The 144179-nt window shown below is 36.5% G+C and overlaps 4 protein-coding genes and 4 pseudogenes across 5 annotated transcripts; 4 read left to right on the top strand and 4 right to left on the bottom strand.

Annotated features, from left to right (window-relative positions):
• The first annotated feature begins 19704 nt into the window (after positions 1-19704).
• Positions 19705-21587, top strand: LOC143554490 (uncharacterized protein At1g65710-like). The gene has a single exon (XM_077044232.1). It carries the CDS (start codon positions 19705-19707, stop codon positions 21463-21465), a length of 1761 nt encoding a protein of 586 aa, XP_076900347.1. The 3' UTR covers positions 21466-21587.
• Positions 21588-39148: 17561 nt separating this feature from the next.
• Positions 39149-42392, top strand: LOC143554491 (uncharacterized; annotated as a pseudogene). Its single transcript, XR_013139029.1, has 6 exons — positions 39149-40486; positions 40700-41013; positions 41085-41343; positions 41426-41642; positions 41727-42070; positions 42153-42392. The product of XR_013139029.1 is annotated as an uncharacterized LOC143554491 (transcript).
• A 21170-nt stretch (positions 42393-63562) lies between these two features.
• Positions 63563-65624, top strand: LOC143554504 (protein SET DOMAIN GROUP 40-like; the record flags this gene model as incomplete). The annotated part of the gene is made up of 4 exons (XM_077044241.1): positions 63563-63709; positions 63799-63939; positions 64018-64242; positions 64844-65624. Coding segments are annotated over 4 exons (1131 nt in total), but the record flags the coding sequence as incomplete, so codon positions are not given.
• A 2756-nt stretch (positions 65625-68380) lies between these two features.
• Positions 68381-68488, bottom strand: LOC143554515 (small nucleolar RNA Z103; annotated as a pseudogene).
• Positions 68489-70294: 1806 nt separating this feature from the next.
• Positions 70295-74732, top strand: LOC143554511 (sucrose synthase 6-like). Its single transcript, XM_077044246.1, has 13 exons — positions 70295-70566; positions 70652-70806; positions 70870-71062; positions 71158-71276; positions 71361-71673; positions 72162-72335; positions 72433-72549; positions 72873-73039; positions 73123-73347; positions 73435-74001; positions 74077-74215; positions 74296-74518; positions 74617-74732. Exons 1-12 carry the CDS (start codon positions 70324-70326, stop codon positions 74389-74391), a joined length of 2508 nt encoding a protein of 835 aa, XP_076900361.1. The 5' UTR covers positions 70295-70323; the 3' UTR covers positions 74392-74518; positions 74617-74732.
• A 240-nt stretch (positions 74733-74972) lies between these two features.
• Positions 74973-75901, bottom strand: LOC143554492 (beta-1,3-galactosyltransferase pvg3-like; annotated as a pseudogene).
• A 15420-nt stretch (positions 75902-91321) lies between these two features.
• On the bottom strand, positions 91322-98195 carry LOC143554493 (uncharacterized). Its single transcript, XM_077044233.1, has 11 exons — positions 97926-98195; positions 93618-93720; positions 93444-93457; positions 92795-93019; positions 92587-92658; positions 92385-92468; positions 92241-92279; positions 92057-92161; positions 91813-91978; positions 91616-91725; positions 91322-91516 (listed from the first exon to the last, which is right to left on the bottom strand). Exons 1-11 carry the CDS (start codon positions 98133-98135, stop codon positions 91430-91432), a joined length of 1215 nt encoding a protein of 404 aa, XP_076900348.1. The 5' UTR covers positions 98136-98195; the 3' UTR covers positions 91322-91429.
• Positions 98196-121669: 23474 nt separating this feature from the next.
• LOC143554505 (putative ribose-5-phosphate isomerase 2 pseudogene) lies at positions 121670-122532 on the bottom strand (annotated as a pseudogene).
• Positions 122533-144179: the final 21647 nt, after the last annotated feature.

Here is a 144179-nt window from a genome sequence, read left to right on the forward strand (position 1 = left end):
GAGGGCTTTTCGACTTTGTCATAATGACAACATAAAAAATAATATGTTAACCCATTCAATTTTGTGAATATTTTGTATTTCTCAACATATTTTGTTCAACTAACACATTAACATAAATTCTAAATTTATATTATACTAGTTTTAGAGTCGTGTCATACACAGGATAATTCAAATTATAAAATCATAAGTAAAACAAATACTTACATAGCGTATATGAAAAAAAGTGTATTACATCTTTGCTTGTATCTATACAATATGTACATAAATTGATTTTATTTATATCACAAAATGATTTTTTTAAATGAACTTAATAAAAAAAATATTCGTGCAAAATCGTACCCGAGAATGCTTATTTCTATTGAAAAACTCATTCTCGGTGTCATATATGTATAATTGAAAGAATTTTGGTTATGAACCAATTTCGAAAATAAAATTTTCATACGGTAGCAGTTCTAACCACTCAGTCTAAATATAAAAGAGGCGTTACCTTTATTGATATATTTATCAATTTACCACCTATAAAAGGAAAGTATGATATTAAATTGTAGCAATAGATGTTCTTTAAGAACTATGTTTTTCTGAGCTACACCATAAAAAAGATTTTGATAAGTTTCAGAGGGCTTTTCGACTTTGTCATAATGACAACATAAAAAATAATATGTTAACCCATTCAATTTTGTGAATATTTTGTTTCATTTGAGCATAGTTTTGCATGACATGCTTCCCAAACAACGTTCTGATCACCATTGAAGAAAAAATTAATGTTAACATAAATATTTCAAATTTGATAAAAGTTGGAAGCATTGATAGGCATGGGGATGGCAAGTCGAAAGTGTTCGCAATCTTTTCTTTAATTTTAATAGTTAAGGGAAAAATAGTCAACTTGTCAAATCCCGAACCTTTTGATTATTTCAAAAAATGCCCTTAAAAATAAACTTGAAACTCGAATCATGTTTAAAATTCTAACTTTCATACTTTTGACATTTTAAAGTCAACACTTGAACCTATAACAAATTTAACGATAAATCTATTTTGCATTCTCAAACTTTTAAAAATACTCAAAATTTTCATTTTTGACCCGTAACAAATTTTGACCTAAACGTAGTTAACTTGTACCAAACAATCTATTTACCAACTTTTGACCTATAAAATCAAATTTAACTTCCACAAAAACCCGAAACAATTTTCATTTAAGAAACATGATTTGTTGTTGATTTTTGGAATTCACTAAGTATTTTGAAATATATAGTAAAATAATATGTTAATATTTATATTTATAAAAATATATAGATATTATATAAATATAGTGTAAAAGGAAAGTGAATAATTAGTGATTTATTACATATATTATGGTATATTAGTTTTTGATGGAAAAAAATTGTAAGAATTAACTAAAACATGACAAATGTCCATATTTATTTTACTTTATTAGAATAGGTAGATTTACTTTTCAACCAGTCCAAAATGCTATATATATAATTATATAATTATTTATGATGTCATCCGGGTTAAACACCGGTCCGCCCTTCTGGGTCGGTCCGACCTTTGACCCGGTAAGGCACCCGGGTCGATGTCCGAGCCGGGTCTAAAAACATTGGTATCATCTAAAGAAGAGAAATCATGTGTATCGTCTAAAGAAGAAATGTAGTTGGAATACGGCAATTTCACATTCATACTCGCAAACAAACCCTCGTCATCGCCAGCGAAATCAAACCCTAGGCAGGCGGCATGTCATCACCATTGTAGCCATGTCCCACCTCTGTTTTCTGTTTGGTTTGGTTTCGTTTTATTTTCTAATTTTTGTTGCATTAAGTTTTGTTATTGGTTTAATAAATCCTATTGTATAATAACTAGATTAACGCGCCGGGGCAATTGGTTAGGTGTTGGTAAAACTCGAACATTGGTAAAGCCCGAGCGTTCCTTCGGTGAATTGAGGCGAATACAGTTAGGATCGTTTATGTTCGGTACGGTATAAACACCTTTGGTAAAACCTTAGCGTCCAATATATATATATATATATATATATATATATATATATATATATATATATACACGTCAAATTAACATATTAAAAAATAAATTATTTAAAACGACATTTGTTTGGTCGGTAAACCCGGCGGTGGTAAAACCCAAGTGTTGTCGGTCCAGACCACTGAGGCAGTAACTGGACACGAATTCGGTCAGTTTCGGCTACGTTTGTTATGGTACCGGAGCTAAAAATGGAAAAATATAAAAACTGAGTGGACCAATGAGGTGGTGTTGGTCGGTAAACCAGGGCGTTGGTAAAACCGAGTGTTTTCGGTCTCGGAAGTTGAGATGTTGAGTCTATGCTAATTCAGTCGGTTTCTGTCACGTTCATTATGATATCAGAATAAAAAAAACAAAAGAAAAAAAATTGTCATCTGGTCAGCTTCCGTTATGTTCTTTAATTACGATACCAGAACGAAAAAAAATGCTATGGACAAGTAAGGTGCCGCCAAGTTGCCCAATGACGGCTTAGCGGCACCAAACTTGTCATTTATATTATATAAATAATAAACCAAAATCATAAACTAAGATTAATCCTTTTTCATGAAACTGTTGGGAGATATTCACAGTGGTGGCGCGTGAGACATGGCCAATGCGTAGCGGCTTGTTTTACAACGAATGAGGAGCTGTTTATCTTGAAATCTCCCGATAAATGTAACCGTGAGTAGTTGTAATTATATTTGCGATTTCTCAATGCGAATCTCAACAAAATTGTGTTGGAATTGAGCTCTGCAATCGTGTTGTTTGATGGCACGTTAAGACGACGGCGTTGTTACTGGTTGAGTTCTGCTCGGAAAATTGTACCAAACATAACGGTCACGACAGTGTTGTTTATCTCGGTTCGTATGTGTGTAGATCTGAGAAGTCGAGGATTTTATGAAAAAGAAGTTTGTAGGCAATTACCGCAAGCGCCGATGAACGGTTTTGCTCATTGCTGATAATCTTGAGGCCGGCAACATTTTGCTTAGAAAAGACTTTCAAAGGTAAGAAAAGGTAACAAAAAAATATTTTATATTAATGGAGGAATAAAATAGAATAAAGAAGAAGATGAGATATCCTAGATGATGACCGGAAAAATAATAGTGTGCAGGAGTCCCAAGGACAAGATGAAAAGCAAAAGAAAAGAAAAGAAATAGGCAAGAATCATGAGGCTATGATACCATGTAGATAACGGTAAAATAGTTGATTAATTAGTACTGTGTAATCAATTAGAATATATAGCGAACAGAATGCAAGCTCTAAATACTTAATGGGCCCTTGTGCTCATAGTATAAAACCTAATTTCCTATAACAATGTGGATAAGTTGGTGTAGACATGCATATCGTGTGTTTAAACAAACAATGACATGAATAAGATGTAGCTAGACATGCATCTTGTATTCCTGTTGCTTTAGGGACCTAGGAGAAAGCAACAACACCGTTAGTCTCACCTTAATTGTTTATTTCCAAACACGGCTTTAGGGTAAGATTAAGTTTTTTTTTTCTTATAATGCTTCAGAGTAAGATTAAGTATTTTTTTATATAATGCAGAACACTAATTTGGTAAATGCTTGTAGGAGTACATGCGTGAATGTCACGCTCATAAATGTAGTATAGTTTCGAGGGAGTTGAGCTTTGCTGAAAGATAAGTAGATGACTTGTCTCAACCAAGAATAACTTGAAGACTTGTCGGCATTTTATACGAGGAACATCCATGTCACAATTAATCACTTGCTTGCCACACCTCATTTTTGGTGGCATGCTGGTGGCTGCCTGGTCTATGCTTTTAACTAGTCTACGTGTGGCTTTGACTAATGACGTTTGGAGCAACATGGTTTGGTGTAACAAGGCTCAGACTAACAAGATCTCCTGAGTAAAAAGGTTTTAACCAACACAAGCCGGTGTAAATGTGTGTGTTCTTATTTTTGGCATGCCCACATACACTACAAAAAAGAATGGTATTTGGGACTAAAAATGTAGTCTCTGTTGCTCCTCGATCAGTACCTATTGGTTATCGAAGACTGATTTGACAGTCCCTAGCCAGTAACGAATGGCTAGTCCTAGATAGTGGTTTTAGTAACTGAAAATCAGTCTCTGTTGTATGGCACCAACAAAGACTAATGGTCAGTCTCCAATACCTATAAATTCAATCCCCAATTTGGCCTTTGTTACCACATCATATCAGTTCCCAAAACATTTCTTTAGTGACTGCAAATCAGTATCTGATAGTATGATATTTTAGTCCTAATGTATAACTTTAGAGACTGAAAATCAATCTTCTAAACAAAGGCTATATTGTCCCTAATACATTACATTGGGTTTGTAATTTCATATAAAATAAGTCTCCAATAAAATGCTTCAAAGACAGAGAATTAGTCCCCGACCTACTTGTTTTAGTCGTTTGTAAGCCTCTTTTAAGGAGTGAATTTTAGTTCTAAATATGTATATTTAGATTCTAATAATTAGTCTCTTAAACTACTCTAATATATTATCAATGAGTACTTTCGGTATCTAATATTATATCTCAATTCCAATATATTTATTTTACAATTTAAAAAGACGTTCTCAATACAAGTTAATTCGGTCCCCAAAATATATTCGCTGTCCCTAACAAATCCCATCGATGACTTAAATCTGTTTCTTGCTTTCCCGAAACCACAATATATTCAAGCAATAGTATCATAAAAGTTACGAATAAAATAATACAAGTCAATAAATTCTAAAGGGGTTCTGTTAAATATACCAAAAAATATACCAAAGTCAAAGACCAAAAGTTGTCAGCATTAAACCAAAAGTTGTCAGCATTTAGTTGTCAGCATTTAATGATACACATTTATTATTAGGTGTATCATTTATTCTTTTTTATTAACTTATATATACATATTTTTTATTAACTTTTTATTATTAAGTGTATTATCTATTCTTTTTATTAACTTTTTATTAATTTTTAGGTGTTCGGGTCCCATGAAGAATTGATGAATTGGGTACAAAACTTGGCACGCTCTCTTGGTGTTGTCGTCGTCACTAAAAGATCGAACAAATATCCTAATGGGTTCGTGTATAAAGTTGTAATCATGTGTGATCGTGGCGGAAAATATAAAGTTAAGGATTCAAGTAAAGTTTCTGGCACAAAAAAAACTGACTGCCCATTCGAATTAGAAGGGAAATATTCAATAGAATATAATTCCTGGACGTTAACGATGATATGTGATGAACATAACCATCCGCCTGTACAGCATATGGAAGGCACGTTAGTGAATGCATGCAAAGAAGTTTTCCCGAATGCTACTCAATTACTTTGTAGATGGCACATTAGTCGCAACATATTCAAGAACTGTAGGCAATCTATCAGGTCAGCACGTGATTGGGACAACTTTCTAAAATATTTATAAAGATATGTTTGTCAGGGATGTAAATTCATTGTATCATGACTTGTGTTTTTTTGGGTCACCTTGTCCAGAAGAACACTGGATGAAAATGCCTAAGGCAGGTGTTCTGATTGCCAATAGGTTTGGTGTTATCATCCATTCTTTAAGCATGTCAGGCAGTACCACTATTTTCCCATTTTGGAGTGGTCCAGAAGAAAGTCAACATCACAGAGCTCTTACAATTGCTTTAGTATTTGGTGAGACCCATTATGTCATGGTAGAGTTACAAGGAGAATCCCCAATGCCTGTTATCACGCCTTATTGGAATCTTAACAATATTAGCCGGTCTGCAGTTAGGTGGGAAACAATGTATAAGTCGCGTCTAGAACTGTACAGCCAACTTTATTGTCCTGAAAGTGGGTTTGTGGATTTAAGTGATTAATTATTTTAGTGTTTTTACATTCATAATGAACTTGTATTTTCGTATTTATATATTTGAGTACTTTTTAGAAGACTAGTAATATTCATAATTGTATAATAAAATATTTAATATACTATTATTCATACTAGTATTGCAAAAAACTAATTACAATAGCCTTTAAAAAAACCTAATTAAAAAATAGATATTAGTAGTTTAAATAATTATTATGTAATGATTAGTAGTTATATTTAAATAAAATAGAATAAAAATGATTAGTAGTAGATTAATAGGGTTGACTTGGTATACCAAATAAAAACTTTTGGTATATTTAAAGCCCCCCATTCTAAAGTTATGAGCGTCTTAACAAACGTCCTAAATCGTGTTGTCCCTATTGCCGTATAATCCATCTAAGCCTACAGCTTCATTACTTGTAGGTGTGTATATATTGTGGCATTGTGCTCTTGAATTCTGAAGGCTTTCATGAATATGACATTCTTTCATATTTCTCCTTCTCTGTAACATTAAAACACCATAACTTCAATTAGATTTAGAAATACAAAATCATCAAAACATGATTAAATCAACCAAACTACTAAAACTAGTTTAAAAGGGGTTGTATTTTGAAAAAAAAAAAAAGAATTAACACACAAACATTATTAAAAATCATAAAACATAAGAAGACACACCAAAGAGCAATGATATTATTTCTATAAAGATGCCCTTGAAAACTTGATCTGCCATAAAATCTTATCTTGATGCTGAATCATTCCAGAAATCTTCACCCAAAAGCAAACACACGCGAACCTTCAAAACAAAAGGTAAGAACAAAACCAGATCAACACATACTTATAGTAATATTTTTTTTTCTAAAACACACTGGAAGAAAGATTGTTGGATTCTGAAATCAACGAAGAGATCTATCAAAATCAACTGAGAAATGGTAAAAAAGTTCATACAACCTAATAAATAGCGGGCGAATTTACATAGTGGTTTGGACGGGATTTGGAAAGAGGTTTTCGTTTTCATTTTTGATTTTTGTGAAAAGTGTTTTGGATTCCCGCTCCTTTGCTACTCGTTTGGAAATTATTTGCATTTCTCAACATTTATTTTGTTTTTTCATATTTTGTTTTTCCAATATGATGATATATATAATGTTTGGTTAACACTTCTATATTTTATAATATTTTTATTTTGATGAAAGTTTTAATAAATAATTGTAAGTAGCTTACATGCAGGACAAATATGGTGTTGGAGCATATAATAGGTAGGCACTCTAAAATTTGTGAGTGTGTATTTTGTTTTTTAGAGTGTAGTTGTAAGTGATTATAAGATAGAAGAAAAGAAATTTTACTGTTTATAAGTAAATTTTGAGAAACATTGTTCATCCTCTATAATATTTTACTATTTGTTGAAAGTGGTTATGAGTGTAGTAGAGATAAAATGCAATAATAAAGATATAAAAAAATATTATTTAATTAAAGAAAGAGAAAATATATAACAATTTTAATATAATTATAGAGATTGAGATTAAATACCCGCCGAGAATTTTGTTGCATAAAAGAATGTTGGCATATATTTAATCCTGAACTCAACTATTTAATAATGAATACCAGATGGAGCCTATGTGATATGATGGGAAACTCATACAGTGCAACAGTTATATGGTTTGTTTTGTTCAACCGAGTTATAATTTGAGTAAATTACCTTTTAATTGATAAATTAGTTCAAAATAAGTTTTTAAGTTAGTATTTTAAGTTTATAAATTTCAAATAATAACTGTAACTTGGTAGATAATAAAAGAAATTAACGAACCAAACACGCGTCAAAGTTATTTTAGACATATTACAACTTGGTTTTGTTGTTTTTTACTAGAGGTATCATAGCAAACCTAACCGATACCTACTAGCTTTGTGTGGAAACGTTACCACAACGCCCGTGTTTTAATTTCGTTATTTAATTTGTTTTAAACACGTTAACTTAACAAAATTATTTTTGGCTTTAGTTTTGATACCATAACAAATGTAGCCAATATTGACCAAATATGCGTCAACTCGCAAACAGCACCCGTGTTTTACCAAACCCAGAAGAGCCATGACACAATACACCGGATATATACCTAGTTAGTTTTAAGAATGTTTTTCAATTTTCCGTATTATTCATTTAACCTTTACTTTTGTTTTATAGATAGAAAAAAGAGCATTAAATTAAGTTTTCTATATTATTTATGAATACGATATATTTTCAAGAGTTTACCATTTGAATAATTATTTATTGATGTAGTTGCTTATTAAAATATTAAAATATAGAAAAATAAATATATGTGAAAATATGTATAATATTTTAATAAAATACATAACTCTGAATTCATCCTCTAATATTGCACCATATCATATTGGCTGAACGCTGATAAAGCTTATGTTCGCTGTTATAGTTAAAGCTCCTGCTCATGAGCAGTTTCCCAAACATTCCCCCTAAACAGTCAATAACTCGGAGCAAGCCGGCTCGCATTAGCCGGCCCGTCAGCGCCCCCAAAACTGGATGGTGCTACAGCTATCGTGAATGATGTGGCAGAAGGAAGAAGATAGCGCACCTTGTTCACGGCTCGACAACAGACAGTCTAATAAAGATGCATCATAGTTTGGAACTTTGGATATTGATAGTAGTTTTTTTTTTTTTCAAAAAGCTAAAATCTTACACTAACTGAAAATTGATCCGTTGCCAAATTTAAAATATCAAGATCACAAACAAATTAAAACATTATTTACTGGGGGTTTATGACAATTTTTATTGTGATGCTCCTGGAGGGGTATCATATAACAAATAACAATGTGGATTGTGGAGTATGGATTCATAAACTATCAAATATAAAAAAAATGATTGTTCTATATACAAAGGAGTTTAAAATTGAATATCAATCCATATCTGGATTCGTTTTGTGTTTATTTTCTCAAAATGGTTCATGTATCCATTATTGGAGATTTAATATCAATTCTTAATTATTTGGAGACTAAATATCACTCTCAATTCTTAAAGCATTCTCATCCCATCCCTGTCTATAAACCAAAAATTACATTAAAACTCATTTTATTTTCTCTCTCCATTTCAATTAAATAATACTTTATAACTTTTATCATTACTTTTTATTTTTCCTTCACTCACAAACACATTCAAAATACATTAAAAAATTATAGGAGATGAACAGTAATTTTTCAAATATACAGAAAATCATTACTTTTTCTAAAATATAAAAATTCTTCACTCACAACATCATGAATCACTCTCTAAATTATAAAAACACCCCTCATATAATATAAGGGGTTGGATGAGAATGTTCTTAGTTCTTCCATTTGCAAAACACGCTGGAGACTAAATATCACTCTAAAATAAGGTTGCGAAAAAATATGTATGAGACAGATTTTCAACCCTTAATACTTCTCATCAAATAGTAATTTTATGTAACATAATGGGAGACTGAAAATTAGTCACCGGTAATTTTCTATCCAAAAGGCGCTCAAGACTGAATATTAGTCACTAATTCGGCTCGTTTACTAAGTATGATGGACTAATAATCAATCCCTAATACATTCCCTTTATATTAGAGACTGAAGATTAGTCTTCAAGAAATTTGCATTATTTTTCATTATTGAAAGAATATATTTGAAACTGATATTCAGTAACCAATAAGTTTTCCTTCAAAAAGCTTTGTCATGCACATACATTGGCGACTAAATTTTAGTCTCTAATAAGGTGTTTTAATATCAACGACTAATTATTAGTCACTAATATGTGATGCGTAAAAATCAGTCCCTAATACTACCAGCAACTAAAAAATCAGTCCTAAATATTATGTATTTGATACTGAAACATTAGTCCCTAATACTATAGTCCCCACTGGTTATTTTTTTTAGTGATAATTGGTTTAGAAACAACCATTCATAGTCACATCACTAGAAAATAACAATACAATAAGAAGTCACGATCTCCAAATCAAACTCAATATCTTAAAAGGAAAAGCCACACTTCTAATTTTTTTATAGGTTATTCATGTGAACGATTTCACACAAACTGAACTCACGTGCCACTTTATATACTTATTACAAAAACTGTAAAAGTATGCTTACTTTAGCTTTAACTTTTTAAGATTTTGAAAATGAAATGCCTTTTTAAATCCATAACTTTTAAATCATATTTGAAACTAAACACTCTCTCTCAACACATAATAATTTATTTGGAACAAAAGTTTATGATGATATATTGTAGTTTTTAACGTATAAAAAATGTTCAAAATACAATTGATTGATTAAAAGAAAGAATAAGATTGTCGGATAAAACAGACCGAGAATACTAAACTAAAAACCAGATCCACGACCCACATGCGATTCTGATTCCTTTTGCCTTTTGTATCCCAAGATGACCGTTGTATCTCCCACTTGTTTTTAAAACTATCAACGTTACACTTACACCCCTCAAAACGTACACTTCTTACCCAAAAGCACAGAAATTTTCTAATTCTCCATGTATGTACATATCGAATTTCATAAAGCGAAAAGAAATGCCAACTAAAAAAGTTGTTCATTTAAAAATAAAATAGCTACTACTAGAATCATTAAATGATTTAACAATGAGATATTAAGACATTCATCAAACTTTTTATTTAAATTGTTGTCACTGAAATGCGTAGTTTGATAGGCTGTATATGAATCTACTATCACTTTCTACAGTGACGTACAAGTTTGAATCCATCCATAATATATCCATATCAGTGAGTCGGTCATTAACATAACATTAACAACATGTCTAAATGAGTTTGTGAATATGACAGCAAAATATGCCATAATAATGTTTAACTTATATTTATTTTAGTAATAAAATATCTCACATATCATTCACTAATACTAAATTCTAGCAATTAAGTAGATAAAGGACTTGCAGCATAAGCAATAACATGTGTAAAAATGTGTGTTCCTTTCTGAAGATGTAGGTCCCAGCAGGGCCCAGTTGGACCCGCAAGACTTACCTTGAAGAGGGACGTCTACGCAAAGACCAACTGGTTCCGCAGGACCCACCATGCTCAGAGAGATGAAGACCTTACGCGCAGTACGCCAGCTGTTCCCGCAGGAAAAGCCTCCCAATGGTGAAGTACCCCGCCTGTTCCCGCAGCTGCGGATACAAGCCATCAGGGAAGGCTACCCGCACTAATAGCATGGCTACACGCACAAGGCACTAACTCTCAATAATTCAGTAATGTCACCTGAAGAAGGAATGAGCAAGGCGGGAATACTCCCGCCCAAATGAGCCAGTCCGTACGCTTCTGGAGGATCTTTTGTACTATACCTGCCAAGGTATGGACAAAATAGACAAGATCTGACCAAAGCAGCCCGTGAACCAATCACAGGGTGACAGCTCACTGACAACAGTACGACGAGGAGCACCCTCTAGTACAAAATGTCACTATCAGCCGCTGCCTACTCACCAACCCTTATCGTGGCACGTACATAGCCTGCAGTTAGTGGAAAAGGAATAGTACACAGCCGGCCATGTCACTATCAGCCGCTGCCTACCCACCAACCACCAGCATGGCACGTGCGTAGCCCACAGTTGGTAGAAAAGGAATATTATACAGCTGGCTGTACCTGCTTGGAAACCTACCTTCGGCTATAAATACTCCAACACCTTGGAACGGTATCATATACTATCTTATACCATCACATATCTTATCTGCTCTAGCTATTTCTCTTAATATACATTTATATTCAGAGCAATCTAGTCTGATTCTCACGCCGGAGGGTGGTCACAAGGAGGTACCCCCCCTTCTCAGTGACGAGCTCACGGTGTCTGTTTTTCAGGTCATCAGAAGAATAACCATCTTTGCCGGACCTAACCCTCGTGGGAAACATCTACTTGACCCTAAGATTATCCGTAATCTGCCGGGGTCACTTAGTGTTTCTTTATTGGCGTCATCCGTGCATAAAAACTAGAACTAATTTTCTCAGTTTTTTCAAACCTCTGGAAAGATGGTTAAGGTTACTCCGGTGCCAAGGCCAACGAGTGACCAAGAAACTCCGGTAACCACAACCCCAGCTACTGGGGGGAACACCGGCGAGTACACAATATTTACGAACACTACCCCGGTTACCCAAGCCGGGGCAAGTGCAGTAAACAATCCTCCCCTGGGATTCATTGATACCCAGTTGGAGAAACAACAAACGAGGCTCCCCCGCCAAACACTTGATCAAGTTAAAGCGTGGGCAGAAGCACGTCAGAAAGAATTCCAAGCTGAGTTGGATGAACGTTTACGTTCACTCCAACAGGCTAATGACGAGTTCGGGAACACTCGACAGCTCAACATGAGCAACGAGTGCGAGTACTTGGACGATGATTGGGAGGAGTCCGACAGTGACGCAAATCCTCGTCATAGGGCGAAAGGGAAGCGCAAGGAAACGGACTTCCAACCGAAAAGGAATTTTGGAGAAACTTTCAAACCAAGGAACGCGGGGAGAAACCCACGTGACTTCTCTAAAACCTTTAGACCAACTGTTGCAAATGCGGGAACGTCCAAGTTTGCAAGGGACATTGCGGAAGCAATCGCCCCGAAGAGTGCCAAACAGATGTCCAACATCGGCACTTATGATGGTATATCCGACCCAGATGATCACTTGAACAGATTCATAGCGGAGGCAACCGTCAGCAACTGGATGGAACCCACGTGGTGTTATATGTTCCAGATGACGCTGGTTGGAGCGGCCAGGGCGTGGTTTGATCGTTTACCGGTCCACCACATCTATGATTGGGTGGACTTCCAACACAAGTTCAGCCAGCACTTCAGCCAACAGAGGAAATATACTGAAGAGCAGTGGACGATCCTCAACTGCGTTAGAGAAGAAGATGAATCTTTACTAGACTTCATCACTCGCTTCAACTCGAAAAAGAGTCTGGGCACCATAAGCGAAGATCTTGTTCGCGCCGCTTTCATCCAGGGCGCCGAATACCTAGAGCTTATCCGCACGTTGACGGGTAAAGACGGCATGCCATCCACATGGGATGCCATCATGACGGCGGCCAAGCGCTTTGCCGAAACGGATAAGCAACTGGGTAGGGATATTCCCGGAGTACAAACCTCTACACGCAGAGGACTAGAGAAAACAACGTCCGGACCCCCGACAAAACAAAAAGAGGAAGCTAGGTATTTGGCAGTCAAGGGTAAACTTTGACATCTCATCCAGCTTTCGCCCTCTAGTAGGCGGAAGGGATAACACGCACCCATCAAGCCGAAACCCCCGGTGGACGCCACTCACCAAAAGCGTCACGGAGATATTTTCCACCGAAAAACTCCCATGGCCAAAAGCTCCAATGGTCCGGCAGCGACATAACGCGGATCAGAGCAAATCCTGTGACTTCCACGGGACAAAGGGTCACACCACTGAGGAGTGTATATCCTTGAGGGATATTGTTGAAACATTCGTCAATGATGGAAAACTTACACACCTTGTGGCATCAATCAAGAATGGAGGGAAGAATGATAACCGATACAAAAGCAACGGACGAAAGCCCGTTGACATCAGCATCCACATGGTTCATAGTAACGTCAGAGGAAGAAAAGGACGAACGACAGAACCATGCGCGTGGAAGGAAGCTGAGGTGCGCTTCCCGCGAGTGCCAGGAGGACCCAGCAAAGAAGGCCCTATCGTCATCAAAAGCCAGCTGGGGCACTACATCACTTCCCGCACTCTTGCTGACAACGGCGCCTCGTCAACAGTTATGTACAGGCAGTTCTTCGACAAGCTAGACGACGAAGACAAGGAACGCATGGAAACGGTCTACGCCTCGATGGAAGGGTTCGACGGCAGCACAAACACCCCCCTGGGCATCCTATCTTTCCCCGTCATTCTCACAGACGGGAAACACTCCCGCACAGAAGACGTGGACTTTGTCGTAATGAGGAAGCCACACCACACATACGACATTCTCTTCGGGAGAGACGGGATGGCAAGATTCAATGCCGTGGTATCTTCAGTCCACGGCATGATAGGATGGCCAACAGCTGAGGGTGTAGCGATGATCACCGGTATTCCCCAGGTATGCATCGCATCTGTCTCATCAAAACCCAAACCAAAGATGGCTAAACCAACAATCACCGAACCAGAAGAGTGGGCCTTCAATGGCAAATACCCTGACCAGGCTGTTACCATTGGCCCAACAGTCACTGATCCTACGCGCACCTTACTCAAACGCTTACTACAGAAAAACGCTGACATCTTCGCGTGGACACCAGCTGACATGACTGGTGTACCTCGAAGTAAGGCAGAGCATAAGCTCAAGTGTGACCCGGCTTTTACGCCAGTCATACAAAAGCGCAGAGTAATGGGGGCGGAACAAGCTAACGCGTGTAGAACCCAAGTCAAGGAACTCCTTGACGCGGGCATCGTACGCGTTAGCAGATATCAAACATGGGTTGCAAATCCCGTCATGGTACCGAAGTCTAACAAACAATGGCGCATGTGCATAGATTTCAAAGACTTAAACAAAGCATGCCCCAAAGATTGTTACCCGTTACCCGAAATTGATCTTAAGGTAGATTCGTTAGCACTGTTTCGCCTTAAATGCTTCCTTGATGCGTATAAGGGGTACCATCAAATCCACATGGCCGTTGACGATCAGGACAAAACCGCATTTCGGACGTCCGATGGCACATTTTGTTATCAAATGATGCCATTCGGACTTAAGAATGCCGGGTCCACATACCAACGCCTGATGGACAAAGAGTTTCATGCCCAAATTGGGAGGAACTTGGAAGTCTACATGGATGACTTGGTCATCAAAAGCCCTGACCCAGAAACGATGTTGAAAGACATCGAATAAACTTTCAACACGCTCAGAAAGATAAACATGAAGCTCAACTCGAGCAAGTGTTCCTTTGGGATGGAAGAAGGGAAGTTCTTAGGAGTCATTGTTACTAAAGATGGCTTCAGAGCGAACCCTGAAAAGGTCGAAGCCATTATCAAAATGGAATCACCTACTACCATCAAGCAAGCTCAGACACTGAATGGACGCCTAGTCGCACTTAACCGCTTTTTGGCAAACCATGCGGATAGGTCGTTCCCATTCGTGTCAACATTGAGAAACTGTTTAAAGAAAACGCACTTCCGCTGGACACCAGAAGCGGAAGCAGCTTTTCAGGAAATTCGGTCACGCTTGATCGAACTCCCAACGCTCACAGCACCAGAAGCGGGGGAGGAATTAATCCTATACCTTTCCGCCACAGATAGAGCAACCGGGGCCGTCCTGCTAGTAGAACGAAAAGGCATCCAGATGCCAATCTACTATGTTAGCCATGTCCTAACAGACGTAGAAACCCAGTACTCTACCCTGGAAAAATTAGTCTTAGCACTTGTACAGGCTTCACGCAGGCTAAGACGATATTTCCAAGGTCACCCAATCACCATTCTCACAAACTTCAAACTCGCAAACGTTCTAGGCAAACCCGAATTGTCAGGACGCCTAGCCAAATGGGCAATAGAATTGGGAGAATACGCGATAAAGTACAAGCCGAGGCCAGCCATAAAAGGCCAGGTCTTGGCCGACTTTATTGCCGAAGTCCCCGCTTCGCGGGAGAAAGAGTGCCAGGAGGAGGCTCAACCCTCTCCAGCACAGGACATCGATGATGTCTGGCGACTCTACACTGATGGAGCAGCCAGCAACGAGGGCTCAGGCGCAGGGTTGAACTTAACCAACCCAGCAGGCCAAGAATACACTTACGCTATTCGACTGGATTTTCCAAGTACAAATAACGAAACAGAGTATGAAGCATTCGTGGCCGGGCTGAGAATTGCGCGTAAGATGGGAGTGAAAAACTTGGAAGCCCACGTGGATTCCATGTTAATAGCCAACCAAATAAACGGGACGTACACGGCCGTGAACGACACAATGGCCCTGTACCTCGCACAAGCAAAAACCCTTATGCACGACTTTAACGATTGTAAGGTCATACACGTCAAGCGTAGCGAAAACAAATCTGCGGATGCGTTAAGCAAGCTTGCATCATTAGCCTTCACCCACTTGGGAAAGGACATCCGCATTGAACTCCTTGGAGCACCATCAGTCCCGCACAAGGAAATCTGTGTCATCCAAACCGGCACAGAAACGTGGATGACACCAATAATAAATTACCTTGCGGCGGGTATACTACCAGAGTCAAAAACACAGGCAAGAAAAATACGCTGTAAAGCACTGAACTATCAACTCATCGATGACATCCTTTACAGGCGTAATTTTCTTGGCCCACTCCTAAGATGTGTGGACAACCAAGATGCTGGCTACCTCCTAAGGGAAGTGCACGAGGGCATCTGTGGAGTACACGCAGGTCCACGCGCTGTTGTAGCTAAGCTAAATAACGCGGGATACTTTTGGCCGGGGATGCATACAAATGCGCTGGCATACATCAGAAAGTGTAGGTCTTGCCAACTCTACGCACCCAACACGCATCGCCCGAAGAATGAACTTGTTCCAGTCACCTCTTCATGGCCATTTCAGAAGTGGGCCATCGATGTGACAGGCCCATTTCCCACAGCAGCAGGGAACGTTCAGTTTCTGGTGGTAGCCATCGACTACTTCACCAAGTGGATAGAAGCAAAACCCTTAGCCCAAACAACCGCAAAACATATCAAAAAATTTATTTGGGAATATATTATTTGTCGTTTTGGACTTCCCCAGAATTTGGTGAGCGATAACGGCACCAACTTTGCTGACAAGAAGCTACAAAAGTGGCTGGAAGAACTTCAAATCACCCACATCTTTACCTCAGTGGCGCACCCGCAGGGTAATGGTGAGGTGGAAAGAGCAAATAAGAGCATCGTCGACGGCATAAAGAAAAGACTCTTGGAACACAGATCCGGCTGGGTGGACGAAGTTCCACACGTCCTTTGGGCAAACAGAACGCTAAAAAAGGCCAGTACAGGAGAAACCCCGTTCAGCCTCACTTATGGCACTGAAGCCATGGTCCCGGTCGAAATTGGTTTACCCTCACCAAGGGTTTTGATTAAGCCAGAAGACAATGATGCGGAAAGACGATTAGACCTTATGCTAACCGAAGAACGCAGACTTAGCCGCAGCGCGTGAAGAGAACTACAAGCGACAAATGCAAAAGTACTACAACACGCGGGTAAAACTCTGCAACTTCAATGTCGGAGACTACATACTGCGTAACAACGAGGCTTCGAACCAAGAACGCCCAGGAAAGCTGGCCCCAGTCTGGGAAGGGCCATACATTATCAAAGAAGTTTTGGGAAAGGGCGCATACCGGCTCGAAAGGCTCGATGGCACCCCCATCCCAAGAACATGGAATGGAGCTCAATTACGCAAATGTTACATGTAGATCAATTCCAAACTTATAAAGAAAAGGCCTAGAGCCACTTCTAATGGAAATAATTCTCTTTTATCACATTGTGTTGATAGCCTTACCTTTATACTTATTCAAAACACTGATATGCCGGTATTCACCGCATAAATAAGTGGGTAAGTAAGTCGTTGCGTGTGGAAGGCGGAAAAACCTGCATAAACACAAAAAACGGCAAAAATTTCTAAGGAAAAGATGAGGAAAACCTTCACGCAGGTCAGTTATAGGTAAAGTTTGGTCATCCCACTAAATGAAAGTGACGGTCCTACTCGCACAACCATGATAGAGGAAACTGAACATCAACCTATTGACAACCGCGCGTCGAAAGGTTAACTTATTTAAAACACTTAGAAAATTTCTAAGGAAAAGATGAGGAAAACCTTCACGCAAGTCAGATATAGGTAAAGTTTAGCCAAGTGAAAGTGACGGTCTTACCCGCACAATCACGAAAGAGAGAAAAACTTTAACCTATCATCTGCCACGTTGAAAGGTTAACTTATCCAAACTACTCAAGAAATTGCTAAGTTAAACTAAAATATGCGTGAAACAAAGATTCAAAAATAAGAGTTAATATACCCCCTTACCTTGGTAACCAAGAAACCGTAAGACAAGTGCGGGTACAGTGTCAAGGCGAAACCCTTCACATACTTAGCACCTGCAGGGAATTGAAGCCAAGAATACCTTGGAAGTCAAGTAACTATAAGACGAGTGCGGGTACAGTGTCAAGGCGAAACCCTTCACATACTTAGCACTTGCAGGGAATTAAAACCAAGAAGGATCTTCTGGGCCATGCTTGTGGAAAGGGAAATAACATCCCCGCATAGCGGGAACGTTGAGAACTAGATTGTTTGAAGCTCCAAGATGGAATTGGTTGTTTAACATAATTGATCACTATGTCTAAAACTACCAAAACGTCGTGGAGAATCTACAAGTGAAACTCAACGCTCCTGACTTGCGAGGAGGTTACACACCTACCCGCATCATACCCAAAGATCAAGCAGAAAAGTCGGGAATTTCTGCACGTGACATTAGGAAAACCGCGGGAAGAATCCCCACGGAAAACCTTAAAACTAAAAACCCTTTGCTTAAGTCCAAAAGTTCACCTCACTTATTAACAATTCATGAGAAGAACATTGGACTGGGGGGACTTGAAGAGGTAGGTCCCAGCAGGGCCCAGTTGGACCCGCAAGACTCACCTTGAAGAGGTACGTCTGCGCAAAGACCAACTGGTTCCGCAGGACCCACCATGCTCAGAGAGATGAAGACCTTACGCGTAGTACGCCAGCTGTTCCCGCAGGAAAAGCCTCCCAATGGTGAAGTACCCCGCCTGTTCCCGCAGCTGCGGATACAAGCCATCAGGGAAGGCTACCCGCACTAATAGCAAGTCTACACGCACAAGGCACTAACTCTCAATATTTCAGTAATGTCACCTAAAGAAGGAATGAGCAAGGCGGGAATACTCCCGCCCAAATGAGCCAGTCCGTACGCTTCTGGAGGATCTTTTGTACTATACCTGCCAAGGTATGGACAAAATAGACAAGATATGACCAAAGCAGCCCGTGAACCAATCACAGGGTGACAACTCACTGACAACAGTACGACGAGGAGCACGCTCTAGTACAAAATGTCACTATCAGCCGCTGCCTACTCACCAACCCTTGTCGTGGCACGTACATAGCCTGCAGTTGGTGGAAAAGGAATAGTACACAGCCGGCCATGTCACTATCAGCCGCTGCCTACCCACCAACCACCAGCATGGCACGTGCGTAGCCCACAGTTGGTAGAAAAGGAATATTATACAGCTGGCTGTACCTGCTTGGAAACCTACCTTCGGCTATAAATACTCCAACACCTTGGAACGGTATCATATACTATCTTATACCATCACATATCTTATCTGTTCTAGCTATTTCTCTTAATATACATTTATATTCAGAGCAATCTAGTCTGATTCTCACGCCGGAGGGTGGTCACAAGGAGGTACCCCCCCTTCTCAGTGACGAGCTCACGGTGTCTGTTTTGCAGGTCATCAGAAGAATAACCATCTTTGCCGGACCTAACCCTCGTGGGAAACATCTACTTGACCCTAAGATTATCCGTAATCTGCCGGGGTCACTTAGTGTTTCTTCACTTTCAGTTGTTTAAGGGTTTTCTGTCCTATAATAAAATCGAACACATTCTTCTCACTAAAGTGCAGTATTTGCATCGAAATAAAATGTAAACAGGTAGCAAGCTATGCAGCGAGTTAAAATTTAGAAGATAAGTGAGTTATCCCGGAAATATTAGATTATCTTAAATCTCTAAATAAAATGATCAAAATGATAGAATTATGTGGTCATTTTGAAATTTATATAAGTTGGGTGGCATGTATAGAAACGTTAGAGCGGACACCCTTTGACAACGGCTACTTTTCAACAGTCAAAATTCAATTCAAATCTATTCCTAATTTAAAACCTAACAACTATCAATCGCATTATTATTTCTTCTTCTCCTTCACTCTGCTTCTTTCACTAAAAATGGGTGCTTGCTGTAGCAAGACTACAAACCTTTCCCCACCCGAACCCAAATTCAAACCTGAGAAGAAAAGCACCCCTGTCCCCGTTCCCGTTGCGGTTTCAGTTACCGAACAAGAAGCTCCCAAGAAAGAGGTTTTCATTGTCAAGCATCGAAAGAGCCAGGAAACCGAGCGAAACCCGGATCAAGTAACCCGCAAATCGACTGATCGGAAGGAGAAAGTTTCTATTTCCACCCCGAATACCGACATTTCCCAATCGGGCGTGTCGATTGCTGAATCAGGGAAAGTGGCGGGTGCGACGGTGAGGACGTCTGGTTGTTCAAAGGAAGAGGTGGAGGCGATTTTGATTCAGTGTGGCAGGCTTAGCCGGAGCTCGTCGGGTGCGAAGCCAGCGGGTGGGGAGACGCCTGCGCGTGGACGGAGGTATTCGGGCTCCAAGAGGAGTTTTGATTTTGATATGGAAGCGGGTTTGAAGAATGACGAGGATGAAGAGACGGTGATGAGGCGAAGACAGCAACCCGAGAATCGGGTTTCGTCACCGTCTTCTACACGAAGAAGAAGCCGGGAAAGAGACCCGCAGCAACAAAGATCCGGAAGTAAAGAGAGAGGAAGCGGGTCCGGGTCCGGGGGAAGGCGAGTAAGCAGATCCCCAAATCGAAGATCCGAATCACCAAACCCTAATTCCAATTGCGCTTCGGGTACCAATCGGCCTGGGAAGATGGTTTCGGTCCCTGCCACCGATAAGAGTAACAATGCTGGTGGCGGAGAGGCGGGTGGAGTGAAAAGGATTCAAGTCAAGAGAAATGCTGGTGATGCTGTGTCAGGTGCCGTGGGCACCCGAACTGCAGCGTCCCCGCGTGCTAGATCTCCTAGGACGAACCTTCGGGTTCTGAACGAGAATCAGAACCCACAGCCGGTGACACTAAGTCGAAGCAATTCGAGGAAAGCTGAACAATCTCCTTACCGAAGGAATCCGCTCGGTGATATCGACACCAACGCGGGATCTGAGCAACCGGGCAGCAAAGTAAACAAAAACAACAGTGTTAAGAACAGCATAGCCAAAGAAGCCCAAATTATTGATGAGATCAAACCCGCAGTCGAAAATCCCAAACATGCCCAAATTGTATCGAAAACCCGGTCTTCAAGGCTGTCTCGAGACCTCGACATCAACCCGGAAGCTTTACTTGGCCCTAACCCGAACCCGAGCCCGAACCCAACATCCTATGCTAGTTTATTACTCGAAGACATCCAAAACTTCCACCAGAAAAACCCGACCACATTGGCTGCTACAGCTGCAGCACCGCCAGCTTTCTCACTCCCGGCTTGTGTGAGCAAGGCCTGCTCAATAATGGAGGCCGTAGCTGACTTAAACTCCGCCACGAGCACGAACCAATTTAAGAAAGAAAATGTTATGGAGTCCGAAAAGGTGGTTAATGATGATTTAATGGAACCAAGTTTGCATAAGTATGTGACTGTTAAAAGGGGTGGTGATGCAGATTGTGAAGAACATGAGATTGAGTCATCGGGGAGTAATAGCTTTGCGGGTAGTCAACAACTGAGTGGTTGGAAGTCGTCTTCTTGGGAGCTGAATTCGGGTGATTCTACTAATTGTTGGACTTCGAATTCGAGGTCGAATGGTCGAGATGACGTGCAAGGTCAAAAGCTGGAGTATCCGAGGAATGGGATTGGGCGTGGGCGATTGGGTGCTCATGGTAGAAGTGCTTACTCGCTGCCGAATAATGTTACGGTCACTTCGACATAGTTTGTTTGTTGTTGGTTTTGATTAGGGGCATATTTGTTTTGTTTGTTGTTGGTTGCAGACTTGCAACTGTGTAATGTGTTTGATTATTGTTTTAGAACTTGAAGAACCAGGGTTCTGTTTAGTACATTCTTGTGGGTTTGTCTATTGAATATTATTGATCAAATTTCTATTAAAAGTAGGAATTATTTGCACATTCGTTTTGCCTCAACATCCACCAGTCAAATAGTGACTTGACTCAGTACACTGTCCTTGTTGACCTCTACATTTGACCCCTTTAATTGGTTAATTATAATGTATATTTCTTACTTGTATCTAAAATGGTGAAATTTTGTAGTTCTTCATGTTTAACAAAAGGAAACTCATGGAGTGGTGATAACATTAACGGGTAGGCGTCACATTCCATCTTCATGTACATAGTATAACAAAAGTAAGACTGATCCAAGTTTAAAGACGATTGACGGTGTTATCGAGTCCCAAGATCTTGAGTTGCAAATAGCACTTTAACATATATGACTTTATGCAGGCAACCAAATATGAGTGTGACAATCTTTATGCATTGGCAATTGTATGATCAATTTAAAAAGATTAGAAGACCATGTTTTTGGACTCATGCATTAACAAAAATTAAAACGCCATTGCCGGGGATCAAACCCGGGTCACTCGCGTGACAGGCGGGAATACTTACCACTATACTACAACGACTTGTTATAAGAAAAGTAGGTTTAAATATTTGATGTTCTTATCATGTGACAGTGACCACATCAATTTATTTCAGATTTAAAAAGCTAACTAGTTTAGCCTCTTGATATAAAAAAGGTTGTGAGATGATAAAGCATTTAATCTTTTGAGGTTCAAGAAGGGGAAATGGATCACTCTTAGTGTTGAAAATTAGAAAAGGTTTCTCTGAAATGAGCAATATAGGATTTTACACTAGTATAAATCTATTCTAAAAGTAAACAATTTTAATATGAAAAGAAGAAATTAAACTTATATTTAGAAGAAAGAAATAAGACATATTTATAGAGCTAAAAAAATGGTTTTTATATTTACAGTTATCCGTGGTGGTTCAACACCCACCATCCACGTAACCAATTTGCGCGTTGTACACCATCATGCACCCATTGCACTGGCGTGATGAAGGACTTGGAGACGTGACCACAACCATAAGATTGTGAGGGCTTTGCCCATCAAAAGACCACAGCATGTAATTGCATAGCCCGTCACAATAACAATTAGCCGCATCACTTTCTTTCCATATATACCCACATCATTTCTTTCCTTATATTATAATTGTGCACACCTTTTTGCCGGATGTTTTTCACCTACATATCAATGACGTGTCATGACGTCTTTCACTTTGCCGTGATTCCACTAATACAAACAAATTTTAAAAGTCGGATCTTGATACTTACATTAGCGGGATCGTGCATACTAGCACTAAACCAACTCTCCTGTGTAAAACTTAACAAAGGTTGAGTAAAACTAAACATCAAATGTTCATGTAAAACCCATTTCATGTTATGCTTACTTTATGTAACCGCTTTTTGTAAAATATAGCTTAAACTTCTGAAAACCCAAGCCTTGTTTTTATGAACTTTTATACCATTTATATCTCATCTTTAAGACTCATTATTAACTCAAGGTCTTTCAATCTAGGACATGCACGGTAAACCGTCTGCTCGCTTTCTTGAAGATTATTATTATTATTATTCTTAGTTTTCTTCATCGACATCACTATTTTCCATGTAAGTAATTTCATCCTCGTTTTCGCTTTTATACTTTGGGGTACCTTGCATACTTACTTAAACAAAAAAGATTTAAAACTCGAATTCTCAAACCGCAAACTCTAGTTTATGTGTGATAATTGCTCGATTGTGTGTTATATGCCTCATATGATTAATTGTTAAATTTTATTGCTTTTGTTGGTTGGCCTCATCCTCATCCTCAATAAGTATGATCATATGCCCCTCATTGTAATTTGGTATTTTTACCCATTAGAAAGGAGTCTCATTTATTTATATTTATGATTTATATATCGCAATTGTTATTATTTACGGTTTCACATACGAGTTGTGGATTTTGCCTCATGCTATATATACACAAAAATCATGGAATTGCTCACCAACATTCGTGTTGACAAAATATATTTTATGCAACGTTACAGGTTTGATTATTGGTTAATCGAAGATTGAAGACTTTATTTTTATTTTGGACCGTTAGGACTATTAGTAAAATGAACCTTTTTTTTGGTATTTTGTTGTATTTCTATAAACAAGTTATGTTGTGTTTTATGTTATATGAAATGAATTTGTTGTTTAAATATTGACACTTTAATAGTGTCGTGTGCATTGAAACAATCACGTTGCGCCCCCGCATGTTCCGCCGCTTTTGGTCGTGATGTGACAAAACGCGTCTTGACCCGCAATCTGTTCCGCCTAAAACTATTGTAACCCGAAATATGTTCTGACTTGACCCCTTTCGACCCGAACCCGACTCGATCTGACCCAAACCAAATTAGATTTTTCTTGTATCAACCCATTCCAACCTTAACCTTCTAGACCAATGGCCCAATGGCCAAACCCGTTCGACCCGTTTGTTGGTTCTTAATAATAAATACATAACACGCTAAGTTCTAAGTTTTTAAAATGAAAAAAGTATACCAATTATATATTCAAATTAAGGAAAATAAAAAAATCGTTTTTATGGTGTAATGTTGTTAAAAAATATTAACGTGTGAAAAAGTTATAAATGTTTAAACGTCGTGGGGGGTAGTTGGTTTAAAATGAGGGGTGGCTATGCTACTTTTATATAAATTAAAAAACGTGTTAAAAGTTAAAGAACCAAACTTGTAATTATTCATTAATACATGATTTTGCTAAAAGACGAAATTGTTAAAAAACAAAATCGCCCTTAAATGTCTTAATCATAATGCTTTGTACTTAAATCAACAAGTTTTGTACATTTTAAAAATTAGGAGGTCTCTAAGTCATAATTTATATATAGTATAGATTGGGCCGGCCTTCACATGACTTACCAATATTTTGTGTATTTAAGATGGGTGACATGTTGACTTTTTCTACCCTTTTTTTCTTACCATTGGCGAGTTTCAATACACGGAAATCTTTTCACCGGGGAACTCAAAAAAAAGGGGTGGGGGTTGCTTGCTCCACCCATGCGAGCTCAGTGGTTCCGACTAGACGCCCCGCCCGCCTTAAGGGTAGCTCGTCGCCCTCCATCTTTGTCTTAGCACAACAACCCTCCAAGTTCTTTTAATATCAACTTACACCGTGAAACACCAATTACATCAATATTTATTTATATCAAAATAGAAGGAAAACGGGCAACAAATTGCGCCGCTAGTCCCTTTTGGATTGCAATACCAAGTCTTATATAAACTACATCGATTGATCTTGGGATTGTAACATTACTATGCATAACCCGTTGAACTCAGCTAAGTAGCTTCACAACTTGGCCACAAGGAACCCAAAAGTATCTGAAGAGGTATGTACCCGCCTCAACAACGAGCGAGGCGGGTCAACCCACAAGATATAGACAAGAGGCTTGAAATGTCACAAAGCCAAAACCTATGCGCATGGCGCATATCACATATGCTCAGGCATCATATGCCCAGGCACCACACATGCTCAGGCATCATATGCCCAGGCACCACACATGCTCAGGCATCATACGCCCAGGCACACATATGCTCACGCATATCACATATGCGCGTGGCGCATCAGCGCGCGGCGCATATCACATCTGCGCATGAAACATCTGCGCGTGAGAATAAAAGAGAAAACCTCGCGCATCCTCAGGATTGGCGCATATCGCGCATGCACATAATCAACCTCGTCCTTATCCAAATCAGGATTAGGGCAACCTTGATTGTGCACGTCAGCCAACCTTCCAGAAGGTATCTTTTTAAGGAATAAGAATATGCTGATGTTGACAGCTGCCAAATGAAAGATGGACAGCTCAGCATGACACATGTGCTACCACGTGATTACAACCAATGAGAAAGCACCAGGTGTCCCAGAGGACACGTGGCGCAGAGCAATTGGAGGAGGCCAACAAGGCTGAGCCCAATCAGTGGAAACCCTAGCACTATAAATACAGCATCAACTCCACAAGGAAAAGATCATCCAACAACTGACAGTTACAGCCAGTAACATACTCATTCATTCACATTCAATCATATTCACTCACAGACAGATATAGTCAGTTACATTCTCAATCACAGAAATCTACAGAGTATTCAGCTATTAAGCAATACTCTCCAGATTTCCTTACTCTCATAACATTATCTTCTCCTACAGATACTTATTCTCACACCGGAGGGTTACCCCAAAGAGGACCCCTCTGTCCCTTTCTGAGGGGTAAGTTAACGGTGCTGTTCATTTTGTAGGTGGAAGAACACAGATCCAAGAAAACCATCGGTGAAAGAGTATAATCACACCCGAGGAAAGTAGATCGTCTACCAGTGAGTCGATCCACGCTTCTTCATTGGCGCCATCCACTGTTACAACGGCAATCAGATCTCATCAGATCTATATATAAAACCAAAATCACCATAGTTTCTGGCGTTCATACCGTAGATCAAGTTCTGGAGGATATTGAACGTGAGGACGTTAATGAGGGACAACAGTTTCTGAGGGGGCCGCGTGATTCTACGCGCACCACCGGTAACCGTCCCTTCATCACAACTCCTCACGGCCAGACTGAAACTCCTCCAGACGATCTCACGTTACAAAATCTTGCCGGCGCAAAACAAAAGGGACCAATGGGTCCAGAAGATGAAACAAATGATCCTAAAGAATGGCTCATAAACGAGCAACGGCGCCTAATGGACAAGTACAATGAGATGGTCAAGCAGAAAAAGCTAGCCGACTTAACACAAAGGCAAGCGCTTGATAATCAAACTGTTCATGCAACAAAAAGGCCGCGCGCGCCGGAAGAAGGACATTCTGTTCACACTGCACACACTGAGTTCAGTGATGAAGAAGTGCATAGCATGAGGAAGACGCGGGATACTCATGCAGGAGGCTCACAGCTCTGCGCGCCTGTGAACATGGCGCCTGGAGCCAGAGCCGATTTGGATCTGCACATGCCGTACAGCCCACCAGTCAGAGGGCAAGTGGACGTAACCACACCGTACAGACCAGCCATCTTGGTGAAACACTCAAAGTTCACTGCGCGCATCGCGCAGGCTCCCATCCAACACAAAACCAAGATGCCAAGTGGTTTGGGCAAGTATGACGGCACAACAGATCCAGACGATTTCTTGCAAGGTTTCTACAACACGGGAAACCTAGAGAGCTGGACGATGCCAACATGGTGTCATATGTTTGCTCGCTGCCTCACGGGCGCAGCGCGGGTCTGGTTCGAGAGCTTGCCGACTGGGCAAATTGATGGGTTCGAGGAACTATTAGAAAAGTTCCAAGCCCACTTCGTGCAGCAGCGCAGACACACGCGCGATCCTGATGACATCATGCACTGCGTGCGCAGGAATGATGAAACGATTGAAGACTACATCACTCGTTTCAATCAGGAGTCTCTGGCAATCGGAGGTATAACCGAACAACTCCTGCGCGTGGCCTTTATACAAGGCGCGCGCAGTGATCAACTCCGCAGAGCTCTCGTAAGTCGAGATGGCATGCCCACCACGTGGGCCAAGTTAATGGAAGCATCGCGAGTTTTCGCGAGGAATGAAAAACAAATTGCCCAAGATAGGGCAAGAGAAAGAGCGCATCAAGCTGAGACACCGAGCAGCAAAGAAAAGTGGGGCAAGCAGAACTCTGTATGGTCAAGGTTGCAACCAACCAGTTTTTCTCCCGCAGAAAAACAGGCGCAACCAAGCTCACCTCAGCCCCAAAAAGACAATCGTAATCGCGGGGAAGGTGACAAGAGGGAGGGCGGCAGAGATCCTAGCAGACCTCTGCCAAGAATATGGACTCCCCTCACTAAAACGCCTTCACAGGTGTTAAGCACTGAGAATGTCCAATTCAAAAGCCCCAAGCCACTACACTACAAGGGACCATCAGACAGTGGCAAGTACTGTGAATTTCACAAGTCCACAGGACACAACACAGATGCATGCCACCACTTGAAGGATGCAATTGAGAAGGATGTGAAATCAGGCAAGCTGGCTCACCTGGTAAAAAACTCAAGAACAGAAAATGAACAACCAGAAGGAGCCTCTGCCAGTAAAAAGTACAAAAGAATCTGTGTAGCTGAGGGAGGAAGGCAAGGGCAAACATCAAGAAAGAGAAGCGCGCAAATCCCAGGAGATTGGCGCGAGCAACAAGTCATCTTCCCAAGAATCAGGGGAGGCCCTTCCATCAGCAGTCCTCTTGTTATCACTACACACATTGCTCATTACGAAGTGTCAAAAGTCCTGGTGGACACTGGCAGTGAATCAGACATAATGTATGAGCAATGTTTCAGGAAACTGGATCCGGCAGACCAAGCAAGGCTTGAAATTGTGAATGCACCGATCTCTGGTGTTTCCAATGAAATCATTCATCCCCTAGGTCAAATACAATTTGAACTAACCATGGGGGATGAGAAACACAAGCGAGCCGAAGTTGTCAACTTCTTGGTCTTGCCCACCACTTCTTGCCACAATATGATCTTGGGTAGGGGAACGATTGCACAATTCAACGCCATACCGTCGCCAGCGCACGGCGCGTTGGGGTTCCCAACACCAACAGGTGTAACTTTTGTATACCGAGATCATTTGTGCGCAGTGACAAGTACTCCGCGGGAGGGGAGAATGAAAATTCCAATGGCAGAAAACGCGCCAGAGGAATGGATTCTCAACCCGAAATTCCCGGAGCAAAAAATCACAATTGGCGCTACGTTATCAGACGACACGAGGCTGAGAATGAAAAGGTTGCTCACAGCATATATGTCGGTCTTCGCGTGGCAGCACTCTGATATGACTGGGGTTCCGCGCGACCTGGCGCAGCATTCTCTAAACACCTTCAAGTCTGTAGAGCCAATTGCTCAAAAGAAGAGAATCATGGGGGATGAAAAGGCGAGGGCCATGAATGAGCAGGTTGAGGATCTACTGCGCGCAAACATCATCCGCCCGATACGATACCAGACGTGGGTAGCCAATCCTGTGATGGTAAAGAAAAGTAACGGGTCGTGGAGGATGTGCATTGACTTCAAGGACCTCAACAAAGCGTGCCCAAAGGATTGTTACCCCCTACCAAACATCGATGCAAAGGTGGACTCCGTGGCGCCATTCAAGCTAAAATGTTTTCTGGATGCATACAAAGGTTATCACCAGATTCAAATGGCACAACAAGATGAGGACAAGACCGCATTTAGAACTGACAAGGGTGTTTTTTGCTACACAAAAATGCCCTTTGGTTTAAAAAATGCGGGCGCAACCTACCAAAGACTTATGGATTCCGTTTTCAGCGAGCAAATCGGAAGAAACCTAGAAGTCTATGTGGATGATTTGGTGATCAAGAGCAGGGAGGAAAAGCAAATGCTCAAAGACATCGAAGAAACCCTTGGGCGCCTAAAGGAAGTTAACATGAAGCTCAATCCGAGCAAATGTACTTTCGACGTACTTGAGGGAAAATTTCTAGGTGTAATGGTCACCAAGGATGGTTTCAAGGTGAACCCTGAGAAGGTGGAGGTCATCCTTGACATGCCCTCGCCATCCACCATGAAAGAAGTTCAGAAGCTGAATGGTAGATTGGTATCAATCAACAGGTTCCTAGCGAACCATGCAACCAAATCTACCCCGTTTGTCAATACATTGAGAAACTGCTTAAAGAAAAGTCAGTTCAAATGGACTCCTGAGGCCGAGCAGGCATTCAGTGAGATTAAAGAATGTTTGATAAATCTCCCCGCGCTCACAGCTCCTCTTCCTGGTGAAACTTTGACATTATACCTATCAGCAGGAGAGCGCGCCATCGGCGCAGTATTATTGGTGGATCGCAAGGGAATCCAAACGCCAATATACTATATGAGTCGGGTGCTGACAGATCCTGAGACGCGCTACTCCATCATGGAAAAGTTAGTTTTATCACTGACACACGCATCACGCAAGCTTCATAGATATTTCAATGGTCATCCCATTGAAGTTCTGACTGGTTACAACATCCAGCAAGTCTTGCGGCGCCCCGCGCTCTCAGGAAGGCTGACAAAGTGGGCGCTGGAATTAGGAGAGCACACGATCTCCTATAAGCCCCGTCCAGCAATAAAGGGACAAGTCTTGGCGGATTTCATTGCAGAAGTCCCAGAAGGAAGAATTGAAGAGGCTCAGCGCGAGGTAGACCCTCCGCGAGCCAATGATGAAGAAAATGTTTGGAGATTGTTCACTGACGGAGCTTCAAACAATGAAGGGTCCGGCGCAGGCCTCAAACTGGTGGATCCAGAGAATCATGAATATACTTACGCCATCAGGTTGGACTTCAAGAGCACCAACAATGAGGCTGAGTATGAAGCCCTGCTGGCTGGCCTGCGCATCGCGCACAAATTCGGGGTTAAGAAGCTAGAGGCCCATGTTGATTCATACTTGGTAGCAGCACAGGTCAATGGCCTTTATGATGCCAAGGAGAACACCATGCCTCTATACCTAGAGCAGGCAAAAAAGCTCATCGAGCAATTTGACTGCTTCAAAATCATTCATATTCCGCGCAGTGAAAACAAATCTGCAGACGCGCTGAGTAAGATGGCATCAACCAGTTTTGATCACTTTGGCAAAGAGGTCAGGGTAGAAGTAATGAGCAACCCGTCGGTGGTAGCGAAGTCTGTCCTGGTAACTCATACAACCCCTTCATCATGGATAACTCCAATAATGGAATTCTTGAAGGAGGGAAAGGTACCAGATGATCGCGCGCAAGCGAGGAAGATAAGACACAAGGCGCAGAACTATGAACTGCTTGACGGTACATTATATCGACGTTCTTTTCTTGGGCCGCTCATGAAATGCCTAGATGCTGAGGAAGCAAGCTATGTGATCAGAGAGATACACGAAGGAATCTGTGGAATTCATGCTGGCCCGCGCATGGTGGTTGCCAAGGCAATAAGCGCAGGCTACTATTGGCCAGGCATGTACTTGGACGCTCTAAAGGAGATCCAAAAATGCAAAGCATGTCAGAGCTATGCGCCAAACACCATGCGGCCAAGAACAACTTGATTCCAGTAACCTCAGCATGGCCTTTTCACAAATGGGCAATCGACATTGTGGGTCCCCTACCGCAAGCGCCTGGGCGAGTAAAATTTTTGGTAGTGGCAATAGACTATTTCACAAAATAGGTTGAAGCCAAGCCACTAACAAAAATCACAGCCGAAGTGATAAAACAGTTTATCTGGAGCCACATCATATGCCGTTTTGGCTTGCCCATGGAAATTGTGAGCGATAATGGCAAGCAATTCACTGACAAGAAGATATCCAGCTGGCTCAAGGAATTGCGCATCAACCAAATTTTCACTTCAGTCTATCACCCTCAGGGGAATGGACAAGTGGAACGCGCGAACCAAAGCTTGTTAAATGGGTTGAAGAAAAGGTTAGAGGGAGAATCCCATTCTTGGGTCGAAGAGCTACCTAATGTCCTGTGGGCACACAGGACATTAACCAAAACCAACAATGGCGAATCCCCGTTCAGCCTAACCTATGGAACAGAGGCAATGATTCCAGCAGAAATTGGATGCCCATCCCATAGAGTACTCATGATGAACAAGATCGATAACGAGCGCGAAAGAAGGTTGGATCTCAACTTACTTGAAGGGCGCAGAGAGGCGGCTATCATCAGTGAAGCCAAGTACAAGAAAAAGCTGGAAAAATATTACAACCAGCGCGTGAAAGAATGCCACTTCAAGAAAAATGATTTTGTCCTTCGAAACAATGAAGCAAGCCGCGCGATACCACCGGGAAAAATGTCCCCCAATTGGGAGGGACCATATCAAGTCTTGGAAGAATTGGGAAAAGGCGCATACGCCTTAAAAGATTTGAATGGAAAGAAGATACCGCGCGCATGGAACGCGGCACAGCTTAGAAAATGTTTCATGTAAAAATTGTCAAGTTTGTAATCAAGGCTTGCTAAGCCATTATGAATGATGATACGCGCTATTTTCTCTTAATGTGGATTCTATCACCTTTTGCATACATGTTTCACACTTCCCTTTGTTAGTTTTGAGCAATATGACAACATTGTATTGACATCAAAACGAAATAAAACGAAGTAAAACATACATGCGCGAGCTTCAAGCTCAAACGCGTTAACGAGTCTTAACTCTAAAACGTCAGGGCCTTAGCCCAATTCTATTACCTATTGCATACATGTTTCACACTTCCCTTTGTTAGTTTTGAGCAATATGACAACATTGTATTGACATCAAAACGAAATAAAACGAAGTAAAACATACATGCACGAGCTTCAAGCTCAAACGCGTTAACGAGTCTTAACTCTAAAACGTCAGGACCTTAGCCCAATTCTATTACCTCTTGCATACATGTTTCACACTTCCCTTTATTAATTTTGAGCAATATGACAACACAATATTGACATCAAAACAAAATAAAACGAAGTAAAACATACATGCGCAAGCGCGTTAAAGAGTCTTAACTCTAAAACGTCAGGGCCTTAGCCCAATAATGTGAGCCTTAGCTCAAACAACTCACAACATCCATCCTACATGCTGCGCAGCCTGACCATAAAATACCTAAACACAACTAAGGCAAAGCAAGTGCCAAAACATAGTTGTCAAGGTCTCAGGTTGGGGTCGCGCATGAAATTGTATTGGATATCTGAGTAACACATGGACGCGTAAAGGCTAAAAAACTCATTATTCCATAAACGCGCGATAACGTCGCGCAAAAGAGGAATAATGAAAGCGCCAAGACACGTGTCAACATAATCAAGATATGGAAAAATCACTTACAATATGGCAAGGGTTAAGTATAATAAATTCCTTACAACCTTGCTCTTATTCCAACGTGCAAGCATATCTTATATTCAACAAGCAAACATGCGATATAAAGAGATCAATGGGGAATGCGCAAGATGCGAAGAAGGGAAAAACATAATTTCATTCCAAGGCGTTGAAATTTACAAGTTTACAAGATGAGATACAAACTACAAAAAAAAAAAAAAAAAAAAAAAAAAACATGAAGGGCTTCTCAAGTCTCCACGTTGACATCAGCCTCTTCATCATCCTCATCCTCGCCCTCAGCATCTGGCGCAGCCTGCTCCTCATCATCTCCAAACTGACCATAGTCAAGTTGTTCATCTTGAATGGAGTCTTCGAGCGTGACAGTGTCAGGAGCGGATCCTTTGGCCACGCCAGAGCCGCTAGTAACGCCAGCATTCTCCGCGCCATCGTCGCCGCCAGCCCCTTCGCACTCGTCAAGTAATTTCTTTAGCGCGCCGAGGTCGGGCTGGTCAGCAAGCGCGGATATCTGCAAATCAAAAGCAAAAATATGAGTACAAAAAGACTTAGAAAATAAGTCAAGGCAATCTCATTAAGGTTAAAATACCTGCGCAAGGATGGGAATGGGAGTGTTCATGTACTTCTCCCCCATCGCGGTCATTTCCGCGCAGGCAGCGTTGCTCTGATAAGGGTACTCGGATGGGTTCTTCTTCAACATGCCATATTCATAACCGTCCGTGAACCCTTCAGCTCGGCCCACCAAGCGCGCGGCAGCGTTGCAATCCATCACCAGGGCCTGAAACTCGTTTGAGTATTTCATCGCATAAGCGCAACGAGTCATGCCCTGTGAGATCAGCCATAGGCGATCCTGCGCGAGGCCAGCAACAGACGTCTCGAGGGCAGGAACCTGAGAGTTTAATAACTCAACAGTTTCCTTAGTCTTTTTTAGCTCCTCTTTTGTCGGACGCTGCTGCCGCCAAGATTTCTTCTTTTTCCGCCCGCGCAGCATCAAGTGCTTCCTGGCTAGAAGCTGCCGTCGCCAGGGCTTCATCTTTATCGGCCTGCGCGGCCGCCAGCTCCTTCTTCACGCGCAACCTCACTCTCCAGTGAAGATTTTTCAGTGACAGACTGGACAAGAGCCTGGTTACGCGCCTCCGCCTCAAGCTCCAAGTCGCGCGCTCTGCGCGCGTACTTGGCAGCATCCGCCTCCGCCGCCTGCAGCTTCTCCCGCGCCGCCTGAAGCTCATGCCCGCGCTTCACGAAGGCGCTGTTGGCACTGGCTCTGTTCTCACTGAGCTCGGCTTGGAGCTATTCAGCTCTCTCGCGAGCATCAGAAAGATGCCAAGCAGACACCTTAGCCTCTTGCTTGGCTTCCGCAAGAGCATCACGTACTTTTACGTAATCAGAGCGAAGCTCTTGGGAGGCAGCAAAGAAGGCCGACCCAGCAAACATGTGATCGTTGAGCAGGTCGTCGCGAGCGCGGTCCTCCTGGAACCTCCTTTCAGATGGAGGCACAGCATGAGCCCAGAACTCCGCACACACCCCCATGGACTGAAATGTGCTATCTTCATTAATATTCCATCTCGGGCGGTAAGTGTGATCGGTTTCCTGCAAAGACAAAGAAATTATCTAAGTCATCAAAACATTAAGATGGAAGTCCGCGCAGCGGAACAAAAAATAACCTATACCTGCGGGGAAGAAGCAGAAAAGTCATCGCCGGCCCTAAGAGAAGGCTCTGCCGCGAAACCTCGTGGCGCAGCAGGGCTGGCGCGGGCGCCCGCGGAGTCTTCAACTTCAAACTCCTCACCCTCCTCTGAAATAGGCCTCTTCTCCTGCGACCTAGAATCAAAATCGGTCTCGCGGGGAGGGCTGTGCGCAGGAGGAGGTGAGGGAGGTCTCGACGCAGCCAAGTCAGCGCGCAAGACGGCCTCCTGCTCCTTAGTAATGCCGATGAGGGGAGATTCATCGCTTGCAGGAGCAGGAGCAGAGCCAACGGCGCTGGGAACGGCGCCAGGAGTGCCGCCAGAAGCTTGTGCACCAGCTACGGCTTCTATGAAAAAATCAACAACAAGAAATGGTTCAGGACTTGATCTAAAAGAGTCAGAAAATAAGAGCGCAATACGTACCTTGGCGCAACTCCGTTCGCGCAGCAAACATCGCCATGAAGTCCATTCTACCCTTCTTTGAGGGTAAAACGGGGGACTTCGAAGCGACCTCCGGCGCAGCCTCGGCATCTTGTTGCGCTGTCGCCGGCTCTACAAACATTTGAGTAAGACAAGATTCATTAGTAATCCTATAAGGATCGCGCTCATAGAAACATAAAGGATAAGCAAAGTTTACCTGTCGCGGGCGTTTCCGCCGCGCGAAGGGAAGAGGTAGCGGCACCATGCCTCAGGTGGACAGGAGGTCTGCCCACTTTTATAGGCAGGGAAGACAAGGAAACCTTGGTGGTAAACTCTTGGGTTTTCCCAAATCCCCCCGCCTGAGTAGGAGGGTCCTGAACAACAGGGGCAACATCAGTTTTCTGTTTCTTACTGGCCCCTGCGCCAGTTTTCCCCTTAGCTTTACGCTTTAGTTGGGGCGCCTCCTCCTCCTCCTCCTCTTCCGCGAGCTCCAGCTCGTAATTTTCGAGCGCATCTACAATACATGCAACAGAAGTGTTAGCAAAATTTGGCATTATAAAGGAAAACGCATAAGTACAAAGGCTTACCAGGCGCATCGCTGTCAAAGACAAATCCCAGATCAACAGGGATGAACATGTCATCAAAGCGATCAGGGAAACCAACCTCCCCAGCGCCAAGCGCGACGGAGCCACCCTCCATGTGCTCATCATAGGCAGCATGGATATACTCCTTGGTGACTGCACAAAACAAGTCAAATGATATCAGCAAAAAGTATTATATTCGCGCAAAAGTAAAGCAGTGAGATAAACTTACGCAGCCCGTCGACTTGGATAACGGGCTCAAGCGCGCTGTCCTCCCACCTCTTGCTCATACCAACCCCCACCAGCGCCTCCTCACAAATGTTCTTGGCGGGGGATGGTTCAGCGGTCAGCTTATTAACCCAGGCGCCAGTTGGGTTCTTGAGGACACCCACATCCGCAGGCGCAGAAGAAATCGAGCGCATGGTCATACGGATGGGGATCACACCAGCCCTTATATAAAAAAACCTCTCAGACCAGTCATGAAGGCTCTTGAATGAAACAGTGGAGCACTTCACCTTCTGACTGCGAGGAACGAAGGAGAACCAACTGTCTTGGATCTTGGGCTTGTAAAAAAATTGAAAGCGCCGAGGGGTGGGCTCCTCGCGCTGGGATTTGCACATGAACTCAAAGTGAGTCATGCGCACAAGTCCAAATGGATGGACTTGGGATATATGAATCCCATAAAACTGAAGCACCGCACCCACAAACCTTGTCATCGGAAGACGAAGGTTGCAGTGGGTGAAAAAATGGCTATATAGGGATATATAGCCGGCAGGCGGGTCCGCCGCCGTTTGCCCGGCTGCAGGCAACATGCAGCCAAACAGGGTGGGAAAACCCTGAGAGGCTATAAGGCTGTCAAGATCAGCCTGCCTCAATTTGCAGGGGATTTCATTCCACCTCTTCACCGCCTTGGTCCTCCCTACCTCCTCCGATGAGCCCTCAGCAGCCTTCTTCCCCTTGCCGGTCTTCTTCAATGTAGACATGACTAACGATTTTATACGGCAATGGATGGGGGAGATTATATTGTCTGAACTATCAGACATACAACTGTAAAATCAAACAAGGGAAACTTCTGAAGAACAGATAGCTGGAAGCAGAACAAGGGTAATCGGAATACAAGGAAAGAAAGAAAACAGCTATGAATATTAAACAAGAAGATGAAGGATAAAAAAAATCAAAGGGCTGGCTTTTATAGGCCCAGGAGAGAGAAATTTTCGTGCTGATCGGACTTCACGCGCCCCCACTCGCAGGTATAAGCCACTACGAGCGCGACACGTGTCCCCGACACTGTGTGAGGGGACATGAAAGGAAAATATACGGCTGCTGCCAGAGTTCATGCGCCACCACTCGCAGGAACGGACCAACACGAGTGCGACACGTGTCCCTGACAGCATGTGAGGGGACACGAAAGGCAACTGTAGCACCTCGAGCACACGAAAGGCCTGACACGTCTCCATCACTGACCCACGTCAGCAACAACCAACCACGTACAGAGACGATTCGTTTGCAGCCAAAGGATAGAACTTCGCGCAACGGTGAATAATAAGAAGAAAAGGACAAAACACCTATTAAAAGAGCAAACTATTTAGTCTAACATCTATCTTACCTCGCTCGCGGGAGACAAGACACACATTAGACTGGGGGGGCTTGAAGAGGTATGTACCCGCCTCAACAACGAGCGAGGCGGGTCAACCCACAAGATATAGACAAGAGGCTTGAAATGTCACAAAGCCAAAACCTATGCGCATAGCGCATATCACATATGCTCAGGCATCATATGCCCAGGCACCACACATGCTCAGGCATCATATGCCCAGGCACCACACATGCTCAGGCATCATACGCCCAGGCACACATATGCTCACGCATATCACATATGCGCGTGGCGCTTCAGCGCGCGGCGCATATCACATCTGCGCATGAAACATCTGCGCGTGAGAATAAAAGAGAAAACCTCGCGCATCCTCAGGATTGGCGCATATCGCGCATGCACATAATCAACCTCGTCCTTATCCAAATCAGGATTAGGGCAACCTTGATTGTGCACGTCAGACAACCTTCCTGAAGGTATCTTTTTAAGGAATAAGAATATGCTGATGTTGACAGTTGCCAAATGAAAGATGGACAGCTCAGCATGACACATGTGCTACCACGTGATTACAACCAATGAGAAAGCACCAGGTGTCCCAGAGGACACGTGGCGCAGAGCAATTGGAGGAGGCCAACAAGGCTGAGCCCAATCAGTGGAAACCCTAGCACTATAAATACAGCATCAACTCCACAAGGAAAAGATCATCCAACAACTGACAGTTACAGCCAGTAACATACTCATTCATTCACATTCAATCATATTCAATCATATTCACTCACAGACAGATATAGTCAGTTACATTCTCAATCACAGAAATCTACAGAGTATTCAGCTATTAAGCAATACTCTCCAGATTTCCTTACTCTCATAACATTATCTTCTCCTACAGATACTTATTCTCACACCGGAGGGTTACCCCAAAGAGGACCCCTCTGTCCCTTTCTGAGGGGTAAGTTAACGGTGCTGTTCATTTTGTAGGTGGAAGAACACAGATCCAAGAAAACCATCGGTGAAAGAGTATAATCACACCCGAGGAAAGTAGATCGTCTACCAGTGAGTCGATCCACGCTTCTTCAGTATCGAATGCTAAAAGAATAAACACGTGTTGGTTGTCACTGCACACTTTCTCATGTTTGATCACTATGCCTCATGCTTCCATCCTATCCATCCAAAAGCCAAATTTAAACGGAGGTTGTTTGCACCGAAAATGAAATATATATTTTTAACACAAGAAAATGTCACGTTTTTTCTGATCATTAATGACCGACAGCATCTACTAGAGTATTAGTTTTATCATTTTAAGTTTTAAACATGTAACAAAATAGCAGTACGTGTAGTCCAGAAGATAAAAATTAATGGTACCAGGAAGGGAAATTTTACTTGAACTTGTAGGAAACTGTAACGATTTTATGTAAGATACAATATGGACTTCCTGGAACCCGCAACTCTATTCATTCCATGCCCCTTCATCTTCTTCTTGAATAAGAATTCAAGAACTGCATGCATGTTTTGATCAAAACATCTATCAAGAACGTACCTGTGACTAGCTAGAGGCCTAAGGTACAAATCTTTACTAGAAATTGGCACATTCTGATGATCAACATTGCTTATATATGTTTAATATATGCATGTGCTGTTTCATGGTTTCTTAAGGATTTAAGGAAAGCATCATGATGACAGATCTAATGGATGATGATGTTCTTGAGGATAAGAAGAGACCTGAAAACCCTTTGGTTACTGAGGTTTTTTCTTGGTCTCTTGTGATGTTCTTAACAGAAATCTCTACAATGACAAGGTTTGCTTAATTATTCTTCTGGTGTGTGTTTGTTATTTTTTCTTTCTGTTCACATTTTTTTTTCACCTTTGAACCTTGTACTAGGTATCAGAGATTCCGAAGACGTTTTCGTCGGTATCTGAGTATACCAACTCATTCATCTATCCACTTTTTGAGGAGACACATGCTGACCTTTGTAGCAAGATCCTAGGACTCAAGAGTTGTCCTATCTCACAGATCTTCCCGGATACAGCCTGCTAAAGATTTTAAACTTCCCAAATCATTGTTATACACTATCATTCTTCAAAACCGTTTAGGATCGTATGTGCCTGTAGGCGGAGATCTTATCGCGTTGACTGATGTAAGACCAAGATGTGTAGATGATCTCAAGAGGCCACACATGCCTTACCTTGTAGCTTTAGTTAAGCGCACGAAGGTGAAAAGTTCAATTTGTGAACTTGAGGTTTTATCATCAAAACCAATCAGTCTAGATGGGAGTGATCCAAGACATTTCGTTGTGTGTCTTACAAACTTGACAACAAATATTCGTATTTCGCAAGCCCTTCACGCGGAAGTAGGAAAGAAAAAGAAGATGTTTGAAACATTGCTGAGAGCTGATTATTCTGTAAGAATATTATCATGCATATTTTTATAAGTTTCAAACAAAATGCTGTTTCTTTTTTGGGAAATAAGTTAACAGTTTACAATGATTTTAACAGGTTGAAGAAAGTTGTGTTGAATGCTGTATTGATAAAAATAGAGACATGCTTTTATTAAAGATTAAGGAGTTTCTCAAATCTTTTCAGCTTGATAGCTCACAAGAAGCTGCTGTGTTGAACTGTGTTGCTTCAAGGTACTGCGGTCACAAGAATACCATAAAATTAATTTGGGGCCCTCCAGGAACTGGAAAGACAAAAACAATCAGTTCATTGTTATTCGTGTTGCTGAGGTTGAAATGCAGAACTCTAACATGTGCTCCTACAAATATTGCGGTTTTAGGAGTTACTAAACGTGTTATGAGATTGGTGAGGGACTCTTTGGTGCATTATACTTACGGCTTGGGAGACATAGTTTTATTTGGAAATAAAGAGAGAATGAAGATAGACGAATGCGAAGATCTTTCTGATATATTTTTAAATTCACGCGTCAAGATTCTTACTGATTGTTTAGCTCCTTTTCTGGTTGGAAAGGTAGCAGTGAGTGGATGATCCGTTTCCTTGAGGACCCCGAGGAACAATATCGGTTGTACTTAAAGGAAAGGATAATACCTGATGAAAAAGAGAGTGATTGTAGTGATGAGAAAGATGATAGCAGCAGTGAAGGTGATAATGATGAAAAATTGCAAACCGAGAAAGAGGAGCGAAGTGACTTGCGTTTGAAGAAAGCATTAAAAGCTAAGAATTGGAAGACCATCATTGTAAGTACTTTGAAAAGTGAAAAGAAAGATGAAAATGAGCAATCTTCAAAGCAAGGTACAAACGAAAAGGATTGTAAACAAGAACTTTTGACTTTTGAGGAGTTTGTGATGAACGGGTTCGACTTTCTTGGAAAACATCTAATATCTTGTATTGAAGGCTTGTACACACACATGCCAACGTCTTTCATTTCAGCTGAGATAGCAAAAGAAATGGTGGTGGTAGTTGAATCTCTTAAAAGCATCAGTAAATCAATAAAACAAATAGTTGAAATGGACATAGGTTTAAAAGAAGCCTTGAAAGGATCATATGATGCTAGGACAGGGGGCAATGACATTAAACTTGATTTTGGCGTCCAGTGTTCAAAACTCAAGTACCTTCAAGAGAAATTGCAGTTTCCAGACTTTAAGCAAGATTATGAAATTAGAAGGTTTTGTTTGGTAAATGCTTGTTTGATATTCTGCACAGCATCGAGCTCCATCAACTTGCTTACAGAAGAATCAAATCCATTGAAGTTTCTTGTGATCGACGAGGCTGCTCAGCTCAAAGAATGTGAATCTGTTATACCTCTGCAGCTTAACGGTCTCCGTCATGTTATTCTTGTTGGGGATGAAAGACAACTTCCTGCCATGGTTCAAAGCAAGGTTTTCAACTTTTCCATACATTTTTGCTATATTTAAAAGAATCTGAAATTAATATTTAACTAAACACTGTGATTAATTAGAATGAGGGAAACCTAAAAACTCTCAGAATATACAAGTCAGAAACCTAGAGAAACCTATCTCTGACCTAATAACTATTATTAACATTGCATATAAAGTTGTAACTAACTAACTAATATTGTAATGTGTTTTAAGATTTGTGAGGAGGCTGAGTTTGGAAGGAGCTTATTTGAGAGGCTTGTATTACTTGGGCACAAAAAGCATCTTCTAAATGTTCAATACAGAATGCATCCATCCATAAGCCGGTTCCCCAATAGGGAGTTTTATAACAAAAGTATCTTGGATGGTATGTATGTAAAAAACAAGTCTTACGGGAAGCGTTTTCTTGTTGGAAACATGTATGGATCGTACTCATTTATAAATGTAACTTCTGCTAAAGAGGAGTTTGATCAGAGTCATAGCATGAAAAATGTCATGGAAGTATGAAATTGTTGCAAATCTTTTCAAACGTACACGCCTCTTAAATCTCTTAAAAATCTTCTTTATGTTTAGCATTTAAGTTTTGTTGATGTTATTACAGAAGCCGTTGCAAGAAAACAAAAGGTAAGTGTTGGGTGCATATCACCGTATAAAGCTCAAGTAAACGCATTACAGGAAAAGATTTGTGTAAAGTACACAGGTGACGAAGATTACTTCACCGTGAATGTTCGGTCAGTGGATGGCTTTCAAGGGAGCGAGGAGGATGTGATTATAATATCCACCGTTAGATATAACAGCAGAGGGTCAGTTGGTTTTCTTTTGAATCATCAGAGAACAAATGTTGCACTGACTCGAGCTAGGTAAATAAACATATGACCTTTTAGTTCACTTTTCTTTCCTATCACATGATCTTTTCATAAATCAAACTTGATGTTTATGTAGACACAGCTTGTGGATATTGGGGAGTGAATCAACTTTGGTGAATAGAGGCACTATTTGGAAGCATTTAGTTGCTGATGCTAAGAACCGTAACTGTTTCTATAACGCTAGTGAAGACAAAAACTTGGTTCAAGCTACCAATAATGCTTTGGTTGAACTTGGCCAATTTGATAGCTTATTCAGCTCGGATTCATTACTTTTTAAAGAAGCCAAATGGCAGGTATAAAAGCACACTACTATTGAGTACTGTCATTTGTAATCCACTATCAAACACATTTTAAAGTGTTTTTATAACTTATAATAGGTAAAATTCAGTGACACGTTTTTGAAAACGATTGCAAGACTCGCGAACCATGACATTTGTAACAAAGCAGTCTCTTTACTGCTCAAACTTTCGGGTGGTTGGCGTGAACCAGAAAGGGCTGGAACTTGTACTCTTCTTGAAGAGTATAAGGTTACGCAAGATTTGTGGTTGATTTGGGCAGTTGATATTGAAGCACAAGATTCTGTTTGCACTCAAGTGTTGAAGGTCTGGGATGTTTTACCTGCTGCCAAGCTTGAAGAACTGTCAAAAATGTTAGTTGAACAGTTTTATGGAAATTATACTGTAAATATGATGAATCGCTGCAAGGAAAGATGCACTGAAGGGTATGCTTGTATATACGAACTTTGATCATGAATTACCACTGTTGTTTTTGAAACATATTTTTACATTTGCAACTGTCAACAGGAATTTTGTGCTTCCGATTACATGGCCCTTGAACTCGGACACCGATCCAAGTTGGTCATTGGCGAATCAGTTAGCTGCATTGAGCTTGAGGAATCAACCAGCATCATCATCATCATCAAGAACTTCAAGTGACTGGTGAGTGTTTGGACCATAGTTGATGTCTTGATGGCTAATAAGTTTTTTGTGTCTTACAAAAATCTGATTGTTTCATCTTGTATTGTTTAGGAGGTTTGGTAACAGGAAATCCAACAGGAAAAATGATGCAAGATCTCATGGAAGGGGAAACAAATGGTAATTGAGGCCTTTTAATTTTCTTTTTCAATCAAATATGAATAGTTTGAGGGTGGACTGGTGGTGTGTTTTGTTACTTAAAACCAGTACCTTTTTGTTGGTAAAAGATTCTAATGGTTGGCTAATAGATAGCAAGGCAATGGAAAGCAATCCTACGAATCACTCTCAATCCCACAAATTACTCTTTATTGTTATTTTGTATTTAATGCATTTATTATATTTATTGTATTACCTTGCTTATATGTATTTTATCATTATATATAGAAGTTGGGTCTCTCCATAATAGGCAGAGACAATTACATCATTACATGGTATCACGCCTTTAATCGATCCTCTTCATCCTTCTCTTCTTTGTGAACCCTGCCCCTCCTCATCCATGGCCTCTAATTCATCATCTGATGCTACCCTTCCCATAACAACCATTCTTCATATGATCACTTTTTAAACTTTCTTCCTCCAATTAACTCCTATGGAAGAACCAAATCCTTCCCCTATTTGCTTACCAAAAACTCAGCGGCCATACTGACGGTTCCGCCGTCGCTCTGGCTGCCATCGTCTCTACCAATGGCAACGAATCTCCCAACCCTGAATATGCTTCTTAGTTAGATGCTGACCAACGTGCCATTCTGCTCCTTAACTCATCGCTCACCGAAGAGGCTGTTGCCGAAGTTTTAGGGTTAACCACCGCCCGCCAAATATGGTAGCAGTAGCATTGAACTCATGCATATACTTCGTGACAGTCACCAAGGGTTAATCTTGTATATACTTCATGACAATCTTCGTCAACTCACCAAGGGTTCGGGTTCGGTTCCAGAATACAGCCGGAAATTTAAAGCTATTTGTGACCAACTGGCTGCTATTGGTTATCCCGTCACCGACGGCGATAAGAATCACTGGCTTCTATGCGGTCTTGGATCATCCTTTGAGAACTTCTCCACTGCCATTCGCACCAACAGTGAGTCTTTTCCCTTTCGTGATTTGGTCATCAAGGCCGAAAGTCAAGAGAATTTTATGCAAACTCTTCATTCATCACCCGCTCCTGTTGCCTTTGCGGCTCACTCTCAACATTCCCGTGGCTCGGGTTCGTCCGCAAGCAAGGGCAAGTCACCGTCCTTCTCTCGTGGCTCCGGTTCTCAGTCATTTTCCCGTGGTGCCCGTCGGCCCCCTCACTGTCAGTTATGTAGAACTGATGGTCACTATGCAAACAAATGCCCACGTTTGTCTTCGTTTGCTTCGGCTCCAAACGCCGATGAACACGTTGCTCAAGCCTTTCAAGCTCAGGTCTCCAGATTGGGTAGTTGATTCCGGAGCCACCACTCATATGGCAAACTCCACAGCTCCTCTTCATGACACTGCTCCTTATTCGAGTAACTCTCAAGTTGCCTTTGGTAACGGCAATTCCTTACCCATTTCTCACACGGGTCAATTTTCTTTAAATAAAAACTTATCCTTAAAAGATGTCTTGGTTATTCCCAACTTAACCAAAAATCTTTTATCTATAAGTCAATTAACCACCGATTATCCCGTTGATGTTTTATTTTCCCAACCTTTCTTTAACATTCAGGATTGGAAAACAAGCCAATCTCTAGCTCAAGGTCTGTGTGAAAATGGTCTCTATGTGCTACGTGATGGGAATATTGCTCTCGTTGCTTCACTTTCTCAAAATAAAGCTTCTTTTGAATTATGGCATAATCATTTGGGCCATGTTGCATTTGATACTATTTATGTTTTAAAAAAACTTGGTTGCTTATCTTTTACTTCTATTTTACCTAAACACATTGTTTGTTCCCCATGTCAACTTGCCAAGGCTCGTAAAATGCCTTTCAATTTAAATGAAAAACGTGCATTAAATCCCTTGGATCTTGTTCGTTGTGATATGTGGGGCCCCTCCCCCATTGTGAGTGTTGATGGGTATAAATATTATGTCGTGTTTGTTGATGATCATTCGCGGTTTTCATGGCTTTATCCGCTCAAAACAAAGAATGGATTTTACTCTGTCTTATCAACTTTCTTGACTTTTGTGCAAACCCAATTTTCTAGAAAAGTCAAGGTTTTCCAAAGTGACGGTGGCACGAAATTTGTAAACCAACACGTTCGTCAAACTTTTGACAACAATGGTACTTTTCATCGATTATCATGCCCTTACACTTCTCCCCAAAACGGTAGAGCCGAGAGGAAACACCGACACATAGTAGAGACGGGACTCGCTATGCTATTTCACGCTCGAGTTCCGGCTCATTATTGGGTTGACGCTTTTAGCTCCGCTACATACATTATCAACCGATTACCATCTGGCATTTTAAATAATAAATCACCCTTTGAGATATTGTTTTCTACACCACCGACATACACAAATTTTAGAGTCTTTGGATGTCGTATTTACCTGTATCTTCGTGATTATGCACCACATAAACTAGCACCTCGTAGCATCCCATGCATTTTCATGGGTTATGCGACACAATGCAAAGGCTATAAGTGTCTAGACCCGCAAACCTCTCGAACTTATGTGGCCCGCCATGCACGTTTTGATGAGACTTCTTTTCCGTTTAATGGTCAATTTTCTTCACATGACTTAAATACTTTAACCATTTCCACCTATCAAGAAGATTCCACTATCTCACAAAATAATCCCTCACCTATCAGCCATCTATCTCACTAGAATCCTCCTCCCTCAACACCTACCATATCTTCTTGCTCAATGTGTAAAAATAATTTTTCTAACCATACTACTCCTGTCCATGAGCATCACCCTAACACACCCCAAACACCCATCTCACCAATGTCATCAGCCGCCACTTCACCTTCAACCACACCACCTCCCTCGCCATCCTCTTCGGCCACCACTCAAACACCCACCTCTTATACCGAGCCGCAACCTACCATAGCTCCACCCACATCACAAACGGCCTCGGCTCACCCGATGATCACGCGTTCCAAGGCTGGTATTTTTAAACCCAATCCTAAACATCAAGCCACCATTGCCCATATTCTTCACCAAACTCCCTATCAAGCCTTGTTTGCTGCCTCTGATCCCAAGGGCTTTCGAGCCGCATCCAAGAGTCCCCATTGGATGCATGCAATGCATGAAGAAATTCTAGCCCTTTAAAGGAATCATACTTGGAGTCTAGTACCTAGGCCCCCAACCGCTAATGTAGTCGGTTCCAAATGGGTCTTTCGCACTAAATACCTCTCGGATGGCTCCATTGATCGACATAAGGCTCGACTTGTGGCATAAGGCTTCACTCAAATTCCGGGTCTTGATTTTTCTCACACTTTTAGTCCAGTTGTTAAAGCCTCGACAGTTCGTGTTGTCCTATCTTTGGCTGTTATCAATCAGTGGCCACTCCATCAATTGGATGTGAACAACGCCTTCTTAAACGGCTCCTTAGTCGAAACCGTTTACATGGAACAACCACCGGGTTTTGTTGATTTGGCATTTCCCGATCATGTATGTAAACTCAAAAAGGCTCTTTATGGACTAAAACAAGCACCGCGTGCTTGGTTTCAACGGTTAAGCTCGTTTCTTGTTGCTTACGGTTTTACATGTAGTCGAGCCGACACGTCCTTATTCGTGTTCAATAAAGGAGATTGTCTTATGTATCTTTTAGTTTACGTAGATGATCTTGTCCTCACTGGTAACAAGCCCATTATGCTCACCAACTTTATTAATCGCTTACATAATGAATTTGCCATCAAGGACTTGGGGTCGTTAAATTATTGTTTGGGCTTGGAAGTTGTTCACACAGATAATGGGTTGGTTCTTAGCCAAGCAAAATATGCTCACGATATCCTTAAACGTGCCGGGTTCATTGATACAAAACCTGATCCCACTCCTTTAGCCACCACCGATTCATTCACATCTCATGGTACCCCAAACTCCGACCCTACTTTCTATCGATCGTTGGAGCTTTACAATATTTAACTATTACCCGACCCGATCTCTCTTATGCCGTTAATCAAGCATGCCAATTTTTGCATGCTCCAACTGAGCATCATTTTCAACTAGTTAAAAGAATACTCCGGTATGTCAAGGGTACTATGTCGCATGGTCTTGTCTTTCAACGACCTAAGCGCACTGTTATTTTGGGATACTCTGATGCGGATTGGGCTAGATGTATTGAAACACGCCGGTCTACTTACGGTTATTCCATTTTTTTAGGAGGAAACCTCGTTTCTTGGAGCGCCAAGAAACAACCAACCGTTTCTCGATCGAGTTGTGAATCGGAGTATAGGGCAATGGCAAATACGGCTGCTGAAATCATTTGGATAACCCACTTGTTACGTGAGCTCAATGCCCTTCCGCTGGATAGACCTACGTTGCTTTGCGATAACCGTAGTGCTTTATTCATGTCTGGCAAGCTTCATACTCGTTTTGTTCCTACCAAGCTTCAATTAGCTGATATTTTCACAAAAAGTTTACCGAGACCTCAATTTGAAAAATTTCGAGAATTACTTCGTGTATGCTCGCCGCCATTTCGCTTGAGGGGGAAAATAGACAGCAAGGCAATTGAAAACAATCCCACGAATCACTCTCAATCCCACAAATTACTCTTTATTGTTATTTTGTATTTAATGCATTTATTATATTTATTGTATTACCTTGTTTATATGTATTTTATCATTATATATAGAAGTTGGGTCTCTCCATAATAGACAGAGACAAGAGACAACTACATCATTACATTGACACTTTTTAATAAAAAAATGTTTTGTCTGAAATATAAATTATACATCATGATGGTGGATACCATTTACTAAAAGTGGCTCACTCAGTACGTGAAGAGTGTTTAGGAACAAACATATCACTTGAAATGCATATAAAGTTAAAAAAGTGTGTACATGGTTGTTTTGAGTGTTTGTAGAAAGATCGCTTATATAAAAGGGCGATTAAAATTATAAACAAGCATACATACTACACAGTACACACTTCTAGCCCCGAGGCAACGCAAGCCTTTGTCAGCCGGGGCGCGAATATTTTAAAATCTATCTGTTCTAATAAAGTAAAATAATTATAACACGTGTCACTTTGTGGTTAAATCTCATAACTTTTTTCTCTCCAAACTAATAACTATGTCAAAGATAAATAATTATTCACTTTTTTTTACACTTCATTTATATTATATCTATAACATGATTAAATTATTTATTTTTTTTAAACTCTATTTTATTATATATACTATACAATATATGCTTTAAGTTTATCCATTTATTTTTTCAGTTAATTTACTAAACTATATATATGTTAAAATGTAATAATATATACCATTCACTTTTATATATAATATAGTCAGTTTCTCGGTTTTTTTTTATCAATGATTGTTTCAAGTTTTTTGTGAAACTTAAATTTGATTGCTACGGGTCAAATTTGGTAAATCTATTGTGCGGTATAAGTTAACTACATTTGGCTCAAAATTTGTTATGGGTCAAAAAGAGTAATATGAGTATTTTTAAAAGTTTGAGAATGCAAGTAGATTTATCATCAAATTTGTTACGGGTTCAAAGTTTTGACTTGAAAATGTCAAACAAATTAAAGTTAGAATTTTAAACGTGATTTAGGTTTCAAATTTATTTTCGATGAAATTTTTGGAAATAATGAAAAGATTCAAAGCGCCTTTATCTCTACTTTATCTCTATAAGAACGGCGCGTTCCGAGGTGTGAAGTGGGAGAGAAGGGATGTCATAATTGGCTAATTACAAATATTAAACTTTAAGAAAAGACGGCGAACAATTTCGACATTCTACCTTCAGGTCTATCAGTGCTTCTAACTTTTATCAAATTTGAAACATTTGTTTCAGCATTGACTTTTTCTTTAATGGTGATTAAAATGTAGTGTGTGAAACATGTCATATAAAATTATGCTCAAGAGAAGCAAACCATTCACAAAATTGAACAGGTTAACGTGCAACTTATATGTGTTGTCATTATAGAAAGTCGAGAAGCCCCCTCAAAATTATAAAAATCATTTTTATGGTGTAACTCAGAACTATTATTGTATGATAAGTTTTTTTTTTTAAATTAGTTCATAACCAGAATTCCTTCAATTATATATATATATATATATGATACTGAGAATTAAATTTCCAATAGATGGACCATTTGATGTATGTTTTTGCACTTGCGTTATTATTATTATTTTTTTTATTAAGTTCATTTTTTTTAGAAAAAAATCATTTTTTGATATAAATAAAATCAATTTATATACACATAGTATAGATATAAACATAGTCGGATGTAATCATTTATTCATTTACAATATGTACTTATTTTCTTTATTTATAACTTTATTATTTGGATCATATCTCGTGTGTTACACGAGCTCTAAAGATAGTTTATATATATTTGAAAGGCTGGCGAGTCAAGAAGGAAAGCGTTTCGGAAGTTTACTAAAATAATATATGATTTTGTCACCACTCACATCACATGGTTTGATTTTCTTTACAGTTGAATCAACCACAGATCTTGGTTAAACAAATTGTTTCATTCAGGTTTAGCATAGCTTGCAAAAGATCTGATGATAAGCTCCAACAAAAATGCACTTTTTTAATGAAGTTTGTTATTGTTTTAAAATCCAAGTTCAACTTGTTGATTGGCTCAAACTTGCCACTGTCAACCCTGGATCACTCATTGTGCCTTTGTCCATGAATTCGCCTCTTAATCAATTGTTTGATCTTTCAGATGAATGTCTGAATAATCGTACAAATATTTCATGAATGTAAAACTTGTATCATGTATATACACCCAAAACCGATTATTCCTGTGATTTTGATGAACCATGTGATAGCAAGGCATATAATGTTGGCACGGGCAACAACACACAAATACACCTCGCCATCTATTAGAACATAACCACAACACCATCTTCATAACAAAAATTACAAGAAACTGGTCATTTTCACATCATTTACATAATCAAACAAGAAATCCCACCAAACCCATCACAAATTCACATTCTTTATCAGACAAAGAGAATGCCAAGATTCCATGAAACCGTAGGCAGCTTCCACGTTTGTATCATAGTTACAGTTAAATCATACCTGTCATCAGGGTTACATCCGGCATCATAACAAAATTACTTGTTTAGTGTTATAAATCATTAAAAGGCTCCTTCAATTGAGGGCCAAGCTAGCAAATCAAAAAGCACATAACTACCCACGTAAACCTTTTATTAATACCAAATTTTCAAGCTAATCCAGCAAGAGTTTCAAACAAATGCGCATAAAGAAACAAAAACCACTACAGAATATATTAATATCAATCGAGAATTAAGATATTACTTATGAACAGCACGAAGCAGCTCGGGCCCCTTCAGCTGGTCTGTCAACAAGAACCATGCCAGCTGGATTTTGTGTAGGTTGAGCTCTAGGTAGTCTCTTGGCTGTTTCAAAAAAAAAACGTGGCTATTGTTAAGATTTATAAATTAAAAGGTGCAGGTTTTCAAAGATTCTAAACAAAAAAGTAAATATACCTATTTCATGAAATATGTCATTAACATTTGCAGCAGTTTTAGCAGACGTCTCCATGAAGAAAAGACCATTCTCATCTGCATACGCACGAGCTTCCTGTATGGCAAATTACTAATTATTGTAAGAGACGAGTATAAGGGTATTTTAGGGACGTGGCAGGTATATTACTAGTTAATTGTTATTAAATTAATGGCATGCAATGTCCAGTGTTCAAGCGTTGCGATTGTTATTGGATACGCAGTTGATACAGCATATGACGCAAGTTAAATTAGCTACAGTTAGAAATCCAGTCAAATATGCAATTTAAAAGAACTCTTGCATTAGCTGAAAACAATTCTTTTCAGAGTAACTAGCTAATTTACTCTTCAAAGAACGTGTATTCTCATCACTAAACACCCTTTTAGAGATAATTCTATTCAAGGATTTCTTTTCAGAATAACCAACTATTGTACTCTTCAAAGAATGTGAATTCTCACCACTAAACACCCTTTTAGAGATTATTCTATTTAAAAAAAACAGCACTAAGAGATACTTAGGGGCCTAGCCTTGCAATTAAATTGTTTTGTGGAATGTTACAAATGTAACATAAGCTTTCAAATGGATGATGTCATGTAACTCATAAAGGCTAGATTGTTCGGATTGTATATAGAACCATAATGACATGGGCAATGAAGAGGAATGCACAAATATACTAGATGTAAACACTATTGGAGGAAAAGTAAAGACATGCAAAAAACATACAAATAATAATAGCAAGAGAGGTCCAACAGCATGTCAATTAAGTTCAGGGTCAAGAATGAATCATATATCATGTCATGCATTAAAAAGTGTACGAACATAACAGGGCCGGCAAAAAGATAGATTTAAACATATTAAAGTAAAAAAAAAATGCCCCAGAAGTCCAGATTAGTGTTTTGTTGTGTTTTCCAGTTAATAAAGGTTGAGTAAATGTATCAGTGTTCAAGATGCAAAGTCTGAAAAATTGAGCATTTTATAACAGAAAAACGAATTTAGTTTCTTCTAAAGAGTCAATTTCAAATAAGTAAAAAAGAAGAAAAAAATTGCATACTTGTGCTGTGACTTTTCTCTTGTCTTCCAGATCGGCTTTGTTGCCAGCAAGTGCCATCACCATGTTAGCATTCCCTGCACCAGCCACACATTTCATTTAAGAAGTTGCAAGATTATTGTATGATTTGAACTTTCTTGTTAATAATTAGCGTTGTGCGTATCAATCAAACCTAAAGTAGATGATATCAGCATTCTGCTCACCTTGTTTTGAAGTTCTTGAACCCACTTGTTAGCGCGTGTAAACGAATCCTAAAAATAGTCAAACAGCAAGTGAATTCAATTTCCAAACACATAAATATTAGAAATCAATCAGCTCTCAAAAACCAGATACAAACAAAATTCTATAATCAACCAATTAAAAAAAATAATAATTTACCAGCTCCCATGTCTCCCGGCAAAACCTACAACAAAATAATTAAATGAAGGTTTATACGGAATCTGGATAAAGTAAGGATGATGAATGAGATTTAGTTGAATTACTTACGAGTTTTGCATTGAGAGCAGCGGTGGTGGCCATAGTGGTTGATGATGATACGATCGAGGTGAAACAAACAAAGAAAGAGGGGTTTTTGTTTTTGGGTTGAAGGTAATAATAATAATAATAATAATAATAATAATAATAATAATAATAATAATATGGAGGTGGAGTCTGGAACACGGTTGATTGAATGAGGACAGGGGGTGGTGACGATATATATATATGTGTAAAAATAAAATGTGGCGCAAATACAAAGTGTCCACCATTTTCAATTATCATGCGCGTTGCGGCGGGGACGTAATAGGGATGTGTTTGGTGTGAGCTTAGTTTGCAGTGCAGGGGTGATGCAATGAGACTTTGATGAGGCTTAATTAGACTTGTGGGTCGTCTACACGAAGACATGACTATAAAGTTGAGAAACGAAACTATTCTAATTAGAGTTCTATCTAATAAATCAACTTTGAGCCAAACAAAACTCTACGACATTTTAAATAATATTAAATGAAAGTTGCATGTTGCTCCTCCTACATAATATGTTAATAATTTGTTAGCTATAATTCCTCGCTACAAATTGTTGGATCAATTTCTTAGATTGATTTGCTTTAAATATCATCCTTCATTGATATTATGGCTAATCCATCAATCATTTTATAAATCTAGGAGAAAAAATAACGATGAATGAAGAACTCTTAACTATTATAAGTATTTCCACATTGGGTTAATAAAATTTCAACTCACCCGTATTTTTAATCCAACCAGAGTATGTATGATTAACAAATCAGTCTTAACACAATCTAAAATCAGATTGCAACCAAGAATTAGAGCATGAGAAATTTCCATCAACAGCTTGAGATCCCTTTATCATGTATAAATTGCAATGCGTTGCCTATATGTAACCAACACCATAATTATTATAGTTATTGTGATTGAACTTGAGGACTTTAAGTAATAAAACTAAATAGATTAGTGGCATAAAACGTACAAACCTGATGCATTGCCGCCAAATTGTAAAGTACACTCGACCTCTAAAGCCGCCTACGAATCTTAAGACCAGCTTTGCCACATCCATCGGACCTCCATATTTTACTATTGTGGTGGCTACACCGGCTTTCGCCACAGCAGCTGCACCTGAACTTGGGCCTGCAATCTATACCCAAAAGTTAGATTTCGGTGATGGGTTTGCTGCCATAGCTTTAGCAAGTTTGCACTACACATGTGATGAGAAATTACCATTTTATCCCTGCAGCTTTCTTTCATTTTGCATCTGTTTGGTCAAAATAAAGAAATGGTAGTTGCTGATCAAGCAATGTCACCAATTGTGTTGTAACACCAATGTGCTTATTTAATAACCCACACAGAAATACTAATTTTTTCAAGATTAAACAAGAAATTGGGCTAACACGTACAATTCAGAGTGAACAATAAACCAAGATGTGACCCGCTAATAGAGATCATGTTAACATGTACAATTTCAAATGGTTATCGGGTTATTTTTTACTTGTTAATATAGACTTTATTAACACTTGTTACCGGGTTATTTTTTAACCAAAAAAAAAAAAAACGAAGCAGTAGTTATCGGGTTAATTGGGCTCCTCTATAAAAAAAACTTCCAAATTTTTAACAACTGGTAGGTATATCCCTTTAAGCTATAACATTCTGAAGTGCTTTCCATTTGTCTAAAAAGAATTAGTCTCAATAAATGATTCACACAGTTATCTGCAAGGCTAAGGCAATTAGCTTGGCTAGAGCTTTGCTTTAGCTGAATTTAATATGACTGTGTTTGGCAAAATTAGTTGCAGATAATTATTATGCCCGCTATAATTGTGAAAGTTCTAAATTTAAATATGATAGTCAGATATCTGCTTTTAAACCAAAATCAAATTGGTTATTCGGTTTTAAAAATCCAAGTTCGATTCAAACCAAATAACAATAATTCTTACTTAACTTGTGTCACACAATCTAATATAACCAACTTCATTTATAATCTAATCTCTTGAAGAAAATGATGAGGCGTGTTACCAAAAGTATTCGTTAAGATCATCTTAGTTTCTCCAAGCAGAGCCATGAGTTGGTTTGCCACCTTGATATCTCATGGCTGCCTGCCACCATGTAAGAACAAAATGTTTAATACTAACTCACCAAATTTTATAAACATGTTAGAAAAAAGTGAAATTGAATTTTACTACCTTATACATAACCTCATAAATAAGCACCATAACATTCTACATAAATGATTCCTCTCCAACTGCTTCTGGTTGATATATTAACATTAAAAGATATATCAAAATCAAGACCATTGTCCATTGATACGTTTTGGTACTGTTGCAAAGATATGCCAACATTAAAAGTTAAATATAGATGAAAGTATGCTACAATTATTTACCAATTATTAAACTAAACTTAACAAAACATGTAAAAGGATGATGATGAAGAAATATACTAAGGGGGTAGTTCCAGTGCCCTTCGTAGAGACTTGTGCTTAGACAAGTGTACATGTGAATTGTTTAGGTATTGATGCTGACATGGGCTTCAGAAAACTCAGAGAAATTGATGTCGCCTGTTTATCATAAAACATGTTTTAATAAAATAAATTGTTCAAAATAATGGCAAATAAGCCTTTTATAAAAAAGAATGTTTTAGTTGAATAACCTTTTAAATATGCAGCAAGTGAGCTGGTGCTTCGGTACATCCAATTGCACAAATGTATTACGGCTAATATAAACAAGAATATGTAGATGTAGTAAATAGGTGCCATGTTTGATATAAACTTAACAATGTATTTGAAGCAGCTAAATGAGGAAATGAAACAAGAAAAACTTACTGTATCGGTTTCTCCCCCCGAGCAGATGAGTGTAAGGCTTGAACAAATATTTCTGCATTAAAGGCCAAAAATCACTGTAAAATATATTCCATGTTTAAATTAAACAAAAATAAAGTGACAATGCATACTTTCAACTGTCTCATATGTGCGAAACCTTGAAGCTATACTTTCAGAGGGCTTAGCGATTGGGAACGCCGATGATTTCGATTGGATACAAAACGATCCAATACGAAATACGCGGCCTTGCTAGCGAATTATGTGACTATGATCACGCTCTTGATAAGCAATCTCACGCCATACTAATAACTAAATATAATCCAATTAGCAAACTTTCAAATGTGAAATCAAGAAACTAAAAATAAAAATAGATTATGATCACTAACATGACCTGAAGGATTCCAAGATTGATCTGAATAAACTGTATGGACATTAGAAACTTTAAAAAACACAGTAGCATGCAGCTCTATATCTTCAGATTCCTATTTAACTCATTTTGAATGAAATTTATTCAATCAAACAAATAAACAAAAAAACCTAATCAGCTCAAACATAATTTCACAAATGAATTTAAATAATCAGTGAAAACAATTACTGTAAATTACCATGAGAACGATGATGACATCGCGGGCGAGAGTGATGGCGGCGGTGGCCTTATCGGAGTCGTACTTTGCATTGAACATGCCTTTGCCAAAAACTGAAAGCTCTAAAATCACCCCCAAATTTGATAAGAACATCCACAGATCAAAATGTGTATATAGTATAGGTACAATCGCTGGAAACGTTTGATTGGGCATGTGAAATTATTGGAGGGGTAATTATCGGTGGATTGGAGAGGTTTTAAACCATCGTTGATTAACTGTTATGGTATCTAAGAAAATTAAACCTAAGCCTGCCAACCTGACCCGATTGCCATCGCTAAATTAGAAACTAAAACCTTATAACAAGTAACATTAGAAAACAAGGGTAAAGCAAGAACCATGTTTACACGGACATTAGTAACTTTCATTACTTAAATAATCACTTCCAAACACACATCCAATCTTAAAAAAAATGAATATAAAATCATTAATTCTTGAATTTTCACCCAATTTTATTTTTGCAAAATTTCTTAATATTTTCAGGATCCCATGTTGATATACTACAGAATTCTTAAATTCATTAATTTACAAAAACAATAAAGAACTAATTAATTTTCTTTTTGCAAACACTTCTTGAATCTTTAAATTCAACCATACTGATTTCAAACTTCAAGACTCTCAAATTAGCAGTATAAAACTATAAAGATAGTAACTTTACCTCCAACAATACTGAGAAAGCCACTAAAGTTTGCATCATGAATCGAAAGACTCAATCTTTTTCCCGGCAAATATTGGGATAATAGTTGACATCATCCACAGCTGTCTTCATTGCAATAGTTGACACCTTCCCGTTAATAGTTTTCACCACCACAATTGTCCCAGTGTTCACAGTATCCATCTTTGAAAACACAAGTGAACAGCTGCATAAAAAAAATACATATCACCAATCATAACATAAATTAGCACAAAATAATTAACTCCAACTTGGCAGATGCTACTGTTATCAAATATTCTTTTTATTATGAGAATCATACAAAAGTAAAAGAAGCAAAGCATTACACATATTACAAACTTTACCTCTTGGAAGACCATGAATACATTGAAGCCATGCCTCTTCCTCTCATAGTATTACGCTTCTCAATCACATCTGCAACAATTGTTTTCATAATTGAATGTTACACCTAACTAATTCATCAAAACACAAATGTATACCCCTAAAAAAAAGACCTTCTGAGGAACTGAGAGATTCTGATGTTCAAGCTGCCGATTTGTACATATATAATAAATTACAGGCCCCTTCCGTCTCTCTTCTGCTGTACCTTGATAAACAAAATCGGAAACCCCCTAAATCGATTAACAGGCAATGATTAAACACTAAAGCGATATCATTCAGAACTCGCCTCATCCATGAAACGTACACTTATTCATTGGTGTTGACAGAGGATAGGTTGTGGCCGGTGATGGAAATGATAGAGGGCAGATGCCGGAAGATGGTAGGGTAAAGCAACCGTAGTTACCCTGAGTAATTAATAAACTACTCTGATGGTTTGCAGGTGGAAACCGGGAGGTTAAAAAGGCCCTGTTAAACCGTCCATTGATTATGTATTGACTATTGAGTGATGTAACGGATGGTTATTAATGATTGTATTGAAGGCGCGAGATTATTGTATTGAAATCGCCGGAATATGAACCTTCATCGAGATAGTGGCCGGAGGCGTGAGACAGTGGCCGGAGACGTGAATGAGCATTTAATTTAAAGGCGTCTTATAGTGAGAGAATGTGGCAGGTGATGAGTTGCCTATACTACATGTATATGTATGTTTATGAATCTCCTACGTTTCAATTCTAGCAATAGTGCCCGCGCGTTGCGGCGGAGGCGCAACAGGCATTTGGTCGGTAGGTCAGTTGGTTATGGTACCGCTTCGCAAAGGTCATTTGGCCTTTAGACATCACTTGGTAATACGAACAATTCGGGTACAACTTGGGAATACGAAGTTACGAACCAATAAACCATGTCACCGTGATACCTTTAAATTCTAAAACGCCTACCACCTGAGTTCATATTCTGAAGAGGTAGGTCCCAGTAGAGCCCAGTTGGACCCGCAAGACTCACCCTGAAGAGGACGTCTGCGCAAGGACCAACTGGTTCCGCAGGACCCACCATGCTCAGAGATGAAGACCTTACGCGCAGTACGCCAGCTGTTCCCGTAGGGAAAGCCTCCCAATGGTGAAGTATCCCGCCTGTCCCCGCAGCTGCGGATACAAGCCATCAGGGAAGGCTGCCCGCACTAATAGCAAAGCTACACGCACAAGGCACTCAATAATTCAGTGTCACCTGAAGGAATGAGCAAGGCGGGAATACTCCCGCCCAAATGAGCCAGTCTGTATGCTTCTGGAAGATCTTTTGTACTATACCTGCCAAGGTATGGACAAAATAGACAAGATCTGACCAAAGCAGCCCATGAACCAATCACAGGGTGACAGCTCACCGACAAACAGTACGAGGAGCATGCTCTAGTACTGTTTGTCACTATTAGCCGCTGCCTACTCACCAACCCTTGTCGTGGCACGCACATAGCCTGCAGTTGGTGGAAAAGGAATAGTACACAGCCGGCCTGGTCACTATCAGCCGCTGCCTACCCACCAACCAGCATGGCACGTGCGTAGCCCATAGTTGGTAGAACAGGAATATTCTACAGCTGGCTGTACCTGCTTGGAAACCTACCTTCGGCTATAAATACTCCAACACCATGGAACGGTAGGATCATCTGGTATTTTACCTTCACTAGCTATTTCTCTCAATATACACTTATATTCAGAGCAATCTAGTCTGATTCTCACGCCGGAGGGTGGTCACAAGGAGGAACCCCCCCTTCTCAGTGACGAGCTTACGGTGTCTGTTTTGCAGGTCATCTGAAGAACATCCTTCTTTGCCGGACCTAACCCTCGTGGGAAACATTACTTAACCCCCAGATTATCCGTAATCTGCCCGGGGTCGATTAGTGTTTCTTCATATTCCGTTTTGACATGAATATAATTGTTCCTATCGAAGAATAACCCGATTTTTATAAAACTTGTGTGAGCCGACCCTAAATGACAATTTAAAAAATCGACATGTACTCATTATGCTCCTAACCCGATTTGACTCAACTTGACACGAACCCAACAATATCCTTTCCATAGTACTACAATTGTTAATGTAGGACTTTCCATAAACTTACAAAGTATGAATCTACAAAATATGTACCACTGATACAATGGTTCAAGTTTTGTATGGTGTGATAAACGGTCAACATTTGAAAATACATGTGTGAAGTTTTATTTAACATTAAGGACTTCTTCACATGTGTATCTAGTTGAACATAAAAAAAGATAAGAGTTTATGATTTCTTGATACAATAGTGCTCCCTAAAAATACCTTATGTGGTCAAAAATTATGTCTTCCATCTTACGAAACAAAATTCAAAATCGTGCCAAAAGTTTTAAGTCAACAAAATTTATGAGTTCTGACTCCAAAGTCAACTTTACTTTTTTAATTTGAAATTGGTTTAAACAGGTTTGATTGGATAAGTCAAAGAATTGTTAATCTCTGTTCTCTTTATATAAAAGAAATATTTATTTTCTTAAAAAATACAAATATATAAATTTAAAAACAAGTGGTCATATATTAAACACAACTGTTGAACAAATACAAAAATAACATATAAATTTAGAATTTTAAAGTATTAATATAAAAAAATAAATAAAATCCATTTTTCGGGTTCATGATGTATGAGACATAATTTTCAGGTTTGTTTCAAAAAGGTCATCAACCAAATTGATAGTTTTTAGAATGGCCTGTTTAGAACGACTAAACACAAGCCTGTTTACAAAGCCCATTTCTTAACACGCACAATCATAGCTAATTGGTTCAATGATAGACAAAACCAACCTTTATTAAATTTAACCTCTGTTTCGTTTGTATTTAGTCTAACGACAAATACAACGACATTACAGTCAATAAAATCAGTCTCTTGAGCAATAAGACCGACTTTGACCAAAATATCAAAAATCCATAACAATCATATGCAACATTAGTTTTGCCTAATGTAGTCAAGACTAAACAATTATTAATTATTCCCGGACCCATCTAAAAGTTTCCCAAACCACTATACCAAATTATCCGTTTCTTCCACATTTCTTCATTATTCCCAAAACACCCTTTAACTATAACCATTGTATTGGCATAAAACATCCTATTTTGGTTTATAATCACTTTGAGCATGTGTGTCCACAGTAGATGTTTTGATTCATTGCAAATCTAGAGTAGTGGATTCACGAACTTGGATAGCCCATTTAAGACCCACTATGAACTTAATCAAAACTTTACAAGATCGTACATGTACTTCCCGTGAGTTTGGATCTCCTTAGCTTATGATTTGACACAATTAAATTACCAAAGTAGCAATTGACTACATTAGGAATGAATAAGCTTATTTGCATAAAAATGTAACTTCCATAAAAAAGTTCATGTTTTCATTTTGGTCCCTTTTATAAGGGACATCTATTCATTCACAAATCCGGCCCGATTCTAACTTACCAAGAAAAAATTCCGCTTCTGTACATTTCCAAACAATCATTAAAACAAACCTTCATTCCAAAAAAGCATCGAGTGGTGTCTAACCCCACCATGTTCACTCATGCTCCCTTTCAATCTATAAAACTCATACTTAGCCCGACCCGTTTAGCGGGCCGAATCTATTCTCGCCAATGGCCACAGAAGCCTCGCCATGCCATGGAAGCTCAAGTTATAATCCATTGTAAACAATGGAAAATTGTTACCATAACCGAATAATAAATTTGGGGACTCGCTTGCGGCGTTCCAACTGCCGGTGGAATGCGGGTGGTCGCCTTTATAGTCGGATTCCAAAGCAGAGGAAGCGCGCTGAGTAGTAATGTCGTCTTCGTCATTGTTGCATACGAGTTTTAGAGCTTGACATCTATATCTGTGTCACAACACAAAAATGATCAATTTTATAATTAAAAAATAGCCAAAAATAAAAAAAACAAATAATTGCACACATAAGTTACGTAACTAATAATTGGCAAATTAATAAAGTTTCATCGTATACGATATTTTAAGCGCACTATTATCAGTCTTTAGCGTCTAGATCAACTAATTTTTATCATTTCCTTATCTAGGATCAAAATAATCATTCCTGGTATATAAGAAAACTAATAAAATCATTAAAACATATTCATACAAACAAGAGCTAATATAAATCTACAAACACCTCTATTTTATATAAGAAAACTGATCAAATCAATTAAACATATTTATCCAATTACAACATTTATCATTTTACCTCAATTTTCCATTTTTTTCATATAACATGAAATGAAAATCTTGAACATTAAAGGCATTGAACCAAAGCTTACACTAATTATTGTAATATATTGAAGTGCACTATTATCAGTCTTTAGTGTCTGCATAATCTGACTATTATGCTTTTCTAATCATCTAATGTCAAAATAATCATTCCTGGATTGGAATACAAAAACTGATTATTATTATTATTATTATTAATATTATTATTATTATTATTATTATTATTAAACATGTATCAGAAACTTACAGCAACAATTTTTACACAAGCAAGAACTGATATCAATATGCAAACACCTCAATTTTTACATAATCAGAAACCCCAACTGCATATTAACTTATTCAAACTTAATTTCATCAAAAAAAAAAAAAACTTGCTTTATAAAATATTTTTTAAACACACCCAAATGGTCTAACTTTACAATCAAAATCAACATCCATCTAATCAGTAACAATCACCCATAAAAAAATATCAATAATGCAGAATTGTGAGTGATTTTATTATTCAAGAACAAGAATGAAGAAAAGTGATAAAGATTGTACATTTGATTAAATGGTGATGTGGGTATGCCAAGGTTATGAATAAAGATTGATAAAAATGGGATTTTGATTTGATGAGATGGGCTGTGTTTGGTTTGCCTGGTTGCTAGAGTTCCAAACATCCCACAAACTCGGCCCGCACTTGTCCATAACCTAAAACAAATATACAGAGAACAATTTTTAGAGGTTTTCAAAAAATCCGAAAAGAATAATATATTAAAGAAGTGAAAACTCACGAGGATGTAATAGTCGCCTTGACAGCCTTTGTGTGAACCATTGGAAGTCTATAGCATCCATTAAGAGCACTTCACAATAAAAAAAACATCAAAATAAAATTAGTGTTTGTTGTACTAAATGGTGTTTAAGAAACATATAACAAAATGACATTTTATTAAAATAAAATATAAATTTTTTACTATAAAATATAGGTAAAAAGGAAAAGGATTACAGCTCGTAAGTCGTCTAAAGTGTACATTTTATTAAAAAGATTATACTATTGCTAAACATAATAGTTTTTGTAAACATGTATGGCAAATTAATTATTTATTAGCGTTTAACCCTTACCGAACTCGCTCGCCCAATGCGACACTTCTAAAATAACGTTAGTTACCTATAAACTTGCCACTTATAAGAAGGACTGTAATTACATCCCTTACCATTCCGAAGCTAACCTACACCCATGTACCATACACCATATATATAAACCATGATAACATTAAAATCAACTTTTTTACCAATATATATATGTGTGTGTGTGTGTGTTTGTGAGAAGAAAAAAAGAAGATATCGTGTACCTCAAGAGTGTCGGCCCCGGTGATCCCGAACCCACATACACTTGACCTAACCCTCCTTTACCTAACTTTCTTTCTAACTTGTATGCAAGAGAATTACCAACCTGCACCTGAAAAAAATAAATAAACAACTAATTTTATTTTTTCTTCACAAAAACCGCACAAAAGATAGTAGCAAGAATGGCAAAACACGTTCGTGGATTAACAAATCAAAAAGAGTAAACTTTATATAAGGAAACATAATATTTCTCAATTACTCGAGGATGTCATTAAAACAAGAAACAACAAGAATTTCATAGAATCAAGAATTAGCAATATATATAAAATGAAATCAGCCTGGAACCCATAGTCTTTTAGATGATAAAGGTGGAAAATTTAACCCATTTACTTATGAACGGGTCGATTTGGCATGTTATGTTTCATCTCAAACTGGTCAAATAAAAAAATGTTGAGAAGGTAACCAAAAGATAGAAGTTTTATGCATACAAATTCAAACAGATTTGATTTTTATTGTAATAATACAGTTTCTATTGTCGTATTTTAACACATTAGTTATTTATAAAAAGCTAGCAAAAGAACAAAAAACATTTGCCTGTCATTTTGACCCGTTGCTGCATAATTTAGCACCTCTATCTCATGAAATCATACAAAACAAAAACAGAAAAAGACAATAATACCCTTTCAGTAACCAGGCTTGTGCTTCCCTCGTCTTCACCATTAGCAACATTTTTTTCTGCACTTATATAGACAATCAGTTGATCACGAATTGTCATTTTTGTCTGCACTTTCACGAATTGATACCCAAAAATTTCAAGCAGTAACAAACTTTCCTTCTCTTTTGGTATCCAAAATTAGAACAACCTGTCTTTAACCATCATGAATCAGCAAATACAAAATGACTGATACACTAATGACAATATCAATAAATGAATAAAATCTAAAATGGTGGCTGTATGCCACAGACTATTATTTATGCTAGAGAATAAGTTGTATTTACCAAAAACGAAGAAAATAAAAATAAGCTATGACTTGGGGTAATGAAGGAAGGCCCGGGCCAATTCAATGAACTGAACTGAATCCTTTGCTTCTTCTTTTTCCAGGGTTCCTTGAGGTCGGAGATGGATGAATCCCAAAACCTCGAAACCTTGATGTTATGGGCAACCAGTCTCAGATTCTCCGGTAACCAACCAAACCCTGTCTTGCTTAGGCCAATCTCTCTCTCTCAATATCCTACTTCCCTAACGCCGGCGGGTAACTAAAACCTCTTCATTCGTTCTTGATTTAGTTAATTTGTGTTTGTTTAATATAACAACCTTCCTTCAGGAGAGGATTATGCGCAGTGGCTGATCTTCAAAAAGGTGAATTCATACTCAGAGTTCCAAAATCAGCTTTAATGACCTCTCAAGCACTAATCTTCAATGATCACAACCTTTCCATATGCGTCTCCAAGTTTCCTCTATCTTCTACTCAGGTATTATCAGTGTTGGTGTAGAAATCGCTAGTCATAGCTTGCTTGAATAAAACTAACAAAAAAAACTTCATTTGAAACGGCTTGACTCATTTTTGTAACCGACCCAAGCTTGGCTCGGCTTGTTGACTCGATCTTAGACTCGTTTAACTTCAAGCTCGAGCTCGAGCCGAGCAGAGCTCCCTCTTTTAATTTCGAGATCAAGCTCGGACCCACCCTGGCTCGACTCGTAGGGACTAGCGAGATCAAGCTCAAACCCTTATATACCAAGCTTTTTAATTGATTTTTCAATTTTGACCGATTTTAATCAAATCGTGATTAATAGGAGACTAGTCGGTGTGGTGCCGACTGGCAATTGATCCGGGATTAGTTGGCACTTAGGCAGAATTTTTACAACCATGGGCATTATTATTATTATTATTATATGTTGTTTTCTGTGAAATTGATCAGATTAGGGCAAGTTTATTCAGTTGATGTGAATTATTACTTTACTTTACAGTGCTGTTTAGGGCACAGTTGAGCACATTTAATTCAAAGAAATAATGACATTTCATAGTGCAGATATTGACTGTCGCATTGCTGAATGAAGTTTCTAAAGGAAAACGGTCTTGGTGGTACCCGTATTTGACGCAGTTTCCTTCTAGTTATGATATATTAGCGAGTTTTGATCAGTTTGAAACACAAGCTTTACAAGTGAGAATATACTTGTTCAATATTAATCCATATATATATATATATATAAACAATATGTTGGTCTGAAGAGTTTTAAGTACAACTTGCAGTTGGATGATGCTATTTGGGCTGCAGAGAGAGCACTAGAGAAGGCAAAAAACGAGTGGGAAAGTGCAACCGCTGTTATGGAAGAACTAATGTTCAAACCGCATTACATGAGTTTTAAAGCATGGATTTGGGCTTCTGCATCTGTAAGCATATAATGAAATTTATACACTTTTATTGATGTTGTCATGCTTATAACTTGTTTGATATTTTATTATGTGAAGATATCTTCGCGCGCAATGCATATTCCTTGGGATTCCGCTGGTTGTTTTTGTCCGGTTGGTGATTTGTTCAATTATGCTGCACCTGATGATGAACAAGTTTTCTCTAAAGATTTACCAGATGCTGACGTGGCTGCCTCGTCACCTAGGTTGACAGATGGCGTGTTTGAAGAAGAATTTGATGCATACTGCTTCTATGCTAGAAGAAGCTACAAAAAGGGGGAGCAGGTATTAGTTAACATGCTTGTTAATATTGAACCATAAAGTATTGGATTAATTTTATATATACTCTTACAAAGTTGAAAGATTTCATATATACACAAACCAAAATTAGTAATATCATATATAACCAACTTCAATGAATTTCTACTTAATGGCCATTCTACCCCTTTCCATTATATTTGTTTAGATCCTAATTTTTATTTGGATTTTGCTTGACATCGATGATATATTTTGAAAGAAAAAAAACTATTGTTTATGAGTCAAATTAATAAAAAAAATAATAAGTTAAAAATGGTTAGTAAATAATTTAAGCTAAAAATGGGTAAATAAAAAAATTTGAAGTTAAAAGAAGGTCGGTATATGAAACTTTGAAGTTCCAAAAAATAAGGGTAAATTGGTCATTTATTAAATTTCTTTTAATGAATTGGATATATTTGATATTTTAACTACGTTGTAAAGGCATATATGATACTTTTATTTTTGCATGGGTATATATATGATATTTTCAAAGTTTGCAATTTCATATATACTTGGGACTTGGGTAGATATGAAAATTTTCAAGTTTGTAATGGTATATATGAAATTAATCTATATTATTTTGTTGCAGGTTTTATTGAGCTATGGAACATATACCAATTTAGAGCTTCTAGAACACTATGGTTTTATATTAAATAATAACCTGAACGACAAAGCGTATATTCCTTTACCTTCGGACATTTATTCTCTATGTTCATGGCCAATAGATTCACTTTACATTCACCAAAATGGAAAACCATCTTTTGCTCTGCTTGCGGTTATGCGATTATGGGCGGCGCCAACACATTTACAGAAATCAGTACGTCACGCTGCGTATTCTGGATTGATAATATCAAATGAAAATGAAACTATTGTTATGAAATGGTTATTAAATGAATGCAATCTGGTTTTGAAGAGTTTATCAACATCTGTTGAAGAAGATGAGTTATTGTTATCTGTTATGGATAAAGATTTTGGGTCGGTAGTGGAGGTTAAGAATGAGTTGTTGGGGTTGACGGGTGAGAGTCGTATGTTTCTGAAAGTAAACGGTTTACTGAAAGTTGAAGTTGGTGATGACGTGGCTTTGCATAGAAAGATAATAAGGTCGATGGGTAAATGGAAATTGGCGGTTTGGTGGAGGTTAAAGTATAAAATGATGTTACATGATTGTGTTTCATATTGTACAAGGGTAATAAATGATCTTTCGTGAGAAACCGATGCAAAACAATGCGGAAATTGTGTGTGTTTGTGACTTTCAAGGTTGATGATAAGTGTATCAGCTATTGGACATGGCGCTGATGTGGAAGTGAGTCGGGCGAAGATCAAACAACCCTGTCTCCATCCAGGTACCATTTACATGATTATCACATATCTCTATTTCATCAAACATGAATATTTTGTAGTTTTATGGCAACCCACTAATGTTCACTTAAAATCTTGTAGTTTACCTCCATTTGTTTAACCCATTTATTTAAACAAGTCAAATAAGTTTCGTAAACAGGTTAAATAGATCATAAATGAGTTGATGCATTGTCATTAAGTTTAAACAGATTAAATAGTTAATAACAAGTTGACCTGACAAAAGATTTATCTTTTCATAATATTTATATATGTGAATTTAGTGAATTCATAAAATTGACTTGCATATGCCCTTAAGAACGCACCACATTGATGAGATAGGATGTGACAGGTTGTTGCGGACAAAGCACAAAAAGTCACAACGGAGCGTTTTGGAATGCAGCTTCCTGCTAGCGTCTAAGCAGTGTTAGCCAGTACATTAGATCCTTTTGGAGCGTATTGGAACTCCAAATGGGCATTTTGGAACACTAAACACAGTAAAAGTCAGTCTCCTGCAGTTTTTGGTGGTCATCATGAGTTTGCAAGATTCACTATTGTTCTTGGGCGACAAAAGGGGTAATTTGGATGATCATTTTGGGAAATGGATTCTACGTCAAGTGTCTTTGTATTGATCTAAGCATTTGGTAGTCACGACTCACAACCGGATTGGAGGTTTAATTAATTTATAAAACTTGAATTGTAATTGTTTGTTTGAATATTTAGACAGATGTTAACAAGTGTGTTTGATCTTTCAGTCTTTCACTATCACTTGTTATGTGAATTAGAAGTGTGTTAAATCTCCCTATGGTACCTTTCCAATTTACATGTCTTGTTGGCATGATTTGCTACAGTTTTTGATAAATATGTTTTTTTTGTTGACCAACAAAATTTTTCATTCATAGAAAAAAAGATACCGGGAGCAGTAAGGAGCTAGCTGCCACCACACCTTACACCCACTACATAATGTTTTTTCTGTCAAAACTATACAAACATAAAACACCACCAAACTTCATATCCATTCTACCTGCATTACAAAAGTCCAGTCCCACCATCCCACTCATTTCAAGCACAACTGTTTCGATTTTACGGAACCATAAGAAACTCAAAGCTTTATTCTCACCGACTACTTTACTCGAACAGGCCACTTTCCCTTCAAAGACCATCAAGTTTTTTTTTCCTCCCAAATAAACCAAACTGTAGTAATAAAACAAATAGCAAATAACGCCTTTGCAGCATTTTTTTACAACCGAATCAAACTTGTTTAATTCCAATATCAAAGACCAAAAACACAAAGAAATCAGGTAATTTGCAATTTCCTCCCAAACCAACTGCAAAAATACACGACACATAAAAATGTGCCACCGACTACATGTCACTTGGTGCCTTGCTTAGGAAACAAAAGAAGGAATTCGTTCCATTTCAGCCCTCCAAACCAATACACCAACTTTCTTTGAAACAAGAATCTGTTCCATAATTTCCATCTGATCCTCGGAACCATTTCCAACCTGGGTTTGATCCCATACGTTCTGATCCTCGCCTTGAGCTAGGTAAGCATGCTGGCAGATTGTCAGCAACTCCCTAAGCTCATCAACCTCAGATTGTGTATATGGTATGCCCGTGATAATGTTTCTTGGTAACAAGTCCCATTTCGAGTTTTGTTGACGTCTAGCGGCCCAAGCACGACCCGGTCAATGTGTTGACCCGAAAACATGAAGTTACCAACCCAGACCCGATTTCTTTCCCACCACCCTTGCCACATACATTTCGCCCGAGTACATAACAAGGCGATCTGACTCTCTATGCGCCCCTTATTCAACTCAATTGCAAACAGTAGCGTAAACCGAGCTTGTAGAGGCTTCTCCCCACACAATTTTTCCAACCAGAAGTAAGAAGTATGTAACCCTTCCATTCACAACCTCCCTTCTAAAAATTGTTTGTGTTCATGTAATTTGACAAAACAATCAATTGGAATTCTAATTTCTATTATTTGATTGATTAAGCCAGGCCTTGAAAACAGAAGTGACTTACTTTTTATCTAAATGAGTTTAAACACGTATTTAAATCATCAACAACTTAGGTAGTGATTCTTACACTTTGGATTCAATATCAACCTAACATAATTAGAACACAAACTGCAAAACAATTGTTCTCTTTGTTTTATGAGGTTGTGCATATGCTGTTGGCATGGCCTAATAACAATACCATTCAGTTTGCAACTAGAGGGATATTTTTTAAGCTTCATCAGATTATCAATTACATCATTTTGGATAGACAACTATCGGTTGCGGGGCCATACTAATGTTTTAGGTTTTGTTATAAATAAAATATTGTAATTAATTATTGTTGAAATGTTATAGTATGATGAGTTATAGCGGGTTTAGTAATTATCATAGGTCATTAGTGAAAATTAGTTTAAATCCACCAACATTGGTTAACCATAAGAGCATTCACATCCCAAAACATCTATTATGTATTATCAAAAAACCATATGGTCTATGAATACCAAAAAAATACTAATAGATTTTAGATATGCCTGAGCTCGTAAACCTAAACAAGCAAGCCCTACTAATTTTCTTAGCAAAATCGATCATTATGGTGAAATTATATTATAATAAAAGGATCCAATTATAATAGAAAGACAGGTAAGTGGACAACAATATACATCAAGCAAAGTTCAAGGTGAATCAAAAAGTTATGCCCTCAATTCTCCTTGATAAAATGATTTAATTTATTACTCTCAGTATAGAAAATTGAAAAAAGAAAATAAGTAAAAGTTGATAATAGGAAAAAGATGGATCAGATTTCTGGCTTGGATTTTTCTCATAAGGAGAAAAAATAATAATAAGAGCGCTCAGTTATTTCAGATTCGATCATCTAGGGAAATAATCATCATATCCATCACCTATCTTTTAATCAATCAACAATTATTTCATTTGATAAAAAAGAACTAAAAATATAAACAAAAAACAGAGAAAAAAAAATAAAATAAATCGATTGATATTCAAGAAGAATGAAAACCAGACTACAGCTGAAAAGCACATAATAAAACTTTTATCAGTAAAAAAAGTTGATGATTTGGACAATGCCTAATATAAGGGAAGATGGGTGTGAGGAAAATAAGACGTATGAGGGTGTTTATATAGATTAGGATGACTAGGGTTTTTCCATAAATCCTATGGCGTCATTACGGCGTGTTTTGACGTTAAATAACGGTGATGTTTTATTAAATTTTTATTTTATTTATATTAGGGAAAAAAATAAATATAAACATATATGAATAAACTCATAAACAAATATATTTTTATTTATTATACCGACCTATTATTTTTGTTATCATGCTAATACTTTTTCTTTATGGTATTAGGATATTTACTAATTAAATTATGGAAAATGCAACATGAGCAAGGAGAATACAAAAATATTTTGTACGGGACATATTACGGATCAGCAGCGACAGTGAGCCATGGGGGTGACGCGATGCGATGTGAGACAAAATATGAGAAGTCGGAAAGGTTTATGGGAGGCAAGAGTTGATTTACGATGACACGATGTATTAAAAAAATCAAAATTAACCAATTAAGATTATATTTAATTGTTTGGCAAAGAGCTTTTAGGAGTTTCAAACTTTTAAGAAAAAACTCATACTCAATTAAAAGCCTTGTTTGTTTGAAGGAGCTTGAAGCTTTTAGGTCATGAGAAAAAGCTTAAAGCTTAAAGCTCCAATAGTAGCGTTTAGAAAGAGTTACAAACTTTTAGTATTTTAATTACTTAAATAACCTTCCAAAATAAGTACATTTAATATTATTGTTTTTTTAGTTATGTCCATTTTAGTCATTTTATACATTTTATTAAAAGTTCCAGCTACTCTGCCAAACATTTAAATATATCTAAAAGCTACAGCTTCCAACTACCAGCTACAGCTACCAGCTTCCACCCACTAGTCACCAGCTTCCAGCTAGTTTTGTCAAACATACCCTTAGACTAAGATAAGAAAATCAGGCTATCTATTACACTCCAAATTAGGATTGGACGGTGGGCCTCGGCCCACCCTCATTTCCCTTTGAATCCGTATGAGTTTTGTATGATGATAGTAGATGATAGAAGAGATGCGATTTGGTACCGCAGATGTTGTAAAATAAAACAGGAGTCAAAAAATGCATCTATTTTAAGCAAGTTAAACCTTCCGGAAACACACAAGATTAGAACTTCATTTCTCTAAAAAAACTACATTCACATTCTTCGTAACCCTGTAATAGATTATCATATACTTGAAATACTTTATTTGAATAGTAAAATACATCATACTAACATAGACTAGGAGAATAACGGTTTTGATGTTAAAATTAACCAAATTGTTTATATCATCCACTATACTATTATTTAAAAATTTATACAAAATATTTATATAATAATATCTTGTAATAGCATAGGCATTATGCAAATCACATATTATCTCAAAAAGAAATGTAATGTAGAGTAATAGATTGAACAAGGTTTATGTCCTCCCTAGGAAACTAAGAATCAAACATGCCCCCCAACAACAAAATTCCTTTTGAGTGACCCTCATCACACATTTCTCAAAACCATCTCTTCCTAACAATTCCAAATGCTTGACAAAACCATAAGCAAAGCAATCTCTTAAATACTAACATACACATTTGCCTATAAATCCCACAAACTTCCTCCATCATAGTCCAAACTTCATTCTTTACCATCTCAAGAACTCATCACATCATGGCAGCTGCTTCAAGTTCATCCATCATGAAACGCTCCGAATCAGTAGTCGACTCCATGCCGGAAGCATTGAGGCAGAGCCGGTATCATATGAAAAAATGTTTCCAAAAATACATTGAAAAAGGAAACCGGATGATGAAACGCGACCATTTGATGAAAGAAATGGAGACCGTCATTGATGACAAGGACGAAAAGGCTGAGCTCCTAGAAGGCTTACTCGGTTATATCTTGTGCACAACTCAGGTCCATATATATCTATATATGCATTCATATACACAAACATATGTATCTCTACACGTTCTAAAAATGAAAATGTTTGTTCTTTCAGGAAGCAGCTGTTGTTCCTCCTTATGTTGCCTTTGCTATAAGACCGCATCCCGGATTCTGGGAGTTTGTTAAAGTCAACTCCAATGATCTATCGGTTGAAGGGATCACCGCGACGGATTACTTGAAGTTCAAGGAAACGGTCGTTGATGAGACATGGTATATATACAAGATTTTTATTCCAAACTTATATTAGATATTAATAATGTTAAAATCTTTCAGGGCTAACGATGAAAACGCATTGGAGATTGACTTCGGGTCAATGGACTTTAATCTGCCTAACATGAGTTTATCGTCCTCGATTGGGAACGGCGTTAACTTCACATCAAAGTTCATCACTTCTAAGCTTTATGCACAATCTAGCAGCCAACAGGCGCTTGTGGATTACCTACTTTCATTAAATCATCAAGGCGAAGTATGAATTATGAAACGATTTAAAACATATACAACTTTTAAAAAAAGGACATATTTTTTATTAGTTTTTTAACATTTTCATAATCAAATGTGCAGAACCTCATGATCAGTGACACACTGAATACAGTTTCAAAACTTAAAGCGGCTCTAATCGTAGCTCATGCTGCACTTTCTTCGTTGCCCAACGACACACCATATCAACACTTCGAGCTAAGGTAAAGTTTAAAAATATTTAATTAACTCTTTATTATGTACTTTTATTTAAACTTAACTAACTTAATAATGTCAAACATATACAGATTTAAAGAATGGGGATTTGAGAAGGGATGGGGAGATAATGCAGGACGCGCAAAGGAAACAATTCGGTTTCTTTTGGAGGTTCTTCAAGCACCTGACCCCGTGAACCTCGAGGCATTTTTCAGCCGAGTTCCAAATATATTCAATGTGGTCTTGTTCTCGATTCACGGGTATTTTGGTCAGTCCAATGTTCTTGGCTTGCCCGATACCGGGGGGCAGGTGGTTTATGTTTTGGATCAAGTGGTGGCTATGGAAGAGGAATTGCTCATGAGGATCAAGCAGCAAGGACTCAACTTCAAGCCTCAGATACTCGTGGTGAGTAAAAAATAGTTGCTGGACCCGTAATCGAAAAACCAACCCAACCCAAAACCGATGGTTTGGCTTTATGTCTTTTAAAAACCAAATTTCTGGTTCGTTTTCGATCTGTATGTACGGAAAACTAAACCGAACCGACTTTTATAACCGAACCGACTTTTAAAGATGAACCGAAACCGTAAAGACCCAAAAAACAGAAAATACCTACTTTTATTATTGAATTTATGGATTATAGTTTTTATTTAGAATATTAAGTAATATATATAAACAAAATGAACTGTGTATCCTAAAAACTTTAGAATTAATTATTAAATTAAATTAAATATATAAATTTTGAGGTTCAAATTCATTATTTTGGACCATTTTTTCAAGCCAAAAATTTTAAGCCCAAATGGTAAACCTAAAAAACCGAATCCAACTGTTTTTTAAATCATTCTTTGGCGCCAATTATATAAATTTACTGATCAATATTGACCCGAATCAATCAGGTGACCCGATTTCTTCCTGATGCGAAAGGGACAAAGTGTAACCAGGTGCTGGAACCAGTTACCAACACAAAACATTCGCACATTCTTCGGGTTCCATTCAGGACGGACAAAGGTGTTCTTCGCAAATGGATATCTCGGTTCGACATTTATCCATACCTTGAAAACTTTACTCAGGTATGCTTAATCACTTAATTCCGCTTCGTATTCATCTTCAAGTTTGTGTTTTTATATGGAATATTAGATTGATAATCACTTGAACTTAAATCAACAGGATGCAAGTGCAAAAATCATTGAAATGATGGAAGGGAAACCGGATCTGATCATCGGAAACTACACAGATGGAAACCTTGTTGCGTCTCTCATGGCGAATAAACTCGGAACCACATTGGTACCAAATGTTTAACCAAACCCTTGAAACTTTCTGTGTGCAGATCAATGTTGTAAAAATTAGTCAAAGCCGGTCTTAATCGGCCCAAATCCTTTAAATTGGTTGAAAGATTTACTTATTAATCAAATTCGATTAATAAGTTTGAAAGGTTATATATAAAATTTTGAAAAATTTTGTATGTATGTATACATATGACTTTGAAAAATTGCATATAAACTTATAATCTGATTAATCGCTAGTCGGTACCTCACGTCCCGCCTAGCGAGTTCTACAACAGTGGCGCGGATAATTAAACTGATCGTTAAATTTTCACGATATTATAGGGAACGATTGCACACGCTTTAGAGAAAACCAAATACGAAGATTCTGACATGAAATGGAAGCAACTAGACCCTAAATATCACTTCTCCTGCCAATTCACAGCTGACATGATTGCAATGAATTCAGCTGATTTCATCATCACCAGTACTTTTCAAGAAATTGCTGGAAGGTTTGATATTATTAAAACACAACTAATTTACTTATTTTGTTGCCTGTTTTGACATGTAAACTTTTTTTGTTCCTTGTTATCAGTAAAGATAGACCTGGACAATATGAAAGCCATGAAGCTTTCACACTTCCAGGCTTATACCGAGTCGTTTCAGGCATCAACGTCTTCGATCCGAAGTTTAATATTGCGTCTCCTGGAGCTGATCAAACTGTTTACTTCCCGTACACGGAAACACAGAAACGATTCACTTCTTTTCGTCCCGCTATAGAGGAATTGCTTTTTAGCAAAGTTGAAAATGATGAACACATGTAAGATTGATAAATTGCCAATCATGTTATGGATCTCATATTATATTATTATGAAATTAATTGTTAACATTAATGTTAATCTGACAGTGGATATTTAGAAGATAAAACCAAACCAATAATATTCTCAATGGCACGACTCGACACTGTCAAGAACATCACGGGCCTAACCGAATGGTTTGGTGAGAATAAACGGCTCAGGAGCTTGGTTAACCTGGTTGTTGTGGCTGGTTTCTTCGACTCGTCAAAGTCCAAGGATAGAGAAGAAATGGCTGAAATCAAGAAAATGCATTTGTTGATTGAGAAGTGTCAGCTTAAAGGTCAAATAAGATGGATAGCTGCACAAACTGATAAGAACCGGAACAGTGAGCTTTACCGCTTTATTGCTGACTCAAAAGGCGCGTTCGTGCAGCCAGCTTTGTATGAAGCGTTTGGGCTCACGGTTATCGAGGCTATGAACTGTGGTTTACCGACTTTTGCAACCAATCAAGGCGGTCCAGCTGAGATTATTGTTGATGGTGTTTCTGGGTTCCAGATTGATCCTAATTATGGTGATCAGTGTAGCAATAAGATTGCTGATTTCTTCCAGAAATGTAAGGAAGATCCCGGGTATTGGGATAGAATCTCAGAGGGCGGTTTGAAGCGTATATACGAATGGTGATTACCAATCATATTATATCTTATCATAATATATGATAATGAATTTTAAATTAAATGTTTCTGATTTTTCAGCTATACTTGGAAGATCTATGCAAATAAAGTGTTGAATATGGGGAACATTTACTCGTTTTGGAAGCGGTTAAATAAGGAACAGAAAGAAGCAAAACAAAGATATATTGAATTATTCTATAATCTACACTACAAGAACTTGGTATGCAACTATATATTATATAATTCATTTTTATTAAATCAAACAGATTAAATACTTTTTGGGTATGATCAATGTCACAGGTTAGGACTGTGCCCATTGCTAGTGATGAAGCTCAACCCGTACCAGTGTCAAGGCCAAAAGTGGCAACACAGCCTGCAACAAGGCAAGTCATCTAAAGATTTCTTGATTTATAGAAATAATAAATGTTGCTTTTTATTGAAAGTTTATTAAACGAACAACAAACTAATGAGTGTTTTTTTTACCTTATTTTTCTAACAGACGTTCGCAATCCACACTGCAAAGGTAAATCTATAATAATAACAACCCATCTTTGACATAAAAGAAAACAAGTTTTGGATGACATGCGATAAATGTTATTTTTTTTTCTTGCTTTATTTCAGGCTGTTTGGAGCTTAAAGGATTGATGACACTGCACCCATGTTAAAATCATGTGACTTCATAACAAAAAGATTTGTATACATTGAAATTACATAGCTAAAGAAATAAAGAAATTCACATTCTTTGTCTATGCTGTATTTTCTCTATCTAAAATAATAATAATATATGAACTCTGATTACAATGGAGAAGAAGCCTCAACATATAGGAAATCAAAGACTCTAAACAAACCTGTAAAGGGCCGGTGGGCTAAAGACAATAAATAATAATCTAGATATTTAGCGCTCTAGAAATTGAATGCTTAACCCGGATTGAGATTAATTTAAACCACGTTTACACAATTATCATTTGAAAGCCAATTCAAAAATCCAAACCATGGTAAAGTTTAGAAAACTTAAGTTCTTTAGTCACGTTAAAATACCGAATCACAGCGAGCCATTGATCCCATCTTTTGAGCCGGTGAACAGCTATCGTGTCGTTAATAAGCTCATGAGAGCATCTTCCATTTGTACCTGGATAATCATACATGGCGGGCTTGTTAGAAAACCGGTTTCTTGCTTTCTGTCCAGCATTTAACCATCTTCCAACGAGTTTATCCTCGGGACCAAAAGTGTCATTTCTAGGAATATCAGAACTTGCAATCCATTCCACCAAATCCCATGATAACAAAAACCCCATTCCCGACATATACGTTACAAACGGATTCATACTTTGACACGGAATCACAAACCCGTAGTACAAATCAGATCTTGGTAGTGGTTGCAGTGATAAGGCCAGTGGCAAAAGTCGTAAAAACACATCATCGTCCGCCTTCATGACATAATCATACGATTGAGGTAGAATTTGAGGAAGTGAAGAAAAGTATGTATATGTTTTCCCATTATTCATGTTTTCAAAACAGTTGAGAATGATGATGTCATTGAATCTTAGGATCTCTAGGGATATTAGAACTCTTTGTTCTTGTTTCGTGAGGTTGCAAAATACAAACTTGATGTCTATTTGAGCAAAGGGCGTAGATTGGATGCCATAAATGAGGCGGAGGAAGTGTCGGCGATCATAATTATCTGCTCGAGTTAGGATTCCTATCAGGAGGCTGAATTGCTTTGGTGATGGATGGTTTGATGAGTGTAATAATGGTGTTTTTACACAGAGGCTGAAGATGATGAAGATGGTGATGAGGAGAGCAGAGATCATTAGAGGTAACATAGTGAAAACGAGTCGTTTTTGGTTCATTTCCTATACAGGTTTGTATGGATTGTTGGTGTATGTATGGATGCATTAAGGTTCATGTAGGAAATCAATGACCTAAATACTGTTTGGGTGAAGTTCATGTTGTTTATGCATGCCTAGTTGTTGTAGAAGGTTTGCCTTTCATAAATTTCATGCTTTTTTGCATATGGGAAATGTGTTTAAAGGAGGGTTTCTAGTGAAAAAGTGAATATTCAAGTGACGGTTGCAAAATTTATGGAAAAAAAAAATGGTAACGCTTGTAGCATTGCCACTACATATGTTAATCATTGTCACTATACGTCATAAAAGACTAGTAAAAGTACCCGCGCATTGTGACGGGGCACGACGGGCATTTGACCAGGCTTGATTAGACTCATGGGCCGTGCAAATGACCAAATGGTTAATAAGAAACGAAAGGATTTTGATTAGAGTTTGATATAACGATTTAACTTTGAACAAGGCATAACTCCATGATATTTTAAAACGGATGAGATCAGGTGTCACAACTGATGCTAAATTGAATTTGGTTGTGTATTATCAGCCAACTCATTCTTGAGCGCAACGGGTATTTGGTCGGTATATCTAATCACAATGGTATAGTACTAACGTTAAGGCGGGGTAGAGTACTAATATATAAAACCAATATAGTAAATCTCTACTCATAACATGTGACTTTTTTTAATTGCTTTTTAACTCATGCTACTTTTTTTTTTATTATCGTTCTTTAATTTAAGATATATAGTTTTGGTTTTCTATTAGTACTTTTAATATAGATGAATTGGATTTCTTTATGTACACTATCATCGGTTAATAATAATTTATACAATATGTACAATACTACTTTGAATTTCACTTTCATTGACAAGAAAGAAACTTTGTTGTTCATTGAATAAATTTATTTCATTTAAAATCTTATGAATGGTCTGAAATGACAAATAAAATTTAGAGTCACATAAATATAAACTTTGTCAGACTTAGCTGCATATCTTTAATTTAACCCAATACTTTCTATTTAAGTGGATATAAAATGTAGTATAGATCGACACAATTGTTATAAAATCAACCAAATTTAAGTGTCACCTTCCGATCCATCAAAATGGTGTATAATTGTCTTCTCTTTTAAAAAACCTCTAGCCATGATAACACAAGATCAATGTTAAAATGATAAAACTTATACCAGAAAGTCTTTGTCAACTGTACTAAACGAAAACGACACCGGTTGCTCCAAAACCGACACATTAATGTTGGTCCAAACATCTGGATCGCAGGAAGTGCAACAATTTTCTCTGCAACCTCCATGTCTTGAACACATCCAAAAAAATATGTACTTGTTTTTCCAATCTTCATGATTCACTAAACTGATAAAGATTTCCAAGCCCGAATGGATTCATGCAAGTGTGCCACTAAGCTACATTGGATGACCGGACATCCTTCGGATCCTTCAGTTTCATGTATTCCTTGAATGAAGGTAAATGGAGATCCAGATAAAGCCTACAAAAGAAAATAAAACAGTCAAATATGTGATTACTTTTTTGGTTAAACATGTACAAGTAGTATGTAATTGTAGAAGAGGGTTAAAGAAGTTTTATGGATTTTAAGTGGGCTCCTTTTGTATCCCAAGATTGACTGTTGCCTTCGGCTCGATAAAACTGGCAACCCATATAATGACGCATGGTCAACAATTCAAGAATGTACATGATTGACCGTGAGGCACATTCGGGGAGAAGCTGCACGAGACCGTGCGATTTTAGAAATTAGAATGATGTGAACAAAAAAATAACACGAAAATATACATCACTCTTAAGAGTATCCAATTTGTATTATTAAGAGATACATGCTGATGCATGAAGTCAAATTTACCAATATTTGAACTTATAAACCGTCAAGCTTCTCGTAACTTTTTTTTTTTTTTTATAAAAACAACTAAATTATATTTTGTTTATTACAAGCCTCACCAACAGAGTTAAATCTCATATGAAATTGAATTAAGTACAAAGTATGAATTTAAAAGTCAAACCTACCTAATAATAAGTTCATACCTATGGCCATAACAATCAGGTTTGACTTTCTAAAGTCAATATTATTTATAAAACAAGCTGGTTTTGCTTGGCTCAGTTTGGGCTCAAACGAAATAATATACGAAATATGTTTAACTTTTAAAAAAACGTTCGGTTTGGTTCCGGATTTTCGGTTTCGTTTGGTTTTGTTTAGTTTTTGGTTCCGGTTTCCAGTTTAATGACTTTTGGTAACAGGTCGGTTTTAGTTTGTTGGATTTTGGTTTTGGTAATTCGGTTTCAGCTTTTTATTTCATTTAAGTTTTTTTTTTGTTTCGTTATTTTCAGTTTTGGTTCAGTTCGGTTCGTACAGACAAAGTGATGACTCATGGATTGTCATAATAATAATTTATTACCAATGCCCCCAACCCTCAGGTTTTACTTTCAAAAGTCAATTATAATATCATGAAATATTATTTACATAACAATCTTGTTTGGCTAAAGTTTGGGCCCAAACTGAAATAATAAGCGAAATATCTGTTTGACTTTATCGACAACAATGAAAGATAATTAATTAACACATATACAAAGCACAACTGGTAATAAAGAAATACCCGTATTTAATGATAAACCCATATGCGGTGGACTTAGACTTTGGTAAATCCCTTTACAAAACTCAACGTCGACGCCAAGCACAACAACTTCACGACTGCAATTTAAAGAGACGGTTAGATTTGATGCCAAAACCACAACAAAACCTTATGATTTGTAAGATTTAAATAATAAAACTCGTATCCTCAATCTATGTTGGTCACGATCTGTTTTGGGCCGAACCTATTCTTGGTCATAGCTTGTGACCTGAACCAAAGTAAGACTGTTTTGTAATTGACCCATTATGAGCTGAACCCGCTTGACTCATTAAAGGCTCCGAATCGACCCACCCGTATTGACTAATATTTATGACGTTTGAGCCAAAATCAACTAACTTTTAGTAAAAATAAAGAAATTAAAACTAACATTCTACTTGAATGCTATATGAAGCTGAATGTTGAAATAAATGTTTATTATAAAATCAATTAGTTTTTATGAGTAAAACAAGAGTTCTAACATGCTACATTCCACATTTCAAATTCAGTTTTGACACCAACTGGTTCAAAGTAAGGAATCTTAGCTATCACATTATGCATATTGAGTATTAAATTTAAAGCTCCCAACTGCAGCTATACAAGCATGTTTTTAGTACATATTGCAGTTATACATACAAGACAATTAACATATTAGATTCAGAAGTATTTTCAAATATGATCATAAGGTAATTTTGAAGCTAACAAGCAGACAAACTGGTGCATTCTCAAATTTGACATCTCATGAAAAAATGGGAAAAAAATAAAATACAACCAACAACATTGTAAACAATTTGTAACAAAGGTATAAAAACAATCTAAATGAGTGTGTATAAGTACCATAGTTTTGGTTGACATCAACTAATCGAATTAGCTTCTTATGCAAGTAAAATAACTGTCACAAAAATAAGTTAATTATCAGTACAAGAGATGTTAGTATAAGCAAAGCAAAAAGAGATCCAACCTTTTTACCGGATATCAATGTAGTTGAAATACAAGCAATTCTAACAAAGTATGAGCCTGCTCAACGAAATGAACCTGCAAAGTATCAACAACGCCACTAACAAATTGATTCTAATAAAAGTAACAAATTATATAAATAGTGCAAAAATAAAGTAGGAAACTCACCATTGTATGAATGAACAAACTGAATAGAGAAGAAATATCAACCAAACATTTGATTAATGTAGCAAAATCAGCAAACTCACCATTGTGATTTGATTAAATACCAAATCTTGGTTGCCCATCAGACGAAACACAAATCTAGTTAGAGATTATTGTAATAATGAGATCAAGAACAGAGTCAAACATATACATCTACAAACTTTTAAAGTTTGTTGTTGCATAGTACATTACAGTCCCTAATTTCTTAAATTATCATCCCTATTCAATTTCAATCTCTTTAGAATCAAATGAAGGAAGTAACACATAAGCTAAGATCAAGAGCACAAGATAATCAACTCCCCTCGGCCTAACAAATAAGTAAAATCAAATTCAGAAGCAGTACCCTTCCATGTGCGTTAACATCTTTCAAAAAGAGCCATTCTCAGAATATCTATCATTATCCGAAGGACTTCAATTGAAACCGTTCATTGAATGAAAGCATTCAATTGAAGGATTTATGATGAATTGAAATGCTTGTTAATGCTGGTAAAGGAATGATGCCTTCAATGCGCCGGAGGTCTTTGATATTACGCCTGAGAATTGACCGGAGCCTTAATTGGCAATTAATATTCATGCGTCTTACGGAGAGAGAGTATAGAAGATGAAGGGATGTCTATATGCCTTAATTGTCTCTATGTCTATATCTAATATAGATATAGAAGATATAGATATACATATAGATATAGATACAGATAAAGATATAGATAATATAATGGTGACCCTATGTTGATATTTTTTTCTCTAAGACGGCCGGTGTTAACCCGAGCCCATTTTGATTAGACCCTGTTTTAAACATTAATCAAGCTGACACTTAATTGAAATACCACTAATTGGTGGGAATCATTTCTATATTGGATGTGACATCTCTGTATAAAATGTAAGAGAAGAACATGTGCTCTAGCAAACTAGATGAACCTATCAAAAAATTCAATTATTTTATAAATCTCAGCAAATTTATTTAATTTTTATATGGAGCCTTAATTAGTGATGAATTTAGAACCCAATATAAGCAATTAAGCATCATACAAGCATAAACAAATACTGCATTGATTGTTCTTCATCAAAAGGCCATGAAATTATGTAATGGTGTATGTAACACCTATGTATTTTCATGCATGAAATCACTAGTCTTTTATACTCGTATTTAATAAGGTCCATGTATTAGTTCACCATCTATATTATTATGGAATCATATATTATTTATTTCTAGTTATTAATATTATTTTCATATGCACAATTACATGTTTCTATGTACATTTAGTTATACATGGTTAATCGTTAACGTGACACGTTTAACCAGGAATGCCTAGATTTAATATTTGTCATTGTCAATTTTATCCTAAAGTAATTTTATTTATATCCTTAAATTCAAATTAAGAATAAACTTCTAGAATATTCTATTCTTGATCTCCAAGATTAGCCTTATCCAAATTTGAATTCAAGTCCTAGTCAAATTCTATCTCTAATTCATCATAATCTCTTCTCTAAACACCCCTATAAATAGAACTCTCTAGCACCCCTAAAATTCATTCCAAACCTGCATATTCCAAAGCCCCAAGGTTGAAAATTCGTGATCATCATCCTCTCAAAGATTCACAACTCGTTTCCTTCCTAGTAAGTTCTAATTTCCGCATAATGTTTTGTTCTTTCATTCTGCAGAAAAACCTTTTATTTCAACGCTTAGATCTCGGTCATAATATATCCAAATCACGAATTTCAAAAGCCTAAATTGGTTCTTTATGTGTCTAGTATCTCTGTAAATTTTGGTGTAAAATTTTATAAACTTTAAAAACGTTTTTATTATTTTTCTTTAACAAAGGGTCTTGCTGAAAATCCTAACAGATAACTTTAGCCTCAAAACGAATGTCATAACTCACTCATGTTTACGAATTATGACCCAATTTTTGGATATATTGTAGACCTTCTAATTATAAAATTATCCAACTAGAATCTCCTCAATTTGTTAAAGTATCGATTTTTAGTTATTTTTCTACTAAACTGACTCGGAATCAGACCCCTCGGTAGTCTATGAATTTTATATTTTTTTTTATAAACACTTAAAATTTATAAAAAATATACATGTTAAAAAACTCATACGGTTACAAGATATAAAATTTTCGTAATCTAACTCAAAGGTTTACTACTTTTAAAAATTCGTGTCTTGAACAGTAAACAACCTATTTTTTTCTAGAAAAGATAATCTAAAACCCTAAACCATAAAGTATCACTTGAAACCCTAAAATCTAATTGTACTTCCAAACAAACACCAAGTCTATAGATATTCAACCAAAGGTTCTGTCACCAAGGCTACGGCCTAAGGAAAAACCAAGTGGCGTGTCCGGGCGTGAATGGACCCACTTACCTTTTCCTGGGAACCTGAGGTCGGAGATTCTATTCCACCGAAATAGGGTCAGATTCTAACAACTTTCTTGATCATTAGGGCTCTAAACAAAAGCGTTACAAGTCTCAATTCATCAACGAAGGTGAGTTCATAGCCCCTTTTCATGCTTTTAAACGTTTTATACTTCGGGGTGGAAACATGCAACTTATTTACTTTATGTTTTATACATGCTATTTGATTCAAGATTTATTTCATTATATTCGTTATGTGTAATCATTACAAGTGTATACTTAATCGCATGTACAACCATTAACTTGTTAAAGCCCATGGTAGTATGATGATAGATCTATTGGCCCGACCCGCCCACTCAGGCCTCGGGTAGAGGCCTGTGTGTTCAGAATCCGACGATCGTTAAACATTAAACATAATAGTCTATTCGTGGATTAGACGACTCGCTAAACGTGTCAGAGGTTTGGTTGTAATCACAAAGTATACAAAGTAACTTAACACATATGGATTGCTTTCAACTTAAAACTTATTTTATTAAAACCTATGTTCTCACAAACTATTTTTAGTTGACACTCTCGCATGTTTTTCAGGTATTGGAAATTTGTTTGTTGAAGATTACTTGATGCAAGATATAGGATTGCATGATTGGACCTAGATGACTATAAAACAATTCATTGTATCTCTGTATTGCTTGATATTAAATTAAATTTAACGACTATTGTAACAAGTAGTATCATGTGCTATGAACAATCACCGTCTCACCTCGACGTATTCCGCCGTCGGTTGGGGTGTGACAGTGTCCATGAGAGTAGAGGTGCACAAATCGGTTCCGGTTAATTTTCTAACCGTTTTTTTTTTTGCAGGAAATAACCGGTTAGACTAGTTAATCGGGTCGGGCACTAACCGATTTTGATAAATTAATTCAAAAAATTCAATTAATCGGTCGGGTAATCACCGATTAAAAACCGGTTTTAGTAAAATAATAATAAAAAAAATCGGTTAACCAGTTTGGTTAATCGGTTAGTAACCGGTTTGAAATCAATAATATAAACCGGTTACTAACCGGTGGTTAAGATCGGTTAGTAACCGGTTAGGATTGGATCGATTGCTAACCGGTTAGACTTTCAGCTAGAAACCGGTTAACCGGTTTCTATGTGCACCTCTAAGGCTCTACATGGGAGTATGGGACTACAAATGATCCATAGTAAAGCCCATATAAGAGGGCCCGACAGAATCCTAAATCAATGACAAATATAGTGGGCTAAGATAAAAGCTTAACCTCCTGACCATATTTAACTTCTTGAACACACCAAATGCCTTTAGTGTAGGGCCGTTCAAACCGCTTGTTGTAACATCCAGGCTAAAGCGAAAACGTCTGAATGTGTAAGGCCCCGTTTCCGGTAACCCTGCTTTGGTGTTGGATTTACTCACAAACACAGTTCTAAAATCAAAGTTAATTTAAACTTTCGCAGAATAATTTAAAACTTCAACATCACATTACAAACATTCATTTTTGTCTTAACATAGAAATTGTCTTTTCATAACATAACATAAAATAGTCATGACACTTCTTCATAGATGTCAGTCTCTTTAGCTCGTGCCATGTGTTCCTCCTCAAGCCAGCTGCCTCAACCTATTTGCCTGCGTGCATACTAAAAGTCAGCTATGCTGAGTGAGTTCTAATTAATCAATTAACATACAATATATTCCTATCCTTACTCATACGCGTCCGAAGAGACGTATTCATACCTTACTTTGCTATTACTTCTTTCACACATACTTTATATACATGCATACGTACTTACATACTTTCTTTCATAAAACCCTATGGTATACCATAAGCTATTCTATCTTAAACATCTCAGATATTATAAGGGTCTGGTCCCTAACATCTCAGATATTATAAAGGTCTGGTCCCTATCATCTCAGATATTATGAGAGTCTGGTCTCTATCATCTCATATATTATAAGGGTCTGGTCCCTAACATCTCAGATATTATAAGGGTCTGATCCCTATCATCTCAGATATTATGAGGGTCTGGTCCCTATCATAAGCGCATACGTTACTTGTCTTATGCATATAATATTTACATACACATTCATTCACATAACCATCATATAGTAATAACATTCGATGCACGATCATACACGTATCATATACCTATCACTTAAGATAAGCATTTTAACTACCACATAGGAGTATACACACAGCCCCGAAACATAACATGGAAATGGGGCTAGAACTCACCTGGAGTCGGTTTCTCTCGCCGTTAATGGTAATGCCCTTCCTTAGTTGTTTACGGCTAACTGTGCAATACATTACGCGTGTCAATCATCCATTACTACTACTTCCTACATCTAAGTTAATGAAACTCTCAACTAACGGGGATCCGGGGGCAGCGCCCCTGGTAGCGGGGTCTAGGGGCGGCAGCCCCTAGCAGGGTCCAGGGGGCAGAGCCCCTGGCTGTGGTTGAGCTGCAGGGAGGAATTTTAACATTTTAATAGGTCCTTTAACAAAAGCGCATCAGAAAAGGAATTGGGTCACATTTTAATAACAACTTAAACAATTTCGCATGGGAGGAATTTCGCATAGAATTTCGCTTCGCATAACTTTTTCGCTTCTCACGGCTGAGCGAAGCGAAATGCCTGTTTCGCTTCTCATGGCTGAGCGAAGCGAAATGCCTGTTTCGCTTCTCATGGCTAACCGAAGTGAAATTCCTTCCTTTCTTCGTTTTTACCATTTTAAAGCCATTTTACTTCGTGGCTCTTCCTCAGGACCTGATTTTTACTCTTTCTCAACTTTCGACACATTCTTACCCCGTGCACCTGATGCTGAACCCATATCTCTCATAGTCCAAACGCCACCTTTTTACCTTAAAGTGCACCCAAGAGGTTATAACTTACCAAGTTTATATTTTTCTTACATTTCACAACCCGATCTACCATTATATCTGTTTGCATGCCGATTCTAACCATAAAACTTAACCATTTAAACCGAAACCTACCTTTTGCTTCAGGTTCGAGTTCAGATCCGGACAATACGTAGATCTGGACGTGATTCTTGCTATTTGATGATGTCTACACACGATATTCTTCCTTCTCTCTTCTTTTTTTACACGGATTTAGATCCGGAATGTAGAGAGAAAATGTGTGTTCTTGAGTGTGTGTGTGTGTGTGTGGTGAAAGGTAACAAAATGGTGAAAGGGTGGGGTTAGGCTTATATAGGGGGCCATGGGCCCCACAACCCACTCACAATTCCAAATCCAAATATTATCCAAACACTTGACACACGACTAACTTAACGACACACAGTTAATAACAAAACTTTCCGTCATTTATTATTTAATAAAAGTTGGATGTTACAGAATGTGACGTACAGATTGCTCAAACACACTTGACACTATTAGGTGATCATAATAACATTGTTTCATTTAAATATTCATGTAACACAAGTTTATCAAATAATACAAGTTGTAACAAATAAATAAACAAAATGATAAGCTTTCTTTGAATATCCTATAAGCATACTGTGTGTCTTCTAACTTTCATCCTCATATCTCTACACCTGTAACATATGTATAAAACAAAGTCAACTACGAACATAACTGGTGAGATTCCCACTGTTTGATATAATACGTAAAATTCATGGACAAGTGATAAATGAGCAAGTAAAGTCCTTTCCAGTTGGTATCAACCAACGTACTGGAGTAATCGCGCAAGTAAGGTCCTTTCCAGTTGGTAAGAACCAACGTACTCGGATAATGAGGCCCTTTTTCACTCGATACAAATGGACCTGAGTGCAAAGGGGGGCGTATGATCATATTTATTGAGGCTACCACGTGCAAGTAAATTCGAGCAAGTAATCAAGTAACACACAAGTCCATATAGGTGAATTGTAGTTTGTTATCAAAATCGTAATACTTGGATTTGTAATAGATAAATATGAAAACGTTTAAAAAGGGGGTCGTGAGAAACTCATCTCGAATGCGAAGATAAACTTGTAATAAAAGCAGATAGCATAATAATGAAACCGAAGCAATCAAAAATGCGTTTAAAGAATCCGAAACGTTTGAACCTCTCGAACTATAAATAAATACAAATATTTAAAGACTAACTAACGGAATTGATGAAAACAATAATTTAGATAAAGGGATTTTGCATTATCATATATTTTATTATTTTAAGGCATTATAATATTATATTTAATTTTAACGGAATTTTTAGCGAACTATATTATTTTAGTATTATAACTTTAATAATCTAGTATTAATACAGGTAAAGTTGAGGCACGAATTTAAATAAGAATTTTTATCTCAAACAATTATAACTAAATTATTGAATTAACGTTACGAGTTTATAGTTAACGAATATAGACTAACGAATTATAAGTTAACAAACGGGTTGCGGTTTACGAAAAATAAGCTAACACATTTTATAGTTAACAGATTACGATTCGTGAATTTTAAGCTAACGAATTAAACAAATGATTTAAAACTTAACGATTTTAAAAAATGAATGATTTTATATTAACGGTTCACGATTTATTATTGTTTTAATATTTTCTTAATTTGTAACTTAACACAAAGTATGAGAATTTGTAATTCTTTTGGGGCATTGATTTTAACGGTTGAATCTTATCTCGAAACGATTTTTTTGAGCGTATTAAAAGTATTAACTAAATGGAAATATAAAGTTAACGAAAATTTTTAATAATCAATATCAATGGAAACGGAAGTCGGTTTTTAGGTGAAAAAGTGATAAATATAAATTTATAAATACTTTTATTTAGTTTAGGATAATTCTTTTATTGGATTAGGTTCAAATAAGAAGTTTGATATTCCTAAGAAGGTTACGAATGAGGGTATTTTAGTCTAATACTTTAATATCAAAATCCACTTACTTTAATCTCAAAACCCAATTAAATTAATTTCAAAAACCCACTTACATAGAACCCAATTACATCTTCACTCATCTCTTACAACCACCACCACTCCACCGCCCACTACCACCACAACCGTCACCCACCACCACCACCTCGCCGGAAAAGTCCGAAAAAACACAATGAAAAATACTATGAAAAACACAATGGAAAAATACACTATGAAAAAAAACACAATAAAAAAACACAATTATATGACACAATGTAAATAACACAATGGAAAAAACACAATGAAAAATACTATTATATAACACAATTTAGTAAAACACAATTGGTAAAAACCCACTAATTTTTTTTTTAAATTTTATTTACAATATGGTACTCATACAAAAGATAAAAAGACACTCGTTATTATGGTGAATTTGTTTTTCAATAAAAACGTCGTAAAAAAAAGTTATGAACGTTTTAAAATGATAGGGGAATTTGACATGTGCCTTGCATGTGGAGAAAGAAAGTCAACAAATGTATTATTCCTTTTATACCCTTTACCCCTTATGTTCACACTTGATTTCCCCCTAAACTAATTTCAACCCTCCATGTTCAAAATCAATGGCCAAGATTACTTCTTATCCTTCCTACAAAAACTATACTTCCTATTATAACCAAACCCTTCTTCTTTTATTATTATTATTATTATTATTATTGCTAATTTATAATTGGTTTATATAACTAAACAAAAAACTAAAAAGAAAGCCTGACCCAGGTTCCTTACATCCACAAGCACACGACATAACCAGCTGGGTTAACATGACGGTTGATAAGATGGCAGAACAAAAATATTTAAATTTATAACTCAGTGTTCATCATCTACAATAGAAACCCTAGGAATTTAATTCTGCAATTTCGTTCCTTATTTGATTCAATTAGGTTAGGGGTTTTGTTTAAGACCCAAAAAAGACTCAAATGCAAGTACAAATTACCTGATATTGTTACGGATTGTCGGAAGAACTATGACTCGCCAGAAAAACGAACTTGAAGACCGATTAAGAGATATTGGGAATGTTTTAGATGAAAATGAAGATTGGTGCGGATTTAGACTGTTGTTTGGGTCCTATTTATACTACCAATTGAAGCGTAGAATGATTAAATGTTGTTACTGAGATTTTAATAAGATTCTGACGAGTCCGGTATTATAATTGAGGATTAGCGGACGTTATAACTCAATTAACACGCTAATTATGGTTGGTCATTGACGTATAAAGTCATTATAATAATCAGTTGGGTCAAACGCGGGTTAAACGGCTTGATTTAAGGTTACCGGAGTTTCCTCGGGTTATTGGATTTCTTGCCGGCCGGAAAAACGGATTTTTGGGAGGGGATGGGCTGGGTTTCTTTATTTTATTATATTTTTAAACAAATTTTACACATCTAGTTCCTCACCTTTCAAGCATCATTTAAATTTGAAGTTAACTATATTTACGTTATGGACCTCAACCTTTGGGTTATGTTCAAATATAATAAAATTATATTACTCGAATCCCTTTCAAAATATATCCGTATAGTTTGGGAAATCGTTTAAGTAAAAACTTTAAATCTCGTCGGTTTGTTAACTGAACAAAACAAGATGAATAATAACGAAACGAACAATAACCGTAACTTATCATGAATATTAGTTTAACGATAAACGTTAAACACGAATACATTGAAACGTCAAAATGGTTCGGTTTAACAAATATAAGTGCAAATTCAAATTCGATTAAACGTTATAAAACGAAACTTGAGAATATTAATTATATATATATATATATATTTGTAAACAAAACCGAAAATTCAAAATGGGTCAGGTTTTCGGGTTTAAAAGGTAACGAATGTTACACTCGTCGCTCGAACTCGCTCGTCGCTTGTTTTGAAAATGCTCGCTCGTTTTTTCGATTGATTGTAAACGAGCTGCTCTGCTCGGTTTGGTTTGTAAATGAGCCAAGCAACGAGCAAAGATCTGCTCGGTTCGGCTCAACTAGAATATTTTTAATTTATTTTATATATAATTATATTGAACATATATATAAATAAATAGACACCAAACATAAAATATAAAGTATAAATTTTTCTATTCCGTCAATTTTATAGTTTAGTTAGCTCGATTTAAGTTTTCAGAATACTAGAAGTTTGTTTACATGCTTATTATAAGCCACTTCAAATTTTTTTCTCCTAATTTGTTTAAAAAATATATTATTTACAGGCTTCAAACTTATTTCTTATTGAAAAGTTTAGAGTGAAAAAAGATAAAGATATAAAAATGCTCGAAAATCGCTCGACGTTCGATCGAAAAATGCTAGATTCAATTTTGGCTTGTTTCAATTTTTGCTCGGTTCGAATTTCAGCCGTTCGGTTAGGTTCGACTCGGCTCGTGAACAGCCGTACTCTAATGCTTACATACTAAACTTCCAAAGCATTGCAATTGTACCTGGAATGGGCCCAACCGTTAACATTACTAGGGTACCTTGTGTTCCAAGGTAAGAACCAACAAAGAGTACCAAGACACCATTATTCTTGAATATCTCATGCCATTCCATATATTGACTAATTAGATATCACAATTCTACTATACTATCCACATTGGTTGCATCTTTCATATTTGCAACCAAGCTATGGATATCACGGTTACACTATAACGATCCCATCGACCATATTATCAAAGTATGTTGACTTTAGAAGTATATTGCTTATCTACAATACAGGCAATACATCTTCCCCAATAAGGTACAACCCTAACATCGTCTTTTAATCCACACGAGTTGCGCTGATACTTCATCTAACTTTATTCTTTCTTAAAATATCCGTATTTAACTCATATTTATCATATTTGTATATTTATGCATAACCTAGTAAAATTATGTCTTCAACATTACACCTGATGGAGGATTGGATTGTTATAGCTCGACTATATCGATGATTGTGATTCCACGTTATAACTAATTATGCTAGATAAGCCCACAATATTCACAACTTTAGTTTGGTGTGAGAATTGCTATATTATTAAAGCTAGGAGAACAAGGACCTGATATGTAACTTGCTTTTATTTATTACTATTTTTATTTTACTTGAATTCAAAGGTTATTATTGCCTTCACAAGAAGGTACCAGCCACAATATTGGGTATCAGGGTTAGCTGAATCGAAGAACTTTTTATGTATAGTATACGAGAAGTGATTCCGATTTATGACACATATCCAAAGAAATGACTAATTAATAACGACTCTTGATTGCGTCACCCTATAAAATTATTTCATGAAATCCTTGGGTTGTTCAAACATACCTCAGCTTTCATTTGCCATCAAAAGTATAATCTTTAATCTTAAATACTTAATAAAATAAAATAGAAGTTACAATTTTATAATTTATAAATGACATCAACCGATAATAAATCGCTTAAAAATGAAGTCGACTATAAATAATAAAAATAAAGGGATAACAGGAAAAATACAATGATAGTTGTTAAAATAAAATAATAAAAAAGTTATCAAAATATTATATTGTTAAAAGCAACTACTCAATAAGTCAGAAAGAGCATTAAAAGAACATATTTGTACTCAACTGAATGATAAACGAGCTGGAACTCATCAAAGTAAAATTTATTTCTTTCAATATTAATTTTTTAGGATCAGAGAACACTTAAAATTTAAAATCTACCTATTATAATAAAATAAAATAAATATGATACATGTCACTTCAAAATTAATTCCTAGCCTAAATTTTTCCGTTTAAAATATTATTCTATTTTTAATAAAAATATATTTTATGTCAGTCTAATCAAAACATATCAATATATCCTTTAATCAAATAACTAATTACCTAAATTATAAGTACTAAAAATACGCGAATACTTATGTCAATATAATCTAAATATTTACATCTTTCATGAAATCTTATCAACCATTTTTATTAAATCAGTTTATATATATACTTTTGAGTGTAGGAAATATATGATGCTTTTTTTATGTCATTAATAATGAAATATTTTATCGTCTTTTGTTATAATCTATTACAATAAAAAATATAATTACAACTTATAAAATCATTAGGTGCATCTTTTTCGAGATTATGAAGAAATTGTGTGAGAATACACCACATATTTGTATAAATATTCCATTAGAAAATATAATTTAAACGTATAAAACTATTTAATTTGATAAAATACAGGGTTTTCTTTTTTAATTTAATCATTTAATTTGTATAGGTTAATTGTATTTCTTTTAAGCATTCCGTGCATCACATGGGTTAAGGATTTAAGTCTCAATTCATTCACTACTAAGACATTTCCCTCTAATCATGTCTAAACGTTACTTTACTCGTGTTTGGGTACTTCGTTCATATTACCGGTTTCAAATGTTTTGGGTATCCCTGCCTTAATTTTTTTGTTGGTTGAAACACAATATGTAATCATGGACCGTGAAGCTCTGTTTTCTAGTAGTGTCCCTTAATTCGGGACTCACAAATGTTATAAACAGAAGGAAACAAAGCAAAGTCTCCTAAAAGATATTCATTGAGAAAATGCTTAAACAAACAATCACTGTCTTTCTATGTACATGCTATTATAGTTGGCTCCATGGCAGTATAAGTATCGCGATTGCAGTTCTCAAGACCAAGGCTTGTAGCCTCTTCTCCCTGCATTCATTTTGGATGTACAAACACATACTATAAGTTTAAGGTTAAACATAACACAATACGATTAGTTTTCAGGAAATGATTCGTTGATTCGAGTACCTTTAGGAGGTTTCTAAAGTAAGTAGTCGTGTAATTCCCGGTTGGAAACAAAACTTCTACCAAGTCTGCAAGGACTAGTTGTGGTTGGGACACTGCTCCATCGAACCAATCTTCCAAAACAAAATGAAGAAAACATCATTATTGTTTATGTACTCGTTAGCTGGTCATAATGCATCATTCGAACATAACATACATACCAAGTGCCAGGTCAGTTGAAAGGCGTTTGTCGTGTCTCCACACGCTTTCATGTGACATAAAAGCAAAACAAGATTGATCCTCTATATTGAGGTTTTGAAGAAACAAGGTTGAGTTGTAGCCAAATGGGTCTGAAGTTAATGTTCCATCAATCAATACATCTACAGTCTAATTTAATTACAAAATGTAAGAATCTGTGTGAGTAAAAGTTTAAGGAAGAATTTGAATATAACGAGTGAAACTTACACATAAGATAGCATGAAGTTGTTCCAAATCTTCAATAGATGATATGTTGTATGTTATTTTGTTAATGGACTCATCCAAGTTCTCTCCACCCGCATCTTCTATATACTGTTGTACAAGTAATTAACAAAATACAGTTAATTTTGACAGTTCTTTTTAGTTGAATGTCAGTTATTTGAAAAGCAACCTTTAGCTTATATGCGTCTTTTGTGAAACTCCAAACACCCTGCACCAACATAAACATAAAAAGTAGTTTATAAAATTATTAAAGTAACAACGCAGTCCACATCGTCTGATGATGCTAAAACACGCTTTTTATAGGCATACATACATCATCAAATTCCATCCAAGCCACTATTGGTTTGAGCTTTTTGCTTGCAGCAGAATTAACCAAGCACATGTAATTGCTTTTCACCTACATAATTGCAAACATTAAATGTAACATGCATATGGCTACTTATGACAGTGGCATTCGCCCATTGTCACTTTGAATCAATGGATCAATATAGAAACTCAAACAATGTTACACTTACAGCATCATAAATTTCGTTAGCTCTCATTTCCACATTTGCAAAAACTCCCAAGTACTTGATCCACTCGGCCCTCTAACAAACCAACAACTCATAATCATGAGATATCTAGGGGTGGAAAATATTTGTGGGGTGTTTGGGATCACGTTTTAAAAGCGATTAAAACACAATGCCAAAACCCCCCCTTAAAGATACAGAGAGAAGGTGGTACTTGAAGAGGAGTTTGCTCGCCGATGGGGACAAAAGACACGTAGTTGCACGACTGAGTTGGTTGATTGGAGTTGTAGCCGATGAAATGCGCGGTAAACTGAGAAAACTGCTGTGGCTCACTCTTGTTGAGCATTTGAAGTTGTCCCTCATTGTAGAGTTTAAGAAGACATGGAGAAGCAATCCTTTCTGATGTAATGCCTTTTAATGTTGGCATGAGTCCTAGAAGCTGTTCATGTTTGTTTTTTAAAAAAGCCACAATAGCTAAAGTTTCATCAGAGTTTATAAATAAAATTAAAAGTTTTGTAAAAAAAAAAAACTAAAAAGGTTTTAACTAATTAGTAAATTCATCAATTGTTCTTTTTATATAAAATAATAAGTTATAAACTTCATACAACTATGTTAACTTCAATTTTAAAAATATTCATTGTTATAAACAAAATCAAATTATTATTAGTTAACTAAACAGGTTATATGTGTCACATTGAAATAACAAAATGTATATTTATATTTTATATGATTCTAGTATTACATAGTTTTCTTCTAAAATCGGCTAATGAGAAATAATTTCACGAACTATATTTAATAAAAACAATATATACACAATTGTATACAGAGAACGATAAGACTTACAAACAAACGCATAATCTCACCTCGAAGAATGAAACTGCATACATTCAAAATAAAACACCCATAAATTAATCATACATTATTATTATTATTATCATCAAATTAAGTATTTTCGAATTTAAGTATTTAACTAATTTAACTTTATGATATAAGTTACTTTTATTAATTTATAAATAAAGAATTAATTTAAAATGAACCTGGAAAATAACTGACATCCAAGGAGAAGTTGGCTAATGGGATGACAAATGATTTGATCCTTGGCGTGCAATATTTAGTCTTTGCTGCCATCTTTGAGTTACTCTGCACCATTGTTTGCAAATGCAAGATTTTAAACTAACAATATTTATATAAACTATAAGATCATAGGGGGACGACGTACATTTTAATCTTAACATGAGAACGTAGGAAATAATACCAATTTATAAAAAAATGAGAATATAAGAAACAATACCAACTACAATGCCAATCTACATAAACAATTATTTATAATAATAAAGAAAAAAACCTAAAAATTACAACAAAAGAATCAAAATCAAGAACAAAATAATAACAGCAAACACCAACAAATACTTATAATAGCAAAAGAAAAAATCTAATAATAACAACAAAATATTAATCAACAAATACTTATAACGTCTCATAATCGAAAATTAGCAAATACGAACAAAAAATAACAGCGAACACCTATAAAAATAAACCTAATAATAACAACAAATTGGTTCTCATTGTTTTCATGTTAAGAATAAAATGTATTTGATCCTGTTTTTAAAATCATAAACATATATTTATACTTCTTTTCATTGTAATAAATAAAACGGCTAAATAGTTGTATAAACCAATGGCCTTTTATCCTTTTCTTTTATTACATTTCGTCAACGATTAAGTAAAAGTGCTTATACAATTCTCATCCGTCTTTGCTTAAAATTGGTTCACACGCCCCATGCATGCTTAAATTTTAGTATTTTGGGTACTAAACGGTTTTAGGAAGTTTGGTAGGTACCAAGATCGAAGGCTTTACTACGTCCCCAAATAAATTACCAAAAAAAATCAAATATCACTAGTTCTTGAGTCGGAATTTGATCATTTTTGGATTAAAGATTTGGAATTTTAGTTCACAAAACAAGAATCTTTTAAAGGGTGGAGCCCGTGACTTGATAGATTATTTAGAGGTGATGTGAAGTTTTGAAACCCGTGTTTGCCTACCCGACAAAGTGGGCCTAACTTCTTATATCTTTTTTTACTACAAAACAAGAAAAAGTAGTGAAATGAGTTCCCAACGAGTCAACGACACAATGCCCCCTATTTTTAAGAAAAAACAAAAAATCCCAAGAACAACCTTTTTAGTAATCTACCTCTACCTATATTTTAATAAAGTAAAATAGATGTAGACATTTGTCATGTTTTGGTTAATTCTGGTAATTTTTTTCTTTTAAAACTAATATACCCTAATATATGTAATAAATCAATAATTATTCACTTTCATTTTACACTATATTTATCTATATATTTTTATAAATATAATTATTAATATATTATTTTACTATATATTCAAAATACTTGGTGAATTCAAAAAATCAACAACAAATCATGTTTCTCAAATGAAAATTGTTTTGGGTTTTTTTGTGGAACTTAAATTTGATTTTATGGGTCAAGAGTTGGTAAATAGATTGTTTGATACAAGTTAACTACATCTTGGTCAAAATTTGTTAGGGTCAAAAATAAAAATTTTGAGTATTTTTAAAAGTTTGAGATTGCAAAATAGTTTTATCGTCAAATTTGTTATGGGTTCAAAGTGTTGACTTTAAAATGTCAAAAGTATGAAAGTTAAAATTTTAAACATGATTCGGGTTTCAAATTTATTTTTAAGGGCATTTTTTTGAAATAATCAAAATGTTCGGGATTTGGCAAACTGACTATTTTCCCCTCAACTTTTAAAATTTAAGAAAACATCGCGAACACTTTCGACATGTCACCCCCATGCCTATCAATGCTTAAGTTTTATCAAATTTGAAATATTTATGTCAACATTAATTTTTCTTTCAATGGTGATCAGAACGTCGTATGGGAAGCATGACATGCTAAACTATGCTCAAATGAAACAAAATATTCACAAAATTGAATGGGTTAACATGTTTTTTATGTTGTCATTATGACAAAGTCGAGAAGCCTTTTGAAACTTATCAAAATATTTTTCATAGTGTAGCTCAGAAAAACATAGTTCTTGAATAACATCCATTGTTATAATTTAATATTCTACTTTCCTTTGATGGATGGTAAATTGATAAATATATCAATAAAGGTAATGCTTATTTTGTATTTAGGCTGAATGGTTAGAACTACTATTGTATGAGAAGTCTTATTTCCGAAATTAGTTCATAACCAAAATTCTTTCATACATATATGACACCGAGAATGAATTTTTCAATAGAAAGAAGCATTCTCGGGTACGTTTTTGCACGGACATTTTTTTATTAAGTTCATTTAAAAAATCATTTTGTGATATAAATAAAATCAATTTATGTACACATTGTATAGATACAAACATAGATGTAATACATTTTTATTTTCATATACGCTATGTAATTATTTGTTTTACCTATAATTTTATAATTTGAATTATCCCGTGTGTGACACGGGCTCTAAAAGTAGTATATTCATACAGTAGAAACTATATACATAGATGATGTTTGGTATGAAGTAATGATCGGCAGAATGGAATGAATCATTTCAAATAAATGAAATAAAACATGTTTGGTTGTCATTCATCAATTGAATGAATAATTCCTAAGGAATGGAATTCCTTCCATATACAATATTTTTGATTTCTTAGTAAAAGTTGTTTTTTCTTTCATTCCTTTAAGGAATGGAATGGAAAATGATCAACAATTATTATTATTATTATAGTTATTATTATTTTATTATAGTATAACTATTATTAAATTATAATAATTATTATATTTCTTTATTATATCGTATTATGTTATTACCGTTCCATTATGTTATTATATGTGTATAGTTTACTATTTAATAAAAATAATAATAAAGTGATGATTGATATCATTTATACGGGGTAACCAAACAAGACAATGAAATTGTAATTATTTATTTCATTTTTTTGTCTATTCAATTTCCTTGTCCATTTCATTCCCTTATTCATTCAATGAATTCAATTGGTCAGGTTCACCCATGAATTCACCTATATAGTGAAGAGGGTCTTACCATCTCTTTTATTGTTACTTTTATGTTTAAATCTTGGATATAATAATTATATATTGTTTATATATATGCAAAATGGGTGAAGAAAATTTTGGGTCTCTTGCAGTCGCACCTTCCGCACATGCCAAAAACCAGCCCTCGGCATACGGAATGTTTGGTTTGCTGAAATTAATGAAGTAGTCATAGAATTCACTAAAACTTTTTTTAACATTTTTTCTGAGTCTATTCATGACGGGATTTCAACCGTCCTCAGTTATTTGACGCTAATTGAATTCAACTCGAGAACCTTCGTAGGTAGATCCTGTTCTTTCATATTACAGTTCGTTAACAAATTTCACTTTTTAGAAAAAAATATCTATGTTATGTTAATACATGCAATGAGTACTCATAGTGTTAGATCTTTTTCCCAGCAGTTTATGACCAAGACAAAATAATTTGGGCTTTATACGATATGTGTAGGGCATATACAAATGCAATTGGTAATGATTTACCACTATTCCCTTTGTGGAATGATGCTAAATCTGATGAGGCCTCACTGCCTCCTTTTTTAACCTTTTTCCAAATCTTTCTAAATGTCACCGGCCAAATGTCCAAAGAGTTTAGTTTGTGAATTCACAAACTTACAAGTGTCAAGAATAAGGTTGGAAACGAGCATGATCACCCGAGTTCGTCTAAGTTTCAACTTGATTCGTTTATAACTCCATTTCTAAAGTTTAAAAATGGCTCATATGTATTTTTTCAAACTCAACTCTAGCTTAGCTTGGACTTGTCTTGTTTAATATTTTACTAACTATTTAATTACAATAACTACCTATATTTATATTAATATTTAAGTATTTATAATTATATATTCTATATAACACAATATACATTTCTAAGTATTTCTATCATAATTTATTTATACATTGTACTTTGATTTACAAAGCTTAAAAATTAAAATTGTCCTTTTTGGACCTACTTAACTAGGCATTTCAAACCTTTGATTCTAGTCACTTAAATTAAGTGGGGTTTTTAGAATTTTAGTTAATTTGAGTAGGTCAGTAGGGTTTTAGTTTGTTAAATGTTGATGATTGATTTTAACCTTTAATCTATACTACGGGAAGAAATAAGAATTGCTGAACCGATCCGAAAGGCGAACCAGACCCAACCCGAAAGAAATTATTATATGGCGATAGTCAACCGACCCAAAAAATTTCCAACCTCAGTTAATTTTTTTTTTCTGGTTTGCCACTAAACTTAAACCAGGTTATTAGATATGTTATAGTAAACAAACGGTGACATATAGATACCTGGATGAGAAGATAGCTTTTTCCATCGAGGTCGTTTTTGATGACTTTGAAGGTATTACCATAATATATCCGAAAATAACTAGCATCTTCAATCCTCGAAATGTTACCGCTCACTTTAACCGCGGCATCCTCCACCATTACTCCGCTATTGAGTACCGAAAGACCGCCCAAAGCGGACGATAAAACCACCATATACACTAGTAGTAACATGATTGTGTATGAATATAAGAAGCCAAAGTGTCACCCTCTTAAAAGATATATAGAATGTGATGTCAAAGAGTTGCAGGCTCTATAAGTATAATTAAGGGTTGGTTTTGATGGTGAGTTGGGCCTCTGTGAGTGGGTATGTATGTATATATATAAGTATTAAATATTTTATGGAGTCAGGTAAAGGCGAAGGCAAAGGGAAGTGGGTGAGTTGGTGTAGATCTTACCCGTGATCTGCCAAATATGTATATTTTTCTAGTTTGGAAATTAAGGGTTTGTCTTTATGTTTTTGTTGTTTGTTTTTTACCTTCTTTACTATTCATATTCTCTTGCACGTTCTCTAATATATATATATATATGCATCTCGATCTTTTAAAAACTGGCCATCTTTTTTATCTCCATTGCAGCCGTTAGAAACTAAATTGTAGTTAATTTGTAGCAATCTAACCCGGTTAATGCCGATGTGATATATTATTACACACTAGTTGGAAACCCGTGTGTTGCTGCGGCGGTGATAAAATCTTAACTTTTCAAAGCTTAGGTTGACAACAAACGCCTAGCAAAAGGAAAAAAAAAACAATTTTTAGATAAAAGTCATTACCATTTATCCCATTCCCATAACCAAATTCACAATTTGTAACTGTAACAAAGAAATAAAATTTTAAACATACAATATTAGCTCCCCAAACAAACCACTCTGAGACAGTGGGCCTTCTTTTGCTTCAAGATTCTGCAATATTCATTTCAACAAACATGCATCAAAACTTCACAATGAACCTGCAATTATAATAAAAAAGATTCACTATTTACATCATTTTGTGTGGGCAATTTGAGAGGTGTGTAAGTTTACCTCATTTATAACAACTGCAACTCTTTTCACTTACAGAAGGCATTAAGCCTGCTTAATACCGAACCAATATAACCGGCTGTGATGTTTCTTAATGGGTGGGAAAAATGAAACCTGGTAAATGAGGAACATGCTATATAGGTAGAAAATAGCCAAGAGTCGCCCCTACTTGACTCAAAAATTCATATTATATATGTAATAATATTTTTTTTAATCATAACTAAAGACATTATTATTTAAAAAAATGGACAAAAAGTGTTTTGTGTTCAACCAAACACGATTCAACCCATACTAAATACGAAGTCGTTCAACCAGAATTCGTTTTGGCAACTCACCACCTCTAATGTGTAAAAAGTAACCATTTAATGTGAAAATGTCTTCTGAAAAGTCAACTTGCTATAGTAATAAGACACTGATAATTTAAAGGTAAATAGCATTTGGCTTTACCTAATTTGTTTTTTCTGTTAAATGATCAGAATTATTGCTATAACTTCAAACAACAGTATCATATCCAAACATCAAACGATATTTTTTTGAATTCCAAGTACATGTAGCATAAATGATGATATAAAGAAGGTATGCAGGTCTCATGCAAAGTGTCTCGTTAACTCTAAGTTGCATTCTTTTTAACTGGTATGGGTACTAAATAATAACAATAATTGTTTTTTTTCTTTTTATTGTAACTTTAAAAATGAAAACAAACACGAAAAATACACAGTAAAGTATATTAGGTAGTTTCATACCTAATCCTAGGAGCTCTCATTATAGTATCTTTTTAACATCTTTAATAACATCCATAGTAACATATAATAATTACATACGGTTAAAGTAATACCAACCAATTTTATATCTAACAGGTCAAGTGGGTTATGCTAAAATATTTAAGTAAAAAGAATACGGGTCAAATGGGTTAAATTAAATATATTTAACTAACAATCATGTGTACCTCTCAAGGGTTGTCAAGAAGTAGTTGTTGATCAATGGAACCGACAATAGGCTCACATAAGCATACCTATATAAAAGTGAATGTTTATAGACGTTGTGGTTTATTAATAATCAAATAATAAATCAAAGAAATAATGTACTTTCGTATGAATATAACAAATGTGGCTCATTCATAACTTTCAAAGAGGCGTTCTAAGTTAGGAGGTATGCAAGCAAACAGATCTACCTGTAATTCAAACAGAGAGTAAAGCCAAAATAATGTTTTCGAACTCAAAACATATATAGTTCCTTAACCTTATTAAGATCCGTATTCGTTGCTATTAATAATATGCTAAATTAATTCTTGCAAAACATATATACTTATATAGAGAACAAAACGATTACTTGCCGTCAATTTTTGACCAGTTCCAGAAGCATTAGTGAATTTGACTGATCCTTGAAGCACAAATACAAACCTAAAATAAAAAGATAAATAAATCACATCAAAAGTATTTTTTTAATAATAAATTAGTAAAACATGAATACCTCTCAACATCATATAGGAGATCATATAAAGGCATGTCATAATTAATGTTATTAAGCTAAAAAAAATATTCATATTGACTTTGAAGAGATATGATAACTTGACAACACATCTTCAAATTCTCTTAATGAACACTGCATTTGAGTCTTAGCTTTTACAATGATGTCACCTATATTTCAACCATATCACTTTCAAACTATATTATTATAATGAGAATCAATTTTTACTAAGAAATTTTATGCATTCTAAATACGCTTTTGACACATTTGGTCTGTTTTCAACAATAAGCATGATGAATCATGGAGTTGTAATGGAAAATATCAATAGAAAGAAGCAAAATAATTAAGATCAAAGCAATATAAATAGTTCTGATCAATTAAAACCTTAAAATTGGGATGGCTGGAAGATCAATTATGAAGTGAACTGACCTAAATTTGCACATATCCTTTTGAAAATTTAATCCCCAAAGGCTGATTGAAGACCTGAATAACTGCACAAACAAATTTCTTAAGCGTCGACGCAATTCGATTTGATAGTATATATGCCATTTACCGTCAAGTGAGGGTTTACCAGGTTTAGATTCGTAAATTGAAACAAAAAGAATCAAAATATGTTGCAACCGCCCGAGATAATGCAGTGAAGGGCATATCAGATGAAACAACCAACAAATAATCGACTCTATATGAACCAAATCGATAATTTAGTCATTATTAATCAATTCACCACAAAAATTCAGCAATTTGACTCAATAGAACACGCAAACGCCAATAAAATCCCTAATTTAAGATGAAAGGCGCAAACGAAATAGAAGTTCTTGTTGGATAGATTTATTAGAGCGTGACTGGCGTTATGTAGTAACTGTTATAGTAGCAACTATTTAGGAGAAGGAGTACGTGGAACCGAAAACGGAAAGAGATAAAACAAATAAAATAATAATAATAATAATAATAATAAAGAAGTTAACTGCAGCATTTAAGGATTATTAATAAACTATAAATACCTATGCTTCAAGAAACTTGTACTTCAATGCTTTATTGACTTGTACATTGTAATCTACACATCGGATTTGAAAGTTTTTTAAATCGAAACGTTGACAAAAATAAACACGTCGCAATGGTAAGATCGGTGTTTTTTTAACATAATATATTAAAATATATTGAAAGAATAATAATTGTAAATAAAGTTGTCAAAAAAAATATTAAAAATAAAGGGGTAAACTTGTAAGTTTTTATAAAATTAACAAAAGATAACTAAAGTTAAGGGGTAAAAATTATAATTATTTTAAACAAGATTGAAAACACGTAATATTTAATTCTTCAATTACCATTTTGTTCCTTTTTGAAGTTGTACCATATGTTTAATGGATTGTAAATCTCTTAAAATCATACTCTTACTTTTGCCCATAAGAGCATTCTCAACCCATCCCCTATAATTTTGTGAGGGGAATTTGTAAATTATATGGTGGGGTTGTGAGTGTAAATTATAGGGTGGAGAGAGCAAATATAGTGATTTTTTTTTTAAATTTGAGAGAAAGGTGGTGATTTTTTGTAAATTATAGGGTGAAGAGAGAAAACTGTAATGATAAAAGTATTAAAAAAATTTTATTTAGTTAAACTATAGATAGAGATGTGGTGTCATATAGTGTAATTATGGAGATGATGATGGAAGACAGGCTGGGAATGCTCTAGAGCAAAAGACTTAAATAATTCATTGTAATGTTTATTAAATTCTCTATCTTCTTAATTAACTTCTCTCCGCACATCCTCACTAATCTCTTAGAACCTATCGTGCGCAAACAAACGAAAAAAACAAAAGAAACACGATTAGACCAAATATTGCTTAGTAACAAAAATAACAACACTAATAATAGACCACTTTGATTTTTTTATAAAGAAAATTAGGCCAGTAAACAAACCGAATGTTCGTGAATTATTCGTGAACCGTTCGATGGAAAGTTCGTTTATGTTCGTTTATTTAATAAACGAACGAACACAAACAAAATATTTGTGTTCGTTTAATTAAACGAACGAACATGAACACATGTTTCGTTCGTTCATTTATGTTCACGAACGTTCGTTTATGTTTGTTTATTTATGTTCATTTGTATTTGTTTATTTATGTTCGTTTATGTATTAATAGAAAATAATTACTTATTATCTGGATGAGTATTCTAATTAAAGGTTTTTACATTTTTTAATTTGAGTTCATTTAAGTGTTTTAATTTACGTTCGTTTATGCTTGTTTGTGTTCATTTACATTTGTCATCTATGTTCATTTATATTCGTTTATCTTTGTTCAGTTATATTCGTTTAAATTATAAACAAATGAACATAAATGAACACAAATGTTAATTTTCTTAAATAAACGAAAATAAATATTAATATTCGTTCGATTAAGTGTTCGTATTCGTTGAAAGTTAAATGAGCGAACAAGAACATACCCTTGTTTGTGTTTGTTTGATTTGTTTATAGATTTTTATTATTCACATTAATGAATACGCTGGTCTCAATTTCTAGGCTCTATTGATTTTTATTTGTGTTCGATTGTGTTCGTGAACCGTTCGTGAACACATTCATTTCCTTAATGAACGAACACGAACATAAAATCTCGTTCGGTAAGTGTTCGTGAACACATTATTTTCTTAACGAATGAACATGAACAAGGCGTTGTTCGTGTTCCTTCGGTTCGTTTACAGCCCTAAAGAAAATGTTAAGATGTTCAAAGGTTTTAATTTAATTTAATTTTATTTATTGCAAGGAAGACATATATTACATTTTACAAACTCACATTACATAATGTTTCAATCAAGCTCAAGCCTTCATTCGATGTTGTAGTATCTTACACGCGTGAATGTTACTTTATCACATGTTTCATAAATTATTCATTGCATAATAGTAGTAATCTTTCAAATCACTTTTCAAAACAAAGTTTAATAAACATAACATATACCCAAACATAAAACGATTATTTTCGACCAAAAGAGATTCATATATTCATAAAAATAGAGAGAAATGTATCTCTACGATGAGTAGAGGGAAACATAATTTCATACCATGATGTAAACAAAACAGAGTCCATACGTTAATTGTGTAATTTCAACTTAATTTAACATTTTTTTCTCCAAACATGTGGTAACCAAAGGGTAGTTTTATTTAAGATTAGTTTCTTCATGGGTGTATGATGGTTTTTCGTGTTTTTAGCATCCTAGGTCATAGGCTTTCTTAAATCAAGTGTTTGACTACGAATTAGTATTTCTAATCCAAACACATATAAGATATATGTGTTTTTTTCTTTATTAACATCAGGCGTTTACATAAATAGGGTTTGAAAAATTACCTGGTTGGTCAATGTGTTTTGTTTATTATGTCCATAATATCTTAATATTGGGAATTTGGTCTCTAATTCTTAATTTCTCTGCCTTCTATGGTTCAAAAATCTAACCTAGTTAAAGATAGAGAAAATTATGATTTGCATCCATATGTGACGTGTTAAAAGTAGTTATAAAATTATTAACTAAAATTATGCTAATCTAGACACTAAGTAATAATTTTAGACTCTTAAGTTAACTAAAAACTATTAACCGGCAAGTGAACCGATCGACTTTTGTACAGCTAAGTCCAGATATCGAACCCACAGGACTTTTTAAATTACGTTAACTAGCTAACTAGACTCAACGGACTGACAGGACTATTTATTTTATATTCTTATGAGGGGGGTTTTACTAAAAATCTAAATTTAAACTAATTAAAACTAACTAATAAAACTAGACACGACTTAACTTAGGATTTGGATTTAATTCAATTAATGACAACTAACCACCTAAGCTGGAATTCCTAACGCGTCAATTATCAAATGGTAGGAAAATGCCAAGTTATGAAACCGGGATATTAAAGTATTCACTTAAGGGAAAACCGAACAGAACCCTTGATCCTTTTCAAGGAGACACCTATGGAACCCTCATAAGTTATAAAAAAATACCAGTTTTAATAAGACTCGTTTACGGTCGCTAACTTATTTTTTTTTGACAAGTACCTCTATAAGAAATCTCACCTTACAGTGCAGAAATCAAAGGTAGTATAAAAAATTCACTCGACTAGATAGACAAGGCAAATAAACCAAACACAGATGGACTTAGGGCTGTTCACGAGCCGAGCCGAACCGAGCAAAGGCTTGCTCATTGCTTGGCTCGTTTACAACCGAACCAAACCGAACGACTGAAATTCGAACCGAGCAAAAAACGAAACGAGCCAAAATCGAACCGAGCATTTTTCGATCGAACATCGAGCGATTTCGAGCATTTTTTATTTCGTTTTCACTTTAAAAATTTTAATAAGAAACAAATTTGAAGGTTGCAAATAATATATTTTGTAAACAAATTAGTAGCTTTCAGACAAACACATAATAGGCTGTAAATTTTTAGGAGAAAAAAGTTTGAAGTGAGATATAATGAATATATAAACAAACTTTTAGTATTCTGAAAACTTGAATCGAACTAATAAAACTATAAAGCTGACGGAATAGGAAAAATTTAAAAGAGTTTAAAATATTGTATACTTATATTTTATGTGTGTTGTCTATATATTTATAAATTTGTTTATATAATTATATATAAAATAAATTAAAAATATTCGAGCCGAACCGAAGCGAGCGGACCTTTGCTTGTTGCTTGGCTCGTTTACAAACCGAACCGAGCAGAGCGGCTCGTTTACAATTGAGCGAAAAAACGAGCAAGCATTCGGAGCGAGCGAGTTCGAGCATCGAGCAGTTTGGACAGCCCTAGATGGACTCCTTACAAAAAACTAAATCTACCAATTCATTAACCAAGACCAATCAAATAATCTATCGCCAAACCTTCTATTTAAATTAATTGCCCACAAAGAAAAATTTCTTTTCGGGCTCCAAAGTCCAAATATTGTTTTGTGGGTTACCTCAATTTTTATTATTACTAGGCCTCGTGAACTTGATTCTCAAATAATTTATGGCCCATTATAATCATCAATTGTGTTGTTTGCTCACAGTTAATAAAAACTTCAAACAAATAAACGTGTTTTAATTTAATGATATGTTTACATGAATAATATTATTTTAACAATCATTAAAACAAAGATTTAGTGGTGAATTATGCACCGTAAGGCGTAAACCACAAAGATGAATAATAATAATCACAATGATAAAAGTAATCCTATTATTTAATTAGTATAATTGAAAACTTTTGTGTCACAAAAGTGGGTTCTTTTTGTTTTTACATATGTTTTAATGGTTTTAAAGCATAGCACATGTGTTGGTATTGGTTGGGTGGTTGTGTTGGTAAGTCAAACTCATTGTGCCAATTTGCAACCCTGGTTTGAATCCCAGTTGTAACAAATCATTCTTTTGTTTTTTTAATTGTGCTACTTACGTTTTTGTGTATGAGAGAATGGTACCGGATAGTAGTGTTGTTAAGTGAAACCGACCGAGTTTGCGTACAATCACCGCAATTTGTTTTAGGCTTTTAGCATCGGTACAGTAATGAAAACTGACAGGATACCAATTTTTTTTAGTTCCGGTATCGTAACGAAAGTGACGGAGACCGGCCAAATTTGTTTAGACTCATCGCCCGAGATCGACAACACCCTGGTTTTACCAAAGCCCGAACTTTACTGACCGACGACATTCCATTGGTCCACCTCAGCTTTTAAATTGTTTTCGTTTTAGTTATGATGCCATAACACACAAAACCAAAATTGACCGAATTTGTGTTAACTTACCGCCTCAAAGCAGAGACCTACAATGCTTGGATGTTACTAACGTCCGAGTTTTACCAACCTGCCCGGCGCAACGCGCCGAGTAAAATACTAGTTTTATATATAAATGTATATATAAGTTTGAATTGTTACTAGTTCTAAATTTTAGTAAAATACTCTATTTTAACTCAATGCCTCTTAAAACCTTAAAAACCTACATAGGAACCAACTAAGAATAATATTCAATAAAAACCTAGTTCAAAGCACTTAAAAGTATAAGAAATATTTATATAATAGTATGTATATTTTGGACCATATCAATATGCATTATGGGCGGGAGCACTATGAAGGTCCAATTCTTAAACTGATTGATATATGCCCTCGTACTTTTCCAATGTGCTTTTTTTGCGCCATGCCTCAGTTTTACATGTCAGGGCCGTTAAATTGAGGGGAATTTTCCTCTTTTCATAAATAAATATTACTTAATACCTTTATTCTAGTATCCGGGTTTAAACAAATGTGTACGGTCCCGATTCTTATGAGGCAATGTCTACCCCTCTGCTTCAAGGTTTCTACTCCTTCACACCTTCTTCTCCTCCATCTTCTCCACTCACCTACCTAATCATTTCCATTTCTTCCTCACATTAACTTCCCAATCCTTAAATACACGAGTGCCATCCATTCATCTCCAAGCACCACCGTACCCGAGCACTCCCTTCACCGGTTACGAGCGTCACACCCTGAATTTAAGGCCTAGAAGTGTGACAAATAGTTGGTACTTGTTTTGTAAATACATCAGAGTTGCAGATTTGTTTTAGCAAAATACTTCTTTGAAATTAAATAATAATTTGTGTTGAAATATATTTGGGAAGTATATTAGCCAAGTATTTGATTTACAAAGCATCATTTCATATATTTACAAGGATTTAAAAATAAGCCATCTTCATATAGCAAGAACCTAATCGCTATGAATGACTTTTAGTCTCTGTGCATGCTCCTTAATCTTAATTACCTGTAATGGGGAAAACTACGCTAGCGATATGTTGGTAAAACGTTTGACTCTTAAAACATTTAACAAATATTTAAATGACATGTTAGCTTTCTTGAACAAAATTAGCAGGAACGTCTTTTATTCCTGGGATTTTGTCACTGCCACACATACACAATTCAAAGGTTCTCTGAGCAACGTAGACCTTTGGAGAAATGGTTATGACTGACATTTAGCTTGCCTGCTTTGTCAGTTATGTTTGGATCTAGACACATATGTAATCAGTTTGAGTTGCTTTTATTTTCTATCTTGTATGTTAGAGATCACATAATCTCATAAATGTTATTTGACTTTTGAGACAAATTGCTTGTTCGTCTCATTGAGTAATAACTCATTTGACTGTTTCCAAAGATTTAACGTATTCATCTATGATTGCTTGTTCTTAATGATGTGGTGATTTCTTTTGAAAACCCCCGTGAACGAATTACGCTTAACGTATAATAAATAGGTTCATATAAATATCTGGATCGTCTCTTGATCCAGCTGCAGACCTTTAGTTTGGTTTTGATAACTTTAAACCTCATTTGTTTGAATAAAACATTTAGACATGTACTCTTTTTGTTTGGTTATCGATTATGTGCTAAGTTTCTTCTTCACGAATAAACGTCTATATTATGTTTCTTCTTAAAAAAAGTCAGTTTAACTATAAACCTTGCATGTAAAACTTATGTTTTTTAGTCATGAAGAAACATGGTTTTGGCTATAACCTTTGTATATTAAAAGCTATGCTATACTTAAATTTGCTCAATGTTTAGGCTTTACCATCGACTAGGGTTTAAGCAATAAAATAAAGAACTTAGGCGAAACCCTACATTAAATAGGTACTTTGGAGTTTGACGCCTAAAATTGATTGAGCAGCGATTCCACTCCATATCGCGTACTAGGGATTAGACCGTCGGAACTTCGGGGCTTCGGGACTTGGGCACGCACCGCGAGGTAAAGTGTGTGTTTTGTAAATGTGTTTGTGTAAATGGGGGATATGCCATGTTCCCACTTTTATAGGTAGAATTTGGGATCCATCGCATATCGTGATGGGTCCTTGGGTTAACCATCGCGATACGCGTCACCGCCCAATGCTCTGCTTCTGCCACGTGGCGACACGTGACCTATATCATCGTGCCACATGTTGACACGTGGTTTGACACGTGTCACCGGTTACTTAACGAGGTCCACACATGTCGCGATGACCCAATGGTTAGGTCTACCGCGTAACGCGACACCGCCCAAACCTCAGTTGTCTCCCATATTCTTCGCGTATCGCGATGGACTTGGTCTGTGTCCATCGTGTAGCGCGGCGAGTTGGAAAAATTAGATTTTCATTTTTGGTCCCTCAACTTTTGAAAGTTGACAAATTTGACCCGAATTTTTTGGGATGTTACATCCTCCCCACCTTTAGAAAAATCTCGTCATCAAGATTTGCTATCTTAGGTGTGGGTATTTCTTTTTTTTTTTCAATCCATGATCAAATTCCGATCTTTAATCTCATCTATTTTCTCAGTCTGACTCTTGAAAGTTAAGAGATTGAGATTTTGTTATTAACTCTAAGCATAGTGGCATGTTGTGTTTAACCATTTATCTTACTTTTTGTGTTCTAAACATATACTGATGTTAACTAGATTTGTACTTTTTGGATTCTGTCTTTCAATCCATGATCAAATTCTGATCTTTAATCTCATCTATTTTCTGAGTCTGACTCTTGAAAGTTAAAATATTAAGATTTTGTTATTAACTCCTTTAAATGATGCAGTCAGTCAATAGTTCAGAACTTCACAGATAATTGCAAATGGCTAAGCATAGTGGCCTGCTAGGTTTAACCATTTACCTTACTTTTTTTTATTCTTAACACTTACTGATGTTAACTAGATTTGTACTTTTTGGATTATGTCTATCAAATCCTTTCAACCATTCTTCTTGGTTGAGCTTTCAGATACTCATACTTGATGTCACACCCCGCCAAAACGACAGCCCGGGTACGTGACGTCATGTATACCGTAAGCATATGATTATCGCCAACACAATAGCATTAGGATATCAATAGTTTTAAAAAACATTTATAAACCAAAACATGTTTTTAAATAAGTTAGTTTAAGACAAAATTGGGATTTCTCGTATATGACCCCAAATATCAATAGGGTTATACAAGCGAAACCCCTCCAAAAGGTATCCTAATTATTCCTTGAGGTCCCGTCTTCATAATTCCTTAAGTGCTTGTTAATTCCCTGAAAAACATACATTTTAAAAAGTCAACACAATGGTTGGTGAGTTCACAGGTTTTGAGACTCGATATGAAATCACGTTATTCATAAAGCGTTGAATCAGTACACAAATAAGTATACGATAATATGTTGAAACAAATACGATGATCCTCCATAGACTAGCTAAATCTACGAATTAATATGACGAACCCTGAGCCTATAACCAAACCATGACTTATATCCTTTTTGCCCTGTTCAAATCTCACAGATGGAATATACGCATCCTGTTTCGATGCAATATCGGAGGTTAGCGCGACTAACCTAATAGTAGGGGGAAATGTCAACATCAATAGTACTATTCGTATATTCCTGTGGCTAACTCCATTAGCTAATGGTTATAGTATGCAAGCAAGGGGCTTATAGCACTACATAGTTCAACTCATGTTCGCATAAGGATTAGCTGTTTTGTTTCTAATTTTCGTATATAAAAGCAGTTGTGTATGCCCCCCCCCCCCGATTTATAAAACAATAAAACAGTAAAAGGGGGTAGTGAAACTCACATCGTATGTTCAGTGTTTAATTCATTAGCAATTTCAGTTTGGACCTGGGTCCGCTGCTTTCACACGTCCTAAACGCGTAAGGTCAGTTAGTTATCGTTATGGACTCGCAAGTCGGTTTATGCTAGTCGCTTTCACCCAACTAGCCGTTTCGTTTATTATATTTGGGTCGGTTGCTTTCACCAACCAGACGTTTCGTTTATTACATTTGTGTCGATTGCTTTCACCAACCAGACGTTTCGTTTATTATATTGTGTTGGTTGCTTTTACCAATCGATCGTTTCGTATCAGGTGTCGGTTGCTTTCACCCAACCGACCATTCCATTTATTTCGTAAATAACGTTTCACATGTTAGTTTTGGGACGACTTGTTGGTGATAAGCTTTTATATATTGTTTTTGAAAAACAAATATTTATATACTTATATAAATATTAAGAATATAATTATTTTTGGTGTCGGTTTCATTTAGACATAGCTGATTCGTTTGATCGAGAAACAAATAAACATATATTAAAGTCATATCTATATTTCTAAGTATTGTTTCTTTAAGTCACGACAAATATTCTAGTAAAACATAATGTAACTATATTTTCGTTCATCACTATTCAAACCACCTTTATATACCGTTTCGGCCGTTTAACTCGTAAAAATTATTATTTTTACGTCTAACATATATATTTCTCCAAACATATATTTCATTAAGTCCGTTTTTTTTCCATTACTTTGTTGTTAATAACATTTATATTTTGGCGTTTTTCAACGACAATTTTATATAGAATTTATTTAAAATCATGTTCAAAACGTATAAATTCCGTTTCTATTTATTTAATTTATACAATGTGTTATGACTTCAAAAAAAATTCTTTTATTTTGTATTGAAATCGTGAGTACTCGTTTAAACATATTTTCTCATCCAAATCTCTTAAACAACATGCTTAGTCATGAATAGTTATATCTTTAACAAATCTCATGTCTATGCATGTTACCTTTTTAACCAAGTGTTAATCATAAACCCACTTTATTAATCTCATTCATTCATTTCAAACCTTCTTAAGATATTATTAACACAACTAACATTTTCTTAGTGAGTAACCATATTAAAATTTACTTTTTAAACCGACATTTAGTTACTCTTTCAAATCTCCTAACATTTTTCGTGCACATTTTGTTTAGGTTCATGTATTTAAAATTTATTTAAACATATTAGTGTTCATCTAGATTGTTGGGTGTTGAGCTAGCATAAATATGGCTTTACATAAACATAAAGATGGATTAGAGAAGTTTTAGCTCACTTAGTTCTAGAACTTTAGATTAAGATGAAGAAGATAGATAGTCTTGAGCTAGATTCCACTCTTACATCTTGTACACCTTCTTTAGAGCTTCCGGTCTCTTAAAACACCTTAAATGTGATACTATGGGTGTGTGTATCAAGCTATAGAGAGCCGAGAGGGAGGATTCTTGGTATAGTGATGGGGTGGAATTATGAAACAAATCCCACGCATATGGTATGTGATGAGAATGGATCGACCAAGAAAAGGAAATAACACGATTGGTTGTTTGACAAAACGTGAAGGATGTGTTTATTTCATATGAGTTTGAATGTTTGAATTAAAACTCCTTTTACATGAAATGAGGAAGTCTGGTTTTTATCCATTCTTTAATCAAAAGGTGGTGCTTGAGTTTGTCTGGATATGGTATTTAAAAGTCAACAAAGTGATGGTGATGAGGTGCATGTCAGCCGAGAGAGGAGACAAGAGATTGAGGTGGTTGGTTGGATAAAAAAAATGTATGGTTCAAAGATTTTTACTTGACTTTCAATCATTTATTTTTTGTGTTTGTATTTTTTTTTAACTTTAAGAATGCATTAACATGTATCATAAATGAATTTATTTTATATCAATTTTTCATTTGAAATCAAATGTGGTGTGGGTGTAATTTGTAAATGGCCACTAAAGTCTTGGAGCCGTGGGTTAGAATTATAAATTTAAAAGATGATTTAATTGTTAATTAATGACAATAAATGCTAATTACAACCTAGTTATTAATTTCATGTAATTTACAATTCGTTCAATTTAGAGGTGCTTAGGTGTCTTGTTATCTAATTGTTGAAGAAATGAGTTCAACTTAACGTATAATAATATGTACTCGTGTTATTATATATATATATATATATATATATATATATATATATATATATATATATGTCTTAACACATTTAAAATGGGTACACACATAGCTACACATAGTTAGTTACGAGACATAGTTTTTTTTGTAGAAATATATAATATTTGAATGTAATATTTACTTTAGCCTCGTAAACTAATATACGGGTATAAATTTATGTAATATTATTATTTTTGTCACCTACGTTCGGATGCTTTTGTGTCACCAATATTCAAGAAATAGGTTTGTTAAATACGTTTGAGAACTTTAAATAAAATAAATTACTTAAATGAAATGTACCGTGCAAATGCTAGACTCGTGATTAAACTTAACAAAATTTAATCTAGTTGATTTTAATGTAAATAAATCATCATTAATTATTACACGAAAAATGACATGTTTAGCGAAGTGTCACGCTTGAGTTATGATATTCTTTCTCTAATAGTTTTGATAGATTCCAACATATTTCTTCTGCCTACTTCTATCTGTTGTTATGTTTTATTCGTTACCTCTTTGAATCATTTTGAGTTCGTATAATTGATTTTTCCTTGACAAAGATGTTTTGTTGTGTCTTTAACAAATATCTATTTTATCTTCCATTTTATCTTTTATGAAGATAATGGATTCTATTAGATAAAATGGCAAAAGACGTCATTTACGTTTGACCTAATTTTCATTAGATGTCCTTTAATGAAAGAAATGGCAAAAGACATAATTCATGTTTCAAATTTGTTTCATGTTACGTCATTTGTCACTAACCAAGTTAAATTTTTTTGTTAAATATGGTCATGTGCCTTGCACATCGCCACACCCCGCCAAGGCGTAAACGCGAGCACGTGACGTCATGTATACCATAAGCATATGATTATCGCCAACATACATGTATTAGGATACCAACAGTTTTAAAAGCGTTTACAAAACATAACTTGTTTTGAAATAAACTAGTTTAATACAAAATTGGGAATTCTCGTATATGACCCTAAATATCAATAGGGTTATACAAGAGAAACCCCTCCAAAAGGTATCCTAATTATGCCTTGAGGTCCCGTCTTCATGATTCCTTACGTGCTTGTTCATTCCCTGAAAAACATACGTTTTAAAAAGTCAACACAATGGTTGGTGAGTTCACAGGTTTTGAGACTCGATATGAAATCACGTTATTCATATAGCATTGAATCAGTTCACAAATAAGTATACGACAATCTATTGAAACAAATATGATGATCCTCCGTAGACTAGCTAAATCTACGAATTAATATGACGAACCTTGAGCCTATAACCAAACCACGACTTATATGCTTTTGCCCTGTTCAAATCTCACAGATAGAATATACGCGCCCTGTTTCGATGCAATATCGGAGGTTAGAGCGACTAACCTAAATTAGGGGGGAAATGTCAACGTCAATAGTACTATTCGTATATTCCTGTGGCCAACTCCGTTAGCTAATGGTTTAGTATGCAAGCAAGGGACTTATAGCACTACATAGTTCAACTCATGTTCGCATAAGGATTGGGTGTTTTGTTTCTAATTATCGTATATAAAAGCAGTTGTGTATGTTTTTCACCCCCGAATTTATAAAACAATAAAACAGTAAAAGGGGGTTGTGAAACTCACCTCGTATGTTCAGTGTTCAATTCGTTAGCAATTTCAGTTTGGACCTGGGTCCGCTGCCTTCACACGTCCTAAACGTGTATGGTCAGTTAGTTACCGTTATCGACTCGCAAGTCGGTTTATGCTAGCCGTTTTCACCCAACTAGCCGTTTCGTTTATTATATTTGTGTCGGTTGCTTTCACCAACCAGACCTTTCGTTTATTACGTTTGTGTCGGTTACTTTCACCAACCAGACGTTTCGTTTATTACGTTTGTGTCGGTTGCTTTCACCAACCAGACATTTCGTCTGATAGAGTAATAAATAAATATATATTAAAGTCATATATTTATTTCTAAGTATTGTCGTTTTTTTTAAGTTGCAACAAATATTCTAGTAAAAATAATGTAACTATATTTTCGTTCATAACTATCCCAAAACACTTTTGTATACCATTTTGGTCGTTTAACTCGTAAAAACTTTTATTTTTACGTCTATTTTGTATATATATTTCTTCAAAAATATATATCTATGTAACAATAACTGGTTTGCCACAAAGTGTCGTTATTACAAATAATATTTATTATTTGTTGTTTTATAACATAACCCTTATTTTATTTAAAAATCATATTTAGGCTTAATAAGACTATATCATTGCAACCTCAACATGGAAATCTACAAAAGCTTATATCTTATTTACTCAAAGTATCAAAAACACGTTTTGACTTTTAAATATGTTTGTTTTTCTATTAAAAATCGCATGTACTCATTTGACATATTTTCTTCAACAAGTTTATTTTCATTTATCGTCACCAATTTCACACAGTTTCCCAAATAACTGTTTTATTAAACCAATAACTCTTGTTTTACTCGTTTATCCTCTCATATCTAAACTTTATATATTTTTATTCATTTTCCAAACATCTTTCTAATAACCTACTCGTACATATAAATATTTTATACAAAAATTCATCTTTTTAACATGAGATGGTATAATATTTTTAGGACTTTATTAACACAATTTAAGTTAATATTTCATAATCACCATTTATATTCAAAAGAACCTTTTTTTAACTAGTATTTAAACACCATGATTATTTTTAACATGTTCTTACCTCAAGTTTTATATATAAACTTTTTCAAATTCTTAATCAAACTCATATTTATCAAGTTTAAGCCTAAGTTTTAGCATCATTAAACATATTAGTTAGTATTTTGATCGTTGGGTGTTAGATCGAGCTAGCATAAACGCTCTTTATAAACATGTAAAGATAGTTTTAGAAAAGATTAGCTCACAAAGCTCTAAGATTCGGGTTTGTTTTAGGATGATGAACCAAGAAAAACTTGAGCCGCTTCCTAATGCCCGGCCCGCCAGCTTCACGTTCCTAGTTGTTTCTTTAGATTGAAAACCGCTAATGGGCTCGGCGTGACCGGTTTCCGGTAAGAGACCGAAGAGCGTTTCGGGCCGGGTTCAGGTCTAATAGCGGACTGTAGCGGTTTGAAGCAATGGATAGGTGATGCTCCGATGGTGAGTGGTGTGTCGATGGTGGTGGTTCCAGTAGCACGATGATGGTGAGAGGTAATTATCGGTGGAGACGGGTTGACGGTGGCGTATTCCGGTGGTGTCACCGTCACGTTGCGGTGGCGTTATGGTGTAACGAAGATGGAGCGGGAAGAAGTTTGGTGGTGTTTCGTGGTGGTGTAGGGCTGTAACTGTGAAGGAGAGGAGGTGGTTTGCTAATGGTTACGGAGTTGATTGTTGGTGGTTGTTAAGGTGGTGGTAGTAAGTTGCGAAAGGAGGTGCAGGTGGTGGTGGGGTGTCGTGGTGCTGCCGCGAGACAAAGGTGAAAGTGGCGATGATGGTGGTGGAGATGGTCGCGGCTGGTTAAGGAGGCGGAGCGGTTGTACCGACGGGGTTGTGAGATGATGGGGTTGTAACCGTGAACCAAGAGGAAGGTGGGTTTTCTTGATGACCGATGCACAAGAAACAGAGGACGATCAAGGTTGGTATTTGTTGTGTGTTGCTTTGTTTTCTTGACTTTGTATATAAAGAATGCAACCCAACCCAACCCTGGCATGTGTTATACAATGATGATAGGGTAGGTGGTTGAGTGAAACACTAGAGTTTGAAATTTGGAATGGTTAGGCTGAGGGGTGCGGAGCGCGAGAAAGGGCGCAAGTGGCGAGGCGGTCGCGCCCCGGGGCGCGAGGACCACACCACCGAGGCGCTATAGGGGCGCGAGAGGGGCGCGAGCGCGGAAAAAGAGGCAGGCGCGGGTGGGCTAGCGGCTGAGGTGAGCGTGAATGAGGCTTGGGATGCGTGAAAAGAGCCGTTGGGTGGGTTTTTTATTAAAAAAAAAAATTTTCCTACTCTATATAATAACATACCAATATCAACACAAAATCAAACACGATTTTTCTCTCTATTCAACCTATATCAAACCCAAACCAACACCAATATCACATACCAATATCACATACCACACTCAAAACCCAAAATCACCCCATCTTCCAAACCTTTTTTTAAAAACATGGCTGGAAATTGGTACCCAAACCTAGAATCAGATTACAGTTACGACGATTTATGGTCGGCACCGGACCAACCGATGTTTTATTCGGGGTCGCAACAACCATCCGGCTTTCAACCATCCAACATACAACCGTCTCCTAACTTTGTAGTTCCGGAGACACAAGAACCAGAAGGTGAAGCTGCGGGACAAAGAAGACGCGTCCACCGGAAAAAACAAGTTGCAACGGACGGGTCGGGTTCGGCTTCGACTGGAAGGGCGAAACGGAAAATCACTCCGTGGTCATCGGATGAGAAGGAAGCCCTGTGTCGGGCTTGGATAGCCATTTCTGAGGATCGGCGTTGCGGTAATTGTTTTAACGTTTTTAAAAATGATTTTAAAAAAAAGTTAAATAAAAAAGTTAAATGACTTACAAATTTATTTATGCATTTTGCAGCCGACTACCAAAAGAGCAAGGTCTTTTGGACAAAGGTTAGGGAGACGTTCTATTCGCTCGTTGGGAGTACAGAGCGGAACCCCGATATGATTTCGGGTCGGTGGACCGAAATCAGAAAATTTGTCGGCTTGTTTACTAATCTGTTCAACAGGAACGCCGGTCGTATGAGACCAAGTGGCAGTGACGATTTGGCGGTCTATACTGTCGAAGAGTGGAGGCAGGAGTGCCTGCGGAGGTATGGGACGGTGAAGACGTGGGACGGTGTAAAGGTGTGGGAGAGGTTGAGAAGGTGTTCCAAGTGGGTTGAGCTGGTGGCACCGGACCTTGATGCGGAAGTAGGGCCGAAACAGACTAAAACTAGTTCGTCTGGAGCGTACAGCACTTCCGCCGGGTCGGATTGCCGGGTTGGATTCGACCTAAACGTTGCGGGGGAGGAAACGTCTTCACCGCCGAGGAGGCGGCCATTGGGAAGGGACGCCAGGGGGAAAAAACCGGCTGAGGGGGAAGCCGTAAACATCAACGATCTTGTTGAATCCCTCAATAAATTCAACAAAACCATGGAGGTGGTCTCTATTGACAAAAAAGAAAAAAAAAGAATGAGAGATTAATGTGTTTTTTTAATTAATGTGTGTTTTTTTAAATAATTTCTTGTTTTTTTAATAATACGTTTTTTTAATACATTTATAAAAAAATAAAAAAATAAACCGCTCGCGCCCCCTCTCGCTCCCCTCCACACCATGGCCCGGGGCGCTATCACCACTACCAACACCCATCTTATCAAGTTTCTCTCTCTGCCACACGTCACAATATTATTGGATGGCGCCCCCACTCACGCCCCCTCTCGCGCCCCCCACACCCCCCCCCCTCAGCCTTAGAGCTGCTTGTGTCGGCATATCAATCAAGTACAAAAAGGTGAAATGGTGTTTGACCTTTACTTGTTATTACTTTGTGATATGAGATTTGAAAATAAAAACATGAACGACTAAACTGGGTTTTCAAGTAAAATAAAGATCTCCATGGTATTCAATTCAATACTCATGAGTAAACATGTGATATGGAATTTGTATTTGGTCTTTTAATCGTAGGGGTGTAATATATTATGCACTTATATCTAGAGGTGCACAAATCGGTTTTTTTAAAAAAACCGGTTCGGTTATTAACCGGACCGGTTTTTTTCGTCCAGGAAAAAAACCGATTCGGTTAATAACCGGACCGGTTAATAACCGGTTTTTGTGTATGAAAATCATAACCGGTCAAACCGGTTAGGACCGGTTTGGGAACCGGTTAGAACCGGTTAATAAACCGGTTTTTTTATTAACCGGTTTTTTAATAACCGGTCTAACCGGTTAACCGGTTTTTTTTTTTTTTTTTTAAATAACCATTATTTTTTCACAGTATAAACAAACCGGTAACTACAAGGCAAACCGGTAACTACAAGCATTAAATCGTTATCGCATATTCGTAACTCAAAAATACATAACTTTCATTTATAGCTTTTACATTAAAAATACAAACATTAAATCGTTATCGCATATTCGTAACTCAAAAATACAAACATTAAAGAATGCTTAGACACGATTACATTAACAACTTGCTGTTTCTTACTCATTATTTTCATCGCTACCCGATCCCGAGCTATTCCTTAGGTAATCGTCGTACGCGGCTTCTTCATCGGTCATTGGTTGAGTGTGTCCTTGATTGACCTCGTCTTCATACAAGCCCGCCTCATAGTCCATTTCCCCCTCGAGTGAGCGTTGATGTTGTGCCCTATCTAAAGAGTCCAAGTAATCCTTGTAGCAAATAGACATCTCTACAGCTGGTGGAGTGAGTCGAGTCCTCCTAATCGATATAACCCTGCCAGAAACAGAAAAAGCAGACTCCGAAGCTACCGTGGAAGCTTGGACCGTTAGTAAATCTTTGGCCATGGCGGCGAGGATCGGAAACTCATCCTCCTTACCTCTCCACCAAGCCAGCAAATCAAGACTTTTAAATTCATCTGGAGTCATGTGTTTCACAAAGTTGGTACCACCATACCTTCCAAGTTCACTGCTTGGGGTGTTTACCTTTTGACGTTTACCGGCGTCTTCCCAAATCATGTAGTACATCCCCATTTCAAGGTCGGTTTGGGATTGGGATTGGGCAACAGCTCTTAACGAGTCATGAATTTGGGAAGACAACCCGTATTTTGTAAGGTAAACATCATACATGTTAGACAAGGTGGTGTTGAAAGCATTCTTTAAAGTTTGGTTATAATAGGGGTTTTGATCGTCGTTTAACTCTAGCTCATCACAAATTTTTTCTATTAAAGCTTCAACACCACCAACATTTATGCAAGGGTTTAACGCAGCAGCACATGTCAAAACAGCGGGTAGTTGTTGAAAATATTTTCTAAATTTTTCTTTCATTTTTACACCCATATCAAAATAAGGTGCACCCCTACAATGAAGTTCACTCAACTTTGTGCACATGACAGCAATTTTTGGTAAAGCAATGGGGCTTGTTGGATAGTAAACCCCGGATAAACTAGTTGTGCAAGATTTAAAAATTTGAAGGACCTCCGTAACGATCTCAATCAATAACCAGTTTCTAGGATCGTACGGTGCACATTTACCCCTACTTGACATTATTTGATGAAACGCAATTAGTGATTCTTTTTGTTGGATGGCTTTCTCAAACATATCACAAGTCGAGTTCCATCTTGTTGGACAATCCCAATTGGGCCCCAACCATTGACAATTAGCTTCATCACAAAATTTTTTGTATCTTGAAAATGTTTTATTGTTGCTAAAAACATCTCGTAACATTCTTTTAAAATTGTTTCTTTGCGTTTCGATCACGTTTAACCCATCTTGCACGGCCAAGTTGATAATATGTGCAATGCATCGGCTATGAAAAAACGCTCTATCACAAATAGGTTTATACTTTAATTTTAAATGGCCAACCGCGGCCGTATTGTTGGACGCGTTATCAAACGAAATTGAAAAGATTTTATCTTCAATCTTGTATTGTCGAATGACTTTATCCAAGAGTTTAAAAATATTTCTACCCGTGTGCGGGTAATCAAACAATTGAAACGCAACGGTTCGTTTCATCATTTGCCACGACCCGGGGTCAACCCAATGAGCCGTCACACAAACGTATGAGTCGGGCGAACCATTAGGTACCGACCACACATCCGTTGTTAAGTTTACACCAGTTTGTAAGTTTGAAAAGTATGAAATTAGTTCGGATTTAGCGTTTTTCCAAGCTTTAAGACAATCTCTTCTAAGGGTCGAACGACTTACGTGTTGGTAGCGTGGTTGAACATACTTTTGCATCATCTCCGTGAATTGAGGGTTGTCGAAGTGGTTGAAAGGAAGTGTATTTTGAATCACAAAGTTTGAAAACTTTTGACGTACCGCTTCAAGGTCATACGTAAACACCGTTCCTTGATTCGTCATCTCCGGCTGCGAACTACTTCCCGATTCGTCCTTCAAGGCCTTGCAAAAGGGCCTTTGTACATGCGCTCTTAAAGTGGAGTTTGCATCTTTGCCATAAAACTTCAAACAATGTTTGCATCGAGCTTTTTGGGTACCGTTAGACATTTCGCATAGGTCGAAATGTTGCCAAACATCTTGGTTTCGTTTCGTGGGGATGACCCGAACGACCGTTTCTCCCGTGTTCGAGGCACCCATGTTGACGGATGAAGTAGCACTTTGGGAGGCCATGATAATCGACTACGAAATAAGAGCGTATGGAGTGGTAATGTGGTATAATTGAGCGTGAGATAACAAAATAATCGCGTATGTAATAAACGTTTAGAGCGTTTGGAGTTGTATAATCGAGTGTGATCTAACCAATACCCAACCTAAGCTATATATAGATGTTTGTGGGGGTAAAATGGGAAAAAAAAAAAAACGGTCAAAAATTATAAAAAACGGCTATATAGCCGTTACTCAACGGGAAAAACCGGTTTTTAACCGGTTAACCGGTTTTTTTATAACGGTCAAAAACCGGTTTATAAAAAAACCGGTTAACCGGTTTTTTAAAAAACCGGTTATTAAAAAAACCGGTTTTTTAATAACCGGTTATTAAAAAAAACCGGTTTTTTTTATAACCGGTTATAAAACCGGTTTTGGCTCCAAATTGTGTAACCGATATATAAACCGCCGGTTTGTAAACCGGTCAAACCGGTTTACAAAAAACCGGTTTTCTTAAAAACCGGTTTCCGGTTTAAACCGGCAAACCGGTTCGAGGACCGGTTTTTTTGACCACCTCTACTTATATCTATATATCTTTAATGGTTTAGTTATCGAAGTGTTGAAGAAAATAACGAGCTCACATATTCTTAGTTATAATTTTACGTGTTCATGCGTATATACATATATTTACCCATTTACGAATATAGCTCGTTACCCATAAATGATTATTTATGAGACCTATGTTTATTTGAGCATAAATATAATACTTGAACAAAATATTTATTATTCTCGCCTATAATTTTTATTAGATTTTCCATCAATGTTTGTATGCCTTTGAGTCGGTAATATTTCACGAAATAGGTTCGCTAAAAAAACAATAAATGCTAAAAAAAATTATCAATTCGTTTTCATTCATAATATTTCTTTCTTTCAAGATAATTATAAAATATATCCGTATAATATGAAGTCAAACCTTATAGGTTCCTTAAATACGTTCGAGTTGTTTAAACAAGTTATCATCAACGCTCGTATTCGTCGGATAACATCCGATAGTTCGAGTAATTTAAATAAAAAGAAATTACTTATACGCAATGTACCATGCATACACAGCCTATGCTAGACTCGACACTGTTAAACTTACCAAAAATAATAATAATAATAATAATAATAATAATAATCAAGAGGGAGTTAATGTAACAAAATCATAATTAAGCATTGCACGGAATCGGATCCCTTTAGCGGGGGTGTTACACACATGAGGGTATTTTTGTAATTTTATATATAAATTATTTTATATTAAAACTAACAAATACTCCCCCATTCTCTCCTTCTTGCATCCACCATCACCACCCACCTTCTTCTTTCAACATCCACAACCCCACCACCTGTTGCCGACTGCCACCACTGCCCACCACCTACCGCTGCCACCACCACCTGTTGCCGACGTCCACCACCTGTTGCCGACAACACAACACCTCCCAAAACTCGCAGCTTCGCAACACACCCGACTTCCTTAAACAAAATTTGAATCTTAGACGCCGTAAATTTCCAGCAAAACGGCATGATTTCGACCGGCATCACTAACCCGCTTCTGCCTATATAATCCACAAGCTTAGACACGTCTACGATGACTACAAACTTTTTACAACACCCCTCAATCATTTTCTCCTGGAGCGACGACCCACCCCGGCCTTTGACCAGATTCATATCCGGGTCGACTTCATCCGCACCATCGATGGCTAAATCAATGACCGGGTGGGTATCGATATCCGAGAGGGGTATCCCGAAGGACAAAGCCTGCTGGTGGGTTTGGGTGGATGTGGGGATTCCGATGATGTTGGCGAGTTTGCCTTGGCGGAGAAGCTCTCCGATGCGGTCAATCGCGTGTTTGGCGGTGGAGCTGGTGCCGAGGACGAGGACTATGCCGGACTCGACGAATTCGACGGCTTTGTAGGCGGCGATTTTCTTGAGGTCGTCTTGGGTGAGGATGAGTTGCGGCGACGGCGGTGGGTTTTTTTGGATCCGAGGTAGGCTAGAGCCATGTGAGTGATGTGGGTTTTTAAGGGATTAGTGGATAATGTGTTTGGGGGTGAGGATTGAAGGTGTGGGTTTGATTAGGGTTTTGAAGATCTAGAGTTGGAAATGGGAAGAAGAGATTTGGAGAGAGAAAGTGGTGCGGATTTGGGGTTGTGGTGGTGGTGGTATTTGTAACAGAGGATTTCAGGTTATGCGAGCACGACAACAGGTGGTGGTGGTGGCGGTAGGTGGTGGGTAGTGGTGGCAGTCGGCAATAGGTGGTCTTTTGTAAAGGACGTCTTTTGTCATTTTGTCATTCTATTAAATACATACTCTTTTGTATTTTGAATGCTTTTCAGATTTGTAATTTAAATGTTTCTAATAAATATTAACATTCCTATGTAAAGACACTATCTATATGCTAATATTCTTGTTTATATATTAGAGATTTAAATAAACTTACTATTTACAAAACTTCTCGTTTGAAAACGAGTTTATAACCAGTTTACATGCGTTAACTAAACTTGTAGCTATATCTAATGCCTTTGAATTTCTGATATTCGTTTGGCATACTCTTGTTTGCTTCTATTCTTGATTGTCGGATGCTTCTCTTTTGTTTAACATGAACACCCTAGCATTTACTTTTCTAGCGCCACTTCCACCTGCGCTGTTTGTCGCGTTCTTTTATGGACATTCTGTTCTAAAATGTTCTTTATCTCCACATTTGTATCATACAAATGTTTTTCTTCTACAGTCATTTTCAGGATGGCCGAATTTCTTGCAAAAGATACATGTGACTGATAAATTGTTTTTGGGAAAGTTGTTTGTTCTCAAACACTTCTCATGATGTCTTCTGCCACAGTCCTGACGGATTGGTCTGGTGAATTTGGCTGATCTTCTTCTTTCTCTTTGGTTTCTTTGTTTTCTTTTCCTTTACTTCTTCTTTCTTTCCATCGCCATTCTTAAATTCCTCCTTGTTTATAATGAGGCCATTCATGAGATAATCGGATAAATCCATCGCTGAATCGACGATTTGTGGAAAATGAGACCTCACCATGTCTCTAATCTCCCTAGGTAACCCCCCAAATGTAACAGGTTACTTTGTTGGATTCAGGGGTTACCAAGTGTGGTATTAATCTGCAATACTCATGGAACTTAGTATTGTATCTCTTGAGATTAGTGTCAACCACCTTGTGGTTCAAAAACTTGGTTTAAAGTCTCGAAAACTATAGCCTTTGGATTGTCAATTTGTTTTTGAAATTATGATTAAATTTGCTATCAGCTCTGGAACTAAGAACAATTTCACTATGATGAGAATGATTCTGATATGGATGAGTTCTAACAAGTTTGTTTGAATGCTGAGATTTGCTTTTGTATGAAGACTCTCCTTTCATTGCGTTGATAAGAAGAGTCATTGTGTTATTGATCATTCTTGCATTTGACCAAATTTGCTTAGCAATCTCCTGCGCAAGGAGAGATATGTTCATGTTGGTTCTTCTGTTCGAAGCTTCATCATTATTTGCATGATTGTTTGGGTATGGCATTCTGTATTTGAAAGGAAACTTTTATTTACATACTAGTGATAGAGTGTTTTCATTAACGACGTGACATTGAAACAACAATACAAGTACAATAGGTTTATTTGTCTATGAAACGTTTAACGATCTTGTCATATTTCTGGTGGGATTTCTTTATGATATATGTTTCTTTTTCTTTCTTTAACCTCAACTAATTTTTTTTGACGTCGTCTATCTCATGTAGGGCACGATTCAAATATTTTCCTAATGATTGAAGAATGATGTTAGGATAATCGTATGGGGATCTCTGCATCCTATCATTAGCGTATCTTATTTCTTAAGTTATTATCAGGCGTAGGGCTTATTGTAACTTTCATTTTTTCTTGAATGAGTGGACCTTCTCCTTTTTTCTTGCTAAATCTTGAGTGACTTTGACTTGTAAATCTTTTGGATTCTGCCCATATACTGACTTGGAATTTTCTATAACCTTATTGCTGATCTTTCTCACTTCTAGATTTGCTAGAAGAATTTCTTTGAGAGTTTGCCCTTTTTTTCTTGACATAAATTACTAAAGATAGTTTAATATTCTAGGAAATTAAAACATATCTTTTATTTATTTATGACGTGGTTACAAGAGTGCATAATATTACTATAGCTATACTGTTTACAACTGTTAAGATTCATGTTGCTTACTTATTCCTGCGAAAGATGACTTTCTTGATCTTATCTCATTTCTCATGAACTTTTCCTTTCCCGTTTCATTTTTCCCTTCATTCGTTATCCTGTTCTGTGTTGAGTAGAGTTTCAATTATTTTGGTAGTTGGAAAATCATAGTGTTTGGATATTCCTGAATGCCGTTTGATGTTCCTGGATATTGAGAATTCATGGGGCATACTCACCCTTAGCGTAACTAAAGTAGGGATCTTGTATTGCCTGGAAATTGAAATATTTTTGACGATATATCCAAGGATTCACTTCTCCTCTTTTTAACATAACTGGTTCCTTAGACCTATTCGATCCTGCTTCGTTTGTGTTCTATCTTTGAATGACTACTAGTGCTAGTAGGGTTTCGGTTGAAGTTTTGATATTTAAAAAACTAGTTTCAGTTAGAAGTTTTTGTCTCATTTGGATAAAAAGTTAAAAAACAAACAAGTTTTTATAACTTCGGGCTGAAGGTGAGATATAATTTGGTTAAAATTTTACAAAAAACTAGTTTCGGGTTGAAGTTTTGGTTTTATTTGGTTAAAAAGTTAAAAAAGAAAAAGCAAGTTTTAAAAGTTTTGGGTTGAAGTTTTGATATAATTTGGTTTAAAAGTTTAAAAAACTAGTTTTGGGTTGATGTTTTGGTCTCATTTGGTTAAAAATTTTAAAAAAAACAACTTTTTACAACCTTTTTCTTAAAATGAGACCAAAACATCAACTCGAAAGTTATAAAAACTTTTTCCTTTTTAATCAAATGAGACCGAAACTAGTTTGTTTTTTTTAACTTTTTTAACCAAATTATTTTAAAACTTCTATTCGAAACTTATAAAAAAACAATTTTTATAAACGTTTTAACCAAATGAGACCAAAATTTCAACTTGAAACTAGATTTTTTAAACTTTTTAACCAAATTTTATAAAAATTCTACCCAAAACTTATAAAAACTTGTTTTTCTATAACTTTTTAACCAAATGAGATCAAAACTTCAAACTAACACTAGTTTTTTCAAACTATTTAACAAATTATTAAAACTTTTGCCCAAAACTTATAAAAACTTGTTTTTTTAAAACTTTTTAACCAAATAAGACTAAAACTTCAACCTGTCCAATATAAAAAATCCAATATAATATAAAAATATTTCGTTAGATTACAAAAAAGCACCGACATAAATCTGAAAGGAGATTACAAAAGAGACATTATACAACCAAATATTAAAGTGACATTATATAACTTTATTAACAACTGACACTGCTAGCTACGCCTAGAGGGACCACTCTAAACGACAATCCACGAAGTGGGTGTTGACTTGGTGTTCGATGGCTGTTGTCTTGGGTTGACGGGTGTTGACCTCGGTGGTGCAGTGGAGATCGGTGCTGTGACGATTACAAAGGTGGGGCTCGGGTGACGGGTGAGGTGCTCGGGTGACGGTAGTGGTGCTCAAAGTCGGTGCTCGTAGCCGGTGAAGGGAGTGCTCTGGTGCGGTGGTGGTGCTTGGAGATGAATGAATGGTGCTCCGGTATTTAAGGACTGGGAAATTGATGTGAGGAATACATGAAAATGATTAGGAATGTGAATGGAGAAGATGGAGGAGGAGTAGAAACCTTGAAGCAGCGGGGTAGAGATTGTTGGCCACCTAAGAATAGAGACGGCACACATTTGTTTGAGCCCGGATACTAGACAGACATGCATAAAAGTCTTAACTAGTATTTATATATGAAAAGACGAAAATAGCCTAACGTGTAAAACTGAGGAGGGGTGTAAAAAAGCCCGCCGGAAAAGTTCGAGGGCATATATCAATCAATTTAGGAATTGGACTTGCATAGTGCTTCTGCCAGGGGCACAAAATCATAACTTTCTCTTGTTAAAAAATTAATAAAAAATAAGTTTTTATAACTTTCGAATTGATGTTTTGATACAATTTGGTTAAATACTTGGAAAACCTAGTTTTGGGTTAGAGTTTTGGTCCCATTTGGTTAAAAAGGATTTTTTTTTTAAACAAGATTTCATATTTTTCAGGTTGACATTTCTATATAATTTGCTTAAAAAAAGAAAAAGATCAGTTAATTTAAATATTCGAGGGAAATTAAGCTGGAAGGTCTACTAAAATTCTGATAACACATGGATAAGAAGAAACTGTCTGAAGGGGGCATAGTAGTCATTACAGGATTATGTTGGACAAAACAATGACGGAAGGAATGAGAGTGTGCCTGTCAGAAAAGGACGAAGGCATATATCAGTCAATTTAAGAATTAACCTGCATAGTAATCCGGCTGAGGGGTGTGGGGGGCGCGAGAGGGGGCGCGAGTGGGGGCGCCATCCAATAATATTGTGACGTGTGGCAGAGAGAGAAACTTGATAAGATGGGTGTTGGTAGTGGTGATAGCGCCCCGGGGCATGGTGTGGAGGGGCGCGAGAGGGGGCGCGAGCGGTTTATTTTTTTATTTTTTTATAAATGTATTAAAAAAACGTATTATTAAAAAAACAAGAAATTATTTAAAAAAAACACACATTAATTAAAAAAACACATTAATATATAAAAAAAAATTAAAGTACTAAAGAAAAACATTATTCTTATTCTTCGGCTTCGTCTTCTTCGATCAACCTCTTCCGGATTAATTACTAATTACTACTTGGTAATAAACTAATAATTAATTACTATTCCTGTCAATAATAATATATCAAATATTAAACGACAAGGCGTGTAAACAGATAGCATTGAGCCACCAGGTCACCTTCCCCTGTACTTCTTCTTCTTCTTCTTCTTCATACTTTATTACCAAATCACAGTCAACATTATAACCCTGCCACCCAAAATCAGACCCACCATTATTATTATATATACATCTTAATTATATTCATAACCCAACGGCTCTATTTACCCTTCCCAAGGCCGCTCACGAGCGCTACCTCCCTTGCGCCTGCCTCGTTTTCCGCTCTCGCGCCCCTCTCGCGCCCCTCTCGCGCCCCGGTGGTGTGGCTCTCGCGCCCCGGGGCGCGAGCGAACGTCCTCTCGCGCCCTGACTAGCGCTCCGCACCCCTCAGCCTAAAGTATAGGGACACAAATCATAATTTTATCTTATTTATATAGTGTGTACTACTAGGGGCATTATGTCTTTTAATTAACTGACAAATCCCCATAAATTGTAGATTTAACCTTAGTGTATAACTCAAATTCTGACTTTTCTAGTTAACTTAATTTTGCAATATAACTCCATTGTTGACTGAAGAGGTATGTACCTGCCTCAACACCGAGCGAGGCGGGTCAACCCACAAAATATGGACAAGAGACTTGAACTCAAGACATTATGAAGGCACAAAGCCAAAACCTACGCGCATGGCGCATATCACATATGCTCACGCATATCACATATGCTCATGCATCACATGCTCAGGCATCATATGCTCAGGCACCACAGATGCTCAGGCATCACATATGCTCACGCATCACATATGCTCACGCATATCACATATGCGCGTGGCGCATATCACATGCTCGTGCATATCACATCTGCGCATGAAACATCTGCGCGTGAGAATAAAGAGAAGACCTCGCGCATCCTCAGGATAGGCGCGTATCTCACATGCACATAATCAACCTCGTCCTTATCCAAATCAGGATTAGGGCAACCTTGATTGTGCACGTCAGACAACCTTCCAGAAGGTATCTTTTTAAGGAATAAGAATATGCTGATGTTGACAGCTGCCAATGAAAGGTGGACAACTCAGCAAAACCCATGTGCTACCACGTGATTATAACCAATGAAAAAGCACCAGGTGTCCCAAAGGACACGTGGCGCAAAGCAATTGGAGGAGGCCAACAAGGCCCTAATTAGGTCTGAGCCCAATCATGGGAAACCATAGCACTATAAATACCACATCAACTCCACAAGGAGAGATCATCAAATATCATCTGAAACAGACAATAACAGAGTATTCAGCTATTAAGCAATACACTCCAAATTCCTTACTCTCACATATTATTATCTTCTCCCACAAACACTTATTCTCACACCGGAGGGTTACCCCAAAGAGGACCCCTCTGTCCCTTTCTGAGAGGTAAGTTTACGGTGCTGTTCATTTTGTAAGTGGAAGAACCCTGATCCCAGTGAACCATCGGTGGAATAGCATAATCACACCCGAGGAAAGTAGATCGTCTACCAGTGAGTCGATCCACGTTTCTTCATTGACCAAAATGTCCATATACATCGTAAGTTTGAAGAGAGGAGCAAAAGGTTAGATTCCGATTCTTCAAAAGGGACGTATTCATCATTATTTCAGACAGTTTTCACCTGTATTTACATGTTATTAAACAAGTAATTGTATTGAAAGCATAAAATCATGCCAAATTTTACTTGTGTTAACTATAAATAAAAAGAATCTCATACTAATCATACTACAACTTTGGTCCAAGCTCCAATTCTCCTATATATAACATATAGATGTTCGTAAATATAAATTCTGCATTGTAGGTCCCGAAACCGGATCCGACAACGAACGACTTTGTTCTTGATAAGCGCTTGAGACGGGTGCGGTAAATCAAACGACCGAACATAAATAATATAAAGATAAAGTAAATGAACAATCTCGTTGTCGGTTAAAGATTTGTTATATTAATAAACGAACCGACCTACCCAAGGTGAACTCCCCTTGGGTGGATGACTTACACCATGGAAAACACGCACAAAACTAACAACTAAACTCCCTATTTATAGCTAAACAAAAGCATTCTAGAAACATTCTTCCCGTTGAATCTAAACGCGTGCCCAAAGCTCTCGTCTCGTGTCCGGATTTTGTCACCCACTTTAATTATTAACTTGACCGTAAATATATAACAGGTTTCGTACTTTGATATCGCAAGGCACAAATATTGGCCTTACAATCACCCCATTGACTTGTGATCTCAAAACTTTGTCGAACCGTGTCTCGCATCTTCACAAATCACCCGATAAACGAAGCCTCTTCGTTTCAATTCACCCCCTCAAGGTATGACCCACCTATATTTAATGTTGAAGTAGTTCTCGCTTGTATATAGGCATAAGATGAGCTCGAATTTCCACAAATCAATCTTGAATTACCGGCTTCATCGATCAAATGAACAAAACTTATTATTTCATTCGAAGTTCACCTTTCGGATCCAACTTCTCAAACGCCTTTGAAATAACAAGCTTTGAACACGGTTAAACAAGATGAAAGCCAAACAAATTTGACTTTCTTCAGTTTGGTCAAACCGCAAACAAAAATATTAATCTTAGCAGCCCAAATAAGAAAGAAGTGGACTGGCCTGTTTCTTGATTAGTTTGAGCGGCCCAAGTTGAGTGATTAACTTCTAGCCCACATCACACACATACTAAGCCCAAGCAGTCCAAGCCCATTTCTCATTATAAGTTGGATTAGGGCACAAAAAGGAAAAACTTTTCCTTCACACCAGTTACAGTCGCCATCAAACCACCGGAAACCCTCTCACCGGTGACCGGCTGCCGGAAAATCTAGTTCCGGTCACCACAACCACCACCGTTTCAAGCGTCGCCGTCACTTGATAACTTCAACCACACCCCGTTCACAATTACCACAGCCGCCACCATCTGTGCATCAAAGGTCACCCGTCGGAAAACCTCATTCCGGCAATATCATCGCATACTAATACAGCCACCGGTCACATCCTCCGAACATCCATCTTCAATATCGTCGTCACAGTGTACAACTAGCATCACCGCCTCTGAATCTTCAAAATAACCTCACCGCCATGGATGAAGAATACCAAAAATAAAGGCAGCAAACATCAAATCGGGTAAAGAACTGAGCTGATATTGTAGATTTAAACAAACTAAGGACCTACGAGTGTCGTTGGTGATTTCCGCTAACCAACAACACGGATTGATCCGAGTCAATCTTTGTTCTCAAGCATGCATCAACAAAGTCACATACTATAGATATCATCAAGACGAAGTTTTGAAAGAAAATGCAAAACTTCGTCAATTAAATGTTGAATATGTAAAGGCTGACAAGATCTACGTTGAAAAGATTAAAACTCACCATGATGATGTGGCAAATCTTAAACTTAAGCTTTTTATAAAGGAGCAAGATGTTATTTATTATAAAAACATAATTAATGATTTAAAAGAAGAGATTGAAAAGTTAAAACTTGATGTTTCTGACAAAAAGGAAAAAGAAAAGCAACTTGAAAGATTTGAGGCATCATCTGAGAAATTGGATGATCTTATTAGAGCCCAAAGAAGTACTAAAGTTAAAGTGGGGCTAGGATATGATTATTCAGCGGTGCCTCCACCAATGAATGATAATTATACTAGCTTGCCCCATTTAGCTATAATACTTTCCAGAGGAAGAAATGGAATACGGGGTTGGTAGAATACCAAAACCAGTGAAGTTTGTTCCTGCGGTGTCAAAAACTGCTGCTCCAGTCCCATCATCTGATAAATCTAACATCAAAGTATCTTTTGAAGCTGGTTGTATAGAAGAAAATGGGTCGTTGGAAACGGACACGAGTTGTGATTATGAAGCCGTTTGTGATGAAACTTTTGTTGAAAAATGTGTCAACGAAAGTAGGCCTGTTGAGGTGAACATATCAAGTTGTTCGTCATCAAGTTGTGAGACTGAGGATAATTCAAGTAAAAGCAAAGTTTTTGAAAATGAAAAGGCAAGTACTTCTTGTAAATATGTTCCACCAAATAAACGATCATTTTCTCACACAACCAATCAATCAAGAAATCCTCAGTCATACAACTTCTGTGATAACAACTACTATAGTCATTATCACAAAATTTTGTTGATTTCCATATTATACAAATGTGTTTTATAATCATGTTCCTTTCCAAGGATCACCTTTCCCACCACACCAACCACATAATAGTTTAGATGAGTTCTATGGCACTCCTAGGAGAAAGTGTTGTTTTGTGTGTGGTCACTCTTCTTACCTTGCAAGACATTGCAAGCACTGGTTCAAGCAACAGCTTGATATTCAGAGGCGGCTTAGTCAGTCCCCAAAAGGAGCTTTAAGTTGCCCTGATTCAAGGACTGATCAAGCTGATAGTGAACCCAGTGAAATGGATGTGAGATCCAAAGTTAATAAAGTAAAACACAAAAAGAAATCTTTTTGGAAAACCAAGAAGGATAAAATAAAAAAGGATCCAAAGACTGTAAAGTCTGAGAATTCACCAAAAACAGTTTCAAAAGTAAGAAAAGAGAAGTCCAAAATTGTCAAAACCAAGGAACAAGTTTTTGCTTGGATTCCTAAGGACTGCTCTTCATCAAGTGAGGCTCCAACAAGAAATAAATGGTTTTCAGGAAATAAAATCAAGTTTGGTCGATTTTCGGTTGACCTTCCCGGGACAAAAGTATCCCGGGAACCCATGTCTATTTAAACGCTTAGTGCATGCAGGGTTAATCAAGGAGGACTATCAATAGTATTAGATACTTAGATAGTGATTGCACCCGGCATATGATGGGAGACGAACCCTTGCTATTTGATGCTAAACCATTCGATGGTGGATTCGAGTCTTTCATAAGCGACATGGGAGGACAAACTTCAAGGAAGGGAAGCATTGTTCAAATGGATAAACCACAAATTTTCGAGCGTTTCTCAAACTTACCTCGTCTAACTACTTCTCTCAAGTGATGGATCCAGCATCAGCTGTTGGATCTGGGTTTGAATCTCTTCAACTTTGTTATACAATGTGATAATGCATTATTAAGCTAGTCCATCTAACAACTTTATTGACCTTTTCACTAAAGCCATCCATCATGCCCGATTTGAATTTTTAGTCGAATCGCTCGGCATGATTGATTTTGATTAAAACAATCTATCTATCTTTTTGTATATAAAATTGTAAATATTTTTTAAATATGTCACAAAATTAGAGGGAGAAAATGAGTTAAGTTTAACTCACTAAAAAGATTTTCAATTCATCTTAAGAAAAGCAAAAATAAATCATTTGATTTACCAAAAATATTTTATATTACTTTTAAGAAAATCTAAAATGAATTGTCCCGTTTAGAGGGAGCTCCTGCTTAGAAGGAGTCGGATAATTAAAATTTTCAAATTTTGAGAAACTGATCCGACCATTGGAAAATGATAGTACATTGATATGCAATGATCCTAGCGTATGAAAAGAGTAGATCAAAAGTCTACAAAATCACTCACAGTGTAGATAGGCTTAACAAACAAGTAAGTGTCGGCTGATATAAACCTAAATTCCTGCCGGTACTCGTGGATATACGATTATGAAGCGGTTGCATAATTCCGTGAAGTCATATTCATGAAGGCAAAAATGCAAAAAAGTCTACAAAATCACTCACAGTGTAGATAGGCTTGACAAACAAGTAAGTGTCGGGTGATATAAACCTAAATTCCTGCTGGTACTAGTGGATATACGATTATGAAGCGGTTGCATGATCCGTGAAGTCATATTCATGAAGGCAAAAATGTAATTAAGCATGTCATACCCAAGCCTCTCTTTACCTGATCACAGTTGTCTTATGAAATATGTGTCAATTTTTAATTTTTCTTTGAGTCAAGAAAAGAAAAAGAAAAAGAGTCAAGAAAAGAAAAAGAACAACAGAAAAACAAAAGAAAAATCAAGAAAAAGAGTCTATCTTAGGATTTTAACTTCTGTTTTATTTCTTCATTTATTTTGTTCAAGCCTTGGACTTTCTTTGTTTGTAGTCATACAAGATCTGATTGTTAAGACCCTGAATCTTCTGCTTTCTTTTAATCTTTCTAGATTGAGTCAAGTGTGCAAAAATAAAGCATAAAGTGTCAAGTATGTTAATAAGAGTACTGTGATCAAATAAGAAAGGTTTAAGTTAAGTTGAGGTGATATGTCAACACAAAGTAAGCCCGAGATATGATGGAATCAGTAACATGTCTGATTAAGTGGGGACCACATAAGCACCGTGCCTAGTTGTACTTTAAACGTATCACTTTGGCATCAAAACACTTGTCAGGTTAAACAAATGGATGATATCTACAGTCGGTGATGAAATTGTGACATAATATTATCAAAATGGAAACGCGATCTAGGGCTTTGCAAATCAATATGATTCCATGTTGTGATCTTTCTCACAAAAATATTAAAATCGTTAGAAAATTCTATAAATATTATTGATATATAATATTAATTTCATCTTTACTTCTATCTTTTATTGTTTATTTTGATTTTGTTTTATTTTAGTTTCAACTTCAAAATGTTATGTATATATTTTTGTTATATTTAAAATATATGAAAATGCCAAAAAGATTTTAAATTTTTATTATGTTCGTTCATATTTTGTTAAACTTTGTTTCATTCAAAATCATGTGTTTTGTTGTCAAGGTCGTTCATGCAAAGTTCGTTGGAAATCTAGGACTTAAACAAATCATTTACAAGTTGAGGGACTGAAATTGGGAGGGCCTATGAACGATTTCTTCTTGACCCTCGAGAGGGTATGTGAACGAATCTTATCGTTCTAAGTTTTGTGCAGCTATACATGGACAGGTAGATCAAGATCAAGTCTGCTTGGAGTTGCAGATATTGAAGCGCTTAAAAGAAAACGAGAACGTGAAAGTTGGTGGTTGAACTTAAAAAGGAACTGATTGTATCTGAAGACAAGAAAAGAAACCAGTCGGCTTAAGAAAGTCAACAAAAGAAAATTAGATGTCGAGCCTCCCGCATCTGATGTTTCTAAAATTTGCTGTTGCCGATCATTCCCAGAAATAAGATGGAAAGAGTCTACAAGACTAGAAAATAAAGAACTGTTCAAGATCCAATCTGGTTCAAGCTACTGGATCAAGAGAAATACTAGTTTTAAGAAATAAAGACGAAGCAAAGAACTTAACGAAGGTTCCTCGACATACTCAATCCTAGAGGGAGATTGTAGGGCCAATATTCTATATTGTTTTTAGGATTGTATATGTCGTTTTAGTTTACTTTTAGTCGGTGTAGTACGTACTCGGTACGTTTATTTTGTACGTTTATTTTGTAAACTTTGGAGAATTGGGGACCCTATATAAGGGTCACTTTACCCTTATTTAAAAGAACTTCACACAATTCAAAGACAACTCAAGGGAAATAAAGTTTATTTCTCTCCATCTCCACTTTTTCTCTCTTGTCTATAATAACAAACTAAGATTCGAGATCCGAGTGTCAGTGGTGATTTCCGCTAACCAACAACACGGATTGATCCGAGTCAAGTCTTGAGATCCATCTAGAGGACCTACATGCATTAATCTTTAGAACCTCCCCCCTCCCCCACCCCTATGAAAATAACCCAATCTTCTTCACTTCTTTACCTTGTTTTTCTCATATGGAGGATTTCAAGATTTCATATGAGATTATCATGGAGATTATGTCACGAGCATCGTTAAAAACCCTAGACATCATGCATTGTGAGAGTAAAGAACTTAACACACTAAGTATGAATGGTATCTTCTTGATTTGTACAAGAAAAGAAACAACATTTTGTAGGGTTTTCTTATAAAAAAATATGAAAGAGGTTGGATGTACAATCAAAAAAAATTGCACCATCTCCCAAATCAAACTGTCTTGATTTTGGTTCTCTATGATATAATGCTCGAATTCTTGCAACACCAAAAAGCAGGGAATCATGGTGTTTAAGAACCCCGATCTAATGAATTCAAAGAAAGATTTATACCATGTTTGTAAACCTACGACCAAATGTGTTTTGGCATTGTCGAATCCAAAAGGAAAGTCCACGTAAACTTATGTAGTCGCAGGTATACAAACATTGTACAAATCCTTCTTAAATGCATTTGATCTGAAGTTGTTAAACAACATGATTCCATGCTCTTATGTTGCAAGAATCCAAGCACTATGTGGTAAAAAACCAAGATCAAGACTATTTGATTCAAGAGGTGGTGTAAATTCTTTTATTTACATCCATCCTTTTTTCATATTTTGTAGGAGTAACCCCGACATGAAGTTGTTTATTTCTCATACAAATCAAGAGCATACGATTCATAGGTGAGTGTGTTAAGTTCTTTAATTACTCTCACAACACATGACCTCTAGGGTTTTAAATAATCCTCGTGACGTAATCTCCATGATCATCTTGTATGAAAGTTTGAAGTCCTCCATAGGATAAAAACAAGGTAAATCAATGGAAAAGATTGACTTGTTTTCATATCTAAAAGATTGAGATATTCTAAATATTAATGTACAATGTATATCTACGGTCATCTTAGATATAAGAGAATTGGGGGCTTGAGGGCCAAGTTTTAGTATGATAAGTATAAATAATATTATTTGATTTTTTATCCACAATTAAGATATATAAAAATTTTATTTGCTTTTAAAATTTGCACTTCTTTAATTTTATTATTATATTTTATCTTTAATCTTATACTTTCAATGCAAGTTACTTATTTACTTATATATAAATAAATATAGTGACAGAAAACATTCAAAATAATAATGGATACGTCTTTTTTAAGAAGAATATGAATATAACATTTTGCTTCTCTTTCAATTAGTTGAATTTCAGCCACATGTTAATGTATTTGGACATTTTGGTCAACAGTGTATTGCAAAATTTAATTAATTAAAAAAATCAGCAGTGGAGTTATATACGATTAGGTTTAATCTACGATTAACGGGTAGTTGTCAATTAATTAAAAGACGTAAATACCCTAGTGCTAGTATATCAGATATTGACTAGGTCAGGGCTAGCTTTGGACTATTGAAGAATGAGAAAGTAAATAATAACAGGGATTATACATATAATTTTTCAAGATTCGTGATCAAACCTATAATTTTAATTAAACTATAAGAACCAACCGTGTAATTTACTCGATAGCTTTTGTGAAGTTTAAATTAAATTATATTTTATATATCTAATTTCCATTAGATAATTCCGTACTAGTACAGGTATTGTTAAGACAATTTACTTTTATTTTTTTAGAATAATATTAGTCTGATGAATATTTATTTTTAGGTTATTTTATCACCTTAATAAGTTTGAATCGCATTAATATAAAACATAAGAGAAAGAGTAAAATAGAAAAAATATGTATGTTTTGCAACACCCATTTTCAAATGCCTACATAATTATTGTTAAGTAATTATTTTATCACATAAACAAATGAGATTACCAGTTTACCATAATTAAATAATTATACAAAATATATTTAGATGGGTTAAAGAAATGAACTTAATTGGTTTTATGGCAATATGCAATTTTGACCAAAGTCATTGCAGAATCAAAATGAAAACATGCGCTGCAATGGTGCAATGTACTTTAGTAGCATATTATAAGAAGGAAGATTATATATATATATGTATATATATATATATATATAAACTAGGTTAGAACCCGTGTGATATACGGGATGGTAAAAAAAATAATAAAAACAAACAAAACAAAAGCAAATTTTATAATATAGATAATAATAAGATATATAATGGATTTGTAAGATATAACCAATTATACAAGCTTAAATAAAACATACACAAATTACAATTTTCTAAATGCTTCCTTATATACAACGTTTGTAGTCGTATGTGTGACTTTACCGTCCTTATCCAATATATTAATAGTTTAAGTCATTTTCTACCTTTTAATTTGGATAACCACAAAAAAATACTATATGCCGAGAATGTAAAACAACCTGAAAAAGAAACCAAATACACATATATGCATAAAGACATGTTCCTTATTAAGAGGTTTTTAGAAAGAAGAATAATAGAACTGTATAATTAAGGTGCATTCTGAATAAGATAATACCTGCTCGCTGTGAGGAAAGTAACAGGTTTGACCTCATGCAAAAGTCAAAAAGATTTCATTAAACTCTTTCACCTAATATTAACAATTAATAAACATTGACATATACGACACGAATAATATTTAAAAGCTAAAAGATTGACAGAAAATAAACCATAAATAGGTCAAATGATACATAAACATATATATATATATGTGTGTGCAGATACCGTTCGTGTAGATTCTGTATAAAAGTTATATCAAGTCTTCCATGTCAAGTTTTGGGTAAATATAAAGCCATTTATATATAGTAATAGAAAATGGCTTAACACACCATACCTAGTAGCAAGTAATGCCAACATAGAATTCTTGCACTGATATGTGGTTTTATAATAAATAAAGTTTCCTAAACCATTTCATCAAACACTTAGATTAAACCATTGGAAATATAACCATTTTGGACCGATGATCCAACCCATCCATTTTACTAAACCTAAATTAATAAATGAAAAAAAGAAATGTGTATGTATCAATTCCATACCTAACTCCAAGTATCAAAAAACTTCATGTTATTAGTATAAGTTTTAAGCGTGTTCCAACTTACACAAAAAAGATGCATTATTTAACTACATATATTATCGCACTTTAACTACAAACATTGCATCATTTAGACTCAAACCTTGCATAATTTAAACCCCAAAAAGTGCAGAATTTCATCCAAAACTGTACAGAACTTTAAGCAAATATGTGTAGTATTTTGACCCATATGGTGGAGAATTTTAACCCAAAAAAGTGTAGAATGTTTGCAGATTTTTAATCCATCAGTGCAAAAATATGGCCCATGTGTGATGCCGTAGATAACATTTTAGGTATGGTAAATTGTTAAAGACCTGACAAAAAAAAAATATAACAAATGTAATCAAAACAGTTATATGTAACAAAAAATATATAACAAATGCAAGAAAGAAAAACAGTTAATTTAAAAATAAACAAAAATCAAACTGATATAACAAGATGCAATCAAAACATGAAACTGATATAAAATGAAGCTTATGGAAAATACAAACAACTTATAATAACAGTTATGATCTAACCATAAGTGATATGAAATTTTGATTGTATGTATTACGTACTGGCTGATCATTAAAAGAATAAAGTCAACAAACTGTTATTTATAATTGTCATGATTTTTTAGAGTTTAGTTTCAAACCATTCGACATATAATAAAATAAATACTACTAAAAACTAAAGGCAAAATAAATACCACTAAAAAGCAAACAAAATAAACAGCCTAAATCATAAACAAAATAAATAGCCTAAATCATGCATACAAATGGGGGTTAGCAATAGGAAGAGTCGTACAAATTAAAAACGATAACTCCACATTTGAATATATGACACCATCATAGGTTTGGCTATCAGATTCAACAGAATTTAGTTTTTACTGAGACAATTAAGTGTTTTACACCTGTAAAATTAGATCACGTGTTTTTGGTTGTACCAATCTGAAGAGGTATGCACCCGCCTTGACATCAAGCGGGGCGGGTCAACCCACAAGATATAGACAAGAGGCTTGAAATCAGGATGTCATGAAGACGCAAAGCCAAAACCTATGCGCGTGGCGCATATCACATATGCTCACGCATATCACATATGCTCACGCATATCACATCTGCGCGTGGCGCATCTGCGCGTGGCGCATATCACATATGCTTGCGCGTGGCGCATCTGCGCGTAGCGCATATCACATGCTCACGCATATCACATCTGCGCGTGGCGCATATCACATATGCTCACGCATATCACATCTGCGCATGAAACATCTGCGCGTGAGAATAAAGGGAAGACCTCGCGCATCCCCAGGATAGTCGCATATCACACATGCACACAGTCAGCCACGTCCTTATCCAAATCAGAATAAGGACAACCATGATTGTGCTCATCAGACAACCTTCCAGAAGGTATCCTCTAAGGAATAAAGAATATGCTGATGTTGACAGCTGCCAATGAAGGGTGGACAACTCAGCAAAGCCCATGTGCTACCACGTGATTGCACATGGGTCAGGTGAAATACCTTGGTCAGAGAATAATCAATGAAAAAGCACCAGGTGTCCTAAGGACACGTGGCGCGAAGCAATAGGAGGAGGCCAAAAAGGCCCTAATTGGGTCTGAGCCCAATCATTGGAAACCCTAATACTATAAATACCACACCACCTCCACAGTGGGAGGTAAGCAAGAAAATACACTCTAAATCCTTATTCACTTTCAGATTATTATTATCTTCTCCTACAATATCTTATTCTCACACCGAAGGGTTACCCCAAAGAGGACCCCTCTGTCCCTTTCTGAGGGGTAAGTTCACGATGTTGCTCGTTTTGTAGGTGGAAGAATTCATACTCCGGGAAACCATCGGTGATATAGCACATTCGTACCCGAGGAAAGTTGATCGTCCCCTAGTAAGTCGATCCACGTTTCTTCACAATCCATGCTTAATTTTTATTGGCAAGCCCAAAGAGCTTAAGCTGTACCTTATGGACAACACAGGTACTCCTCCATCAGTATCTTCACTCTTCAACTTGGTCCAACCACCATGTGACTCTGAAAATCATGCATAAAAACAACCATAAGGCTGAGGGGTGTGGGGCTTCAGCCGGGGCGCGAGAGCCGGCGCGAGCACCACACCACCGAGGCGCGAGAGGGGCGCGGGCACGGAATTCAAAGCAAGCGCAAGCCCCTTAGCGGCTGAGGATGGGCGTAAAGATGCATGGGAATGTGTGATCTAGCCGTTGGACATTTAAAATGAGCCGTTGGGCTCTTATTTAACCAATAAGGATTCTGACTTTTCCGGTGACGTGTCTGCCGGACTTCAGTTCTTCCATCGGAACAGCAACTGTGTCTTTAGTAGCCGAATAAGAATTTGTTTTCGAGGATGGAGAAGATTTCTGAGGTGAGTTTGTCCATGTGAGAGTTGGAATCGATGAATGTAGGAGTTGCCATTAATGAGTATGAGAATTGGGATGAGTGAAGATGAAGATGAAGATGAAGATGAAGGTGGTGAATGGGTGGTTATAGAGAGTGGTACGGAGATGAGGTGGTCGTGCGTGTGTGTAAGGAAGGAAACGACAAAAGAGGGCCGTTGACGATTATTATTATTATTTAATATTATTATTAGATTAAATTTGTAAAAAAATAAAAAAAAAAATCCGCTGGAGCCCCTGCTCGCGCCCCTCCACACCAGGGCCAGGGGCTCCAACGGGGGCTCCAACACCCATCTTATCCAGTTTCTCTCTCTGCCACACGTCACAATATTATTGGCTGGAGCCCCCACTCGCGCCCCCATTAGAGCCCCCCACACCCCTTAGCCTAAGTGACAACACATCAACCTACGAAACATTTAAAAATTTTAAACATGTGAAGTAAAACCTGTGATTATCAATGCGTAGGTTATGACTGCCTTGTCCTCCAAATCTGCTAAACAAAACCAACTTGATATTAAAAAGCAATATATTACAAAACAAAACAATGAAGGGATGTCCCAAATGACATGTATTATAATAAACCAAATGAAAAAGAGACAATTAGATTCCAAATTTCAATATTAACAATCAAGAAAAAACAAATGAGCTCTTTAGCCCAAAGAACCAAACATCCCTTCGCATTTTTTGCAAAAAGTGTTATCTTTATTCGATATAAAGCATAATATTTCTAAAATTTTCCGAACATTTTTCTGTGAAATGTGTAGGCGTTCGCTTCGATTCCTAACGTATCGTAATCAAAATACCCAAAATCCTTACCGCTTATAAACAAAAAATGGTGTATGGAGAAGGATAAGGAGCAGGAACATATAAAGTCGTTTTATAAATGAAAGTTAATCCCATAAAAAATGTGATGTGAAATATAAGTAAAATTAAGGAAACTGAAATAAAAGACCTCAGCTGGATTCAAAACTCACCCTAAAAAGCCAAGATTGCGTTTTATAGAACCAATAAATTTATTGTTAATATAGAATCAATAAATCGAGAAATAAAATTGCATACCTTGTCAAACTGATTCAACATTGAAGAATGATGTTAATGGTTGCGAATAAATGGATCTATTAATCAAAATTAAGGATTTATTGAGATTAGGTGTTTAATGTTAGTATATAAAAAAATTAGCTAATTATTTTATGAAAACTTACAAGTAGCATTTCTTCATCATCTTATCCATCTTCATCATTTGCAAACAGAACAAACCAACACCAGACGTAGATGCATTACCAATGAAACCTTCACCTCACTCTAACTCAATTTAAGCTTAAAAACAAAATAAATTGCATCACCTAATTCCTTTCTAGAAAAAAATTAATATAAAAAATATTTGTCATTTACTTTAGTCTCATTGAATTGAGCTATAGCCAATTGTCGTTTGCCAATACAATTGTATCATACAAGAGAACCAATTTTAGTAGAACAAATCATTTTAACTCTAAATAAACATTCAAATAACTAAATTCGATAACTAATCCAAATTAGGTTAATATATTCAAGACGAATACGGGAATTGCAAAAGCATGAGAATGCCGATTAGGGTTTGGATTGAACAACCTTCAACAGATCTGCTGAGCAAACCCGCGTGGATTAAATCGAACAATGATGAATGGTTACAAACAGATCTGCTAATAAAATTATTGTTTATTTGAGATTTGTAGTCTATGTTAGCAAAGTATAAAGTAATACGGAAATCATGCAACATACCTTATATAGTCGTTCAACGATGATGACAAAAGTTGATGGTTTGAGAAGAGACGCCAGCGAGTGAGAGAGATAGGATTGTGATAGGGTTAAGCCTGAAGGATAGTCGTCTGGTTGTTTAGAAAACGCATAATCTGTTATTTAAATTTTATTATTTTGAATAATAATTTTAATGAATTATTTGAAGAAAATGACATGTGGCAATTTGAATGGTGAAAATCCATTGATTTATTAGATAGGTACATGTATGTATACACGCGAGGCCGGGCAAGGGTGTCGCTTTCAAATGTGTGTCTAATGGTTGAAAATTGTTTTGGTTTCGCAACACGGGCGCCCCGGACCCCTCAGTGTATGTCTACTTGGCTCTTTCAATGGCTACGGAAATGTGGCATGGATATAACCGCAGAAGGTATGAGGAGTGGCTAATTAAGAACTCCGATGGCAAGTAAACACCGAGATAGCGTAAGGAAGTCCGTCGACATTGGGCATTCCTTCTATTCTTTTTGTATTCGGAAAGTAATCGAACAAGATGAATTTATAGAAATTTTTTGTAAGTAGGTTATTAAAAGAGTCTTCCGTTACCTTTGCAATCAAAGATGTCAAAAGAAACCTTCTCCTTTAACACAATTTAATTTACTTTAGATTTTTCAATTTTCATTTATGTTTCAGTTTAACTCCATTCAGTTTTTCTTTAACACACTTTCATTTATGTTTCTGTTTAACGCCATGAGGTATACATTCACGCTACTTAACTTTATGTATGTATCACATCACCTATTTTATCCCATTTCATTCCACCTCACCCTAAGGCCATAGGGTATACACTAACCCCTCTTAACTCCGTATAAGCACCACATCATTCATTTTCTCTCTTTCATTCCATCTCACCCAAAGGAAATGATTAATCCATAATTAATAACAAATCAATTAGTAATTAATACATATTGTTCCTTTTAACCCATGAAAAACATAATCCATGGGCTTTTTTTTAACAAACTTAACACTAGTGGGGAGTGGTTTAATGCATATTTAAAGTGCAATGTCATCTTAACTTATGTTGGGTGGTGAAGTATATCCCATGGCCTAATGAAATTGTTTAATCCTCTTTACCTTTCTTTATTTAATATAAAATTGATTTCTTATTATGTGTGCGTACAGAATTTTAAAGTCTGTTAATATTTTAACCCATCATGTATTTAACGTCTCTTAACACATGAAGGGTGGTATAACATTCGTTAATCATTGACAACTTAACTTTAACACCCTTAGCGTTAAGGTATACCGTATACCCCTGGGCCTACCAGTTTAATGACATACACATAGTGTACATATTTCCTGTTCCTTTATGGTGATTCTAAATTTAATTTATTTATATATTAATTTGTAACCAACTAAAAAATTTAAACCCAAACAAATGTTAAGCTAAATGTTTTGTTCTTAATTTGCAATAGTAAAGAGGAACTAAAGTTTTTAGTACATCTAAACTTATTTCTAATCATAAACGTAATTATATAGATTCTACATAAAATTAAAATTAATACATTTTGAATAATTACTAATCTACATTCAATCAATTTGTCTGTTTTAGATGTCAAAGGTACGTCCTTAATTTGTGTAGCTGTTAACTGTTATTTGATTCTTTGGTTTCTCAAATCTTACGTTTTAAGATGCTATGGAAGTATGATGTAATTGAGTGTAACTTTTACAAGAAATACAGTACTTGGAGTCATTATGGAATTTATTGATTTTAATTTATTTTTAGTAGTCAATCTGTTTACATTCGACAGAAAACGACACAGAGGTGAAAAAGAAGTTTTTGAAACGATTTTTGTATATCTAACTCACCAATTTGATTAACAAAACCATGTTATGATTACACCAAGTGATTAAAAGGTCTTCATTTAATCTCTCAAATGACTGATTTACCGTTTAAAAAAAATGTCATGACTACAAAAAACTGACGAGCATTAATTTCTTTGGCTAATTATCTAATTAGTAATAGATGAGAACTTTGGTGCCATAAAGTGTGCTTTTTCTGTTTTGGTATATATAGTAATGGTTTTAATGTCTGGAATATATATGGTTGTTGGCAAGATGGTTTTGTTGGTATGGGTGAATGCTTGTGCCGGTTTG

Source organism: Bidens hawaiensis, unplaced genomic scaffold (assembly GCF_021521415.1).
Source record: "Bidens hawaiensis isolate Kalapana, Puna unplaced genomic scaffold, B.hawaiensis_p1.1 tig00017718_1, whole genome shotgun sequence".
Taxonomy (NCBI): Eukaryota; Viridiplantae; Streptophyta; class Magnoliopsida; order Asterales; family Asteraceae; genus Bidens; species Bidens hawaiensis.

Excerpts from the sequence above, each read along its gene's own strand:
- LOC143554490 (XM_077044232.1), top strand. The coding sequence starts at position 19,705 with ATGGGTGCTTGCTGTAGCAAGACTACAAACCTTTCCCCACCCGAACCC.
- LOC143554511 (XM_077044246.1), top strand. The coding sequence starts at position 70,324 with ATGGCAGCTGCTTCAAGTTCATCCATCATGAAACGCTCCGAATCAGTA. Across the intron at positions 71,277-71,360 it reads TATCAACACTTCGAGCTAAG|ATTTAAAGAATGGGGATTTG; the intron begins GTAAAGTTTAAA and ends AAACATATACAG. Across the intron at positions 72,336-72,432 it reads ACCTTGAAAACTTTACTCAG|GATGCAAGTGCAAAAATCAT; the intron begins GTATGCTTAATC and ends TTAAATCAACAG.
- LOC143554493 (XM_077044233.1), bottom strand. The coding sequence starts at position 98,135 with ATGTTACTACTAGTGTATATGGTGGTTTTATCGTCCGCTTTGGGCGGT. Across the intron at positions 91,979-92,056 it reads AACTTCATGCTATCTTATGT|ACTGTAGATGTATTGATTGA; the intron begins GTAAGTTTCACT and ends TAATTAAATTAG. Across the intron at positions 91,517-91,615 it reads ACTTTAGAAACCTCCTAAAG|GGAGAAGAGGCTACAAGCCT; the intron begins GTACTCGAATCA and ends AAATGAATGCAG.